At 50.3% G+C, this 121,896-nt stretch overlaps 2 protein-coding genes across 2 annotated transcripts in view; one reads left to right on the top strand and one right to left on the bottom strand.

The window, feature by feature from the left end:
- Positions 1–1,275: 1,275 nt before the first annotated feature.
- On the top strand, positions 1,276–65,500 carry MPPED1 (metallophosphoesterase domain containing 1; the record flags this gene model as incomplete). Its single annotated transcript, XM_080938909.1, has 6 exons — positions 1,276–1,499; positions 8,790–8,971; positions 44,892–45,117; positions 60,758–60,873; positions 63,463–63,576; positions 65,382–65,500. 6 exons carry the CDS (start codon positions 1,276–1,278, stop codon positions 65,498–65,500), a joined length of 981 nt encoding a protein of 326 aa, XP_080795035.1.
- A 7,004-nt stretch (positions 65,501–72,504) lies between these two features.
- The window catches only part of EFCAB6 (EF-hand calcium binding domain 6), a gene marked incomplete at both ends in the record, with an annotated part of 175,142 nt that continues 125,750 nt past the window's right edge, over positions 72,505–121,896 (bottom strand). Inside the window, 11 exons of the mRNA XM_080939474.1 lie at positions 72,505–72,627; positions 73,649–73,798; positions 75,011–75,195; positions 75,363–75,513; positions 76,431–76,673; positions 85,260–85,487; positions 98,298–98,489; positions 101,303–101,498; positions 105,514–105,663; positions 110,053–110,232; positions 119,531–119,649. Of these exons, the coding sequence (XP_080795600.1) occupies positions 72,505–72,627; positions 73,649–73,798; positions 75,011–75,195; positions 75,363–75,513; positions 76,431–76,673; positions 85,260–85,487; positions 98,298–98,489; positions 101,303–101,498; positions 105,514–105,663; positions 110,053–110,232; positions 119,531–119,649 (1,917 nt within the window). The remainder of the gene's footprint in view (positions 72,628–73,648; positions 73,799–75,010; positions 75,196–75,362; positions 75,514–76,430; positions 76,674–85,259; positions 85,488–98,297; positions 98,490–101,302; positions 101,499–105,513; positions 105,664–110,052; positions 110,233–119,530; positions 119,650–121,896) is intronic.

Below are 121,896 nucleotides of genomic sequence, written 5' to 3'. Positions count from 1 at the left end.
TGTCTATTCCCCTTCCGAGCACAAAGAAAGGGAATTTTTCTTCCTTTAATGTGTTTGGGGTCCCAGTGTCCAGGAATCCTTTAAACTACGTGGTTTTCTACTTGGTCAAATACGGTGTGAACGGGGCCACTGGAGGGACCCTCAAAAGCGTAATCCAAAACAACGAGGAAACAAAACAAAACCCAAAAAACCCAAACCCTAAACGAAAACCAAACCAAGCCAAACCAAAAAAAAAAAAAAAACCCTTCAAGTCACTGCCTGCTCACACGGTTGAAAAATTACTATGAACAGGCACGCGGGACCCACAGTGTCAATAATGAGATATAAAACCACCAGGGCAGGTGCTACCTCACTTGCTGGGTCTGTGCCTTCAGGCTCCACACGGCTGGCTCAGAATCTGCTGCAGGGGGTTTTAGTCCAGTAAAATCATCTGCAAACCACACCTTCCCACTGAAGGAAAAAGAAAGGAAGGAAGGAAGGACCCCAAGCTATAGAATTCTCACTGTGATTAAGCAGATTCATAAATGGATAGATCTGGGATTCCTGGGATCCTGGTGGGGGCAGGGCACAGCATGAGGAGGGAGATCCTCTTCAGCTTCCCTCCACCCACCCCTGGGGGCTACCACCATGCCTCAGCCTAGGAGTTGCGTGCACTGCTTGGAAATCCCCTTTCTCTGGGTGCATCTGAAAGATGTCTTGAAGCTAAATTTATGTTGAAGGAGGAATTTTAACCCCATGCAATCCTCACCTGCATGGACTTGCTGGGGTGTGGCTGTGTTTTGGGGGGTTCTATGGGGGAATCTTTCCTGTTCCCCAAATCTTTAAAATAAAAAATTTAACTTTCCTGTTTACAAAATACCAGCCATTGTCTCCTCCCCAGCTCCATAGGCTCCGAGAATCTTGTTGGAGGGGGAAAAAATGTCTGAAGTATTTAAACATGTTGGACCACGCATGCATCCGTCCATGGTATCTCGGCTTTTCCCCCCATGGTCCCCCCCCCCTCTGTTCTCTCTTCTTTTTTACCAAAGTATATTCATCAAACTGCTGAGATGGAAAGATTTGTAATGAGTTTTTGAGCTGCGTGCGACTGTGTTTTCCCCCCACTCCCGCCCCCCCTTCCCTCTTTCTAAATCTTCATCTGACATTAAATAAAACAAATCCCAAACAGATTAACTGTCGCATGGTTCTGCTCCGTCTCTTCAGTCTGTTCGCAGGTCTGGCGGGGGACCCGGCAGTGGTGGCGGTGGGAGATGCCCGGGAGGCCCACGGAGGTCCATGTGGCGCCCTAGGTGGGATGCTGGCATCCTGAAGGCCGAAGCCCTGGCCCTGCTCCCCTGTGGCCTGGGCATGGCGTTCTCTCAGTCCCACGTGATGGCCTCTCGACGGCACCAACATGGCCGACTCATCCTCGAGGTGGACGAGTACAGCTCCAATCCCACCCAGGCCTTCACCTTCTACAATATCAACCAGGGCCGCTTCCAGCCACCGCACGTGCAGATGTAAGTGCAGACGTCCGAGGACTGGTGGGGACAGGGACACAGGTGCCTCCTGGCTTCTGGGACACCCTCAAACACACATTCCAGGGCTTGTGGCCCAAAACCCGAACTGTGCTGTGTGACTACCTGGGCTGAAGTTGGGAGGGATCTGGGGGAAGCCCCAGACTGGTGACCCCAGGGACTCAGGTTGGCCCTTTGTCCTGTTTCATTGGACTTGGTGGATGCTTCAGAAATGTTTGAAATGAGATGATTTTATTGAGAGATCTAAGATTTAATGATGAAACCAGAAGTTGTGAACCTCCAGGCTCCCTTGTTGGGGCGGGGTTGGGTAGGCAGGGTAGGGTGAGGTGGGAGGGTGAAGTGAGGTAGAGGTGAGGGTGGAAGTTGAGGGAGGGGGGTAGACTGAGGGTGGGAGGGTGGGGTGAGGGTGGGTGGAATATCTAGAGGCCTAGTTTCAGCTGTGCCTAGGAGTGTGGCTCAGGACTCCTATTCTGACTTCCTCTGATGGGAAGACTGAGTCACAGAGAGGGAGACGGTCTTGCTGTAGGCTCAGGTTAGGACCCCATCCTGGATTAGCTGTCTCCTCTCCCTTTGTCAGACCCTATGCTTCTAAAGTGTTCTACGGAGGATGTGTTCAGCACACTGTCTTCTCAGTTACATGCTTTCTTAGTGTCTTGGGTGCCTTCCTGCTCCAGGTCACAGCCACCTTGATCTCACACAGTGGGGAGAGACTAATGGCTTCCTACTGACTGAGCAAGGACACAGCCACTATGCAGGGTATTGTGTGGTTCCCAGAAGCCCTTCTCCAGGACATTAGGTTATCCCTGGGGGTGTAGACCCCAAGCCTCCTCTAGAGCAGGAGCCCTACTTCTGAGGAGTGTGTTCATGTGGTCCCAGCATCTGTCCCTCAAGGACAAGGTACAATGAATGGGTGAGTTCTCCAAGCCCAGCGTGCAGAGACAGCATAGCAGGCTGTGCGTGGCCACTCCTTCCTGTGTAGCTTTCTTCAACCCCAGGTTCTGTTCTGGGATACTTTCCTGGGAGAACGGCATCGGCTGTGACTGTTGTGTGGTCTGGAGGGGATTCCAGTAAGGGATGCCGATTTTCCCAGTGACACTTGGGATGATGCTCCTTCTAGTGGGGGTTTTATTCCATGTGGTCAGAAGGTGTAGTTTTGGGTAGGTATTTGTCTGAGCATTGCTTACTTTTGGGGGGTTAGGGGGCTGCAGGAAGGTTTACATAGGCTGAATGCCCTGTTGAGGGCACACCTCTTCTTGGCCCTTGGCACCTAGCAGCCTGAGGTCTGTCTCTGCGTACTTAGGTTCTCTTGGTACTTAGTCGGATTGGAGATGATACTCAAGTGCCTGATGCTGAGCTTGAGCCTTTCCAGTGGAAATGAGAGAGAACAGCGGGACCTCAGATGGAGCAGCAGGGGCTGATAGGTGCCTGTGTTTGTAGGCACACTCTTCTGTGCATGGCCTGGCCTCAGAATTGTTGCCTTGCAGGACTACCATGGAAGGTGCTTCTGCCCAGGTTGGGTAACCCCATGGAGACCCTAGCCTGAGGAAAAAAGCCATGCAGACAGGACAAAAGGAGAAGAAAGCTGAGGAGGGTCTGTCAATCTTGGGGTGTCCGGGAATGACCTTTTGGATAAGGAGGGTTCTATTGAGATGGGGGGGGTGTTTGGGAAGGGGTATTAGGATTCCCAGAGCCATGCAGAAGTTGCAGAAGGGTGGGCCACAGGGGATGGGATGAGGAGAGGGTGTCTGGAGAGGGTGCCTGAGGATTTCAGGGGTACCATCTGGGTACAGGGGCTTGTGTAGGAGAGAGAGGCCAGCTACAGGCCCTGGAGCCGGATTGTCCCGGGGAAGGGTAGTGAGGGGCTGATTGAGAGACAGTGGGTGTTTCCATTTGACCAGGGAAAACAGTGGAGGCCAGTACCCCTCCCCTCATTTCTTTACTCATTCAGGTTCCTTGGAAACAATTAGGCAGCTTGTTGATTAGAAAAAAATAGGCTGGTCTACCTGGGCAGGGCTCAGGTCTCTCCATGCCTCAGTTTCCCCAACTGAAAAGTGCTGTTTGCAGTGATGTCGACTGTGTAGTCTTCACGTGGCGGAGCCACGAGAGTGGCTTTGGGACACCGTAGCAGAGGAGAAAAAGCACAGTGACTTTCTTGTTGTCTGGGTGGTGTCCCCTTGTCTAGACCTCTCCCCTTTGGCCTGCTCTGTGTGATCCCTCCCCAGGCAGCCAGGGTCCTGGCTTCCATGGGCAGTGGGTCTGAATAGACACAGGAGTGTGGGTAGGGCTTAGGAAGGAGCACCAGGAGAACTTTGAAGTTTGGGTAAGCACAACCTGGGGGGGGGTGGCATCACCTCCCGCCCCATCTATTCAGACTCTAGATCTGAGGTCCTCAGGCTGTTGGGGACCCCCCCCCCCCGGCAAGTGGCCACTCTGTATACAGGATGGGCACTGCTCCCTGACTAGTGATTTATCACCGCCAGGGGCTTTGTCTCAGGGGACGAGAGAACGGCGGTCCCAGTTAATAAATACACAATTTAGATTCAACAAAAACAGTGGCAGTTCGACGTGGCCTCTTATTGAGCTGTGTGGTTTACTCAGTTGCCCCTGAGACCCTGCTGGTAACTAGTCTGTCTTTGCCTGAGCGATGACTATCAGGAGCTGGGGCCTCTGGCTGTGGGACTGAGAAACCCCAGGGGCTTCTCGGGAGAGCCCTCTAGGCATCACGACCCTGGGCATGCAGGGGTAAGAGGGGGCAATGGAAGGGAGGGACCGGTTACTGGAGACTGCCATGAAGTGTCTCTGGGGCGAAGCAAACAGCTCTTTCCTCTCCCCTTTTGGGGTCACTGGAGATATGGGACAGATCCTTTAAATGTCATCTGGGCTTCTCGGGCAGTGCTGTGAGCTGGAGACTGTAGCGGGAACCGGAGAGCTAGGCTGGGAGGAACCTTGTGTCCCTGGTCCCTGCACTTGACTGGGTTCGTGCCTGATTCACTTTCTGCAGAGGGAAAAACCAGGACTTCTGAAGGGGAGCGAACAGAGCCCACTTGACCCTGTTGTCTGAGCTCCATCTGCTCTCTAGCTGAGAGGAAGAGGGCTCAGCCTGGAACTGGGCAGTGCCGGGGCAAAGCCTGAGGAGAGGACTCAGCCCCGTCCTGCATGCCTGGGCAACAGACATAGCCACTGCTCCTGCTTCCTGAACTTTCCATCCTTCCTCCTGCTTCAGGTCTTGTGTGTGTTTGTATGTGTGTGTGTGTGTGTGTGTGTGTGTGTGTGTGTGTGTGTGTATGTGTGTGTGTGAGAGAGAGAGAATGTGTGTGCATGTGTGCACATGTATGTGATCATGTGCATGTGTCTCTGTGTATGCATGTATGTGTGTGCAGGTATGTATATGTGCATACATATGTGTGTGCGTGTGTGCATGTGTGCACGTGTGTGTGTGTGTGTATGCATACCATGGAGGCCAGAGGTCAGTCTCAGGTGTGTCTCCTCAGGAGTTGTCCACCTGGAATTTGGAGACCTGGATCTTACCCCTAAGGCTACGTCTATTGCCTCCACCTGCCCAGCACTGGGATTAGCAGCCGGCTCCTCTGGACAAGTTTTCCTTTGGGTCCTAGAGATTGAACTCAGGTTCTGCTTCTGAGGCAAACGCTTTCCTGGCTGAGTCACCTCCACAGCCCTACCCTCAGATCTTTGCTTAGGGTGTTTCCGGGCTCATCTAGCTCTCGACCCTGAGCGCTCTGCAAACCTGCACGCGTCACTCTCAGGAAAAGCTCCAGATCTCCTGGCCCCGCCCCAGGTGCTCTTTCCTGGGTGGGCTTGGTTCCTCCCTCTGTCTCGCACAGGAAATGGAAGGGAGGAGGGAATGGAAGGGAGGATGTATCCAGGATGAGCCCTGGGGATCTAGGAGGATCTGAAGCTCAGAGGTGCTGCAGCCCTGGGGAAGCAGAGGGCACCATCCCAGCTGGAAGGCAGCAGGAAGTTCAGGTCCAGGGATGTGCGTGGGCAGGGTGGCCAGGTCACCTTGGAACCTGCCCACCTTGGGCAGAGCACCAGACAGAGAGGGTCAGGGCAGTGGTGTGGTATGACACTCATGGTCTGTCCTGGGCTCCTGGCTCCTCATTTTCATAGTCCTCAGGCAATAGGGTCAATGCCCAGTCCCATGGCTTCATACAGTACAGGACCATGTTTCTCTGGGGCAACTGAGGGACAACACATCTCTTATGAGGCCTTTGTGGGTGCTTGACATGTGCTGTCCAGGATGGCTTTGGGGAACAGAGCTGAAGGCGCTTAACCCACTAAAGGATCTCCCTGATACCCTGAAGACTGGGTGAAATAGCCTTTCCCCGAGCCTCAGTTTTGTCATCTGTAAAATGGGGGCACCAGCACGATACTGGGCAGAGGGTTACGAGAAGGGGAAGAGAGCAAATGTGGAAACACTGTTCAGTGTTTCCTGAGTTCCCAGACACTGGGTGTGAAGTTTGCTCTCTTTTCTTGCAAGGTTGGGCAAACAGCTTTGCCGCAGAACTGATCTGGGGAAAGGAGGCTTTAACTCGCTCTCTGGGGATCTCTAGGCTTCTGTCTTCACTGTGCTGGGAAGCCTCGGGGTGCAGGGAAATAAGGTAAAGTTAATTAAAGAGCTCCTGCCTCCACAGCCGCCCCTGTTGATGAGAGCCCTCCGCTGCCTGGTGGCCAGGTCGTCTTCTAAGGAGACTGCTGGATCCCCTTTCTCTTGATCTTTTTGAGGTCTTTATAACTTTATGGCATCTATAAGGTATGTGTGTGTGGTATGTATATATGTGTGTGGGGTGTGTTTGTATGTGGTGTGTATGTGTGCATATGTGTATGGTGTATGTATGTGTGTGGTGTGTATGTGTGTGCATGTGTATGTGTGTATGTGTGTGGGATGCGGTGTAAGGTGGTTTGTGTTTGTGTGTGGTGTGGTGGTGGTGTGTGTGTGTGTGTGTGTGTGTGTGTGTGTGTGTGGGATGCAGTGTAAGGTGGTTTGTGTTTGTGTGTGGTGTGGTGGTGGTGGTGGTGTGTGTGTGTGTATGTGTGTGTAAATGTATATGTATTTATGTGTGTGGGATGTGGTGTGAGGTGGCATGTGTGTGTGCATATGTATGTGTGGTACATGTGTGTGTGCGTGAACAAATTTTTTGGTTTGCCTGAGTTCCCCAGTAGTCCAGTGCTGATTTGCTGCCCGTGGTCCTGTTAGCACTGTCAGGATGGGCAGAGAGCACAGGAATCCTCCCCCACCCCCAGCCTCTTAGACTGCCTTGGAGAGAAGATGCTGAGTCCCAGGGGACACAGGGAAGGTGAGGATTGCAGGGAGGTTTCCCTTTTAGGTCTGGTCATACACTGCCTCCTTCTGGAAGCTTCTAGGAACCCAGAGCATCGATGGATTTCTCTGATCCTCAGCCCTTCTGTTGCCTCAGCACAACTGGGAACCACAGGGTCACATTTTCATCACAGCCTTAGCTCCTGGTGGGCGCGATTCTAGCCTGTTCATCCCTCTGGCCTGGTCCTCAGGACTTGTGCTAATTGACCACAGAATGTGTGGGTGGAGAGAGGAGATGAGAACCCAGCGCCAGCCCAGCACCAACCCAGTGCCTTCCCGGCCACCCATTACTATTTGGAAAATTTCTCCGTCTTCCCAGTCAGCTTATCTCCAAGCTGCTAGGGCTCTGCCTAGGCTTAACAACCCCCACAGGGGACCAAGGGTGCTTCCTCCTGTGGTGCCCGAGGGTTGGGAGAGGCTGGTGTGGTTCCTCACCTGCTGCAGATCCAGCAGTAGGATGCATGGTGCACATTAGCATGCCGAACCCATGTCTCTCATAAGGTGTTAATTAAATTTCTTCGAAGTATATTGTCTGAAAAAAAAAAGGATAATTAGAAAGATGTCTTTAAAAGTATTTATGTAACTGATACGGTGCTGCTTTTGGTTTGACGCATAATTAGATTTAAACACGACTCCTCCAGCGGCATGCTCGTTTGGAGAGAGCTGCTTGTTGAAATGTCATCGTGTTGTTTCTAAGCGTCGTGAGCCTGGTGAAGTCACCAGGATTCATATGTGCTCTGTGAAGAACATGGGACGAGGGGCTTACGGTGGGGTCCTCAGCCAGCTGCTGGGGCTCCCGGGATGGGGAATGGAGCGCGTGCCATGCTCTTTTGATTTCTGGGATGTTCAAGTCCAGGTGCAAACCCAGGCCCTGGGTTCCGCTCATGTCCCAGTGACAGTAGCTGAGCTGGACTCAGGGATCTGGTTTTCCGACTGCAGGAGCATTGTCGTGCACAATCCCAGAAGGCTCTTGGCATCAAAATGACTGAAATGTCTTTTGGGGACCCTCCCCTGCTGTTCTTGGGGATGGACCTTCTGCATCTTCGGTGCTATGCTGAGTGCTGAACTCAGGACCAGTTTCCTTGAGTGGATCAGGGATTTCTAGCTACACGGTGTCAGCAGGGCAATAGTGCCCCCAGGGGTGAAAGATGGTTTTGGGAGGTTGAAAAAAAAATCTGACTTCTAGCCAAAGCAGAGACAGCCAGCACAGGCCCAGCAGTGATGAGCAAAGCCGGGAAATGCTGCTTTCGTGCAGAACAGCTCGGCTGTAATTGTAGGCGCTGTATGTGGGTATGATGTTCAGATGCTCATGGTGGTCCTCGGAGGGTCTCACGTTGCTATGACAAAAAAAAAAAAAAAAAGAAAAGAAAGAAAAGAAAAGAAAAAGAAAAACCAAAAACAACGCCTCCCCCCACCAAAAGAGAAAAAAAAAAAAAAAAAAAAAAAAAACCAAAACCAGAAGAACAAAACAGTTGAAGCAGTTAAAGCAGGAAGGGTTAATCTTGGCTCACGGCCCGAGGATACAGTCTGTCATGGCCGGGGAAGCATGGCGGCAGGAGTGTGACACGGCTGGTCAACTCTCCTTTTTAAAAATTGGTCTGGAACTCCAGTGGTGCGTCTTCCATTCAGGGTAAAACCTTTATGGGAAACATCCTCATAGGCAGATACCCCTAGGCCTGTGTTTTTATGGTGATCGAAAATCCCACCAAGTACACAGTAAAGATTGACACCACAGGATAGGGGAAGCTGAGGCTCAGGGGATGAGAACGTTTTGCGGGGGCCTCCAGAAGGCTGGCCATTTGGCTCATGTTCAGTTGGACACTGAGTTGATAGAGCTAGTAGGAGCATGGAAGGGCTGTATCCGGGAGTCCCACCGCCCCCCAGGATCACAGGTCGGTGACCCCGGTAACCGGCAGCATCTTCTCTCCCTGCAGGGTGGACCCAGTGCCTCACGATGCCCCGAAGCCACCCGGCTACACACGCTTTGTCTGCGTTTCTGATACTCACTCAAGGACAGACCCCATCCAGATGCCCTATGGCGATGTGCTGATCCACGCAGGGGACTTCACGGAGCTGGGGCTCCCAAGCGAGGTGAAGAAGTTCAATGAATGGCTGGGTAGGTCTTGCGTGCTGAGCGCACTTGGTGCTTGTGAGGATGTGATATCCAGAGCTGCCCTCTCCTAGTAGCCTGGCATCCCTGCCCTGCCTTGCACCTTCTGGGCCTGGGCCTTGGCCTGTCCACCATATTGGGGAGCCTTCCCTACCCTCTTAGACTAGGTCTTGCACATTTCTCCCATTCCACCAGGGCCTCCCTTTCCAACCCCATCTTGACTGTGACTTGTTTGTTAGTCTTTGATCTTGGAGACCCTCCCAAAGGAGCTGGCTTGGCTCCCACGTGTATGGACCACCTTTGTGCTCAGTCCTGAGTGCCTGGTATAGGTGCTCACAAAGCAACTAATGAATGAATGAGTGAATGAATGAATGAACAAAGGAATGAATGAATGAATGGTGAGAGGTGATTGGCTTTCTGGGAAAAGTGGTGCCAGGGAAGGTCCTCTACTCATATGTTTGTGGTTCAGCCTCTGTGAGGACGGCACTCTGTTCTGTGGCCCCATGGGGGTCTAGGCACCCGAGGTGTTCTTTTTGTGGGCAGCAGCTGGTGTAGGCAGTGGCAGAGCCTGATCCCGCAGGTCAGCCCTGAGTGCCTGGTATAGGTGCTCACAAAGCAACTAATGAATGAATGAGTGAATGAATGAATGGCCAAGCTGGTGGGTACGGCTTTGTGTGGGTGCTCTTCTTTTTCCAAAATGAAGAAATAAACTAGCATGCTCCTCTCCCAGCACCTAGGGTAGGGAATTTGCATGTTCTGGAATCTGGGGAAAAGTCACAGTGAGGTGGTTCTGTGTCTGCCTCGGGGAAGGATAGCTCCTGGGTAGCCTGGTGCACAGGCTCGCTGTCCTGGAGAGGAGACATAAACGTGTTGGTCTTCCCCCATAAGAAGCTCCCCGGTGGCTGTGGCTGCCAGACTTTACAGTCCTTTGCAGTCTCTGAGTGTGCCACTGTGCAGCTGGCTGAGAGCCATGGGGCAGGGGCCAGGCATGAGGTGAGTGGCTGCAGCGAGTGAGGGGCCTGGCCCTGCCAATGGAAACAAACATTCACAAGCATAGTTTTGCTGCCACTTGGCACGCTTGGCATTTTAAATATTGATTTTTTTCAAATGGGAAATTTCATCCAGCCTCATTTGAACTGGAACACGTGAAGGCTAGGGTAGGGAGTGCATAGCCAAGGCCCAGTGACAGCCAGGTGTCTCCCTGGCCATGCTCCGGACTGCTTTCTTCAGGGTTCTTTATGCCCGTATCTCTTTTGCTATGACTTTCGAAAGATGAGAGGCTCCATTTGGCTGGGTGAGGGTCACCACAGGCCAGATGCTTACCATGTGCCAGGCCCCGGGTGGCAGGCTCTTTTTCCCTCTCTGCCTTGGTAAAATGTGGCCACAGTTTTGTCTCGATATCTCTCTTCACACCCTCTGACAGATGAGAATCCACGGACCCTGCAGTGTGGCTCGAATACTTAAGCTTAGTGGCCCGTGGGTCTGGGGATGGGCTGTGGCTTCTTCAGGGAAGGGAAGTCTTCAAGGGGTGGTGGGGAGGGGACTTGGCTTGATGGCTTGGGCCTTGCAGAAGAGTTAAGAGACTGAATAGGGTGTAGCCAGATGGTTGGGGGGCAAAACATGAACCCTGAAGGCTTTCTTCCACAGGGCCTCTTGTCATGGCTTCCTTGAAGTGTTTGGAGAGCCCAGGGAGCTGCCTTCCAGTCTTGATCCAGGGCCAAGAACGAGCCACTTGGTGGAAAGGTTATTGGTTGCTAGAGGACTGCTCCTTGTGTGTGTGTGTGTGTGTGTGTGTGTGTGTGTGTGTGTGCACCTGAGCATCTACCCTGTGCCCTCCTGATGACAGGAGGGAGCAAATATTCCTAGCTCTATTTTGTAGAGTAGAAAATGAAGGTCCAGAGAAGCAAGGCAACTCTCCCTAGGTCACACAGCTAGTATGTGGCAGAGTTGGGAATCAAACTCAGGCAGTAGGACTCTGTGACAAGGCTCTTTGTTGCCTCTCTTGCTCTTAGGTGTAGCCTCTGTGGCTTCCTCATCTGTGGCTGACACCCAGGACACCTAGGGTCTGCTTCCTGAGAGGGACAGCTGCAGATGAAGGTCTTTTTTTGATTTTTTTTGAAGGTCTCTCTTGACCTCAGTTACCCCATTGTACATGGTGGTCAGGCTGCCTTTGCCTTGTTCACACCCGCCCCCCAAGAGAGATTGGAGGCGGGTGGGAGAAACAGGCTCTGTGGACTGTAAAGTGTGGAGTGCACGTTATTACAGTTGAACTGGGAGCTGCCGCTGGCCATATCAGGACCCCCTCAGGACAGGAGTTGGAGCAGGCTCAGAGGAGGGAGACTGTGGTGAGCTGTAAATGCATGGTAACCGTTTCTGAGTGTTGATGTGTGATCTCTGCCTTCAGCCATCTCTGTAGACAGGGAAGAGACTGGAAGAAAGCGCTCTTCTGAGTCATCCATAGGAGTCCGAATGTGTCAGGTGCAGAGGTGGTGGGGGGTAAAGGTCCAGCCCCCCCATCCCCCTCCTAATCAGTGTGGCAGGAAGAGGGCAGTCTGGTTGACAGAGAGAAACAGGGATTGCTGAGGATTGATTGACCTGGGGGCCCGGGGATGTGGTGCTGTAGCCTTTGGCTGGGTGGTCATGGGAAACCCTTCGAAGGTGACCTTGGATTAGGCTGGAGGGTAAACACAAGGTGCAGAAGGCTATGAGGTAGGGGGGGCATGGCTGCCGTAGCCTCTGAGGTGGGACGGAAAACAAGGTAGGTATAGCGAGGAGAGCTGGCTAGGGGTTGGGGTTGATTCTAAGTGTGATTCTGGTTTAGTGGGTGGGGTGTGGAGAGGTCCCCACAACTTTGCAAAGGCAGTTCTGGATAGTGAGTCAGGATGGCAACATCATGGGCAGAGACTCTGGAAGGCTCCAGAACAGCTGGATGGCAGGATCAGATTTCCTTCCTCACGGAAGGGGAGTGAGCGCTAGTCTGCAGCAGATAAACTCAGAGCTTTCGAGCTCTGAGGAGACCTGGTCTTCCTGGTGACTGGTGTTGTATGCCTATAGGAGAGATGGGCAGCGTGGGCTAGAGTCCCCCCCCCCCCCGCTATTCAGCCATCCCAATGTACCCAGAGCCTTTCCAGGCCTGCAGGCTGTGCCACCTCCCAGATCCCGGAGCTGAACCCCAGACAACATCTTTCCAACCTGCTGGTCTCAGTTTCATTCCAAGCCAGTTCCTGATAGACAGGAGGTATAAAAGCTAACACAGACCCTCAGCGAGACAGGTTTAGGTACCTGGCCAGGGCTGAGCAGCCCACCCCACACTGCCTCCGAGCTGCTGCCCACATTCCAGGATGTCTGTTTCTGTCGTCAGTACTGGTACCCACTAGTGTCCTTGGAGCGGTGGGCAGCAGGGCCATATTTCTTATGTGACTGTCCCAGTAAGAAGTTAAGAAATGGCTGAGGATATTGCCTCAGGCAAGGCCATGATCAGCAGGCAACACAGAGTCCTTCCCTCCCCAAGGCTGGTGGGTTCAGAGTTCCCAGGGTGAGGACACCAGGCAGGATTCCGATTGCGAAGACAAAGATGCCAGCTCATAGCTGGGCTGCCCGGGACTGTCTCATGGCCCCTCATGGGGACACACAGCCTTCACTTCATTCAAATTTCTAGCCTCAGCCCTTGCACGCCCCAGGGTGTGCAGCTCACTCCCCATCCCCCTCTAGCCTCTGCTCTGTGCACCTGGCACCCGACTGACACTTCTGCACAGTTCTCTCTCCTGTGTCCTGGGCCTCCTCTTTGCTTATCAATTCTCTTGATCCCCATCCTGATCCATGAAAAGTGTGTGTGTGCGTGTGTGTGTGTGTGTGTGTGTGTGTGTGTGTGTGTGTGTGTTTCCTTCGTTCTTCCCTCCAACAGACAGTGCCACAGCTCTTATCCCACCCAGACCAGTGGGGGATAGCTTCAGCTTTCTCCAGGGCCAATGGACAGTTCAGGCTTCCCCCAGACCTCTCCTCACAGGCATCATTAGGCCTTCCGGCTCGTCTTTACTTTCCAGAGCTCTGCCCCACCCCCATGCCTTGTGGCACAAGCTGTATTTGCCATGTAACTGGTGGTTGGTGGCTGCCTCTCTGCAATCCGATGTCATCTGCCCTCTTGGCCTCTTCTCCATCACCTGCTGAGTGGGTATTGGTGCTGGGTGAGCCAGCCCACCCAGCTCCTGTTCATCCTGTGGGCTCCTGTGGGCCCCTGAAGGCCTGAAGATGGAGATCAGGCTAGCTCAGCCAAGGCTGCTTAGCCTTGAGCCTGGAAAGAAAGTCAGAATGGGGTTTGTGGAGGGCACGATGAACCAGCTGATTTAGTCGCTCGGCCTCGGGCAAAGGCGGAAGACTTGGGGGGGGGGCTTAATGGAGTGTTTAGAAGTTATAATTAACTTTTCCTGGCACCCTGGCATAGAACGAGAGCGAAGACAATATAAAAGGGGGCCAAGGATTTAGTTAAATAGAGCTCGGTCTTCTGCAAGGAAACCCTTAATTAAAATCTGCGAGGGAGGAAGTGGGGGGTGGGTGGGAGGAAGTAGAGATTTACTGCAAGCCCGGGTCTGGATCTCGGCTCATTTACGAAGGCGCTATGGTTGTGCTGGAGGCCTTAGGCCTGCACGATTTACCTCTCTCTGCGGTTCAAGAGGGTGAAAGAGCAGGAAGGTTGGCAGGGTGCCAACCCCCTGCAGAGTGGGCACAGCTAGTGGTCTACACATTCTGATTATTCCTGCGGGGCGGGGCGGTGGGATGTTTTCGAATCTGCTGTAGTTGGATGACCCCCTTTAGCTACCTTCCCCTCGCTCCTGATTGGCTATCTCTGTCGTCCCTCACCTCTCGGGAGGCCAGTCTTGGACTTGAATGGGCGGGGCTCCATAGCTCAAGGCTTTCTTGACCCTAGAAGTTGGGCAGATTCCCACTTCGGTCTGATTCCTTCAGTTCTTTATTTCTTATCTATCCTCTGTGTATCCACGCCTCAAGGCACAACGCTTTCCGCTCCTGAGAGTGCTTCTGATCGGTGTGTGCATCTGGCCCCAACTCCAGCGTTAGTCTCTTATCCCTCTCCACCCCCACAATGGCTGCCTTGCTGTACTTTCTGGCCACTTTGGCCTAGTGGCCCAGAGATGTTGTGGTAAATATTAAAAAATGGTAACCTTTTACCCTGCGCTTGTGCCAGCACCATTAGGGCCACGTGGCACTGTGGGGTATCTTTTATCTCAGCGGCTCCACACCGCCCCAAGTACTGGCAGACCCAGACTTCCTTTGACCCAGCGGTTTGCTCTGGCCGCCCTGGCTGCTTCTGACCAGCCGAGAACTTAGCTCACATTCTCCACGGCCTGGTAAAATCATGACTCAATAATCAATATTTTATCAAACAGATTTATATGTTAAATTCTCAATCCACAATCTATCTACACAATAAGCTTACAACCATCTTACAAAGATATAAACCATGCACCTAGTTAAGATAAACTGACCTATAGAAATCCATCCTTAGAAAGTATGTGTATATATATATATATATATATATATATATATATATACACCCATGGCTACTCAGAGCTGTGCGGATGGAGATGGGTCATCCTTGTCTTCCATGTTGAATCTCCTTTTCTCCTTCTCTCTCACCTCACGAAAGCTTTTTCCCTGCTCCACTCTTTACTGTCCAATCATGTATCGCCTTGACATTCAACCTACACCAGCTCAGACCCTGGAAGTAGACAGGCTGTAGCTACCTGTGTGGTAGCATGGGGTAGGTGGTGTGGGGTGGTGTGATGGTTTGTACATGCCTGGCCCAGGGAGAGGCACTACTTGGAGGTGTGGCCTTGTTGGAGTAGGTGTATCACTGTGGGCGTGGGCTTAAGACCCTCATCCTAGCTGCCTGGAGATCTGTCTTCCAGTAGTAGCCTTCAGGTGAAGATGTAGAACTCTCAGCTCCTACTGCACCATGCCTGCCTGGATGCTGCCACTCTCCTGCCTTGATGATACTGGACTGAACCTCAGAACCCGTAAGCCAGCCCCAATGAAATGCCTTTTATAAGACTTGTCTTGGTTATGGTGTCTGCTCACAGCAGTAAAACCCTGAGGCAGGTGGGTTCTCAGTGCTGGAGTGTCAGGATGGGTGGGCCTTATGCTTATGTCAGGACCCAGAGAACTTGAAGTCAGGTCCCTGGGACCACTTTTGCTTTCAGCAGCTGGTTGGCTACCCCCAGTCTATGTCAATCAAATAAGAGCCCTGACCCTTGGTTATGGGACTAGAGTTTCCAGTGCAGCTGGGGTCCACAGGTCTTATGGTATCATGATCCCAGCATAGGTTAGTAGCAGCGTCTGCCTCTCCCACCTCACTGTGGAGACAGGCAGGGGTCTTCATTTAGCCCAGTGGGTACATCATTTGGGGATCTGCTGTGCTCTCTGATGTGAAGGTTCTATGACAATGACATGGAAATATTCCTTATCGCCCCGAAGGTGTGACAGCTAACCACGTGAGAGTGTGGGGTCATTTAGTAACCGACAGAAGAAGATGCTAATCAACTCACAGAGTGGGGTGTTAGCTGTCTGAGGTGGGAGCTGCCTAAGAAGACCCTCTAGGAGGGCCTTGAGCTGAGGAAGATCTAGTTGTGAACTTCCTGCTGCCGGGAGAGGCTGGGAGCCCAGGTGCAGGCCGCTTGCCTACAGCCTGTGAAGTTTTAACCTTAGCTTCATTGAGGTCACCAAGAGCTTCTGAGGGAGAGGCAGGCCAGACCGTGTTCCAGATTTCCACTGGCTGCAGGGTGGAGACAGAGACTGCTGGGCCTGGGAGGTTGTAGTTAGTGTTGGCCAGAGGCCATGGTGGCTCAGACTGACCCAGCAGTGCAGAGGCCCAGGGTCAGGGAGGAGAAACCAACAAGGGTCCTTGCCCAGCGGTTTGAGAGGAGGAGACTGATCCCTGACAGCCCCCAGCAAGGACCATTTAGCGGAAGCTTGTTAGGAGGGTAAGAGGATGGGATGAGATAGAGTTCCTGTGGGGGCACATTAGTTAAAAGAAAAAAAATCTAACCACGGGATGCTCTCAAACTCACAGCAGCTGCCGGGATAAGCTTGCTCAAGAGCAAGGTCATCAACACACAGGCATGGGTAGGGAGGGGAGCGTTCCTAAGGCCTCAGTCTGGATGGGGAGCCATTTGGGGTTGCAGGGGGACCGGGGAGGGAGAGTCAGTTTTCTTTGGGGCGTGGCCACTCCAGTAGATGGCCCTACTATGTGCACCTGGACAGCACTAATTGAATACAGAGGGATAACGAGAAAGCAGGCAGGCAAGTAAGCAAGCAAGAAAGACAGACAGGAGGACAGAAAGAGAGGGACAGAGAGAAGGAGAGGTGGAGAGGGAGAGAGAAAGGGGACACAAAGTTGAGTCTAGGGGGATGGTGGTGGAGCATATAAAAACATTTTATACCTGTATAAAGCTCTCGAAGAATAAATTTTAAAAAATCAACAAAAATAGCCAATGTACATTCTTTTCTTCTTGAAAGCTAACAATAGTTGTTGTTGAGCATGCCCATTTGCTGGGAAATTAGGTTCTAGTTCATTCTATTGCCCACTATGTCAGTAGTCAGACATTTTCAGGAGCCAAGACTCAGGTCTGAGATTCACACTTTGTTCTGGTTGGCTCTTGGCTCTTGTTTTCTATTTATATTTATTTATTTGCCTTTTTCTTTTAGACTTTTAAAGATGTCCTACTTTGTCACATGAGGTTATTTTCTTGCACATGTACAATGTGCTTTTGCATACCACTTATTTAAAACATTTATGATTTTGCATGGAGGGGTGTCTGTGAGGTCACAGACAACTTTGTGGGGTTGGTTTTCCCTCTCTACCTTTATGTGGTTCAAGTTGCCAGGTTGGCATGGCCAATGCCCCACCTCCGTGAACCACACAGTGACCTCTCTCTTTACCACAGCAGCCTGGCATCCTCTCTGGTAGCCTTTCCACCAGACTCTGTCACACAGGGCTTCTGATGGCATCACAGTCATCAGCTTGTGAGAGAGTGACTGATAGGCCGGGTCAGTCTAGACCACTAGAGCATGCCTTGTGTTATAGGGATTGGGATTCGCTTAAAAATTAATTTTCTATAGTCTCTATTAAAAAAAAAGCTCACAAAGCCAAACTGTGTTTTAGGGGCTAAAAGGGAGAAAATTAACTTCTAATAAAGATGAAAGAGCTGAGATTGGAGGTTGTAGTGGGCAATTTTGGCTAGCCATAATTACAGTATTTTCATGTTAATGCATAAGCCCCTTGAAAGGTGTGCTTAAGAGCTAATTACCTATTTACAACAGAATGGTTTCTCAAATGAAATGAGACCCGCTAGGGTGTGTGTGTATGTGTGTGTGTGTGTGTGTGTGTGTGTGTGTGTGTAGTGTGGTCCACTGTAGTGTATTTTATGTTTTTTTTTTAAGTCCCACAATCCAAAATATCTCTCTTTAAATAACAGCATCAACAACAATAACAAAAATAAAGTTTAAACAAGACCATTGTATCCTCTGAAAGCCCCGGACTCCCCAGGAGTTCTTGCATGGTTTAGGGTTTTGTTTTTGCTTATCTATATCCCATCATAGGTCAGAGGGTATAGGATGTTTTACCAAACCAGTAATGGTGTAATCAAAATACCTCAGTGCTCATGGCGGTTTAAAATGAGCACCTGAAACTTGAAGTGTCAACCCTCGGGGCTGCATGGGCACTATGGGTCGGAAATTGGAGCTTCTGGGGGGGGGGGTCACAGTGGAAAAGGAGACCCGCCGATGCCCAACGCCCACCCCTGTGATGTCTCTCCCCACTGACTTTGCTCATTTAGCTCTGGGTTCACCTCCAGGGTTCCACCGGTGTCTCTTCCTGTGGGAGGATCTTGGCAAATGATTTTATGTTTGGATAACCACAAAAGTTTGTTTAATGTTTTCTGGTGTGTAAAACATGTCCCTTTCTGTCACTCATTTTGAGTTTCCTGTCCCCCACACCACCCCCTCTTTCTTTTGGACTGATTGAAGTCCCCGCCCCCTCCGCTGGTTTGGGAATCCTGTATTCTTTTCTGCTGCATCTACTTGGTTACTCATAACATCTTCACCTCCTATAACCTTAAAATCAGTCAGTGCCACCGCTGCCCCGTCCCCTCCTACCCCGGCCCCTCCTGCCCCGCCCCCTCCTGCCCCGCCCCCTCTCGCCTCGCTCCTCCTGCCCCGCCCCCTCCTGCTCCGCCCCTTCTCGCTCCTCCTACCCCGGCCCCTCCTGCTCCGCCCCCTCTCGCCTCGCTCCTCCTACCCCGCCCCCTCCTGCCCCGCCCCCTCTCTACTCTCTCCTCCTGCCCCGCCCCCTTCTGCCTCTTCCTTGCACCTTCCTCTTACAGGCATCTCTGCTGCCCAGAGAGTACACTTCTTGACTGTTTCCGCAGCCATCCCGATAGCCATCCTTGGTACTGGTTCTCCAGTTTGCAGGGTCCGTAACTTGGTAGGCATTAGCCGAGCACCTTGTATGGGCTGGGCTTGACTCCAGATGCTTGGGGATTCAGCAGTGAGTCTCTGTGAAGTCAAGGGAGAGGGCAAGGCGGTCTGGAGCAGAGAGCAGCAGGGGAGGATAAGACCCTCTGAGGTAAAGGCAGAACAGATAAGAATAGATGGAGCCAGCCCTGACCCTGTCTCTGCACATTCTGGGCAGCTGGGAGATCCACTGAGTGGCTGGGTGTTGCAGTAAATATTAAAAAATAAAAAAAAACTGTTTATCTCTTTATCGGCCCTGAGGTCTCACTCCTCAGGCCCGACCCTGATAGGGAGCCACACACACCTTGGAGCCCAGTCTCAGCCACCACCACGGCCCAACTCATCCACGCAACTCCCTTACCTTGGCGTTTTTCTACCGCCTGTTCTCCGCCTCTGTCCCGGGGCATTTCTGTACCCCAAAATTCCACACAAACACAGTTCTACATCCCCACAGCTTTTCATACAGGTTTATATATTCAACTCTCAATGCACAAATCCTCTACACAAGATTGCATCAAATAGACAAAGATACAAACAGCCCTTCTATATGAGATATTAGATCTGTAAAATCCTTAATGTTCATAGCTTTTTAACACCAATAAATCTCACCTGGGTCCAGCTGGTCCTTGGGAAGCTCCGTGTTGCCATGACCTCTAACCTCCGTCCTCTGACCTCTTCTGGCCTCTCCACCCTCTCTACCTACCTCGCCCTGCCCAGTCACTGGTTTTCCTTAATTTTACTAACTAAAATAGGAAGGTTCCGTTGAAGTCTCGGGACTAGCCAGCCCTTCTTGGGGAAGTGGAATTAACATTAAAATACAAACAGTTTCAGGATAATCTACAGCTGAAGGAACACCTGGGGAAACCAAGGCCCAGCAAGGGTAGGATGAAGTCCAGGGAGTGAGAGCTTCAGGCAGAAGGCACTTTAGTGTGTTTGGGTACTGGGTAGTGTTTAGACCGTGGAAGGGCAGACTCAGACCTTTCAGCTCAAACAGGCTTTGGGACAGCTGGGGAACTGAAGGTTAAAGTTTCTACACACTGGTGGCCATATTTCTATTCTATCCAGTCTATAGACACCTCCTGGACTCCACAGTTTGTGCTAGATTCTGAGGATAAGGTGGCAGGAATGGACAGAGACTCCCACCCACCCCAGAGACATTAAAACAGGAGGACGAGGAGACCAGAGGGTGAGAAGACAGGGGAGGATGATGCTGGGACCAGGTTGGACCATTTGGCTTAAGACTCAGCTCATCTGCCTCCTAGTTGGGGGACAGGTGACTGTCCTTTGCAGTGGATATTGGGCTGTTTTTCTGGGTGGATGACATAGCGTGATCCTGACACATGGTCTGACCTTCTCACGTCAGGTTCATCTGCACTGGTTAGCTCTTGGTCAGGGTGTGTGTGTGTGTGTGTGTGTGTGTGTGTGTGTGTGTTAGTTAATGTTTTCTCATGACTCTAATAAAACACCTGACAAACCCAGGTCCAGGGAGGACAGTTTCATTCTGGCTCACACGTCCAGGGCACAGTTCACCCAGCAGGGAAGGCAGGGTGTCAAGCATGTGAAGCATCTGGTCATACTGTGTCCACACTCAGGAAGCAGAGATACATGCTGGTGGTGCTCAGCTTGCTTCTCCTCCCCCAACCCCCAGGTTTGGACTCCAGCCTAGGGAATGGTGCTGCCCATGTTCATGGTGGGTCCTCCTTCTTCACTTAAACCTCCCTAGAAACTGCCTTGCAGGCATATTCAGGTATCTCCTAGGTGATTCTGGATTGAGTCAAGTTGGCTATACAGATGAATTGTCATGATGTGGACAGAGAACCAGCCAGCTGCTTGTTCAGAGTCGGGAAGTGTGAATCTTTCTTGGATATGCTTCCTCTTCTGCACAAACATGGAGGGATGTATTTGGATGTGAAATAAGCCCATGGGTTTTTAAAATGTCATTTTCATACTGGATGGTATTCCAGAACAAGAATAATCAGGAAGCCAGGAAATCCTGGCCAGCACAGAGCTAAAGTCTCCTGTCCCTGTGCACAGAGCTGTGAATGCCTGGCTTCTCTCTCCCACCGCCCCACACCAGAATCTGCACCAGCCTCCTGAGAAGCTCTGGGCCTGGCTTGGAGTGGTGGCAGGTGCTGGAGTCCTTGTTCCCAGCATAGTGCTGCCTCTTCTCAGGGAGAGGTCTACCATCCCAGTTTATTCATTGTGAGGTTGTGTGTATGTGTGTGTTCCTCTGTGTATCTATGTGAGTGTGTATCTATGTGTGTATGTATGTATGTATGTATGTACATGTGTTCCTGTGTGCATGTGTGTGCTCCTGTGTGTATCTATATGAGTATATATGTGTATATGTATATAGGTACATGTGTTTCTGTGTATATGTGTGTGCTCCTGTGTATATGTATTGTACACATGTATGTACATGTGTTCCCATGTGTATGTATGTGTGTGTTCCTATGTGTATGTGTTTATGTATGTGTTCCTGTGTATGTGTATGTATGTGTGTGTTCTTGTGTGTGTATATGTGTATATATGTGTGTTCCTGTATGTATGTGTTTATGTATGTATATGTGTGTTCCGGTGTGTTTATGTATGTGTGTTCTCATGTGTGTGTGAGTGTTTACCTATGTGTATTTCTCTGTGTGTGTGTGTATGTATACATGTGTGTGTGTTTCCTTGTGTGATGTATATGTGTGTGTTCCTGTGTATGTGTTTCTGTTTGTGAAGTGCATTTGTATGTGTATGTGTGTGTATATGTGTGTGTGTATGGTACATGTGTGTATATGAATTTCTGTGGTGGGGTGAATGTATGCATATGTTTCTGTATGTGAGGTGTGGTTCCTGTTGTGAAGGTAAATGTGTGTGTATGTATTTCTGTGTATGAAGTGTGTGTGTGTGGGTGCATGTATGTGTACATGCTTAAGGATGTCAGAGGTCAATCTTGGGTGTCATTTCTGATGTGCTCCTCCACCTTGGTTTCTTGAGAGAGGGTCTCACTGCACCTGGATCTCATCAATCCTCCTAGATGACAAGGACTCTTGTGTGTATGCTCGAGTGTGTATGTGTGTGCGCACATGTGTGTGTGTGTATTGTCCCCATGCTTGTGCATGCGTAGTGTGCACTTCACCAGCTGAGTCTTCCTTTCAGTCTCCAGGTTTTGTTTTAAATCTGTACAAACATCTTTTTGTCTGTATTGTAGTAAGCTGCTCTGCAGGCCATAGCATGCATGGACGGCGTCTCTCCTCACCCCACATGAGTTTGGGGGATTAAGTCAGGTCCTCAGCCTTGGCTACAAGCCCCTTTACCTACTGAACCATCTTGCCTGCTTGTATTGGTTTGTTTCTGAGGCCAAGTCTTAATTTTGCACAGGCTACAGCCTAGGCTGTTCCCAAGCATCTCATCTTCAGCCTCAGTTGAGATTATAGGCACCCCCCTCCCACGTGGCTCTGGCCTTTCTTTTGTCTTCGTATTGTCTCATCAGACTTTATTATTTGGCTCCCTGCTGGGCAGGCTTTCAGTGAACTCAAGGTTTCTTTGTAAGACACCAGTCTTGTCCCTACCACCTTGAGTATTAAGGCCCTAGACTAGCACTTTCCAGAACCTTCTGAGGTAATAGAAAGGCTTTATACTTGTGTTGTCCGTGAGAGCCACTGGCCTCATGGGATCATCGGGCCCTTGAAATCCCAGTGTGACCGAGAAACTAAATTTTACATTTTACTTGTTTGTAATTAATTTGAAATGAAGTAGCCACAGGAGCCTAGGCCACGGGACCAGAGGAGCGATGTGTGGTTATTACAGACAAGAAAACATTTCCATTTAACAAGATAGCGGAGCTAGAGAGACAAGGAATGATGTCTTACTGAATTAACACCAGTGGAAGTCAAATCAAAGTGGAGTTGCTCACAGGAGGTAAGGGTTTCAGCCTCTCGGGATTCCTGCTGAAAAGCCAAGTCTCCAAAGCTAAGTGTACGTTCACAGTTCACAGGAGCATAACAAATGATGTCGTAGTTCATAGACCATCTCTTGTGTTTTCCTTACTTATAATCTGAGACCAACAGCCCCGGGCTGGAGTAATGCTGTTTCCACTTTACAGATGGGAAAACTGGGGGTCCGGAGCCTTGATACCTGAGGGCGATGGTCTCTTTTCAGAACCATGGACAGCGTCAGCCGCCATAGGTACTTGCTGGTGTTTAAATAGAGAAGGCGCTCCTCTCATGCCCAGCGGTTCGCAGCCTTCCAGTGCTGCGACCCTTTAATACAGTTCCTCGAGTTGTGGTGACCCCCGCCATAAAATTATTTTCATTGCTATTACATAACTATAACCTTGCTACATTAAGTATCTGTGTTTTTCCAATAGTCTTAAGTGGCCCCAGTGAAAGGCTCATTCAACCAAAATGGGGTCGAGACCCACAAGCTGAGAACCACTGTCTTAGCCCATGATCCACGTTCCAAGTGCACATCCCTTCACAGACCTGGGTACTCTGGGCTTCTACTTGGGTTTCCCGCCCCCAAACTAGAACCCCTTGAGGTTTCTGCACATTGGAAAGGCAGTTGACTCCTGTGAATAGTCACCCCCTCCACACACTTCCTGCTGTGTGACCTTGAGCAGTTCAGTGAGCCTCTCTGAACCATAGCATTTTTCTCTTCAGAAGGGGGAGGCACCGACAGGCCCCCTGTGAGTCTGAATGAAGGGGCTTTGGATGCTCAGTCAGGTGCAAGGTAAAAGATAATCTCACCATTCCTGCCTCTGCTGATGTGGTGAGAAGCAGGGGCAGTGGCCATAGCTGGGAATGTGGGAGGGTTGGGATGTACTGGAGCTGCCGAGCAGGAGGGGGCTATTAACTGATGCCATAGTTGGCAGAGCCCTGGAACCTTCTCAGGGACACCAACCGCTGTGAGGACATGGTACATGAAGCAAGCCCATCACCCCAGTACCGTGGCCCTGAGACTAGGCATGTTCTTCTCGGGCATCAGCCTTGTTGGAAGTTGACCTGTAAATTGCCCCTGTGGAGCAACTGGAATCCCTTTCACGCCATGTACCTGAAGCTCAGAGTCCCTGGGAGTCCGCAGACTGTAGGACTTTTCTGGTTTTTGGAGGGAGATGGGATGTAGCCATGTCTACAATCTCAGCTTGCATCATTTCCAAAATAAGGCCCAGGTTTTTGGGATGGGTTGGAAGATCTCTGGTCCTGCCTGGTGGTGTGCCTACTGGGTAGCCTTGAAGAATCTTTACTCCCCTGCCTTGACGTCTGCCTCCACAGCTCCAAGGCAGCTGTACTGCAGGCTGCTGCAAGATCTGAACATGGCAGTCATTAGGGACTACTGTGTGCAGATCCTGAGGTCCTCCTGCCTCCGATTCCCAGCATGTGGTATTGGATGCATTCCGTCTGAGCCCCAGTTTTGTTCTCTATAAAGGTGGCTGAGGTTGGAAGGGTCAGGGGGCAGTGAATATTCTGGGCTTGGCATGGGCCTGGGGAAGGACAGACACACCACAGTGGTCATGGTGACTGTGGTGACAACTGTATGCACACATCCAGAGAGCCTGGGGTGCGGTATAGTGGTGGCTATAATTATTAATACCATTAATTATTAATACTGTCCAAGTGTATGGCTTCCTTGTTTTTCAGACATTGAAAAGTTTGGATTTAGCTCTTTGAAATTTGTTTTCAAAGAAAAGCAGATATTTGAAGCGCCGAAGTTTGTTCTCTGATTTCTCGCAAGGAGAATTTCACACCTTTCTCAGAAAGCGTGAAGCAAATGAGGACCTGCAAGCATGCGGGGCCCTTTTGAGCTAATTCTGGGCTGGGTTGACAGCCTAGAAGCTGAAGGAGGAGCTGGGAGCTGACAGAGGAGAGCTGGATTCTGCCACATTCAGAACCCTCAAAATAGTCACTGCTCAACTGATATCATTGTAGTAGTGTTTGGGGAAAAAAAAGTTATTGAACGATGCAACAACCCCAATAAGGCCCACCCACAGATTCCTTGCTTGCTCTGTCCTGTTGCCTGGTATAAAGGTTAGCTTTGTCAACTAAAAATCACCCAGAAGAGGGGTGTTTTTTATCACTCAATGAGGGGATGTTTACATTGGCCTGGTCTAGGGGCGTGACATAGTTAGGGTTTTACTGCTGTGAACAGACACCATGACCAATGCAAGTCTTATAAAAGACAACATTTAACTGGGGCTGGCTTACAGGTTCAGAGGTTCAGTCCAGTATCCTTAAGGCAGGAACATGGAAGCATCCAGGCACGCATGGTACAGGAGGAGATAAGAGTTCTATATCTTCATCTGAAGGCTGCTAGTGGAAGATTAACCTCCAGGTAGCTGGGAGTAGGGTCTTAAGCCCATGCCCACAGAGACACACCTACTCCAACAAGGCCACATCTCCAAATAGTGCCATTCCCTGGGCCAACCATATACAAACCATCCCAGGGCATATCCATGAGAGACTGTTGTAATGACGTTGATTGATGTGAGAAGGCACAGCCCACTTTGGGTGGCATCATTCTTTAAGCAGCAGGGTCTGAGCTGGGTACAGGTGGAGAAATCAAGCTGAGCACAGGAAGTAAATGAATAAGCCTGGATTTATCTATTCTCTCTGCTCTTGACCGTGGATGCAACGTGACCAGATGTCTGAAGTTCCTGCCTTGGTTTTCCCGTGATGACGAACTATAATGTGGAATTGTAAGCTGAAAGAAACACCCTTAACCCTAAGTTGCTTTTTTGTAAGGTTGTTTTGTCATAGAAACAGCAGCAAACCAGGACTGCCTGCTTTGGTGGAACTTGCTTGGTACCCCCAGGCCTGACTCCTCCTCTCCCTTCCTCTCCTCTAGGTGCAATTGTTTCCTACCTCCAGCCTCTCTTGTATATTCTGCTCTTCTGGAGCACCCCAACCTTTGCAGGGGGAGCTGCTGCTTGGTCCTTACTATTCCTATTGCATACGCAGACTCCTCCCCTAGCCAGAAAAAGGCCTCAGCTGCTTGCTTTTGCCACGCTGTCCCCAGGACACTTAGGTTGGACCTAGTTCCTGCTGTCACTGTAGGGAAGCACCTGTGCGGGCCAAGAGAATGACTGTAGAATGAAGGACTGGGTAAACTGAGGCAGCAAGGCAATTTGCTTCAGAGTGCCCAAGTGTCTAAGGTAATTATTCTTCCCGAAGATAGTCCATTTCACAAAGAACTCTATTGGAAAATAGAAAGCATCGACTTTACTATTTGTTTGTTTGTTGTGTGCACATGTGGGCACATACATGTGTACCCACATGTGTTTGGAGGCTAGGGTGGCATCCACTGTCTTCCTCAGTCTCTGTCGAGGTTGTTGAGACAGGGTCTCTCCCAGCTGGAGCCAGTGAGCACCAGTGATTCTTCTGTCTCTCCTAACAAGTTCCAGGGTTACTTCTGCACCTGGTTTTACTGAATGCAGGGGATCCGAACTCAGGTCCCCATGCTTTAGGGCAGGCACTTTTACCACGGAGCCATCTCTTCAGCCCCCAAAAACATTTAGTCTTAATCCTTTCCTGATAATTATTTCTGTTGCTACTGTAAGGACCTTTCCCCTTTTAGGCTGGCGGCAGCTGGAGGACATCTTAGGATCCTTTAGGAGCCCTGCATCTTCTGTAACTTCAGGAAGGCCTTAATCCTGCAGCCCTGCCTCCCTCCCGCCTCCCGGGGATGCTGGTGGGGTGGATCCAAGGGCAGCTTTCTCAGAAGGGCCTTCCTAGAACTTTGTGGCTCCTTCTGCCAGGATCCGGGCTGCTCACCTTTGCCATAATTTAAATATATAAAAATTTAAATACAAGTTGTGGAAAAGTGTTCACGTCACAGTACGTAGTACATTACACCTTAACGTTTTTGATTTGTAATTTTTGTTGCAGCTGTTTTTTTATACGGGGCCACATGTAGCCCAGAATGGTCTCCATAGCCAAGGATGACTGTGTACCCCGGATTCTCCCACCTCCAGCTCCCCCAGTGTTAAGATTATGGGCTTTTGCACCACCACCTCTGGGTTAAGCAGTACTGGGGTTGGAACTCAGGGCTTTGTGAGCATTAGGCAAACCCTCTAGCAGCGGAACTACTTCCATGTTCCCAACTTTATTTACTTATTTATTTTATTCTGAGACAATGTATCACTATGTAGCCTTAGCCAGCCTCAAAACTTTTGATCCTTCTACCTGAGACTCCCAGGCACCAGTGTCACACACACGGGCCACCCTACCTGCTCAGTTCCATCCGTTCAGTTTTGTATTTTTAAAAAAGGTCTAATGTAGCTCAGGCTGGCTTCAAGCTTGCTGTGTAGCACAGGCTGGCCTTGAAGCAGGTCCCTCCTGGCTTCACCTCTGAAGTCCTAGGATCACAGGTGGGTATCACCAAGCCTGGCTCATTTCATGCTTTATCCGTGTTTTCATCAACGCACTTCCGGTGAGTCTCCGGCAGAGCCACTGCACTGAGACTCTGGCTGGGCTCTCTTTAATTTCTCACAATTATGAATGCTGGGCATCTGAGAGCAAGGTTTTGGGAAGAACCAGTTTCTTCTGGGGCCTCTCTCTGCAGCTTGTACATAGTTGTCTTCCTTTTAAGCTTTATTTGTATATGCAATGTGTGTGTGTGTGTGTGTGTGTGTGTGTGTGTGTGTACACACATGTGTGCATGCTACGGTTGGAGGTTAACTTTTACCTTTCTAAGAGTTGTTCTTTCTTGTAGGCGAGGCAGGGACTCGGTTCTGCCTTCCTGTGTGCTAGCCATGTGCTCCTGGTTGGTTCTCCCATTTCTGCAAATTCCAGGGGTTGAACTCAGCTTGTCAGGCTCTTAGGATAAGTGCTGTTCCCTGGGCCTGGCTATGACCTTGCATATGCCCCTGGGTCAGAGCCCAGTCTCCTCTTCTTGTAAGGTCCATGTTTCATGGTATTAGGGCTCCCCTCTGGGAGCCCTCTTATTTTAATTACCTCTTTAAAGGTCCAGTCCCCAAACACAGTCATATTCTCAGGTCCTGGGGCTTTGACATAGGAATGGACAGGGTCCAGTTCAGCACACATAGTGGTGGGCACCAGCACTAGAGCCATCTTCTTTCCCAGCATGCTTTCCCAGAACATCATATGTGCCTTCCCCCAGCAGGGCTTTCCAGTTTGATGCAGGGAGTGCTGAGAGCCACACCTCCCCTCCACCACACCTCCCCTCCACCACACCTCCCCTCCACCACGCCTCCCCTCCACCACGCACCTGCTCTGCAGAACTCAAGTCTACCCCTCTCTCCAACTGCTTTGAAGACGATCACTTTGGCTTCTGCTGTTGACTACTGTGTTTATCTCCCGAGGCTGCTGTAACAGATTGCCATAACCTGATGAGTTTGACACAACAGGAATTGATCTGTTCCCAGTTCTGGAAGCTGCAAGTTTCAAATCTAAATGTCAGCGGGGCTGCTGTTCCCTCCCAGCACTCGGGTGGTATAAGGGTGGAGAATCTTACCTACATGTGGCTGTTCACATGTCATGGCATAGGTACAGAGGTCAGAGGGCAACCTTGGCTATCAGTCTTCATGTTCTGTCTTGAGAAGGCTCTTTTTCTTCTTTGTTTTTCTATATATACATGGCTGTGAGCTTTCAGAGAGTCTCCTGTCTCTCTTTCCTCACTCTTTGTAGGAATGCTGGGATTTTAGATGCTCATGGCACTGAGCAGTCTCTCCAGCCCAGTGCATTCTGGGTGATCTTACTCCTTGTTCTTGCTCAGTTATACTGGCTGGAGCCTCCAGTTCACCGCTGCACAGGAATAGAAAGAGCGACACCCTTGTCCTGTTTCTGGGCTTGCATCCTTTCATTGTGATGTTTTGGTGTTGTAACGACAGGAAACTCATAGATGTTCTGTGTCAAGTGAGACAGTCCCTTTGTTGTTGTCAAGTGCCTTGCATCATGAAAGTACATTAGATTTTGTCAGATGTCTTTCTCCATCTGTTAAGAGGATAGCATGGTGTGGAGTACCATGGTGTGTTACATTGACTGGTGTGTATTGAGTCAGCCTTACAGTTCTGGGACAAATCCAATTTGATCATATGTAAATGCTTTCTGTGTGCTGCAGGGTTTGGGTGGTATTTTAAATTTTATTTTTATTTAATTTTTAAAACTATGTGTATAGGTGTGTTTGTGAGCGCAGGTGCCTAAAGAGGCCAGAAGAGGGCATCGGATTCCTTGAGTTGGAGTTACAGCTGGTTGTGTATTGCCTGATGCAGGTGATGGGAACCAAGCTCAGGTTCTCTGGAAGAGTACTACATGCTTTTAAGCACTTAGAGTTTTCTCCAGCCTTAGGGCTACCTAATAGCATCTTATTGACACTTTGTGTCTACACTCAGAATGGATACAGTCTGGAGTTTTCTTGTGATGTCTTTGATTTAATCTAAGGACCACATAGTAAACTGGAAAGTGTCTTCTTCTTGTCTGTGTTTTGGAGATGTTTGTTAGAGTTTCTATTGCTGTGATAAAGACAAAAAAACAAGTTGGGGAGGAACTTGGGTTTATTTGGCTCAAATTTCCACAGCACTGTTCATCATCAAAGGAAGCCAGGGCAGGAACAAACAGGACCTGGAGGCAGGAGCTGATAAAGGGCCATGGAGGGGTGCTTCTTACTGTCTTGCTTCTCATGGCTTGCTCAACCTGCTTTCTTATAGAACTCAGGACTCTCCCATCAGTCACTAACTAAGAAAATGCCTTACAGTCAGATCTTATGGAGGCATTTTCTCAAGTAAGGTTCCCTCCTCTCAGATAACTCTAGCTTGTGTCAAGTTGATCTAAGATTAGCCAGCACAGGGAGGACTGGTGTTAATTTCTCTTGTGCTATGTGCATCACCCATGAGGTTGACTAGTGCATGGCTTTTGATCTCTACACAATCCTTTCTTCTCTTTTGTAACACTTTCTGTCCTAAGGGCTACTTGATCTCATGCTGGGGCAGCCATTCCAGTGTTCTTATCATTATTTCTGGGTGACATTATCTTCTTCGACCCTTTCATTTTACCTTCTTAATTTTACGTTTTGCATTGAAACTGTCTTCTAGCCTGGCAGGGTGGCTCATGCTTATAAGCTCAAAACTTGGGAGACAGAGGCAGTTATGAATTTGGGGCCAGCTAGGGCTACAGAGTAAGACCACACCAAAACAAACAAACAAATGTCTCCTATAAATAACTTGTAATTGACTTTTAGAAGTTCTGCTCTTTGGATCCCTGCCTTTTGATTGTAGTTTCTAAGCACTTTATATTTAATACAATCACCCATGATGGGGAAGGTTTACTATATATCTCAGTCTCCCTCCTGCAAACAGGTATCATTTTACAGCTGTTCTTCTATCCTGTGGTTTCCCTGTCCTGTGGTTTCCCTCACCTGCAGTCACGAGGTATCTTCATGGCTCAGTGGTTCTCCCTTGGTAGTGTAACTGGGCCATATGATAGTTCTATCTTAGTTTCCATGCTGAATTTTATAGCGACTACATCAACTTACACCAGCAGTGTAGGAGGGCTCTTCTTTTCCATATTCTCACCAGTATTTCTCATTATTATTGTTGCTTTAAGACAGCAAACTCAAACTTTGTTGTTTGTTTAACTCAAACTTTGTTGTTGTGGTTGTTGTTATTGTTTGGAGACACAGCTTCTCTGTGTAGTTTCAGCTATCCCGAAACTTACTCTGTAGACCTCAAAGACCTCTGTAGATCAAGCTGGTCTCAGACTCAGAGATCCACCTGCCTCTGCCTCCCTAGTGCTGGGATTAAAGGTGTGCACCACCACTTCCCAGCTCTGGATCACTCAAACTCTTAGCCCTCTCTCTGCCCCCTGAGTATGTGTACCAAGTGTGTACCACCATGCCCAGATTATTAATTTTTTAAAATAGCTATTCTGACTGGGGTGATATAGAATCTAAATGAAACTTTAATTTGCATTTCTTTGGTGGCAATTAAAGATGAACGATTTTCACATTTTATGTGTGTGTGAGAGAGAGAGCATTGTGTATGTGTGTATGCTATACATATGTGTATGCCAGTGCTCACACGTATGCAGAGGATTAGAGGCCAGAGGAGGATTTCACGTGTCATGCTCTGCCACTCCACCGTATTCCTTTGAGACAGGGTCTCTACTTTATCCATAGCTCCAGCAGCATAGGCATGTGCTCACGCACAGCATCTTATGTGGGTGCTGGGAGGGGTCCTCATGCTGTGCAGTGAGCACTCTTGCCACTGAGCCATCTCTCCAACTTGTTTTATATTCTCTCATTGCCTGTGTGTGTCTTTTCTTTGGGGAAGTGTCTGCTCAGCTCTGTCTCCCTTGTATGAACCGGGTTGGTTTGCTGATAGCTTCTCTGGTTGGACCCTCTGGATATGGTCCGTCCAGGGAGTGACTGGTAATGAGGACTCCCTTCCTGTGAGCCATCTCTTTAGCCATTGGTTGTTTCCTTTTCTGTGGGAGCTTCATAGTTGGTTGTAATCCTGTTCACCAGTTCTTTTATTTCTGGACAGAGAATTGTCGCCCACATCAGGATCTCTCAAATGTCTCCCCCCAGCAGTATCAAAACTCTGTTCTCTGTATGTAGATGTCCGGTTTCCCCAGCATCTTCTTTTTAACATGGCTCTGTCATATTTGTCAAGATTCCAAAGGCTGCAGCTTTATAGGTTGTATTTGGGGCCTTTATTATGCTCCATTGGTTTATCGGTCTATCTTTGTGTCAGAGCTTGCGGTTGTCACGAGGGATCTGTAGTATGGTCTGAAGTCAGGTTTTGTGATACCTCTGACTGTGTTCTTTTTGCCTACGGTGGCTTTGGCCATCTGTCTTTTGTGTTTGCGTATGAGTTTTAGGATTGCCTTTTCTTAGTTCTGTGAAGAAAGTCATTAAAATCTTAATGAGATTGCACTGAATCTATAGATTTCTTTTGGTAAAATGACCACAGAGCTGTTGAGATAACATTGTAGATGAGGTGATTACTGTGTAGTTGAGATCCCCAGTGTCCAATACATGTAAATGCCAAGAAGGTATGGTGGTCCACATATTCTCAGGATGTGGAAACAGGGTCCCTGAAGCAAGCTGGCTAACTACACTAACTGGATTAGTGAGCTCTGAGTTCAAGTGAGAGACCCTGCTTCCACATAGAAGATGAAGGGTGACCAAGGGAGACTCTCCTCAGCCTCTGGCAACTACATGCACATGTTATGTTCACACATATATGCACCTACACACATGTCAGCACAGGCATGTACACAACATACAATATGCCAGCAATGGAATTTTCATGAGAATTGCACTGAATCTGTGCATGGCTGGTGGTAATGGTGGCCGGTTCAACAATATTGATTCTCCCAATCCACGAGCCTGGGAAGTCTTTCTACCCTCTTTGGTCTTCTTCAATTTCTTGCTTTGAGGTTTCATTGTTGAGGTCTTTCCTATGTACAGTTTGTTTTTTTTCCCTAGGTATTTTGTTGAGGCTCTCGAACAAGATTGTTTTCCTGCTTTTTTGCTCCTTCAGTGCATTTATTATTGATGTATAGAAAAGCTACTGATTAGAAATTTTTAGGTGTACGTGTGTGTGTGTGTGTGTGTGTGTGTGTGTTTGCCATGATGCATATGCAGAGGTCAGGAATTCGGGTCCTCAGACTTGGCATCAAGTGCCTTTACCCACTGAGCTCACTTGCCAGTTACTGGTTTTTGCTTGTTGATTTTGTGTCCTGCTGGCTTGCTGTATTTGCTCATCAGTTCTAAGAGTCTCCTGATAGAGTATTTAGGCTCCCCCAGGTATAATATTTATCAACTCCAAACAGGGATAACATGACTTCGTTGTTTCCTATTTTTATCTTCTTTATTTTCTCTTCTTGATTGATTGCTCTAGCTAAATCTTCAAGTTCCATATTAAGTACAAATGTTAGTTGTGAGTACTCTTGTCTTGTACCTTCATGTTTTTCAGGGAATTTCTTTTCTGTTTTTATTTGACAGACATGATATTGGCTAGGCATTTGCTCTATGTAGCTTTGATTATGTTGAAGTGTGGTTCTTCTTCATTAAACTCCTTCCAGTTTTTATCATGAGGGGTTATTGAATTATGTCATAAAGTCCTTGACACGGCCACACAATCTTTGTTCTTGATTCTTATGTGTTGTATCAAACTAACTCATTTGCATATGTCGAGCCATCCTCATACCCCTAGAAAGAATCGACTTGGTCGCGGTGTATGATCTTCTTAATGTGCTGTTATTTTCAATTTGTGAAGTGTTTTATGGAGAATTTTTGCATCTCAAGGATATTGGTGTACAGTTTTCTTTTATTGTTGTGCCCATATCCAGCTTGGGTTTTGTCTTAGTCATTGTTCTATTGCTGTGAAGAGACACCGTGACCATAGCAACTCTTATAAAGGAAAACATTTAACTGGGGCTGGCTTACAGTTTCAGAGGTTCAGTCCATTATTGTCATAGTGGGAAGCATGGCAGTGTGCAGGCAGTTATGGTCCTGGAGAAGGAGCTGAGAGTTCTACATCTGAATCCACAGGCAGCAGGCAGAAGAGAAATCTACTAGGTCTGTCTTAGGCTTTTGCAACTTCAAAGCCTGCCCTCAGTGACATAGTTTCTCAAACAAGTTCACACCCACTCCAAGAGGCCATGCCTCCTAATTCCTCTCAAGTAGTGCCACTCACTCCCTAATGACCAAACATTTAAATGCACGAGCCCAGGGGGCCAGTCCTGTCCAGACCACTGTAGCAGTCAAGGTAATACTGTTTTCTTGGATCACGTTTTTTGAAACACTCCATCCTTTGTGTTCTGTGGAGGAGCTTAAGGCACACTGCTGTTCATTTTTCTTTAAAGATTGAATGGAGTTCAGCATTGAATCCACCCAGTTCTGGCTTTTCTTTGTTGAGAGACTTATTAAAATAACAGTTTCAATCTCATTGCTTATTATTATGCTTTTTAGTGGTGTTTAATCCTCTTGGTTCGATTTTAGAAGATATATGTATCTAGAATTTTTCTCCCCTTCTAACATAATTTCTCGAAAATATTCATTAAAAGTCCTGTGGCGCCCATCTTTTCAAAGAACCAATTTTCTGATTTCTTGCATTGTTCCTTTAGCCACTCTTTATTTCTTTTCTGATATTTGTAATCTCTTTTCTTACTGATTTGGGTCTTGGTTTGTTCTTGTTTCTCTAAGACTTGGAGAAGCATGACCTTGACCAGCACGTGACAGAAAGACACCAGAGTTAAATTACTGTGTGGACCAAATGAAACTGGAAGACGTTGTTAGGATATTCCAAAGGTATAGAGGACACATTTTTTTTTAACGTGCTAAGAGAACATCATTTCCAAACAGCTCATAATTTGCTATAAAGCGTCATCATTGCAAACACCAAGCATAAAACAGTGTCTTGCAATGATGGAACAAAACTGTAACATGGCAGCAAGAGAAAGGACAGAAATCACCCAAGGATGAGAGAGGCTTCTGAGTGACCATGGTCATGGGGAAACCAGGAGACATGAAATAATCCCCCCCGCCCCCTCTCCAGCACCCCTTCCCTGAACCCCCTCCCCTGCCCTTTCCCCGCACCCCTTCCCTGAACCCCCTCCCCTGCCCTCTCCCCGCACCCCTTTCCTGAATCCCCCCCCCCCGCCCAGAATCAGAGCACAGTGGAGAGATACAGCTAACTGGAACTTGCTAAACACTGGCAGTCCTGTGTGTGTGTGTGTGTGTGTGTGTGTGTGTGTGTGTGTGTGTAAGAGAAGGGGGCACGTGTGTGTTCACGTGTGTATGTGTTTAGGCCAGAGGACAGCCTTGGGTGTCCCTCTTCAGGAACCACTAACTTTATTTTTGGAGCTGGCCCGCTAATTTAGACGGTGAGCCCAGGATCCTGTCCAGTCTCTGCCTACCCAGTTCTAACATGGGCTCTGGTGATCAAATCCAGGTCCCTATGTTTGTATGAGCATCTTATTGACTGAGCCATATTCCCAGCCCAGCAGTGCCAGTTCTAAGAGGAAGTTTATAAGTACTTAAACCAACAAAACTAGAGAGATCTCAAAAAACGTAAGTGACTGGCACATCTTAGCTGTAGTGTCTCAGTGGCTGCCAGCCCAGCCCAGTGACAAGTGGCTTAGTTGACCACACACCTTTGAAACTGATTCAGAGCAATCCCAGGGTGCAACCCTCAGAATCACAGAGGAACCAGCTAGTGCAGGTTCATATTTGATTTAACTTTACATCAGTGTGAACTTGCGACACAATTAAGTTTGGTTGTGTTTTTGTTTTGTTTCAGGATGGTCTCACATAGCCCAGCGCATTAGTTTTGTTTCCTGCTAGTGTGACCAAAGCAACTTAAGGGAGAAGCTTTTATTCTTTTGGTTTGCAATTTCAGGTTACAGTCATCAATCATTATGGGATGCCAAGGCAGGAACTTGAAGCAGCTAGTCACATCACACATCCCATCAGGAGCGAGAACAGTGGATTAGCACATGTGTATCTTTTATTTAGTGTGCTTTCTTCAGTCCCATGTAGCTTAGAATCTTCTTCCTAGGGAATGGTGTCACCCATGGTGGGCAAGTCTTACTGCCTCAATTTATGACAGCAAGACAATTGCTCACAGACATGCCCACAGGCAAACCTGACAATTCTAAATTGTGTCAAGTTGACAGTTAAGCCAACCATGCCTCCTAGGCTGGCCTCAAATTCCCAGTGTAGCTGAGAATGGCTTTGAACTCCTGATTCTCCTGCATTCAACTCCTGAGTGCTGGAATTAGGTGTGGTAGTACCACTAAGCCCAGGTTTCATTCTGACGTTTGGGCAGCAGGTAAAGCAGTTAAGAGGTCAGTTTGTTTGTGGATGAAATTACAAAGTAGATGAGGAACGTCTTTTTGTTTAACTGAAATGGCGTTTGCTTTTTGGTAGGGCCACAAAGTCCTTCAAGTCTTATGACCAAGGCAGTGAGTGGTCCCTGCTTGGCTCCTCCCCTTCCTGACGCCCACTCCCAGCTTCTGCTTCCAAGCATCTTTCGTTCAATTTTTTTTTGTTTTGAGATTATAATTTGATTACATTTCTCCCTTTCCTTTCCTCCCTTCTGATCCTCTCACATCCCTGTCAATTCTCCTCCAAATTCGTGGCATCTTTTCATTAATTGTTATTGCATGCATTATGCATGTACATACATTCCTGCATATAACCTTGTATGCGTGTTCTTTAGGGCTGGACAAACAATTGGTATGCTCTTTTCTGGGAAAGACTATTTCTTCTGCTCCTAGCTTTCCTCAATTGCTATAGAGTTTTGGTCTGTGTGTGTGTGTGTGAGAGAGAGAGAGAGAGAGTGTGTGTGTGTGTGTGTGAGAGAGAGAGAGAGAGAGAATGAGAGAGAGAGAGAGAGAGAGAGAGAGAGAGAGAGAGAGAGAGAGAGAGAGAGAGTGTAGGGTTGAGGACTCTTGCTCTTTTTTTCTGCTATGTTTGGAATGTTTATTGGTGATTCATGTCATCCCTGTTCGGCTCACGTGTGGGCAGTCACGCTGATGAGACTTTGTGGGTATCTGATATTACTAGGAGACACAATCTCATAGCAAATTTACTGTTCTCCTGGCCTTAACATCTTTCTGTCCCTCTTCCAGATTATCCCTTGAGCCTTAAGGAAGCACTGTGGCTACCATTTGATCTTCTGGGATGCCCTTAGCCCTTTGCTAGAGGAAACTCTTGCAGACTCATCTGACCTTACTGGCTCTTGTCATCTTAGTGTGGGGACAGCGATTTCCACATTCATTCAGGGAACATGTACTGAACACTCACTCTGTATGAAACCCTGTGCTGGGCATGGGGAGATATGAGGGGCAAGATGACCGCTTGGATGAGAAGTCAGGGCAGTACCATGATAGTGGCCACTACAGCCTCATGCAACTGTGCTGGCTAGCTTTTTGTTAAGTTGACACATTTGGGAATAGGGAACTTTGGTAGGGTCATTTGGGAACAGGGAACCTCAGGAGAGAGACTGGTCTGTGGGAAAGGTTATGGTGCATTTTTTTTTTTTTTTTTTGATTAATGACAGATGTGGGTGGGGCCATCCCTGAACAGGTTGTCCATGGCTGTATAAGAAAGCAGACTAAGCGAGCCTGAGCGAACCAGAACAAGCTAGTATGTTACCTCCCCTCCCCCCCCACAGTGTTTGCTTCAGATCCTGCCTTCAGGCTCCTGCCCTGCTTGAGTTTCTTCTGCTTTGGCAGAAGAACTGTGACCTGGAATGTATGAGCCAAGCAACTTGCACCCCCGGATTGCTTTTAGTCTGGGCTTTCTTACAGCAATAGAAACCTCAATGAAGGCACAAGCTCAAGACCTCCCGAGGCCACCACAGGTCTTTTGTGAATGTACCTGGGTAGGTATTTTCTGTCAGACCAAGGGACCTAGAGACTCTTTTTAGCTACAGGGAGCCTTATATATGGGTGTAGAGGCATAGACAGCCTTCATCCTGAAGTGGTCCACATGATAGCACCGGGAACACACAATTGATGATGGCTAGGACTGAATGTCCCTGTTTGAAAAACATTTCCCAGGAAAAACAAATGTTGGAAAGTTAAACATTTGGGCTATTAGTACGGAACAGAAGACGCATCGCATTTGCCTTTTAAATATGGGCACCAGTGTGGCACAGTGGTTCCAGGAACCTCCCACGCAGGACCCACAGGAGTCGCTGAGGCATGTGGTAGGGCCAGCCTTTGGTTTAGCGGAGTCCCTGCTGTGCTAACATATGTCCATCCCCAGTGATGTCTCTGCGGCTGGAAGCTGCAGGTGGGTATGGGGTCCCGAGCCTCTGTGCACCCTGGGCAGTACTGGGGCTCTTTAGAGCCTCTGGTTTTAACGTCCACTGCCCTGGCTCTCATTTCTGGGCTGAAATCTCCAGAGAACCCCAGGTTGTGAAACAGTCAGTTGGGAGTCCAGGATCTGAGCCGTTAGCTTTTCTGTATTTTTTTTGTTTTGATGTTTGGATGCCTTGGGATCTCCCTGGCTGCAGGGACTATCTGCCAGGGTTAGCAGCTCGCCTTCTCCAGGCAAACCAAGCACACCACAGCCAACAGACCCTCTGTGGGGCACTCAGTTGTGACCTCTCTCCATTTGCCCTGATTACCCAGCGTGCCATACTATGAGGAACAGTTCATGTGCCCCAGATCCCCAGAGACACTAAACTGGTGGCCTGCTCACTTGCCTGTTTGGCCCACATGGTGTGGCCCACTGCCGAGGCTTTTGTTCACATGTCTCCTTCACCTTCTGACTGGCCAAGCTTCCCTGTGGGTCCGGGGGTCCCATGGTTTGCTTCTTGCTTTTAAGTGACTGCGTGCCTCTCCCCTTATGCAACCCTGTTTAATACAGCTGATGGAACACGTCTGGGGTGGAAAAATGTGTGACTTTCTGTGTTCACAAGCACATGATGACCATCCAGGCTACAGGTGAGGGTGCTGAAGGCTCCTCTTGGGTCAGCTGGCCGGTGAGAGGTAGATTGGTCCCTATAGCCTGATACCCTGCTAGGTTGCCTTCCTCTGAAGACTAGAGGCTATAGTCTTTGTAGAGTGTCAAGATGCATCAAATATGCATTGGTAGTCCTGGTGCCTGGCCCAGGGAGGTCACTACAGGGCTGTAGGCATAGTCCATGCCTCTGAAACCCTGTTCCAGGGCTCTTGGGCCTGTCTGGATCAGGCATGGATTCCCTTCTCCTCACACCACTAGCTCACATGGTTCATGCTGTGTGCATGATCCTGTGACTTGGTTGCTGGCAGCTTGCCGCTGACTCTCGGAGCTAGCTTTTTCCCAGTGTTCCCCTAGACTGTGCGCCGCGCTAAGCCGTCTGCTAACTCAAGCCTCCCAGACGTTGGCAAGCGTTTAAACACAGAACTGTCAACGACGCACTAAAAATGCAATCAGAGATCGTTATACCGTCTCTGTATCCCACCCCCCCCTCCGCTGTGTTCTGAGAGACAGGGAATGGGCAGAGGGAGAAAAAGCAGTAAGTGGGTACTTTCCTTATTGTCATTGTGTTTAGAGCATGCTAAAACCTTGCCAGGCACAATGTGCCACTCTGGGACCAGCACTGATAGTGTAGAAATGTATGTGCCTGTCACAGAGTATAACAGAGCATGCTGTGTGGACGCAGTGTGGCCTAGGATGGGACAGGACAGGTTAGCAATAAATATTAGTAAGCTCTTTGGAGAGTGATTAATGTCAGGACTTAGCAGACTCCCACAGGAGGCCCCCAGCATCCCGTGCACCCCAACCTAGTTGTCTCTGCAAGCTTTGCGCACATGCTCCTGGACTCCGTGCATCTGGCATGTAAAAAGGAAAACCCACCTCCACCTGTCACCCTCATCTGCTCTTCCGGTTGACAGTTCACGGTCTCTTTACCCACTGAAAAACATGTTACCAGCAAATGCCAGCATCTCAAGTAAGCTGGAAGGGGAGAATAGCTTCTGGGTGGACGGCTTAGTGTCACCGTGCTGACCTGGTAGGGTATGTTTGCCAGTTCTGCAAGCCAGGGGTGGAGGCTGCCTTTGAGGTCGTGGGTTGGGGATCAGTATCCCAGTGTACCCTGAAAGGCCACCTAGGATACCTCCCATTGTAGGGCTATGGAGTCCTTCAAACCACTATGTGTCACTGGGGTGGGCTTTAAGATTTCAAAAACCCATGTTAGGCCCAGGTGCTGCCTTTGGATCAGAATGTAGAACTCTCATCCACTTCCCCAGCACCGTGTCTGCCTGTGCAGCACCAGGCTTCCTACCACCATGATAATAGACTAAGCCTCTGCAATTGTAAGCCAGCCCCAGTGAACTTTGTTTTTATTTTTTAAATAAGAGTTGACTTAGTCATGTGTCTCTCCACAGCAATGAAGCAGAATCTTTGGGGCTCTAAAAGAACATTTCCTGGGGACTACAGCAAATAGACCAAGACTTGGGCTTCTAACAGAGTTCAGCTTCAGTGAACACGGGCCCCTAGCGTAGCATGCATTTGGACAGGCTGACCAATGCATCAGCTGAGGGAGTCAGGCTGGGGAAGTCAGAGAAAAAGAAAAGGCATTTGGATGTGTTTGCCACCCTGAGCCTAACCCAACTAGCTAAGATCATCCATTTATGTGAACTGCTCCAGGCTGGGACCTTCCAGTGGATGCCTCTTCTGGCTTTCTGCATTTGCCATTCCTAGCTCCACAGGGTGACAGTGTGACCTGGTCTCAGATGATGTGTTCCATCTCTGCTTGTGGAACACCCCCGCCCCAGAGGTCCGGCTCCTGTCCTTGAATTAGAAGCTCCCTGGATAGAGGCTGTCAGACCTCTTCTCTTCTGCGGGTGGGGAGCAGGGAGTACAGCAGCTGGGCACGGGGGCACACTCACTGCTCTGTGTGTGCAGGTAGAGGCTGGGAAGGTGGTGCTGTGCAAGGCGTCTTATCACGCCCAGCTCGGTAAGATGTTCTGGGTTGTGGGACTGGAAGGCAAACCTGTAGCAAGGGGCCACAGCCCTACAAAACAGAGGCAGGGACTTCATCGGAGTCAGCGATGACCAGGCCATTGGTCGTCTCTTAGTTAAAGCTCCATACTCCCCTTTGGTGGAGGAGGCGCACGGGTGGGCAACTGCATAGATAAAGGAAGGAAGTCTGAAAGCCGTCGCCCAGATTGAACAGGGATCCTGAAGGGAAGGAAGGACCCAGGAAGACGGAGATTGTCTTGATGTGAAGGAGACAGTCGGCGCTATCAGGTGGATTGATTGAGAAATGTATTCCTCCACCCACCTCTCCATTCATCTACCCATTGGGTCTGATCATCAACCCACCCACAACAGCGTAAAGGCTTGTAAAGATCCATTTATACATCCTTCCACCCACCCTTACATCTGCTTCCACACAACCCTGCCATTTAATCATTTATCTATTCATCTACTCAATTACTCCTTTACCCATCCACCAATTCACTGATTCATCCTCCATCTTATCCCCTACATACCCACCAACTCACTACCCACCTATCCATCCATCCATCCATCCATCCACATACCATCCATCTACTCACCCTTCCTCCTACTTACCTCCCAATTCACCCACTCCCAACATCCCATGAGAGTGCTTTAGAACGTACCTCCATGCTGTCACAGGGGTGCCAGGAGATTCTGTCACCCCCGTTTTTTTGAGTTTTTTTTTTCCCACTCCTTTGCTAGCATGTCTTACTCACTGGAAACCTGAACCACCTCCCTCAGATGTCAAAAGGGAAGAGAAATGCTTAGCATCTGTGGCGATCACAGGCAGCTGGTGAACATCAAGTCCAACAGACCTCCCAGACAGATGGACTCATGGGTAGCTCTTTGCCTCAGGGATGGGGTGCTGTCTCTGACACCCACCTTGTGGAAGAGAACAGATATTTGAACCCGTCACCCTGGGAAGGTACAGCTCCCTCCTGCTGCCTGGCCTTGGGTGTGGGAGGTGGTTCTTTGTGCTCTGTCATAATCCCTGAAGACTACAGGTCTCGGCTCTCCTTTTCTGCCACTGGGAGTTCCTGAGGGGAGCTGACAGCTTGCTGCACACCCAGCCCCTACAGAGTCACCACCGCAGAAGCATGGAATTGTGCAGTTGGTGTAATTTGCTGATTTACTTAAGTAGCACCCCAGTTAGAGACATGACAGAAATCCATTAGTGCGACCCCACCCCCTAGCTTCTCCCGCACTCAAAGTGGAAGCCAGAATGAATCAGGAATGTAGACAGCCAATGGTGGCCACCCCATCCATTTTGCTGGGCTCTTGCCACCTCCTGGTCTGGTCCTTGTCCTGTGCTTGGGGAAGGACTGATAAGGCTCCCAGGCTGACACTGAGGGTCTTGTGGCCTTGCAGGACTTCAGGTCAGTGACCCAGAGGCGCTGAGTTAGTTGACATCTGCAACATCACCCCTGTCCCTGAGCTGTGGGCTCCTCCAGTCTTGGTTTCAGCTCAAGACCCTCGGATATGGAGCAGACTTAATGACAGCTACTTTGGATGGCTCTGTGGGGAGTCAAGATCTTGATGAGGATGCTGTCCATGATGGGTTCCAGGAGCAGGTGGTCCTCCCTGCTGCTCTGCTCACTTAGTCCCCAGCTCTGGCAGCTACCTGTGCATCACAGAGAGTGCTCAGCTACTGCGATGCAGGTGGCTTTGCTCTCCAGACTTGTGGTGCTAACACGCCCACCCCCCTGATTCTGGGCTTTCCAGAAGGACTAGGTTTCAGTGACCCTCAGGATGGGCTTGGGGACTCCATCTCTCACAGCCTTACTGGTCGTCACTCAACCCCTCCACTGACCCTCCCAGGCCTGGGCGTGGTTAGTGCAATGCCCCAAACTCCATATGCCTGATAGTGGAAACTCTGAGATGGTCGGACTGTCAGGGACTGAGGAAATTGGGCACTATCCTCCTGCCCAAGGGGATAACCAGTACTACATGATTGAGCCAGGATCACCGAATGCTAATAACCACAAAATAATCCTAATTGAAACAGTCGTTTATTTTTAGGAAGCAAGGACAGTGAAGTTTTATTGGGAATCTCTCAAATGTTTATTGCTGGCAACAAATTCAATTAAAAAAAAATCCAAAGCTGTAGCAAGGTGAATATGTCTGGGGTGGGGGGTTGGGCTTGTAGCCTCCAGTTTGCAAATTCTAGTTCAGAGAAGTTCACTTCTTCCTTTTGAACGTCCAAAGTTTTTGCCCGTTTCCGTCCAGTGTGTTCTTTGGCACCAGAGATTTCTCACACGGGTGGCGTCCCTGTTCTCGTCTCATGTGTGAGGAAGCTGAGGCATGTGGCAGGGGTGGAGATTGGGTCCACAGAGGTGGGTAGTGTTGAAACTGAGCCTTGTGCTCAGACTGGTTCCATCTCCATGGCTTCCAGAGCTGATAAACAGGATGAGGGACATGGAGTCAGTGTGCAGGTTGGGGGTCTCATGCATTTCAGCCGCCACAGTGCCCTAGCCAGGCTGAAAAATCACTGGATATCTGCATCCCATTGTCTTGACAGTCAGGCATGTGGCTAAGCAGGTAATGTAGGCCTCAGGCGGGTCTGCTTGGATAAGTGTATCACTGGCTTCTAGACTGTTCAATTTCATTGCAGTTAGAATGTGGTTTTGTCAGGGGGAGCTAGAGACTTGTAGCTGGGCAGTTCCTTTAAAAAAAAAAAAATCTCCACTCAGTAGAAGTCATAGAAAATAACTTCAGGACAAGTCAGTAAGGAGCAGAATCAGAGTTTATTAGGCCGTTTTCACATGTTGTCTGTATGCGCATGTGAGTGCAGCAACTACGGAGGCCACCAGGGGGCGCCAGGTCCATTGGGGCTGAAGATACAGGCAGCTGTGAGCCTCCAGATGCCAGTGCTGGGAACCGTACACAGGCTCCAGGAAGGACAGATGCATTCTTCACCGCTGCACCATCTCTCCAGCCTCCAGAAGACATTTTGACAGAGTTTTAAGGAGGGAGTGTTAGAGGGAGGGGGAGGGACAAAGGGAGTGACTTAGAAAAAAAGATGGTACACACTATTGTACCCCATATGTGGCTATGTGCCAGGTAGGGTGTGTGAGGGAGAAAGAGAGAATTGACTTAAACTGTCTTTATGGTAGTTATTGGTATGATTCAGTGGCTTCTGAATTTATATCTCCAAAGGCTTCTAAGGTCTCTCTGTGTCTTTCTTTCCCTCCCTCCCTCCCTCCCTCCCTCCCTCCCTCCTTCTCCCTCCTCTCTCTCTCTCTGGCTTTAGAGGAAGCCTTTCTGAAGTTTTGTGGATAGAATTGAGGCTGATAAGGCAAACACTGGGACACGGGGGTTCCACGGGGAGCTGAGAATTGTTTTCACTGTGAACAGAGTTAATCGTCTCCTTAGTGAGGTTCCCTGGAAACCGCAGGTCACGCGTGGAAAGAAATAAGGGTCCCACCCTCGGGCATTGAGCACAGCTCGGTGCTGTTCTAACATTCTGATCTGAAATCTGTCTCTGTGCAAGACTTGGGCAGCCTTGATCCTCAGGCAGACTCAGGTGGGTGAGGGGCTCCCTCCCATTTGCATGCCCCCTAATTTTCACCTTTCTGTCTTGCCCGGTTACGCAGCAGTGAGTTCATGGTGTCATATCACACATCACAAGGCCCTGAACCTGACCTGCCCATCTTGGCTCTCACCTGAGGGCAGGAACAGGCTTCTTCCCAGAATGCACAGGGTGGCTGAATCTCAACACAGTTGCTGATTTTGATTCCAGATCCTAAGTGTGGGTTACCAAGAAGAGACAGGCAGAAGACCAGACTTGGTTCTCCTGGGAACACTCACACATTGCTTGTGTGTGTGTTCACATTTGCCTGTATAACTGTGTGTGTGTGTGTGCGTGTTCCCATGTGTGCAATGCATGTGTGCGTGTGTGCATGTGTGTTTGTGTGTGTACGTGTGTCTGTGTAGGCCAGATGTCAATCTCCATGTCATTCCTTAGGCACTTTCTGTCTTGATTCTTTTTTAGACAAGATCTATCGCTAACCAGGAACTTATCAGGTAGGCTAGGCCCAGGGACCCATATCTCTCTGCTTCCCCCAGGACTTGGATTTTAAGTGTGTGCCACTAGATCTGTATTTAAAAACCACAACAAGAACAATAATATTACCACTAGCAGCAACAGCACGGGTCCTGGGGTTGACACAAACACTTTAACTAAGCTATCTCCCTAGCCCAACATTTATATATATTACATTACAACTTCCTTTGTGAAGCAGCCGAGGCCGAGGGCTGGGCAGTATGGAGTCTGGGCACTGAGTGATGGGTAGGGCAATGGCATTTTCTGGGCTATCGGGATGACACCCTATAGGTGGGCACTGCGGGTCACTCTGAAGCTGTTAGCCTCCTGGGTTGTTTGTATGTTTTTTTTTGTTTTGTTTTGTTTTGCCTTTTGTAACTTGATTGTGTGGCTCTTGGGTCAGATGACATCAGACCACAGCGATCAACAGGCCGGGCATTCCAGAACCCTGTGAATTCCTTGATGCTGCTGCTGGGTACTGGGGTGTTCGCTGGGCACTGGGGTGTTCCCTGAGGGCAGCATCTCAAGGTCTGAACCAGGTTCTACCAAGAGCTTGCATGTGTAGGCTGAGGAGCGATGGCCCCAGGTGGAGAAAGCTGAGATTGGTGGTGGCCGGGGCTGATGGCCCTGGTGAGGTTTTCTTCTAGTCGGAAGTAGACGGAAGGAAGGGAAGCAGAGAAAAACGAGGCACCTTAGGTCCTGGGAGGATGCTGCCTGTGCTCAGGGACTGATGGCCAGCAGAGGCCAGAGGCCGAGCCAGAGGCAATGATTGGGCTGCTGCCTTCTCTGATTCAGAGCATAGGATGGAGGCATTGGGGTCCCCCTGCTGAGGGCTAGCCCCAGATATCTCCCTTTGCGGCTTTGTGGCTTCCACAAGGGCCGCCAGCAGCTCTGTGCATGCCCACCCCGCAGGCAGCCTGCCCTACGAGTACAAGATCGTGATTGCGGGCAACCACGAGCTGACCTTCGACCAGGAGTTCATGGCTGACCTCATCAAGCAGGACTTTTATTACTTTCCGTCCGTGTCCAAGCTGAAGCCGGAGAACTATGAGAACGTGCAGTCTCTGCTGACCAACTGCATCTACCTGCAGGACTCGGAGGTCACAGTGCGTGGCTTCAGGATCTACGGCTCCCCGTGGTGAGTGTGACTGACTCCCCCCCCCTTCACCAGCAGTTAGGGCGAGGAGGCAGCGGGTGGTGGTGACTCCAGTCTTCCTGGAGGTGCTCGGGTCCCAAAGTTCAGGCTCAGGACCAGTGCAATGGGGACATGAGCATCTGGGACTTAGTCTTGTCGCTCTCACCCTCTCTCTGTTTGATCTCAGGCATGCTACCGTCACCCCTGGGCCTCAGTTTCCCCATCTTGAGCCAAGGAAGGGTAATGGCACCTATACATGCAGGCAGGTGTTATAAAGAAAGGGAGCTGAGAGAGACTATGGACTTTCCTTCCAAGACGGCACAGCTAGGCAGGGGAGGGGCTGCAGCTACAGGGATTTCTTTCAAACATGAGCCTTTAGCACGAGGGATCTTCCCTTTCTGTCTGTCTTCTGTCCTCCCACAAAAAGGCATGTGATTGTTGGAAAGACAATTGGTCCATGTAATTGGGGGAAAGGCATCTGGGAGCGTCAGACGGTCTCAGGGGGCACTTGCCTGTACGGGGACAGCAGCTGTTTAGAAAACAAACGCACCTCGGATTCTTATCCTGCGGGAGACAGTGACTGACTGGGACGTTGCTCTGAATTCACCCAGCCGGGTGGTGCACAAAGTGACCACGGGTCCAGACTATCTTTGTGATGGTCCCTGTGTCCATGACAGTGGTAACTGACTCTTCACGGAGCTGCAGCAGACAGCGATGGTGATGGTGAAGGTCTGTGGTGATGGCGGTTATGACGGTCGTGATGGTGGTGATGTTGGTGGTGGCTGTGATGGTGATCGTGATGGTGACGAAGATGGTGGTGGGGGCGGGAGTGGGGGTGGCAGTAGTAATATGATGCTGGAGATGTGATCCTTATGGTGGCAGTGATGATGTTGGTGATGCTGGCAGTTGTTGGTAGTGATGATCCGGTAATGAACAAGATGGTGGTGATTCTGCTGCTGCCTGTGGCATCCTGTCATCGGTCAGTGGGACAAAGTGTCCACAATGCTCCTGCGGGGCTGGTTTGTTGTCTGCTCTCCACAGGTGGACAGAGCGCCTGGCCCTCGCATGGCCACAGGGTATAAAGTGTTGGTAGGGTGAGAGGAAGCTCCCCAGAGGAGGCAGGTGACCCCAGCTTCATGGGAGGGGATGGGCTCTCATAGGCAGGCAGGGGTGGCTCTGCGGAAGGCTCCAGGTGAGCTAAGAAAACGGTACATCTGGGGATCCCTGGGCCGTGGTGTCTGATGCCTTCTGATGACTTGAGGCTGAGGTGCATCTGGGACAGGGAGAGGGGCTAGCCTGACCCTTTCTCCTGCCCCACGGGGAGCCTGCGGTCTCTGCCTGGGGCTTGTGATGCTCAAGGGTTCGATGTACTCTCTTGCTGCCTCTGAAGGTTTCTGGGCACTCAAGGATGTGAGAGACTCCAACCAAGGGCAAGGATGAGAGAAAGTGGCTGAGGCTGCCTGTCAGGCTGACAGAGGCCGGTCTGAAGCCTGCTTATGCGACAGCTCAGGAGCACAGATGAAAGTCTGAGCAAAATCTTGGGTCCTGAGGCTAATCTGGGTGGGGCCATCAGGGTGAGAGGCAGAGGTTCTGAATATGAAGTCAAGAATTAAGACTGGATCTCTGCAGGTTTACAGTCTGTCCCAACACACACACACACACACACATACCACATACATATATACACATACACATACCACATACAAACACATATATAGACATATACACACATACATATACATACATACACATACATATACACCATACCTGCCATATACACACACATGCACACACAACACCACACACAGAGACATACATATACAGACACATACATACCACACACACCACATACATACATGCTAGCACATATGCACATACCACATACACATACACACCACACCACACACACACACACCACACACACACACATACCTCCTTAAAAAGAGGTTTGTAAAGGCTAAAGGCTTAGGAACCAAGAGAACTGAGTTTAATTTTAGCCTCATATTTTGTGGGCTGTGTGACCCTGGGCATCACTGGATGACCTTTCTATGCCTTATCTCACTTTCTTACAGAATGGGGTGGCGGGGTGGCAGTGTACCCTCCTCCAGTGGGTGACTATAAGGTGTCAGAGGGCTCCCCTGAGCCCGTGGTGGTCGCTATAAGTGCTCAGAGAAGGGAGACCTGTTTTATTTGTGAAGCGTAGGGATGCCTTTCCTTCATGGTCTAGGAAGGAGGGTGAGGGGAATGGAGGGGACACACAGAGCTCTAAGGGTCCCCCCACCCACAGCTAGGCTTAGGGCTTCCTAGGTGCGTGCTCTTCTGTCCAGAGAATGGCTCACATCCCATCACTGAACTAGCCAAAGGATGAGCTTTGGGTGAGGCCAGATGCCAATTCAACTATTGTCCTGCTGCTTGGAGCTCTGGCCACCAGTGGCTCCAGTGTGACCTGCAGTGTGGTCATGGCTGGCCTCTCTAGTTCTTGGCTTTTCCCAGGCCCAGAGACTTGGCTTTCTTCTCGACCCTAGACCCGTGTCAGTGGAAGTACAGGCTGATCAGCAGAGGAAGTGAATAGGGTGTGACCTGGGGGTAAGCTGTGTGGTTATGCTCCTGAAAGGGCTCGATGGGATCCATGATGTTCCTTCCCTTCCCATTGGAACAGGCTTTAGAACTAGGGAAGGGTGGCTGGGGGTGTGGGGGTGGGGCACTCACTCCCAGCCGGGCTGTGTTTCTACACCAGGCTTTCCTTGGCCTGGTGACATGAACAGCTCTAACTAAGGCTGTTCTGTGTGCAGGGTTCTGCTTGTTCCTCTGAGGATACCTGGGGCTGGGAGCAGATGTCGGGAGTGGACTGGCTCTGTTTCTGCGGTGCCTCGGAATTAGTCCAGGGAGTTGTCCCCTCCCCTCTGGCACCTGCACGCTGGGAAAGTTGCATCCCTAGCAGTGTGCCTGAAACGTAGGCTGCACAAATCAAGCCACCGCCGTGACTTTGGGTAACTGTGGCAGCTTCCCTGGTCCCACTGTGTCACGGGGAGATGATCTCACTGCACCATAGCCTGAGGTCAGTATGGCGGTCCGGACAAAGGCCTGGGGCGAGGTAAGCACCAGGTGGTTCTTGTAACTCATGATCAAGGGGACATGCTCAGAAGGGGGTTAGCTCTATGCCAGATGAGGGTTAGGCTGGCAGCAAACCCATTTTAAAGACAGGCAAGAAGAGGTCCAGCTAGGCACATGGTTCAGCCAGGCTTATCAAGACAGAGGTGCCCTAGACTCCTGGCCAGCTCCTGGTGAGCTCCGCCCTCTCTGGGGACAAGGTCATGCAGTACTTCCACTTGGGAGTCCTAGGGGACATGAACCATCTGTGAGCATTTATTGAAAACCTGGCCTACCCTAAGACTTGGCAGGACTCAGCATTATAAACATTGCTGTCCTGGGTTCCTGCCCTGGTAGCAAGTGACAGTCAGCAGCTGTCTCCTGATTCAGGAAGAAGCCCTGGGAGTTGAGATCAGGGAAAAGCCCCTATGGGGAGATCACAGAGCTAAGGAATGGGGAATGGTGTGGTTGTCACAGGCAAAGTCCAGGAGACTGGAGGAGGTGCCAAGCTGTGGGCACTGTGGCACTACTTCCCGGCCCTGGGTGGGTCACAGTAAGAGACAGAAGCCACAGGCTTGGCAGCCAGAGCCTCTACCCCTGGGTCCTTCACTGATATCCCTGCCCTACTTTCCCTTCCTACCCCCAGGGTACTGGGGACCAGGTTTACCAGAGTAATGTCTCCCACTGTCTCTCCAGGGATGGAGAACCTGAGGACCACAGCAACACTGAGGTAGATGGCTGGGACCTGCTGCCTCCCTGTGGTTCTTTTCCAGCTTTATGAATCCTGCCTCACTGTGCATGTGGGTGTGTGGTGCACATCTCAGAAGGATGCTCACCCAGGAAGCACATCGCTGCTGGGGCATGTGTGCCTGTGGGTTACAGGGAACTTCCCTCTTCTATTCCATTGCCTCTGGAGGCCCTGGGGGCAGCCACGATCGTGTCTCCACTAATGAGGCCTCTGCATCTTGCCAGTGCATTCCTGGCCTGGTGAGTCCACCCTGTCACCCAGGAGTCAGGTTCTAGCCCTGCCACTGAGTTACAAAAGCATCGGCTGAGCTGAACAGCTTCCCTGATGTTCAGTGTCTGACCAGTAAATGTGACAATGTCATGAGGTCTCCGGGTAGGTACAATACCCTTTCAGGTCCCTTGGTGAAGAAAGGATCTTAGTGGCTGGCGGCCCAGAGGTGCTAGAAGCCTTACACGTGGAAATGGTTTAAACCAGTCCTTAAAAATGTGTTCATAGCTTTAGAAGCTCTTAGTCTAGCCTTGCACTCCACCAAGACCTGTGTGAGGAATGTAGGGTGAACTCTCCCCACCAAATGTGTCCTAAAGTTTGAGGTGGACACAGTCAGTTTCCAGGCACTGGTCAGCTACCCTCAGGATGACTCACGGAGGGAGAGAGTGATGGTTATTAAATTCAGATGATTCAAGACAAGTCCTGTGCACACACCCATAGCCTGTCTCCTCTACAGTGTCTCATTGAGATTCCCATCCCAGATGATTTTGTCCAGTTGGTTGTTTCTTCTCTCTCCCTGGACCTATTGACTGATGCATGGAGTTCAGATGTCCTTTCCAGCTTCAGAGGCATGGCCATGCCAGCAGGGGTTGTTGGGTAGACTTGAACATCATGGGAGGTAATCAGCAGGTCATCACCCGGGTGGGGAAACTCATACACGGGACAGAAGTCTGAGAGCCCGTGTGGTTTTAACAGGTAGTGATCTGCTTGTCACGGGGGGTATGTAAGCAGGAGTCTGCTAGTCATCAGCGATTCCAGGCAGCCATCCCACGCTCCCTGCTTCTCTGTGCATGCCGGGGGTCTGAACTCCTGGTCCTCGCCTGTTTGCAAGGGCTTTGCCCACCTAGTCAGTTCTCCATGCCTCCAGTCTCTTTAGCAAAATCAGATTGCCAAGTGCTGTCCCCTGCCAGCAGTCGCTTACCTGTACCTCTGCCAACGCTTGGTTCCATAAGGCTCTAGGTTTTCCTCCCTCTTGGGTGGGTGCTGGTGCTGCCGTGAGCCTTGGAGCCTCTCCATGGTTTCTGGCCGCCTACGCTCCTCCTTTCTGAAGTACTTAAGTCTTTTGCATAGTCAGTTAGTTGAGGCAGGGATAGTCTGTCTTTTGGTTGGTTTTAGTGGTGTGGGGATGAAACCCAGAGTCTCACACATGTTAGGTAAGTTCCCTTCCCACTGGACTGTCATATCGACAAGCTCTGTTCTTTTTCTCTTTCTTACTGGTTTCCTAAACCAGTCCTTGGTCACTTGACACTTGACAGACAGATCACCTTCCGTCTTCTTGCTCTGTCTTCTCACACAGAGCCATGAGACGGGCAGAAGCCCCAGATTCGGGTGTGATTAAACATCTTTGCATTGTTCTTCCTGGCAGGTGTTTTGTGTGCCCCACTGATGGGATCTTTGTTCCCTGGATCAATTCTTTCCCTTGCCCCACAAAACCACACTGCTCACGTTTTAGGCTTGGGCATTGGAGCCACTGGGAATGGGGGTACTTGGTGTGAGCGAGATGTGTGTGTGTGTGTGTATATCCTATTTTGTTTTTCCTTGTGGACACCGTTGGCAGGCACCGTGGCTCTTCTCTGCTATCTTGACTCTACAAGGGTCTTTTCTCATCCCACACTGCATCAGGTCATTCAGAATGGGATGGGAGTGTCTACGTCACCCTAACAACAGGCTTCTTCAGTATCACCTCTGCTCACTGGAACACTTGCGACCAGGGGCCTCTTTCACACGCAGTCTTTCTCTTTCTAACCTCGAAGGCTGACACGGCACCTGGCTTGTGTTGGTGAATGTTTCTCGAATGGGTGAGGGCTCTGGTGGGACAATTCCGAACAGTGGGGAGTTCATTCCAATCCCTCGCTGGACCGTCTGCCTGTGTGCCCATCTTTCGGTGGCCTCTACTTGATCCACACCGCCAACCCTCACTCCCTAGGTTCCCATTCCAGGCTGGACTCTGCACACTGTGGCCTGACAGTGCCACCTCCTGGCTCACCACGTTACCTCTTCCAGCATCTGGAGGGTAAAGAAGGGGCAGAAATCTGGGGAAACTCTGCCTCCTTCATGGGCATGTGGTGACTTGTGGGACTCTGGACAGGTTTGCTGGTCCTCCAAGCTACTGCCGGGCAAAATGTCCATCCCCCAGGACAGCTCTGGGGTAAAACTAACTGCGTGAAGATGGAAGAGTTAGCTTTTGCAAAATCCTGCTTCTCCTCCTCCTCCTTTTTAAAAAAAATCCTGCATATATACCCTATTCATTTATGGGTTTTGGATGCATTTTTTTTCTGTTCTCATTTAACTAAAAACAGCCTTGATTTAAAAAAAAGAGAGAGAGAAAGAAAAAGAAAAAAGAGAGTGAGGGGGAGAGAGCGGATCTGGCACGTAGCGGGCCCATCTGCTCTAATTACTTCTGGTATTTTGAAAGAAGGGATCTAAACCTGCTGAGATGCTGAACTTCGGGAAGCGGCTGCGGGGCTTCGGGGCTTGCTCCTGGGCCGTGGGCTCAGTTACCAATTCTGTGCTTGGCTGGGCTGCCTCCCATCAGGGCCATACCCTGGGGCCTAAGGAGGGGACTTCTCTTGTCTCTAGGAGTCAGGGCTCTGGGGACCAGCTGAGCACTCTGCAAGGACAGACTGAGAACCCAGCCTGGTGTGCAGGTGCCAGCAGCGTGGCTGTGGTCAGAACCGTGGCTTTGTGTGGCGGTGATGGAGGGAGTCTCTGTGTCCCAGCGAATTCAAAGAGGCCAGATAGAGATATTGCCTGGCACACAGCTGGTGTCTCCTCATGCTGTTGGCTGGCTGCGGCCACCCAGTGTTGAGAGCATGGATAATAAAGGTTTCTTTTACATAGTTGGTAGCTGCAGACAGCACTCCCAGAGCCAGGCACGGAACAATGAGTGTCGGGTGGCCTCTGGGGGCAGGCTGGGGGTGGGCATTCGTGTCCCCTTTGATGTCCCCATTCTCCTACTTTGTACAGTTAAGTAGGCTTGCTGCATAGCCTGGGGCAGGAATGGAGCAGCCTGGGAACTTTGTCTGTCTCTGATGGTGCTTAGGGAAGTCAGTCAGTGTGACAGATATGTGTCCTACCACAATCCCCAGGACAATTAGTGAGGTTCCCACTAGTCTCTCACATTAGAGATCAGAGTACCGAGTCTCAGGAAGCAAACTGACTTGCTATGAAGGAAGTCCCCAGAAGGATCAAGGGAGCTGGATCAGGGAGAGATGCGTGGTGCCCTCTGGACGGCCACAACAAGGTGCTACTTGAATGCTTTTCACCAGGGAAGAGTATAGTAGTGAATTGTGTTTCCTCTGACAAAAATGGGTTCAAGGTCCCAGGTATGGGAGCAAGGAATCTAGAGTATTGCCCAGGTCTGAGCCTCCTGCTGCCCTGAGCTAGGCCCCACCTCTCTGGCTTTCTACAGCTTCAGCTTTGGCTGCCTGCTGGTGGAACACTGTGAGCCTGGCTGTGCCTATCCAGCTTTGCTTAATGTCCCTGGCCACATCCTACCTGGCTTCCAGGAACCCTTGTAGGTCCTCTTGTCAGCTAGCTGCTCTTCTATGTGTAGGCTTGGGACCTTCCATCAGTCTTCCTGGTACTTTTCTGCTGTGTGTAGAGAGTGTGCGTCTATTAGACTGTCTTTTGACATTCCAGTGTCCATTGTGGCCCTGCCTATTGAGACTCAGAGTAAGTTGTGGGCTCTATTATAAGTCAAGAGTCCTGTTTGGTGCATAGCCCAGGGTAGGGGGTTCCCTGCCTCAGTCTGTGAGTGTGCCCAGCATCAAACACCTTGTACTGGTGTCTTGGCTTGGGGCATCCTGACTGTGGGCTGGAGGTCCGGGCTCTGGAGTCTCTGGTAGAGGAGCCTGGACTGGAGTCATGGTGAGCTCTGTTGAAGCCCTTGGGTGCCTGGCTTGTGGAAGGTTTGTAAAAAGCCTGGCCCTTCCTCTTTCCTGGCTTGGTGGCTTCTTGCTGTCTTACACATGTTAAGGTCCATCCGCCTGAAGCCCCCATACAGCATTTGTCTTGGGCTGTCCTGCATCTGTGGGCAGCTTCAGCTTGAAGTTATGACCTTCCAGCTTGTTCAGCAACTGAGGCAAAGACTACCTCTCCTCAGGACCCAGGCAGGCACCAAGTGGCTTCCCCTGACCTGCTATGTTTGATGTCTTCTTGGGTCAGGAAGGACTATGTTACCTTGTGTCCTCAGTGAGCTGGGAATATACAGGGATGCTGAAAGACTAGCTGTGATCTCAGACTTTGGAGGAGACAGGCGTGTGGGTCACTTTACTGGGACATGATAGTATCAGCTGGTGCCAGTGTGGGTAGCCTCCCCCTGACATGGGTCTGGCTCTCTGGTGGCCCCCATGGACAGCAGGCTGGGCATCAGCTCCTGCCCTTCCTATGCCTGAGTCTCACTGTGCAAATGAGAGAGGCGGCTGCTGCACATTGAGTCATGGGGGTGGTCAGCAAGGCCACCTAGTACTGTCACTGTCCGCAGCCCACATGTAGTCAGGAGCTACCTGTCTCCTCAGGGAGCTGTCTTTGTGACCGGCTAGGCTTAGGTCCTTTTCCCAGGGGAGAAAAGGCAGCTCTCACTAGCCACATAGAAGCCAGCAGGGTAAGATACAGCTCAGGTCTCCAGAGACCCTGCCTGAAAGCCATGAGTGGGACCACTTGGGGTTTCATGCCCCCCACCCCCCACTTCCTGGTGCTCAGCATCCCAGACGGGACACACTGTGTCTATGATGGTATCTGAAACAGGGAGTGTCCTTGACTTCTAGACACTACTGAGCTGATGGTGCACATATCTGCGCGCACACACACACACACATTCAACACGCACATAGGCCTATACATATGTACGTGGATATTCAATAAACAATACAAGCCTGCAGATACATTTGTGATAAACACACATGCCTGCATGTGCGCACGCGCGCACACACACACACACACACACACATACACACACACACACACACACACACACACACACACACACTCATATGCCCACATGCACAGGTGGACTAGGGAAGTGCACTGTCAAGGACACACAGACAGACAGACGAACAGTCAGACAGACAGGCAGACAGACACACACACACAGTTCTTTCCCCTTCTCCTATTCTTTTCTTCTGCCTCTCATCCTCAGCCACTGCGTCTGTGCTGCCTCTGTCCTCTGCTGCTGTGCGCCTGCTCACTCTCCCACTCAAGATTAACGTCTGGGACGAATCATTTGCCGTCTCCACAGAGTCCCAGCAAAACAAAAGAAAGCGATTCCGCATATTGGAAGGGTGGGGGGAAATTAATTAGGAATGACAAGGGACCCACACTGCAGTGCTGCACTTTCTGTTGCTGACTTGGTGGCTGCTATTGGCCCCCACTGGGTACACAAGGGACAGGCTTCTGGACACTGGGCAGCTTGGTGGGTCCCTGCCCACTCACCGTAGCCTTGGGCCTTACTGCCTACTACCTACCCACTTCCCCAGCCCCTGGCCTCTGCATGCTGGCACCCAGGGATACACAGGAGACAGCTGACTTAAGTTTCTGCCATAATAGGAGGAGATGTCCCTCCCGAGATGGGAGGTCTACACTGTGCAATTCAGACCTGGGCTTGGGAGCTGTGGTTCTATCTCTGGTCTCTCTGAGCCTTGGTTTTCTGTATTGCAAAAGGGGTTACAGCCTAGTTGGGGTTCTGGAGCCAGCGATAAATGGCAGTTTCATCTGAGACACTATTTAGCTATACTGTACCTGGCCCCTTTGGGAGTGGCTTAGGAGAGCCTGTCTTTAAAGGGGCCAATGGGAGCATCCTGCGGTAAGTTGGCCAGATGGAGGTGGGCAGGCTGTTTTAAAAGCTCACCCACAGCTGCACTTCTCGCTTCTAGGCTTGGGTAACTATTTTGTTTTGAGCCTCTGTGGGTAGGTGAGATGACAGAGCACCTCAAGAGGAGGGAATGAGTTAACAGGCTGGGGCAGGTCTCCTGCAAAGGGCTACTGAAGTACCTAAAGAACACTACCAGGAGTCCCCCAGGTGGTGACACCGGGATCCTTGCACAATGGGCACACACGGCCACTTGGGCTGGCTCCTGAGAGGGTGAGGAAGATTAGCAAGGGGCTGGCATCCTTGCTAGAGTCGTCACTCTGGAGCTTGACTGGCAGGTCCTAGGGCAGGACTACCACTAGGAGGGTACAGAGGGGAATGGACTAATCCGGAAGTTCTTCATACCTGCAGCCAGGTAGAGCTCCTACTGGCTTATTCCAGTTTGCGTCCGTCTTATGTGCTCCCTAAACATATCTTCCCTGAGGGTCACCCAGCTCAGCTGTCTGCCAGGTCTAAGAGACACAGGGCAGATCTGAACACTGGACCTGTGTTGGAGAAGCCTACAACAGACCGTCAAGGTGGGGAGGGGATCTTGTGCCTTAGGAGGGAGGGGTCAGATTAGGGGACACTTCTGGAGGAGAGATGGCTTTTGAGTTGGGCCTTATGAATGTGAGCCATGGTGAGAAGTTAGCATCTCTGATGTGGGGGTTTGCAGGAAACAAAGCCCGAGGCTGCAGGCTTGGCTGCTTACGAGTGACAGCCAAGGCTGTTGGGGGAACTTCTTGAGGACCTGGGCTGGATTGTCTGAGAGTCAACTGGGGTAGTTTCAAGGGCTCTGTGTGCCAAGCCACCAGGACTGCATTTGTCCTGGAGACAGTGGAGGAGCCGTTGAGGGATTTGGAGGTACCACGGGAAACCTGTGATGGATGCAGGCTCTTCCCTGATCAGCCAGGCTGAAGGCTCCTCCCAGGGAGCCTGTGGGAGCTCCACAGGCAAGATGCTTCTGTGGAAGAGAGAGCTGGTGCCTGGCCACCCCCAGGGGCTTCTTTGCATCAATCATTAGCTTAAGCGCGGATGCAGGTGCCTGGGATCCTGGCCCAAACCCTTCTTGCTCCTGTGCATGCTCAGATATGCTTTGCCTCTTCTGTGCGAACACTTCCTGTGCCTTAATGGGGGCTTCTTACCAGTTTCATCCCAAGGGTTAACTGAGCTACTAAATGCAGAGGGTGTTAACATATAGAAGGATGGTTATTTTTATCGTTTTGGGTTGGAAGAGGGAGCCTGGCTCTGGACCAGCGCTCTGGGTACCCAAGTGCTGTACTCTGGCTATGTCACTTTGGTATGGCTCTGTGCCCTTGGGAACCACGATGGCAGGCACTTCCCTGGGTATGCAAGTGGCCCCTGAGCTGCCCCTCTGTGGATGCTCCCTCAGTGCCCCATAGGGTGGGCTCTCAAGCATGGTCTCTGGCCTGGAAACACTTTGGGGTCAGACGTGTTCAGGAGTACCTGGAGCCTCTACTGTCCTACACTCTAGGCCCAGGAAATGGGTTCAGCCAGAGGGTCACCCTACCCAAGATGAGCCTTAGGGAATATGTCCTCTTTGGGGCTGAATGCTTGCTCTGGACAAGCAGAAACTAGGGCCAGGCAGGCTCTGTTTCAGCTGCTTGCTATAGGAGGGGTGTCTGTAGCCTCATCAGCTGTCAGGAAACCCAACTTCACGCTTCAGGGGGACCCTGTAATGATTGGCCATGAGTAGGTCATTTATATTGGCTAAGCGGGCCTAATTAGGTTTGATCTGAAGGTTACCAGAAGCTCACAGAAAAGCTGTTAAGGGGTTAACCTCGGAGAGATTACGTTGTATTCAGTGCTCTGTTAAAGTTTGAATTAATTTTTCCCATGGGTTTGCTCACATTCTAATTTTCAACTAAATGAGACATCTGTTTCAGAAAAGGAAAATTTGCTCTGGTTGTCATGGCAACTATCATTCTGTAAGAAAATTATTCCAATGGTTACTTTAGAACAGAAAGACAGAGATTCGGGACATAAAGCCGCCTTCGGCTCAGTCGGAATTCTGATGGGCCACCCTCCGTGGTTACGAGATGCCGTGGATGGTGAGGCCTGTGGCAGGAGGAGGTAGAGCCAGGTCCAGGTCGTGGTGGAAGCTGGTCCAGGGGCTCTTGGGCACCTCAGCACAGCATTGTGGCTTGTGCGTTCATGGGTGGTATTCCAAAGTCAGGTGGCAGTGAGGGCCAGGGTAGTGTGTGTGTGTGTGTGTGTGTGTGTGTCCTTTGTGGGAAATGCTAGGCCACATACAGAGATGGACACTGGGGTTGTTCACAGTGTTAGGCTTCACTGAATACCTTAAACCAGTGCACCCCCAAGTAGCGCTGGAGATTCCAGTGCAGGGTGCACACCGAAGATGGTACCTCCTTTGTCTCCTGGGTCAGAAGCAAGTGGTGGTTGCTCTGCCCAGGCCCTGGCAGCCCAAACACCTCAGTGAGGTCCTGGAGTCTGCTCAGGCCTTGCCGGTTGGCACAGCCACCCAGACCTGGCCAATGCCCAGGGAAAACCCTCATTGAAACTACCTCATTAAAATATCTTCCAGAAACTTCCTTGCAGGCTCTGCCTTCCTCCGCTTCCCAATGCTAATGGCAGCTAATAGCATCAGAGGGCATTGCCTATGTGCAAATATTTCTCTGAGGCCTTCCGATGATCTTCGCCAGTTCTTCTTTCTCCACGTTGTTCCTAGCAGGGCACAGTAGCTACCCTCAGGGGTCAAGCTCGGGAAAGGTGAAGGGTCAGTCTGGGGCAGAGTCAGTATGGCTGACCCCAGACCTCCAAGAGCTCAAGTCCTGATGCTCTTGACCAGGAGTGAGGCAGGAGCTCGCCTGTGCTTTGGAGTCCAGTTGTTGGGAAGAGTCTCATGGCTCACAGGTAGGTGGGGTGAGCCGGGGAGGGAAGGAGAGGTCAAACAGGGTTAGGTGCCCTGCTGAGGTCTGATGCCCCCTCCCCCATACTCTGCCTGGGGTGCTGTGCGGTCCAGGGGTGAGCGGTATCCCCACAAGAGAGTCAGTGTTCAGGTTCCCCTCCAGAGCAAGGTTCAGTAGTGCTGAGGGGAAGCTGCTTGGCAGAGGTGCTCCGAGCTGGCTTCCAGGGTCCATATCTGCTGTGGTTCAGAAAGCTATGCCCTGCAATGGCTCAGGAGAACTACTGGGTACAATTTCCCATGCTGATGAAGCCTTGTCCCGCCATGTAGGTCTCTGATCACTGATTGCTGAAAAACAAAGCCTGTGTTTGAAAGGCAGCACCAGACATACGTCATTTGTTGTCCTGTCTGGAAGACACCGAGTGGCTTCCATGCTGCTGTGGCCTTTCCGACCCTAATTCCCACACCTTCGGATGCACAGCTCCGAGAATCCTAGACGGCAGCTCAGAAATCGGGAAATCCAGGGTGTGTAGGCACAGTCCACAGAATCTGTAAAGAGGACCTGCCAGTTTCAACCAGGGCCATGACAGAAAAGGACCTTACCTTGTGACCAGTTCCTGTGGCTGGGGCAGGGTGTGAGGGGCATTGTTTAGGGGGTGGGCAGCGCTGTTTAGTTAAACTTGTCTAGCTGAAGCTTTCCTTCCTGCTCTCAGCTCCTCTGAGGTCTCTTATCCTGCGTCCTCACTAGAAATGCTTTTTCCAGCCACCAAAAATGCAACTGAAAAACCCTGCTCTAGACAAAGCCTTACACACCCAGTTTTGGTGGGTGACTCCTAGGAGGTCTGTGTAGTGACAGGTGTGATGGTGATGATGGTGGTAGTGGAGGTGGTGGTGATGATGATAGTAATGGTGACTTCGATGAGAAATGATGGTGGGAGGTAATGGTGGTGGTGATGGAGTTTAGGGTGGTCGTGGCGGTAGAGATGATAATGGTAATGGCCACATGGAGGTGACAGTGGTGACAATGGTCATGATGGATGGAAGCAGTGACTGAGATGAACTGGATAGGGATGCTAAACTCGATGATGTAACGGCTGTGGTGGAGGTGATGGCGTCGCTGGGGATGTGGTTACGGATGTGCTGGTGTAGATGGTGGCGGGGATGGAGGTGGGGATGGAGGGGACAGAGGGTGGGGGTAATGGCAATGGAGGAGATGGGGATGCTGGTGCAGTGGCAGAGGGCTTGAGTCCTCAGAATTTCCAGCACAGGGCTTCTGAGGATTCAAGTATCTGTCGGTCACGGTCATTCTAACTCTCTTGAAACTCACCCCTTTCCAAGGACACACGGGTGGCAGGTAGTGGACCATCCTAACCTCAGCCAGTTTGGTTCCAAGTTCCTTAAAGCTGTGTGGAGAGAGGAAGAGGGGGAGAGGAGAGGGGAAGGGGAAGGGAAAAGGGAGGGGGAGGGTGGAGGGGGAGGAGAAGAAGGAGGGGGAGGAAAGGGTAGATGTAGGGGAAAGAGGAAGGGGAGAAAGGGGGAGGGAGAGGGAAAGGAGGAGGGGAAGGAAAAGAGGGGAAGGGAGGAGGGGGAGGGGAGGGGGAGAGGATGGGGGCAGAGGGAGAATTCAGGATAATGCTTAGCTTTCTGTGAGCAGGCCTGAGTAGGCATGTCTGAGGGAGGAGGCTTCAGACAGTGCCACCTCTGCCCTGAGCTGCTCTTCCAGTGTCTGATTCCAGTCTGGCCACTGTCCCCTGATGGAAACTTCCCATGTATGGGAATCCTGTGATGGAGGTGGCCATCTGTGGCTGGGCCTTGATCCTTGGTTTTCCCTTCACATATCTGGAGTGAGAATCATGACCTCCCTTGGCCCAGGGACAGGGCCACCTTTTTCACTGGAGAGCCTGCTCGGGTGGGAAAAGGAAGCAGGTGGAGCCACAGATGCCTCTAAATGCCTGGGGCTTAGGAGACCAGACTGTGGTGGTGGCAGCTTGTATGAGCTGCCTGGCTCTGGCAAGCTTTCCTGGAGGTTCGTGTGAGGAGGGACCAGCCTTACCTAAGTGCTGGCTGTGACATAAAGCACCAGGGCTGGTCAGTGTCCTGTCACCAGACCCATTGACACAGTACTTACCTGCCTTCAGGGCTGGGGTCTGATACAGCAAAAGGACCTTTGACCCCTATACATACAAGTGACCCAGCGTGAACACCCATCCTTCACACACCCAGGTCCCGCCTTGCGAACGTGACAAGAACAGCAGGTCTGGGTCTGAGTCATGGGCTCTGTGTTGCCTGGTCGTCTTCCCTTGTGTAACACCTAGCAAAGACCTCAGTCATTCATCTCAAAGCCTACGAGGATAAGGCTGGGAGTTCTTTCACGGGGTTCTGTGGGAATCCTAAGTAGCTGCCATCAATGTAGAGCCCTTGGGTTTGCAGGCAGGGGTGTCAGCCATGTTGGTCAGGAGTCTGATTCAGGAGGCAACTTGGGGCCCCGTGAGGGGTCGTGGGGGCAATGTTGCCTGATCAACTCCCAGCGTGGGGTGGTAGGCAAATTAAAGCGCTGCCTGCCCCACCTGCTGCCCCACCTGCTGCAGCTGCTCCCCAGATCTGCTTCACCTGCATCAGGCTCCATTGGCAGCAGCTGGCCTCAATTTTTGCAAAAGTCCTCTAGACATTCCCAGTGTCATTTGGATCGAGCGTCCAGGCGTCGAGTAGTCCGCATGGCTGCTTAGCCCTGTGACCTGTACCCTTCTCTGTGACTGTGCAATGCTCTTGAGACCCTCCCTAAAGTGGCCCTCTTCTCTCCCAGGCAGCCTTGGTTCTATGGCTGGGGATTCAACCTCCCGAGAGGCCAAGCGCTCCTGGAGAAGTGGAATCTCATCCCCGAAGGAGTTGACATTCTTATAACTCATGGACCGCCACTGGGTAAGGTCTGCAGTCTCTGGTTTACCTGGGCTGAGGCCTTTGGAGGATTGTCTGAGGCTATACGCAAGGAGTCCTGGGTTGGCCTGCTGGGTCTTACTTGCTGGGATGCCACTCTTACCAAACCACTGTCCCCGAGGCTGAGGGCTCCACCTCCCAATGTTGGTCCTGTTTGGTGCGCCTCTCCTATGATCTGAGCTGAGGCTGTGGCTCACCTGTTCTCTTCTAGGATCCACTGGCTTCCTGCTTGCCCCCTGCCCTGTCTCCCTTGCCCTGTTCCAGTTTCCCCCACCCAACCCCAGCCTGACTCAGCTGTCCCCTCTGCTTTCCTTCTAACCTGCCTCCCAGTTCCTTCCTTTTCCCATGATGGTACTCAAGCTTGCATCTTGTTTAACCTGCTGTAGCCGCCTCAGTGCCTTTCAGTCCCAGGTACCTACCTGCTCCTGTTCCATTTTCAGTGGAGGAAGCCCTGAGGCTGGGGCCTCTGTTGGGACAGCACAACAGGATGGTGACCAGGCTTGTGCCCCTCCCCCACAGGGCCTCTAGGCCAGTGGGCCAAGTTCTTCCTCAGTTTCACCTGAGTCACTTGGGTTCTGTGGCCTTCCTCCTCTCACCTTAATTCCTGCTCTTCTCCCTTACTTCCTCCATCTTCCTTCCTTCCCTCCTTTTTTACTTCCTATCTCCTTCTCCCCTTCTTCTCTTCTGATTATCCATCAATCATCCTCCCTCCATCCATCCATCCATCTACCCATCCTCCATCCATCCATCCATCCATCCTTATCCACCCACCCATCTATCCATCCATTCTCCACACATCCATCCATGCATCCATCCATCCATTCTCCATCCATCCTTCATTTATTCATCTTCTATCTACCCATCCACCCATCCATGCACCCATGCATCCATCCATCCATCCATCCATCCACCCACCCACCCATCCATCCATCCATCCATCCACCCACCCATCCATCCATCCATCCATCCATCTATCCATCCATCCAGCCAGCCAGCCTCCAGCTTTTAATCCTTATCCACCCAGTATCCATTTATCTATTTATCCTTCATCCATATCTTACTAATTCATCCATCCAGCCACCATCACCCCTCTTCAATCTTTATTTCCACCACCCATCCATCCCCTAATATCCATTCATGTCCCTCATCTATCATCTATCCATCTATCAATCATCCATTTACCTATCTATATACTCACCCACCTGTCCATGCATCTAACCATCCATCCATCCCTCCCTCCATGCATCCATCCTTCCATCTATCCATCTATCTATCCATCCATCCATCCATGCATCCAGAAGTCATAGCCTTTGGGTTCCTGCTCTCCAGATGCCTTGCCCCAGCCACAAAGCACACTGCACACCTGCTTTGGGAATGCCCATGTGCACCATGCTCCAGCAGGTGCTAATAAACTTCATTTTAGACTGTAGTCATCAGGGCAGTTGGGGATGCTAGACACCCCTACCCCAGTCCTGTCTTAGCCTGTACTGACACATAAGAATGGGACTGTGTGCTTCCAGATTCTAAGGCAACACTTCTGTCAGTTGAATGAAGCCAAGGATCGGAGATGTGAACCAGTCTGCAAGATGGAGGAGCTGTGGAGATTAGGACTTAACCCTACCACGAAGCCCATTCCTACTCACCACCCTCTGCATGTCTGTCTCGTCTCTCTCCTCCCCCTCCCCACCCCACCCCAACCATTCTGCACATCACTCATGGCGAAGCTCGCTGGGCACACTGAGTTGAAGCTCTCCAATCCTTGCTGGCAGCTCCATGGTTTCTCTCACCCACCCAAACAGAGAGGGGCCGGCGGAAACCGGATTGCTCACTCGAGTCATTGATTATTTTTTGTTTGCGTAGCCATGGAAAGATAATAAGCCACCACCATATGGGGCAGCTCCGGGAGGCTGGCGGCCAAGAGACACAGTGGGCACCACGAGAGGGTATCTCAGCCAAGGAAACTAGCTTCATGCTTCTGTGCACCACCCCCACCCCCATGTATCCCAGGCTGGGTTCAAACTTTTGATGTAGCCAAGGATGACCTTAAACTCATGATATTTCTGCCACTACCTTCGCTGTGCTGGGATCACAGCCATGTTGTCACATCTGCAGTGCCCCCGAGCTTTATGCCAGATACCAATGGAGCCACAGCCCCTATGGGGTTTCGTAGAGAACGTTTTTGAATGGTAAATTCCCCTCTGAGGCTATGGAGGTGCCACTTTTACTTCCAGCCACTGTGATACCACGGACTCAGTTTACCCTTCTACAATGGGTAGCTCCCAACAGCCACTGGAGCAGCTGCAGGCTGAGATCTGTAGCAATTATATGTACCTGGACCCAGGTGCCTGGCCTCCCGTGGGCTCTTGTGAAAGAGTCTCCTAGCCCTGTCACAGAAGGGAGATTGTGCCTCCAGGGGCTGCGTTATGATGGGGCTTTTCTCTGAGGCATGGCAGGGTTCTGGAGCTTGTTCTGCTGGGAGAGAGAATTTATGCTGGAGCCTTAGCATGACTTCCAGTCCCACCCAGTCTGTACTAATAAATGACCCCCCTCAATGCCTGTTGTCTTCCTACACAGGCTTTCTAGACTGGGTCCCCAAGAAGATGCAGCGTGTGGGCTGTGTGGAGCTGCTCAACACAGTCCAGAGGCGAGTCCAGCCGCGGCTTCACGTCTTTGGCCACATCCATGAAGGTGAGTGAGTGGGCAGGAGGGGAGGGAACCTCACACAGGGCACCTCTAACTGGCCCTTCAGAGGGATTGTATGCCCTCTTTAAATCCTGCTCAGTAGCCCCCTCGCTGAATTCTGCAAGAAACTGCCCACCTCTGTGGCCCATGCATAGAGTGCTTTACAGACTCGCTGCCCTGGTTAGCAGCAGCCGGTGAACTCACTGGGGTGGTGGGGATGTCCACACTGTGGGCAGGTGGATCACAGGCTTGACCACCCACACTGCCCCCCACAGCCTATTCCTGCATATCAGCTTACCTCCTTAGTCCTCAAGCGTTCTTCCCAGAGCCCACTTTCAACATCTGATACAAACCCTTGCTACGTACTGGTCTGCTGGCCCTGTCTGTGTTGGTTCCCACACTGCATCTGTCTAATAGTTTTCTAACTTGGAAGTAAATAGACTCCAGCCATTTCCTGAGCATCTCGGAGTGCTGTTCTTGGGAGTCAGGAAAGTGGAGCGGGTTGGTCTCTGGAGATGCTCTCAGATTGCTGAGCAGCGGGCAGGCAATCAAAGGCAGAGCATTGGAGCTCACTGGGGCAGCTCATAAACAGTGAGTCCATAATGATGGTGTCTTCTTGGGCCCTCTTGTCTGCACCCAGGGCCAGCATACGTAAAGTTGCCTTTGACCCAAACCACATCTGTACGTAATTGTATAGGCAAAATGGCACTTGAGAGAAGAAAGGGAGAATGTCCCTCCCGATGTGAAGACATTGCGAACCAGAAGGGACTTCAGCAAGCAGACGTGGTGGAGAGGGCCTGTGATTGAAGACAGGAATATGACAGTGATCACCATGGTGATTGTGAGGAGACCAGAGATGATGATGAGGGTCACAGTGGTGATGATAGTGGTGACAAAGATGGTGGTGGTAGTGACACTCTGAAGATAGTGGGGATGGTGGTGATATCACGGCAGGGCAATGCTTGTAATGAAGAGGGTCTTGGTGATGTTGATGGTAGTGTGGTGATTGTCACAAGGAGGGTGATGGCTGATGTTGCTGGAGAGATGATAGTGATGGTGTTGATGACAATGGTCAGGAGGTGATAGTGGTAGTGTCGACAGTGGCGATACTATGGATAGGGATAATGATGTCATCATGATGGCAGAGATGATGTCATGGAGATGGCAGTGTTGGGCATAGCAACAAGGAAGGTAGTGATGTAGTCCAGGGGGTAGTGCTAATGATGATGTCATCATGACAGCAGGGGTGATGTCACGGTGATGATGGCAGTGCTGGAGATGATGACAAGGACTGTGATACTGATGACAGTATGGCTGATGATGTTGGCAATGCTGATGGTGGTTGCCATGGGGATGATGACAGTGATGGGATGGTGATGGCGGCCATGATGATGATGTGGCAGTGCAGCCTGTGGACGTAGCACACGGACATACCTGATCACATGTGATGACTATGGAAGTCAAGTGCCTGTACCTGGTCACATCTAATATGCTGACAGTGGTCATAGAGACCATGCTGATGGTGATGATGCTGAGGAACACAATGTGAGGGTGATGATGACTTGCTATGTGCTTTTCCTGTGATGTACACAGGCTTAAGCACTGCATTTGGTCATTGACCTCACTTGGTCCTCCTGGCAGGCTCAGAAGGACCCTATTATCACTTCCATTTGACAGATAAAAAGACCCAAGTTTGAGAGCTGTAGTAGCTTGCCCCAGACACATCCCACCCATAATGGCAGAATACCTGTAGTGCCGTAGCAACAAGTAGCTCTAGATAATGGTCTGACAGGTACATGCTTACTTTCCAGGGTATGGTGTCATGGCGGACGGGACCACCACCTATGTGAACGCGTCTGTGTGCACTGTGAACTATCAGCCTGTGAATCCTCCCATAGTCATTGACCTGCCCACACCCCGGAACTCCTGACTGCTAACCCCTCCAGATCTGCCTGCCCATGTCAGCCCCGTACGTCTGGCCGAGAGCCTGGATCCCCTGACCCACTTCCTCCCATGCAGAACAGCCTGGACAGTCCACTTGGCCATCGGGCCAGCCAGCAACGAGTAGAATCCTCGGGATAAAAAAAAAACACTCGCCTTTGTCCATCTTCTGCTGCCTGCATGGGGCCTTGAGCAGCCCTGTTGGGGGCACCGGGCTCATCTGTTTTCTCTGTGTGCTTCTGATCTTTCGTCCTAGAGCCTCACAAGCTCACAGCCCTGTCTCACTTGGGAAATGACAGAAGAAACTCGGTTCAACAGCCTTTGGTTTTGAGAAGCCGCTGCTCTCAGATGGGATTTTTGGAAGTTTTATACAAGATGTCTTACTACCCAAGTGTGTCTGTGTGGCTTGTGAGCCCCAAGGTTGGGGGAGGGATGTATGGCCTGGTCACAGGCAGCTCTTCTCTGGATAGAGGAAAGGAGACAGACCTGCTCCTTGTGTGCATGGGTCTTGGGAGTGTTCAGGGACATCTCAGGAATTCTGACAGCCCCTGGCCAGGCCTAGGCTTAGTCCCTCATTCCTTCCTCAGGACCCTGCTGCCGTGGACAAAGGCTGAGTGTCCCCAGCTTCTGCTCAGAGCCTGGATTTTGGGGGGCTTTGTTCTTCTGGGTGGCCAGAACCTGCTGGTTACTCATCACAGTGAGGCCATGTTAGATCCCCTGCGACCAAACTACTTTGTAGATCACGGTGGTCAGGGGGTTCTGCGTGCTGAGGCCCTGTTCCTGGTCATATACATGCCCCATGTGTGGCATGTGTGCTCCTCCAAACCTAACCAGGTTGTTAGAGTCTACAGGGGGGCTCCATCCTTGTGTGATTGATCTCTCTCCAGAGGGTTCCAGGAAGCTTGTCAGTACCACCGATTACCGGGAGGTGGCGCATTGACAGAGCCGCCCTGGGTGCTGATGGCAGCTCTGTCTGGCTGCAGGCTTTCTTGACTTAGGCCTAGGTGAGCCCATCTACAGGGGGCAGAGCCAGCAGGCCCTGAGTCAGAGGGAGACAAGAGCCCATTGTGGACGATTTTTACATTCATTCTGATTCATGTCTCTAAAATAGGATTATTTGTCCCGACTCTTGATGTTTTACACCCTTTATGTCACGAGGGCCTCCCTTGCTTGGCCTGGTTCCAGCCTCTGGGGACCAGATATCCTGGTACCATTATTCAGTCTAATTTTGCTTTATCTACAGACATTCCTGGAAGGTAGGTACTCTTGCCCTGTTACAGAGATGATGCTACTGAGTCCAGAGAGGAGAGGTTACTTGCCTGAAGATGCACAGCACAAAGGGGGCAGCAATGAGATTCTGGCCTCACTGTTACCACCAGAGTTCTGTCCCTACAAAGAAGAGCCTGGGTGGAGAGTCTTGCTTAATTTGGAAGGGTCCTGTTCAAAACTGGCTCTTGTTCATCCTCAACCAAGAGTCCCTCAGACCATAAGGAAGTCCGAGCTTTAAGCTCAGCATTCCAGCATCCTGTGAGACCCACTCCCAAGTCTTTCTCTGCGGGTGAGTGATCTGGGCTCTGTGGCTTACTGTGGGTGAGGCTGCATTCCAAGGCCACCTTTCATGCCCTACATTGGCCAGGATAACTGCACCCCACAGGCCACAGGGCTGTGGGAATCTTGCTTGGGCCAGTTCCTGGTGTGTGTGGGACATTTACAAGGTCTTTCTTTGGTGCCTCAGATGCATGGTGTGTTTGGGGCAGAGATGGGATATCTCCCATGTGCTTTCTCAGCTCTGCAGTTTCTATGTGGACCAAGAACTATAAACTTAAAAAATTTCCTAGGGCATCTTCAGAATGCGGCATATTTTTATGTGAAGAAGAAAAGCAGTGAATGCAGCTGTCTTGAAGATAAAATTCACCGAAAGTCCTCAAGACTTAAAAGATGGCGGCCTGCTCCTCAATCATTTTGGCATAATTTGATTGTGGCTGTAAATTTTTTTTTGTCAAGCATGTCAGACAATAAAGTCTTTGTAAAAAGAAAAAGCCGAGTCCATCTGGCTGTTCTTCCTTTGGGTGTGTCCCTGGGTCTTAAGGGCGCAGAGGGAAAAAGAACTCAAAGACCTAGTGATTAAAGACACCTCCCACCCCGTGTGTTGGTGACTATACTCTCTGACTTGTCTCAACATCAACACCACCACCACCCCCGCCCAGGGCACGAGTACTGCAGAGAAGGCATCATGGGCAGCACTGGGTCTGAGCTTCTAAACAAAGCATTATGGTGTGGCCCAAATGCTGGAATACCCCGAATGTGATATGGCCAACCTAAGCCACAGGATTGCCTAAGAGAAGCAGCCTAGTCTCAAAGTCCCTTTCAGCTACAGAACTTCTACCATGGATTGTCAGCTGCTTAACCAACTACTCATCTTTCCTTGCCTGATGATTCATACTTTCGTATGTCCATTCATCTACTCACTCAGAAAACAATCACCCACCCATCCATTAGCATTTCCCAAAGGGCCTTGCTTAGATGACAGAAATGGTGGTGGTGGCCATAACCGATTTAGAGGGACGACTGATAAAGGTAGATATGAGGATAAAGGCCCCCGAGAGCCAAGGATGGCAGTAGATGTGGGCAGCTGGTTACTGAAGGAGGTGTGGATGTAGAACAGGTGTCACACAGAAAGGGACATAACTGACATCATAAGTAAAGCCATGGGTCTGAGGCAGAAAAGGCCTGAGGAGTGGCCCGGGGGCAGGCATGCAAAAACAATGTCCCCATAAACTTTCCTCAAACGGGTACCCTGCCCAGGGCCTCACAGCCCCTGCAGCATCATGTCCTGGGACCTTGACTTCTGAACCATGGTTCCTGAGACCCTGGTCTGTCTGAAGAACTCCACCAACTTCTACCCATAACCACTGGAGCCACAGTAGGGTTCCTGCACAGGGTGTGGCCCTCCGAGGCTGTGATCTTACAATGTCACCACACTGCCAGAGCCGTTTCAGTGCACAGTCTGTGGTGGCCTCCTTCCCTTCCCCCTCTTCCTTCTCACTTCACACATGGAGAAGGTACCCTACCGAGTTGCATCCCTCTGCAGCCCTGCTGAGATTGGAGACAGGGAACCAGTGTCTGGGGACTCACCAGAGCATGTCTTGGGCCTCCTGGCCCTGCCTCCTAAGGGCTGGAATCACAGAGAACCACCAGGCACATGGGACCTTGGGGGTCAGAATCCTACTTCTCTTGTTTGTACACACGTGCTTTAACCACCAAGCCATCTCTCTGGCCTCTTGCTGAGTCTATTTAAAAATCTCTGAATATTCTGGAAACAGGTCTCTTTGCCCCGTCTCTGGCTTGGTCTTTTTCGTCCCATTTTCAGATCAAATGTTGAGATTTTTGATGAAGCTCGATTTATCTTTTTTTCCCCCCTCTCTCTTTGCTTCCCTCACTCTTTGGATACTGTTACTTGTTCTTTGGATATGGTTATCATTGGCTCAGGTGTTTCCCAGAGCCCTATGTATTGACAGGTGGCCATCAGCCAATGGCTAGGCTGGGAGGTGGGGTCTATAAGGAGGAAGTTAGCCTACAGCAGTTATATAGTTGAAGGGGGTGCTGGAAACCCGCTACTGTTCTCCTTTTGGCTACCACAAGGTGAGTAACCTTTCTCTGCCATGCCTTCCTGTTACATGTACCACACGCCAAAAGCAACCAGGCCAGTGGACCCTGTGTGAGCAGGAGAGCCGAAGCGAACCTTGCTTTCCTAGTAGCACTGCATCTTGGGTATTTTGCCCCAGAGAGGAAAAGCTGACTCTGCAGGTGTTGCTTTCAAACTTGAAGTTGAGTGGATTGTCTCTCCTGTGCAGTCCTGGCTCATCCTTCGGTGTGAGGTGTGCTAAAGTTCATGTTTTGCACACAGGTACCATCCCTCTAACCCACTGTACTGGCTGTTTTTGTGTGTCAATTTGAGACAAGCGTCATCAGAGAGGGAGGAGCCCCAGCTGAGAAATGGTCTCCAAGAGATCCAGCTGTGAGACATTTTCTCAATTAGTGATCAAGGGTGGGGCCATCCCTGGGCTGGTGGACCTGGGTTCTATGGGAAAGCAGGCTCAGCAAGCCATGCGGAGTAAGCCAGTAAGCAGTGCCCTTCCATGGCCTCTGTATCAGTTCCTGCCTCCAGGATCCTGCCCTGTGTGAATTCCATTCCTGACTTTCCTTTGGTGATGAACAGCAATATGGAAGTGTAAGCTGAATAAACCTTTTCCTCCCCAACGTGCTTTTTGGTCACTAGGACAATCTGTAACACTGTTTTAGAAAGACATCTGTCACCAACTATTTTTTGTCAAGACAGGGTCTGTATAGCTCATGCTATACAGCCTTGAATTAATAATGATTTACAGGTGTGAGTCACTGTGCCCAGCTCCAGCCTTTTAAGTTTTTGGTGTGTGTGTGTGTATGTATTTCTGTGTGCATGTAGACCAATGTCTACATCAGGTATCTTGCTCTCTGCTGTCTCTTGCTGAACCTGAGCTCGCAGGTTATCTAGCCTGGCTGGCCAGCGCCCCAGGGATCCTCCCCTCTCCCCCTGCCCCAGGGCTAGGATCACAGAAGTACACCAGTATGCCTGACTTTCATGCTTGTGCAGCAATCTACCCACTGAGCCACACCCCCCATCCCCCACCCCGGGCTCCTTGCTTCTTTTTGCATATCCAGCTGCGACCCTGCCATGGTTGGGTCTTTTGTGAGCTGTGTTTCGTTGGCCCCCATCTTTGGCCATTGTGGTTTCTGGTGAGAGGTGTTGGGGTTTTCCCTCTGGCCCTCCCTTCTGCAGGGGTCTCGTCCCCTGCTGGCTCCACAGCTGTGTCTGTGTCTACGTGAATACCACCTGCACATTCACCACCTGCACCTGCGTTCTTCCTGCTGCGGTTCAAGTGTCCTCAACAGGTTTGTGGCCACTCAGCCATTGTTGACCCAAACACTCCTCCTTTGGGTTCTCTTCCCCAATTTTCTGCCCTGTAGCTTCCGCCTTTCCGCACACTTTTCTCTGCATCTATCCACACTGCTGAGCACCCCATGCCCTTCCATTCTTCCCTGGTTTGCACACGGCTTGCCACTGTCACTGTGGTTTGCATTTCCGGCATTTTTCTGAGCGCTTGGTTTTTCCCCTCTGTGAGAGTTTTCTGTCTAGCCACGTTTGCTGGCTTCGCTTTCCACTGCAACAGGCAATGCCTGCTGCTTTAACCTCCAGCGGTTTCCAAAGAGTCCCATCTGAGGCTTGTCCCTGCAGACTGTGGGTTTTGGAGGATTGGGTAATATTTTTGCTGAAATCGGGGCATGTTTGCCAGAGGGGCGTCCACCCTATTCCATGCAGTGACGGGGGGGGGGGTGAATATTCTGAGCTTCATGGGCCACCTGCAGAGCTGCCTTGCTCTCCTGGTATCCCACCCTCTTCCTCCCTCAGTTCCTCAACAGAGTCTCAGCCACCAGAAGGTCAAGGGTTGACTCTGGGTTCTGAGAAGGGAGTGGTATCAGAAACAGCAGGTTCTGAGTATGAGGTTGTATGAGAACCAGTGTGGGGAAGATGAAGGCTGAGGTGCAGGATGGGAGGAATTCCGAAGTCTGGGAACATGTATAGGCACCCACAACCCCTCACCTGATCCTTCACACTGTGGATTTCAGGTTACTCAAAAAAAAAAGCAGGGACCCTTTTGGTTTCTGGGGTTGGAGTGACACCAGATCATAATAGCCCAGTGTCTCCCTGTCTATGTGACTGAGGGGCTTGCAATGTGACCCTATTGCAAGTGTCACCCTAGGCATCCGACTGGAAGTGCCGGAAGCTAGGGATGTGGCCAAGTTTGGCAAGCAGGAACCCCCGTGCCATCAAGTCCAGCAGAGCAGATCTCTGGGCCCAAGCTATCACCCAACTTGCAGCTTCGCTTTCTTCTCCGGAGGGATTCAGAGGCCATGCCTGGTTAGGCCAGAGACGTTTGCCAAGTGTGGGTGCCAAAAGCAGGCTGGCATTCTCACGCTACCAGCTGGACCCTGTTGCCCAGTGTTCCTGTGAAGAAGGGATGAGGGTGGCAACGCGCCCTGCAACATGAGGATGTTGGCCCCGCCTTCTGCAGAGCCCAGGGGAGGAGCCCCAGGCATGAGAAGGCAGAGGCTGGGATGTTGGCCTATGTACACTGCTGTATGAACACAAGGGCCAAGACCAATTTGGGGAAGAAAGGGTTTATTTTATCTCACAGCTTTGAGGTCACACATAGCATTGAGGGAACTCAGGGCGGGAACAAGAGGACAGGAACTGAGGCAGAGGCCACAGAGGAACACTGCCTACTAGCTTGCTCCCGGTGGCTTGCTCGGCCTGCTTTCTTCTGTGATCCAAGAGCACCTGTCCAGGGGTGGCACCGCCCACAGTGTGCTGGCATTCCCACGTCAATCATTAATCAAGAAAATGCCCTACAGGCCAATCTGGTGGAGGAAGTTTCCCGGGTGAGGTTCCCCCTCTCTCAGATGACTCTAGCTTGTGCTAAGTTGGTGAAACAAACTACCCAGGATGGGCATACGGCTACAGCTACCCTCCTGCCGGAGACAAAGTGGGCAGCAGAGGCAGCCTTGGTCCTTGAATAATGGGGCAGGGGCTTTGGTCAGGAGGGGTGCCCTGCAGGCAGTCATGAACAGACCCCCAAGAATCCCAAGTTTTAAAACATTTTATTAGTCATAGCTCTTTTAAAGTCTCAAGAGTCATTCCCACAAAGACTGCTTTATTTGCTCAAACTAATGAGTAAGAGGGCCTGAGGCCAGCAGACACCCTGTGGTTGCCTGGAGAGGCCTCAGCGAGGGTGAGAGCCGGAGTCTGCACGTGCTGGAAGTCTGGCGATGGGTAGGGTTGGGTTCTGAAGCGGCTCCGGGGAATTCACTAAAGCCCTCCACTGTCTGGTTTTACTAGTCTTGGGGACAGACCCCGATGCCCCATCTGTCCCCAGTGCTGCCCCGCCTGGATGCCTACTGCAGGAAGGCGCGAAGGAAGTCATTGTAGGAAATCTTTGAAGAGAGCGATTTGTCATAGTACTCGAGCACGTGGAAGAACTCCTCCTCCGACAGGTTGATACTGTACTGCCGCAGCACCTGGGGGCCAGCAGGTTGTGAGCAGTGGTGGCTTCAGGTCACCCCTCCCCCATCCACAGACTCAGGGTGTGCCATGGCCCTGGCTGAGGATGCTAGGTACCTACTGTTGTCAAGGGGAGGGGCATGCTTTTTCCTTAATGTCTGGGACAAAGTGGAGGCTCCACCTTGGACCATGAGGTGGGGGAGGAAGCTGGGTGCCGAGACAGGCAGAACAAAACTGGCTCCCTGATCCCTCCCATGCCAGCTCTGGAGGCCCCCATTCTAGCCTTCTTCACAGGCGGAAAGATTTCCTCCTGAAGCTGCTCTTGCCTTGTTCACCCTCACAGCCCAGACAAACCCTGCTAGAGATCTCCTCTGGGGCTGATGTTAGCATCCCTTTCTAAAAAGAGATTGTATCATGGGCTAAAAGACCCCAGGGCCCCTGGATTGAGGGCGGCTGATGGACACTGGGCCCCATGGGAGAAAAGACGAAAAACTGCGCCCTAACACATCCTCCCCCCTCCACTGGCTCTAATAGAGATGTTCCCATCTTACCATCTTCTCTGCTTGCCTCACCCCGGGTCTCTGGGAAGGGGACGAGAACCTTCTCTATGGCCTCCCATCCTTGACGGACTAAGAGACTCCCTGGCCAGGGATGGTCCGAGGGTGCATGGGAAGTTGTGGGTGGAGAGCTGAGGATGGCAGGCTTCAGTTACCTGGTATCCAGGACTGTCTAGAGCCAAATGGCACCATTCCAATGTGCACCATGGGGCAGAGTGGGGCTCTTTGTGTGGGAAGCCTATATCATGTATTCATCGTTGGGCTGTCCCAGTAGTTCTAGACCTCTGACAGGACACGGGAGCAGGTCTCAGGCCTGGACAGGGGCCTATTGATAGCAATAGTGCAGTCTCAAAAGAATCAAAGGTATGGTACACACACGCTCTGGAAGTTTCCAGAAACCTTCAGGGAGAAGCTATAGTGTGCAGGTCCCTTTACAGCTGCCTATGCTACTGGCCTTCCATGCTTGCCCAGAGCATCTCACCTTCCTGAAGTCAGCCACACTCAGGAGTCCTGTTCTGTTCTCATCATAGGCCTTGAAGGTACGCCGCATGGGCCTCCAGCAGTGGACAATCTTGGGCTGGATCCGTAGCAAGGCTGAGTAAAAGGAAGGTGTTTCCACACCAGCTTCTTTCTAAAATCAAGATGGAGACTGAACACGAGAACCGGGGTGGAGACACTGTGTACTGCCTCTGCAGCCAGAGCCTGGCTCTGCTGCCCAGGAGGTTGGTGGGAGAGGGGTGAGGTTATTACCCTCCACTGAGGAGTTTGGAACTAGTTTTGCTTGCTCCTAGGCCTTGTGTGAGCTACTCAAGCTCCCCACTCCACAGGTGAGCCCTGTTTCCAGTCCAGCTGTGTCCCAATCCAGGTCAGGCAAACTTGACTCAGTTTACAGACCATGGAGCAGGAGCATGAAACACACGTTGGAGGTTTGAGGGGGCTGAGGGCTGATTGGGTGGGGCTTTGTGACTATTTTGCACAGTTGAGAGTGAAGGGGGAGACCAGGACTGCCCCCTCGCTTGGGTCCTGATGTCTTCCAGGTCCTTTGAGGCCACAGTTAAGCATTTGTGGTAAGGCAGGAAGATTGCCAGGGAGTCTCAGGCAAGCCTAAGACCTTGTCTCAGAAAGCCTCCCTCCACCAGCAGGTGCGGGGGATGGGTAGGAGAGAGAGAGAAAAGACAAGCAGGAAGAAAAGGCAGGAAGGACAACCACAGAGGAGGAGGAGTGGGTGTGGGTTGAGAGAGAGAGAGCTGCCCAAGCCCTACCCCTGGCTGTACACTGACAGCCAAGTTCTGAAGGTTTAGCTTGGCTCTAGGCTCTGGACCCCACATCCCTCCTTTGTCCTTTCTTTAACCCTCGAGTCACCGTGTGAGAGGACGCACTGCCCCACTGCACAGGCTAGTGTTTCAGGGACTCTGGGTGGGTGTCTACCACCAAAAGACTGTCAGGCCCCAGGCTCCAGCTCCCGGGCTGTATCCCTAGGCTCTGACCCCAGAGTTGCAGAGGCAGAAGACTTCTTTCTGTTACTGTAAGGAAACTAAGCTCCTGGGTCATTTCAATGTCCACATTATATAGATCTGTTCCCCCAAATCACATCTTTACCCTACTCCACCTGCAGGCGCACACCTTGGCGCTCTACCCTAACTGACCTGGTGGCCACCTTCCCCTGTCCTGACCTGTAGTGAGAGAACGAAAGCCCAAGGCCTTGGAAGCCAGAGATCTATGGGGGCATTGGTGGGGAGGTGGGGTTCAGGCTCTGACCAGCAGCCATTGGGGATCCCGGCTGTCCAGTTCCCCCTGTCATGTGAGGGTTGCCAGGTTCTGGGCTCTGGGCTGACACACCTACCATCTTGTCTGCATTCTGGATCCTCATCCTCCGCATCAGAGAGGTCTCCTTGGCCTTCAGCAGCAGGACGCAGCTCTGGATGAAGTCGCAGTAGGCGAACTTGCCGTTGTTCTTCAGGTCGTACTTGACAGCGAGCTGCTGGCTCTCCTCCCTGCTGATGTCCAGCTTGAACTTCTCCACGAGAGCTGAGGACCAAGCAGCCCGCAGCACGGTTGGTGGGGACACACGCGTTTCTTACTCTCACTTAGCTGCTGCCCGGCTCGACCCATAGGCACCCTCAGGCCTCCCCACCCTGCCTCTCCCAGGAGGGCTGACAGGTGACGCACGTCTCCCCGGGGGCAGGGTCACAAACCCAGGAACTCTGCTGTGGTGATGCTTCCCTGCTTGTCCGTGTCCTTCTCCTTGCATTCCTTCAGCAGCTCCCGCCAGCAGCCCTGGATCTGTTTGCGGAGCCTGCTCTCGATGGGTTCACAATTCTGTAGGGGTGAGGTGCCCACTGGGGTCTGTGGGCAGGGACAGAAGCATTCTTTCAACTGGAGGGTCTCATGGGGGCAGTAGTGGGAACAACAGAGAGGGCTTGGCCCAGGGAAGGAAGTAAAGCTAACCTGCAGATGCCATCTTGAGCCAACACATCATAATGGACTTTGGAAATGTGTAGCCATGTTTTAGAGGACAGCCCTCCTCCTTGCCCTTCCTAATCTCCAGAACTCCCCATACTCCTTGGCTTGGGGTCCCTTCCACTCTTAAGCCCAGCCTTTCTGAAGGGTCTCTCCTTAATGCTATACTCTTTCCCCCCAAATTCCCTGCTTAAAGCCTTTGGGTGCTTGCTGGCCATCTCTCTGCCCAGATCTCCACTGACCAGCAGCCTAATCCTCCTCAAGGTGGGGAGACATGCAGGTGGCTATTCCTAAGATGCTTCTGGCACTTTCTACACCACCTCTGACTTCCCTGGAGACCATAATCACTGTCACCTGAGATCTGTGACAACATACCAGGACCTCCGTCCATTTTGGGCTATAGCAAACACCCAAGCACACAGTAGGTATACAGGAGAGAGTTTTGATGATTCGGTCTATAGCTTAGGGCTCTATGTTAAACTGAGGCCCAGGAAGACACACCAAAGGCCTCACCTGGCTGAGGTGTAAAATGGGAATATGGTCATCTGTGAGTGTGGGGCCTGAGCTCAGGAGACTTGTCAGAGCCAGGCTTCCTGCCCCTTCTAGGTTCTCCTTTCTACCCTTCCCTTCTCCGGTCCTTCCTCAAACTACCCTCCCCTGCCAAAAACTAACGGGAGCCTCCCCTAGGCTCACAAACCCAGTTTCTTGATCACCTGCAGCCTATCTGGTGAAACACCGGGGCCCCTGTGTTGGCAGACCTGCCTGGAGGTGACATGGGGGCACTTGTCAGGATGGGAACTCACACTGGGATGGCTCCGCGATTTCAACCCCGCTCTGGGGTCCCGAGAAAGAGAGCAGAGGGTGGACCTGGTTCCTTGGGAGACCTCAGGGGCGCTACTTCCCCGCTGGGCAATGGTCGATTCTCCAGTGTCACCTGCGGCCATGGGTGGCGAGGGTACCCTCTCGGTGCTCAACTTGCTGAGAAAGTCCTGGTACTTCAGCCTCCCCTTGGCATTGACAGGCATCTCGCTCCACAGTCTGTCAAACTAATGGCAGCCAGTCAGTCCCACCCAAGGGAGGGTGAACCCCGCTAGAGTCTCTTGGGAGTCCTGGTGAAGTGGGGTCAAAGGTGACAGGAGGTGACTGCAGAACAGGGTTCACGTCAGCTTAAATAATAATAAAGGAATAGAAATCCATTTGGTCTCTCAGGATAGAAGCTGCTGGAAGACTGGGGGAAAAAGGCAAGACAGGAGGATTATTCATGGCTTCCGCAGGACATTTTTTAATTGAATTGGGTCCTCAGTGAGCGGTTTAAAGCCATTAAATCTTGTGATTAGTCACAGTGACCGAGCTGTGGTGCATAAAAACATTTTAGGAGAAAATGCAAATCAAACTAGGGCCCACCCCAGTCCCAGGGAAGCCAAGGTCTCATTGCTCAGCCTTCCCAGGGCACCTGAGTCACAGTGGCTCACAGGGGCCACCAGCCTTCACCTTGGCCTTTGCAGCCACAACTTATTTCACCCCGAAGGTAAGAAACATTCTCCAAGAGAGGAGGAGGCATTTGGAAAATGGGACGTTTTGTGGCTTTGCATGGTGGCTGATGCCAGATCCTCTCAAAACTACACAAGGCATGGGACCAGGTGACAGGAGACCTTTGGCGATCACAGGGTCTTCGGGCAGGCTCTCGTCCCTTTCTCCTTTCTCTAACTGTTGGGGGAGGGGGGAATCCCCAGCTGATAGATCTGGCTTTCAGCATCCTGAGGGACAGAGGCCTCCAGAAACTTAGTTTGCTCCTGGTCTCTCCTGAGGTTTTTCCATAGCAAATGAGCAATTCTTGGACTCTGTTTAAAGTTCCCAAAAGCTTGTTAGCTGCCACACACCAGCCTACTCTTGGGGTCAGAAAAAGTAGGTGCCTCTCTGGAATTAGAGTTAGGGCACCTTTAGATCTGCGCCACCCTGGCCTGTGCGTGCGCTCGGGCAGGCAGCTGCCGTGTGTGGGATTTACAAACAGGGACTCCCTCATACCAAGGATATTCCCAGAGGGTGGTGTCTGGAGCTGAGAGGATTGCAAGTCATTGAGAAAATTAAAAAAACAACCCATGATGGGTAATAAGACTCCACACAGTTGATGAGCTTGGAGGTGAACTAGCCCAGGGCCGCTCCAGCTCCAGCAAGCAAAATCCCTCAGGGAGTTAGCTAAGCTCTGCCCATGGAGTTCTGATTTCACTTCAGAACCTACAGAAAGATTGAAAAAAAGTATACTGAAAATGTACAAGATTCTGCCAAGAAGCAAATGAGGTGGGCTAGCTCCTTCCCCAGAGGCTAGAAGGTCCCCAGTGTTCCACCAAGGAGCCTCTGCTTCACTCCCTGGTCTCCAGACCCCACCAGCGTTTTTTTAGAAGCGGTTAGTCTTACGGTGTCCGCCATCTTGCTGCCACACAGACTTGACCTCACCTGCCAGCTGGGATGATCAATCACTCTCCTGAACCGCTTGACCTCAGGCCTCCCTTCCGCCTCCTAGTCCTGACTCTTCCATGGCGTTCTGAGGAACTCTCTCCATCCTCAAAAACCCCACATCCTCGAGCTCCCTCTGATCCCAGCACTGGCTGAAGCTGCTCCTGAGGATGATGGGAGTTTCTGAAACCCCATAGCGCCTGTGTGTCAGGTGCAGAGGTGGCCCGCTCCTCTGTTTGCTCTTCAGTGTGGATACTATGTCTCCTAGGCTCTGGTTTCTCCTCACCATGTCTTCTGCTGTCAGCTTTGGCCAATGCAATCCTGGAGACAACTGGAAGGTCCCTGTAAACCTCAACTCTTTGTTCTTAAGGTGGTTTTAATTGCTGTGATAAAACACCATGACCATTCAGTGTTGAGCTTGTGTTAGCTGCTCAGAGGGTCACTCCTACAGGTGGCATGAATGTGATGCCCCTGGAAATTGTATCTCCAAACACTGTTCTCTCTGCCCATCCTGTTTCCAGAATCTCCTTGAACCATCTGCATGTCTTTTGTTCTCCTGTGTCCCTCACCTGACTCTCAGGCGCTCGCTCCCACCTCTCCTGGCAAAGCTGATTCATAACTAGATCCAACAACACTGTAGCAGCGCCCAGATAAACTCAGCCTAACAATGGCTTTCAGAGAAACAAAATCACCACATATATGAAGGAGCAATTTACCATGAACAAGCCAAGGCTGACTGTGCTTGCAGATATCAGATGCTGGAGATCATAACTGCTCATGTTAAAATCAAGCATTAAAGACATGATGGACAGATAAGGGAAACAAAGCTCCTTGAAATAAAAAATTCAATCACTGAAAAAATTCAAAATGACCAAGGAATAGATTAAACAGATCAGCTATGGCCAACGAGAGCACTGAGCAGCATGAAAGTGGGCTGGTGAAGGTCTATAACCCTAGCAGCAACAGAAACCAAGAGAGACCCGAGTGAAAAACTCTGAATGAGCAGCCACTTCATCTTTGAAAAATTCAAAATTTTTGCCCATAAAAATTATCTTTGTAAAAATGGCAAAAGGCATGTTTACATGAAAACCAAATTTATCATTTACAGTTCACAATCAGAGGACATGTGTCATAAAAGTATGAGCAGAAGAAAGGCCTCCGACGGAATAGGTAAGGAAAGCAACACTGAACACACCAGTGAGTCACAGCAACTCAATATCCTTATAAACCAGAGGACAAGGGAACCTGGATTAAAAAATTTAAGGGTAACTGCTATTTATTGACTAAGAAAGCATGTAACTTTTGACAACTATGTTAGAACATGTATTTTTATAAGCTTAATCCAAACTATGTCAAGACACCATATTTTTTAAATATAAAGGAAATGAGCATGAATATGGTGGGAAGCTGGGTTCTGTTGATAACAGAAATAAATGGAGACAACAGTAACAACAATAAATGTAAATGTGCCAAACACTCAAGGTAAAAAGGCAGGGATCACTAGAGAGTATGTTTAAGAGTCCATTTATGTGCTGTTCATAAAGCCTGCACACAAAAGTATCAGGCATATAAAAAATTTGAAGAAATTTAAATAGATATATCAAACAGAATCTAAATGAAAGAAAGGCTCAGAGACCATGCTGCTATTACACAAAATAGACTTTAAGATTAAAAACTATTTTCTTAGAACTTGATACGTCTAACACTGAGTTGCAAGTATCCACATCTCTCAGATGTTGATGGGCCAAGCTGAGAGAATACTTTTAGCTGAGGGTAAAAGTAACAGCTGGTTTCAATCAGCAGGTGTAGAATGCTTCATAATGCTCCATTCAAAACATACCATCTAGCTACAAATGACACATTTATAAAGAATGGCCACACATCCAATCTCAGATAATTCTAATAACTGATAAGATCCAGTACCATTCTCTAATTAAAATCATGTTCATTTATAAGTTAATAACTCTTTAAAAAACACATTCATTCAGGAACAAAAAAAAAGAAAAAAATCCACCCGTATTTCTCAATCAAAGGACCCAACATGGGAATAAGAGACTAGGAGGCTCCATTATAATTTTACAACTATGTATCAAAATTTGGATGCAGCTAAAGTAGTAATTAGACAGAAATGTACAGTTTTAAATGCCTATTATGGAGGGAAGAGCAGCTGAAATTCAAAGCCTGCATCCAACCTATGCCAAGGCAGAGGGAACAAGAGAGAGCAGAAATCCATCAACAGCCCAGCAAGCTGAAAGCTGAACCTCAGAAAATATCGAGAGTGTAGGCAAGGCTGCAGTATGAAGCTGGAGGGAACCGTGTGCAGTGTGGTCCAGCGTGTAGTGCACATACCAAGAACCGAGAAGAAGACATAGATATCATGGTGAGTCAGCGTATGTCAATCATAAAATTGAAACGTGGACACTTTCCTGTGAGCCACCAAAACAGGTAAGCCTGAGTAGCCCTGTAACCAGAGAAACACACTGAAGAGCCCCCCCTTGTGGACACTTTGGGTCCCAGGAGACATATGGGCATTTTTACTTAACATTCAGGAAGCTGGGGGCCCAGTTCTGCCCAGGTCCCACTAACGAAACAAAGTGCACAGCCCTGGATTCCACTTAGACAGCTGCTGTGCTGTTGATTCAAACAAGATGTGGATATCACAAGAACGTGCAGACTAATGTCACAAACATTGACACAAATTGTCACCAAAGTACCTGTCATGGAATATAGCATTGTAGAACTTTAAAGAGAAAGGGAGGCTGGGGTTGGGTGGGGGAGAGTGCACATGTTTGTCTGCACACATGTAGGAGCCTGCCAAGGGCATTGGGTTCTCTGAAACTGACATTACAGGCAGCTGTGACCCACCATTCCAGTCAGAACCCAACCTAGGACCTCTGTGAGTTCAGTGTTCTGAGCACTAACCACCAGGCCATCTCTCCAACCATGGAAATGCTTTCAACACACCCTGACCAAATTGTGCTTACAACAGTGTATGTTTGCTTTCTATCCCAAGGCCTGTCAGCACAGCTCACTGAATTGAAAAGCTAGATGTCTATCTTGATACATGTAGGGAAAGCATTGGGTACAACCAGTACCCACCCACGGTTGCTAGGATTTAGAGAAACAGGCAGACAGAGGAGAGTTGGTCGGGAGCTCCTGACATTTGACATATGCAGGTATTTCTAGAGAAACCACATTTAACCTGAAGCATTCCTGATTAATAAGCTAGAACAGGAAAACCACTGGTTAACAGGACTGAGGGATCTGGGCACTGTGACAGAGAAGAAAATAAACAAAAACCCCAAGAGGCCTATAGGTTGAAAGGCCACCTGCTTGCTGCTCAGAACTGGCCTGAGGTATCGGCCATTGCTGGCAAGTCGTAACAATTACCAAATTTATCAAAGTAGTTATGACAACAGCTAATAAAACTGAAGGGATAGAGTTACAAGTGTTTTCTTATATTCAAACCAAACAGGCATTAAAGACACAGAAGATTCCGCACAGTAACAATAGAGCGTAATGATACAGGGACATTCACAGAAAAGGGGAGAGACTGCTCAGTAGACAGGAAGTTCCATTAGTGCAATCCAATCAAGTGTGGCAGGTTTCCCTCTCCCACTCCCTTGGAGACGGGCTCATGAAGCCCATGCTGTCAGGGAGCTAGCTGGTGATGCTCCTGCCTCAGTACTGGTCTTACAGGCATGCATCACCAGGACTTCCAGGGGAGGCAATGTGAGGGCCCTGAAACACCACAGAGAGTTGAGGTGTACACCCCAAGCTGGACAGAGCACAGAGACCCAGGTGCCGGTCATTTACTGTCTGGCAGAGCAGAATGGAGTTGGAGCAGACCTCCATGAAAGAATGGCTGAAGGACAGTGCTGCACTGAAGATGAAGGAGAGCCAGAGTCTCCCCCGCACCGAGGGACCCACTTCACACAGGTGGACAAACAGGTGCTGTCTGCATAGCAAGAAAAAGCAAAAGTTCCAAAAACTTCAGGAGAGGATCAGCTGGTTTTCCTGTAACCTTGGTGCAAGGTGAGGACAGCTGAACCACGGCCCAAGAGTGGAGCCAAGAATGAGCTGTAAATACAGGGTCCACCCAACTGCAGGGCATTGTAGAAAAGGACACACACTGAATACACAAAGTGTGTACCCATTTGGGTGCGCATACATGTGCATAAGTATATTTACATTCATATGTGCACACCCTCTGCACACTCATGCATATATGTGTGTTACACATCCAGCATCCCTCCAGCTTCTCCTGAACTTCACGGCATTTTCTTCTGGTCCTTCCTGTTCCCAGGATGTCCCAGTTTCTTCCCTCCTCCCCAGCTCCACATGCCCTTGGCACCCTCAACCTGCATCTTAAGTTCTTAGCCATGCACTGTCTCACCTTGCCCATCCTCCAGCCTCTCCCTTGTACGCCCACCTCTACGGCTTCATGCAGTCGGCCCACCTTGGATCTCCTTGGCCTGTTCTGCCCAACATCGGCTCCTTGCTCTACTGCTGCTCACAGAGCACACAGCCACTCTCCGTGAACACTGTCACGTAATGTGGGATTCAGCTTTGATGCCCTCGACACCTCTCCTTGTCCTCTCTGTCTCTGGTCTACCCTGTTACCTGCCCTTCACCCCTCTATCTCCACAGAGCAGCCAGAGCGCCATTGTTTAAACCACTGCTCAGGCCAACTGGAGAAGGTAAAGACAGCCCTCTCACACCCGAGTAGAGAGAAAACTATCCCAGTTTCCCTGTCCTACAGGACAGACCCCAGGCTTGGACTCATTCTTCACTGCCTACCCCACAAAGCACTGGCCATCTGTTAGAGGCCAGTACAACCATAGGCTTTGCCATTCGTGTCCCCTTTGCTCCCAGATAACCGTACCTAGTAGCCAGGTCTACATTTTAGTGCATCCTAACCCTGCCAGTAACAAGCATGCCTCCCATCCCCCGTCTGTACCCTTTCCTGCTCTTAAAGAAACACAGCATCATCATTGGCTAAAGCATGGTCTATTCTGAGAAAGCAGATCCTTTGGGGTCAGGGTGGGGCTGCTTTACCCTCGGGCTTCTAGAAGCAACAGTCAATAAAACCGGCTGCTCCTGGTTTGGGGTACCCTTGTCTGCACTGCTGTTTCCATGGGCCTGCATCCTGTTATCAGTGAGACCACACCTCCCTATGGGTACCAGGCCATGCCCTCTCAGCTTCCACTGGCTCCTTCCCAACAGGCTGCACTTCCTCATGAGCCCTGATCCACTGGCCTCCCATGTCCCTCTGCTGGGATGATTGATCTTGGCTGTCAACCTGACAGGGTCTAGAATCATATAGGAGATGAGCCTCTATACGTATCTGTGTGAAGTTTTCTGATTAGACTGATTAAGGTGGGAAGACACACCCTAACTGTGAGCAGAACCGTCCACTGGGCTGCGGTCCCGGGGCAAATAAAAGGTAGCAAGTGACCAGCCGTCATCTCTCCCTGCTTCCTGGCTGTGCACACATGACCAGCTGCCTCCAGCCTCTGCTGCCATGCTTCCCCTCCATGACAGACTGCACCTTCAAACCGTGAGCCAAAAGAAACCCTTCCTCCTCCAAGTGCTGTTTGTCAGATATTACGTCACGGCAGCAGGGAACAATCCGTCTGTTGACAGCAGCTCAGCACCAACACTTGTGCACGGGTGAGCTTTCTGGCTCTGTGCATTTTTTGCACATCAAGGTTGGTGGCTCTGTACCCAGAAACCTATTTAGGGACCAAGGCTTGGGTCAGGGGATCAGGGGATCAGGACCATGGAAACTGGGAGGATGGAGGGAGCAGGAAGGGCCAAGTGGGGCTGGGAAAAAGCCTCCTTCTGCTTAGAATCTGGAAGGAGGCATAGGCAGCAAGAGATACATGGGCTAGGTCCTGGCAGGGACAGAGAAGGCAGCTGGCTAGGAGAGAAGGGTGCCAAGAACATGGTGGGAAAAATACAGAGAGGCCAACCAACTTTTCTGAGTTACATAACTAAACAGGTACACAGCTGGCCAGGAGTACAGCTGGCCAGACACACTGCTGAACAGGTGCAAAGCTACAGAGGTGCAAAACTACACAGGTGCACAGCTGGAGAGGTGCACAACCACACAGGTGCACAGCTAGACAGGTGTATAGCTCTGTCCAGGCACACTGCTGGCCAGGTGCAAATCTAGACAGGTGTACAGCTGGAGAGGTGTACAACCACACAGGTGCACAGTTGGACAGGTGCAGAATCCTGAGTTATCTGCAGGTATCTTTCTCATTTGCTAGGGGTATCTGTTTTGGGGGGGAAATCATGAACAAAATATTGAGAGATCCTCCTTCATGATACGGCTAAATGTACAAGTTCCCAAATACCACAGACCTGCCTGTAAGGAGGGGCTGTGGTCTGTTACCTGAGGCCATAGACAAGCAGGTCTAGTTCTGCTGTTGGATAGCTAGCAGCAACCCATTTCACTCAGAGCCCTGACAGCCTACACTGGAACTTCTCCCCCCCCCCCCGGGCCAACTGTACCCACAGAATTCCAAGCTGTGTCCCCTACCCCAATCACAGAGCTCTGGAGAGCTGGATTCCTTTGAGTGTGAGTTAAGTTTTTATCATGTAAGTGAGCCATGTCATGGAAACAAGATGGCGGTTAATCGGTACTTAGTGGTCTGGCACCATCGCCAACATGACTAGCACAGCGTGCTGCCCCAGGGTGCAACGCAGAGAGGGAAATCGATGTCAATCATCCCAGTACCAGACAATCGCAGATGCAGGAGACTGGGAGCTGGGACTCATTTAAACAGCAAAGGGGACATGAAGCTCACCCTGACTGAAATGTTCACAGCTGTTAAAGTAACAGAGGCATCTGTGGGTTTCAGTGTGATTTACAATAAGCTAAGAGCCCAGCAGGGTATGGGAGCTCACACACGTGCTCCCAGCAATGGGGAGGCAGAAGAGGAAGGTCAACCCAAGTCCAAGGTCAGTTTTCTCTACAAGGCGAGTTCCAGGTTATTATGGGCTATCTAGGGAGAGCTTATGGATGAAGGAGAAAGGAAGAGAAAGGGGAGAGTGAAGGAAAAGGAGGAAAAAGGGGGAAGGGGAATAACCTTAGAACATTTTTTTTTTTAATGTACAGTGTAGAACTGTCCACTCCGACACCTGCTTGGGGTGAGTGGTGGCACTCTTACCTGCTCGTCTGTCAGGATCTGTACGTGGCGAGTGCAGATGGACCTGAACTCATCTCTGGAGACTGTGTTGTTTTTCAGGGTGTCGAAGTTCTCAAACTCCTGGGCAATGGTGTGGTAGTGGGAAGCCACCGCCTTGTGTACTCGGGCTAGAATGTCTCTGCTGGATGTTTCTTTGGGGGATGCGGGGGGCGGCACCTTGGGCATATTCTCTGCCCATTCATCGGCAGTCTGCAGAGAACAGAATGGAAATTGATCCGCTGAACAGTAGATGCTTCTGTTTCTGGGTGCAGAGAGGCATAGCTTAATGGGAAAGAGAGGAGCAGATGTGTCATGATTTCTAACGACAGGTCAGCCCAGCTGTGTGGAGGCTCAGGCTCACTTGCCAGGAAAGTGGTCCCCAGGGTGGCACTCTGCCCTTGGAAGGTGGGCTGAGAAACTCAAGGGGGTGGTGCACCATAAACTCTCTCCTGTTCCCTCCTGATGGCTGTTTCTTTGGGTTCCTTTAACACATCCAAGGGCTGGGGAAAAGGCTCGGTTAGTAAAGTGCTAACTCTTTTTAGGTTAGCAAAAAGGATTTAAGTTGGAGTCCCCAGAAACCTCAATGGTGAGTAGAGCTGTCCAGGGTGCTGGTGAGCCCAGCAGAGTTGTACAACCTGGGCCAGGATCAGGGACTTACTGGACAGAGGCAAAGGCTCATTATAATTATGAGCAAGTGAAGGGCTTGTGTTGGGAGAACTAAACCCTACATCCAGAGTCTGGTGCTTTACTACGGGGATAGATGGAGTGGCAAGCCAGGAGTAGTCACGAATCATCATCAAAGGGAAGGGAAAACAGGTAGGGACTCTCAGCTTATTTGGGGTTAGGGGTGGCCAGGTCAGGTCTCTGGGGAGACTGGACACCATGCTTCAGCCAGATTTGGGAAACCCAAAGGATGAAAGTGTGCATTAGAGGAGGTTTCGGCCTCCTGCAAGGCAGGAAACGGCTTTAACAGGGACCTCCTTGCTGAGTGAGCCAACCGTCCTGAAGCTAGGTAGGCCTGCAGGCAAAGGAGACCTGGCCAGTGATATCCAAAGGGCAAGAGGATCCAATACTGGCCCTGGCCCTGGCGCTGACCTATCTTGACGACAGTCTTATCATAGTATGGCTTTGACCCTGGCTCACACTGTATATGATACCAGTGCTGTGCTAGGCACTCAGCAGGCTTTGACAATAAATCCTATCTAGTAGTCTAACTTGGCCACACTTGAAGCGATGTCTGCCCTCCACTGCTGTCAGGCAGTGTGTTTTATGAAACCAGCAAACCCTGACAGCAGCTGAAAGTGTCCTTGGAAACACAGACTACACACTTCCACTCAGACCCCAGCCCCTACCACCCATGGATACCAGAGTCGTCCGCATGCCCGCTGGAGATATCTAGAAAGTGAATGGGTATCACTCTCTTGATTGTGAACAACTGAGGTGGGATTGCTGGTGCATCACACGCATTTCCAAACTCTAATGGTTGGAAGTGTGACTCCCAGAGCTCTGCATCTCCCAGCACCCCTGCCCTTCCGCGGCGTGTCAGCGCCCACAGAGCAGAGTGTGGAGTCCTTCCTCTAAGTCCAAACGCACACTTGAAACACTGTAGAAGCTCAGTTTGGGAGAAAGGCAGGCCTGGGGCTGGTCTTGACTCTTGCTCTGATGGGCTTGGTGGCTCTACAAGAAAGGGCTTGCCCACTCTTTGCCTTCTTAACCAACGGGGAATAAAACTGACCCAAGGAGATGACCATGAGGTGATGATCATGAAGTAATAACCCTCTAAGCTGGTTCTCTCCTTCTGCCTTTACATGGGTTCTAGTGACTGATCTCGGGTCTCCAGGCTCAAGTGGCACCGGTGTCAGCTGTCGGCCTTAAATAGCCAGGCTTCATTTACTTATTTTGTGATTCATCTATGTAGCCCAGGCTGGCCTCACTCAGCGTCCCCATGCCTCAGGCTTCCCTAGGATGGGGTGACAGACTTACACTGCTATGCCTCGCCTGCTATACCCATTTTTACAAGGCCTGCTTCTTGAGATAAGACAAAATGGAGAGTAACATGCTGGAGACATCACTGCTGTTAGACAGATCAACTGGAAAGTCTCCAGATGATTCAGGAAAGCGGTCCCATTTGGACTAAAACCGCAAGAGCAATACCTGCCCCTGAGAGGCACTTGCTGTGACGAGTCCTAAGCCAAACTGAGGAGAGTCCCACATCACTCACTGATGACAGGCTGCTGAGCCCACGGGTGAGATCCCGAGAGAAACCCGCATTTACTGTGACTGGGATGAGTGCAGGGTGAGGCCATGTTCCTGACCGAGAGTCGGATTCAAGCCACAACAAGCCCCTTTCACGTTCCAAACAGCAAACTTTCTCTGGGGTCTGGGGAGACGGCTCAGTGGGTAAAGCACCTGCCAGAGACGCCCATGAGGACCTGAACTAGACCCCCAGGTCTTACCCTACCTAAAAAGGGGTCAGGAGGGTGTGCCCCCATGATCCTAGCTTGGGGGAAAGAGAGACAGGATCACCCCCTGGGGTTTATGGGACACTAATGTCTCCTGAGGAGTAACAGCTGATGTTGTGCAGAGTCTCCCTCTCTCTTCCCTTCCTCCTCTCCCCACACACCTTCACTGGATACGGGACATGGGTGGGAATCAATACACATTTTGACAATTACATCAGTGATTGGACAGTATGTAGTCACTGCTTCTCGGCCTTTTGGCTAAGGTCAAGTGAAAAATACACACCGTCATGACTCTTTTGGAGAAGGCATGGCCACAAGAGACTGAAGCTGGCTGCACCTGTGACCTAGTGAGAGTCACAAAGCTTGGCTGAGACGTGCTCTGTGTTGTCAGACATTGGCTCTGAGCATCAGCCCCTTCCATGGAACCTTCCCTAGACAGCACTAGACAGCAGTGTGGCTGCCTCAGACAGATGGCCTCAGGGAGGGGTAGGGCCCTAACAGGACCTGGCTCCTCAGTTTCATCAAAGATGGCCCCTTTTCACCCTGAGCATCAAAGTATGATCCACTATGGCTTCTGCCTCAGCCCACGGAAGCTCTGTATTCAACCCCAAGAACTGCCACCTGTGCGACTGTTTTATGACTCTAGCCACAAACAGCTTGGCACTGGTCTCACCTTACTCTGATGGTCTTCCCTGCCCATGTTTGGGCATGCTCCTCTGAGCAGCTCTTTTCCACAAGCGTTGACCAATCAAGGCCAGAGTCTTATGAGCCCCAGGGCAAGAGGCCAACTTCACAATGGGCCCCTGCCTTCTGTGACCTCACTCACCCTGCATCTTGGAGGCTCATCCACCCATCCCCTCCCTCATCAACTCCTGCCACGCCTCTCTCTGAGCTCTCTACACTCGCCCTTGCTCTCACTCTGACAGATGAACTTCACAGAGAGCAAGGGTCCCCTGTCTTCTGTCTCCCAGAGAGTCTCTAGAGATTGGGGGAGATATTGGGGGCACAGTGGAACCAAGAAACAAGCAGCATACACACAGTGATGCCAGCATGCCAGTGGTGTGGTGAGGGGTGGGCAGGATTCTGCCTGCTCTGGGTGGTGGTCGTGGGTCAGCCATCTGGAGGCAAGGAACTGGAAAGGCAGCAAGATTCTACTTTAGGCAACTGGGAACTCTGATCATCTCCATGCTAGGGGGAAGGAACTTAACCAAACCAGAAAGTATCCCTGACTCCTTCCGGATCTTCTTTAGAAAATAAAAGGGAGAAAAATTAACAAGGTGTATAAAGCATAGGCAATAATGAGTCATTTTACGTGCATGGTTAGGGGCGGCGTGCTAGTTCTGTAGAGAGGCAGATGCTAGATGGTCCCAGCAAAAACTTAGCAGGAGAATGACTGGGAGAGGACCATAAGATCGCCGTCTAAGGAATGAACACACGTGCACACTTGTGTGCACTATAATCCACAAATGCCCCACATGCCTATAGTCTGAGAGGCTGTGTCAAGGTAGGGCACTGGCCAGACTCACACCCCCTCCTGTCCATCTGTGCAGCTCCATCCAGAAAGCAGTGGCCAAACTCATTAGTCCCAGCACTAGGAGTGAGCAACACACCTGCCTGAGCCATCCTCCCAGGGCAAACACACACTAGGCCTCGACGCTGGGACAAGAAGCCACTTGCTGATCTCTGTAGCATACCTACTTCACCTGGGGACCCGGGTAGAGAACGGTTCTCTATGTTCTGTTTATATAGAACTTAGTGTCCTGGGGGAGAGAGATGTAGGCCAAGTCCACTAGGTAAGGAGAAGGACCCTCAAGAAGAGACATGGCCCTCCTGACACACTGTCATGTAGGCACAGAGTGGCAAGAGTGGTACTCATATTCTAAACATGCACTGGCCAAACACGTCCCTTCTGCAGCCAGCCAGACAACAGGACACTGTGATGGTGACATCATACCCCTCTCGGGCCAGAAACTTGGGGGGAGGGCTCTGGCCTTCTGGCTCCCACTGCCTCAGCTCAGCCCCCAGAAGCCTCACTGAGCACCCGTGGGTGCCAAGAAAAAACAGATGGCTCCCAGTCTGACGCTTTTGTGTCCCATCTGAATGGGGGGAAATTGTGCTTTTTTTCCCCCCTATAACTAAGAGGAATGTTCTTTCTAATCAGAGAAGACACCACCTTCAGCTTTAGATGCAGAGACACCTTCTATCAGCAGTCAGCTTTACAGCAAAGGTGCCTGGAATAGGAATCACAAGGTAGGGGGACAAAGAAGCTGTGTGAGTGTGTAGCCTCAGGGCATTGAGAAAAATAAGTCCAGCTCCTGGTGACCTTTATACTAAAGCCCCTATGGTATTAGAAGTGGTAGTAACCTTGCCCTAGGGCAAGCAGACTCAGACAAGGCAGTTCAGGGAGTTCCATTCCAATGGTGGCCTAGAAACCCATGGGCGACAAATCTATGAAAGTCAGAGCTAGCTCATCCAGCCAAGCTTCACAGAACAGGCTCTGCTGTCCAGACTTGGGGACAACCTACAGTTTTGCCTACGGTCCCCCAGAGTGGGGAGCCTCTGAAACCTCATCTGTGGGAACTCAGCAGGTAGCAAGAGGCTTCTCATTAGAAACAGCACAGAACTCGGCACTTCCTCCTAGGAAGGTTATAATTAGCTCCAAAAGAAATTGAAAGATTGCTTCGTTTGATCAAATATTTTGATTAGTGGGGAAATTAATTGTCCTTTGCCTTCATTTATATTTACAGTGGGTAAATGAATCTGAAATGAATCTAAAAATAATAGGGGTGAAACTGCATTGAGAGAACATCAAGAGCTTAGATAAAAATGAAGTCTGAGCTGGGGGAGGAAGATGCTGTCCCTCACCTGTGATGCCTGGAGATGCTGTCCCTCACCTGTGATGCCTGCTTGATACATAGAGGCAGAGGCAGGAAAGTAGTCCTCTTGCCCCAGGGAGGACTACTGGGGAGGTGTCAAGACCTAGGACTGTCTGCATAGTGACAGTCTACCATAGTGCATGACTACCACCACCCCAGGCGCCATCCCAAGTGTGGTGGTGTGAGGACTGTGAAGGTTTCTGTGCAGACTCCCTACAGGTTGGATTTGAACCTTTGGTCCTCAGCTGAGAGACTGTGGGGTGACAGGAAACGGGACCTAGCTGGAGGAAGTATGTCACTGGCTTTGAGATTCCTAGTCTAGGTCCTTGTCCCCTCTCTGCTTCCTGATCTTTGTTCTCACCATGGAGCTGCCCACAGCCTGCTGCCTGACACTGTACCTTCTCCACTGTGATGGGCCACATCCCCTCAAATAATGAGGCAAAATAAGTATTTCCTCCTAAGGTTGCTGATTACAGCTGTGCACAGAGAATTCCTGGCTTCCAGAGCATCTCTGGGAAGGCCCCAAATGAAACCAACCCTGTCAGTACTTGCTGAGGCCCAGCTCTGTAAGCTGCTGGCCATGCTGACTTCATAGACTGCATAAAGTCTCTGAAATCCTCCTGCCATCCTGAGTGGCTGGGGCTTTCTGATTTACAGAGCCACAGGGCTGGGTTCTGAAAGGCATCCTTAGACTCCCCCTGCCAGTGACAGATCCCAAAGTAGTCCCACACCAGACACACAGTAGGCTTCCATGATTTCTCATACAGCTATGCAGAACACAAGAGCCCCCTTGCAAGAAGACTCGAAAATTCACAAACACCACAGGGCAGTTGTCAGGTACTGTCCTAGGACTGTGACTGAGAGACCAAACCTTCTTACCTCAGAGGGCATTCAGAGATCCCACAGGGCCTGCTGGCTGCCTCTCCCATTCTCCATGCCCTGACCATATCTGACGTGTGCTCCCTCCACAGACTTGGAAGTACACACAGTGCCCCTCCAGCATGACTGTCCCTATGTCTGAGCTCTACCTCTACCTTGAGCTTCCAGGCTCACAGACTCATCAGAAAACCACTCCTGCCTGAGTCCTAGCTCCCTACCACCCTCCCCTCACTGTCTCCTAGCTCTCCACACAGAATCCGCCCACAACTGTGTGAATTCCCACCTCACAAATCCTCCTAGAGTGTGAAATTGACATAAAGTTCAGAGAGTCAAAGCCGCCCCTTTGGCTCTTTAATTATCCAATAAACTCGGGGGCGAAGACACTTATGAAAATGCCAATAAATTCCTCTACTCAAATAAATTCCACTCCACTGACCACATCATCGCCAAACATTCAGCACAAACGTGAATAGGTTAGAATATAAATAATGATGCAGATATCTGGTTGGCTGGACCAGGGATCCTGTGAAGCATGTCAACCACAGTAAGGAATCTATGTAACAGTCCTAAGGGCAGACCACAAAGCAGCCCTCACTGTGCTGAGGGAAGCTGAGGATTTAAGTCCCCAAGCTGTGGGATCCTAATCCCAGCTCTGGAGAGCCAGCTCTGGGAGGATGCCATGGCTCTCTGGGCCTGGGTTTCCTCCCCTGAAAGATGCTGATAGAATGTGCCTCCAGCATGCAGGGCTACGGAGAGGACCAACCGAGAGTATTCATGGGAATGCCTGGAATGTGGCCGGCTCAGAGCGCCTGCCTGATGCCCTCCTGTCAGGTGGCATTTGATTGTGGTGACAAGAAGATGATTGTGTCTGGCCAGCCACAATCACTGGGTGGGCAAGTTGTTTTTTCTTCTTAGTATCTCAGCACAATCCAAAAGCAGGCTTCTACAGGGGTGGCCAGGGCCACTTCTGTGAAAGTGCATCACCTAGTGGAGTCCTCTGAGTGCACCCCCTTGTCCACCCCAAGATGCCCAGTTGGATGGATGAGGAGATATGGAGTACTACTCAGCAGAGAGAGAGAGAGAGAGAGAGAGAGAGAGAGAGAGAGAGAGAGAGAGAGAGAGAGAGAGAGAGAGAGAGAGAGAGAGAGAATGGGGGATGGAGAATGGGAGAGGAGAGGGAGAGGAAGACCAGATAAAAGTGCCACCACTGAGCTGAACCCACCTCTGCTGCTCAGTAGAGGCGAAACTACACCGAGAAGGAGTGATTTCCTTCAGGCAAGGTGATGTTCTGTCTTCCACACAAAACACTTTGGTGTGGAGTGATTTTCTGGAGGTCAGAGGGAGCTTGGCTAAGGAGGGACAGGAGCACAAAGAGGGGTCTGTCTCTTGCTCTCTCCTTTGTCCTGTAATGAGCCACTGGCTCACATTTCAAGTCTAGCACTCCTCCTTCCTATTGCATGTTGGAGAGGTCAGTCCCCGGTGATGAGGGACACTGGGGTCAAACCCTTCATGGGCCCACTGGCCTCTGTAACCATGGGGCTGGCCTTCCTGTGGAAGTGGGCTATGCATGGGAAGTGCCTCAGGCCTGGCTCACAGGTGGACTCCTGGCCCTCCCCACAGTGGGACTCCGGCCTCAGGAGGGCTCTTCTGCCCTGACCCTGCTCTTGCAAAGCATTAACTACACTGGTGCCTCTGGGAGCAGGAGCTGCACACAGCAGCCACAGGCTGCTTTTCCTGTGGGAAGGGCTCAGTCCCCTGTGCCTGCACAATGGCCACTAGACCTGAGATCTTAACCAAGTCTGAGAAGGGACACGAGGGTCACGGAGCACGAGAAATGGGTGGAGGCAGATGACGGACTTCATTCTTTCCGATACACTCGAGGTCCGCCTGAGAGTGTGGGCACAGTTCTACAGACCAAGAATCAAATGGCCGTAGTTGGAGGTAATCACTGCTGAATCCCCCTGTGAGGAAGGTGTTGGCTTCTTTAATTACACTTCAGTAATCTCTTTTTAATTACTTGCCTCCCCTGTGTCCCCTAGAGGGAGAGCATGGCTGGTGTCCCATTAATGAGCTAACGTGAGACTTTACCCAGCCCTACCACTTCTGACTTCTCTCCCTTCCCTCCTGGTGAAGAGCCTGGAGCCAAGCTGTAGCAGGCTCAGTGACAAAGGCCTACTGTCCCCCAATTCCCCAGTTACATTGGAGTGGGGAGTCCCCAGCCATTCTCTGTGGCCCAGAGCGAGGCGTCTACACTCTGAAAAGTGTTCAAGAGCTGTAGGATGGTCTCCGTGTCCCTGCCTCCTGCCCCAATTGGTAAACAGGACAAACTGAGCACCTGAATAACACCTGTGCTGTGCTCCCCTTCACAGGGGGGCTTATGGTCATTTAAGCCTGTGGTCCATTGCTCAGCTTGTCAGCCTGGTAAATGACAATCTTCTGGTTTACCTGGTCTTAGGTGTACACCTCTCAGCTAGGTGTCTTCAGAACCCTGAGAGATATGCAGGACTGGGGTTCAGCTACCTGTCTGGTCTCACCATGGTACAGTCAATCCCTGATGAAGGAAGGTATACAGAGGGTGTACAGCTGCCTTTGTGGCCTTGGCTCTTCCCAGTGCTCCACTGATGAGCACATTTAACATCACTCCATTGGCCATTCTTCTAAAACCCTCATAGGGTGTTGGGGAAAGTGTGTCTAGAGATGAGGTTGACTCGTGTGAAGAGAACCCATAATACACTGGCTCTCAGACTGTGGGTTGCAATCTCTTTGGAGGTCACATGGCAGATATTCTGCATATCAGATATTTATATTACAATTCATTACAGTAGCAAGATTACAGTTATGAAGTAGCAATGAAATAAGTTTGTGGTAGGAGATCATCAAAGCATGAGGAATGGTTGGTATGGTTGGTATTAAGAGGTTGCAGCTTCAGGGATGTTGAGAACCACTGTTGTAAGAGCTAATGTGAGGGGCTCCAAGTGCCTCAGATAGAGGTCTAGTAAAATTTGCTCCCTGCTGAGTTCTGTGTGAGGACAAATGGCACCCAAAGCGGGACTGCAGACCCCGCCCCCTGCAAGGTATTGGCTTTTCCTCCTCCGAATTTAGCTTCCACAGATCTTTTGTTGTACAACCCAAGCTGACTTCTACCTTCCATCAAGTTACTCAACAACTGTAGAACCCTAAGCCTGGCAGAGTCATGACAGCCTTCCCCACAGAGCTCACCTTCTCCCGCACACCATCCCCACTCAGAAGGACAGATTCTTCCATCTGACTGTGCACCTTGATCACTCCTATCTCTGGGGAGGCTGCCCCCCTCTAACCCTCCCTTCTCACACAGCCTGCATACAGCTTCCTACTTAGTTTATAGTGCACCTTAATATCAGACATGTGACCTAGGCCTTGTTCCCTGTCTCCTAGGCTGGGACAGGTACTCTGGAGGGCAGAAGTACATACCAGGTGATTTATAACTTCCTGTAACTTTAGCTCCAGGACCTCTCTGGATAGTGTGTATACATACAAATACACACAATTTTTTTAATTAAAAATAATTTGAAATCAATCACAAGAGTCCTGAAAAACTCTAGCAGACCTCAAACCCTGTTGCCCAGAGTCTGGCTGGAAAGGCCCATGCAGAGGGGTTGGAGAGGAGCCATCTTGCTGAGCAGAGGGACAGTCTCAACTCTTCCCTTCAAAGCTATGAGTTCAGGCTAAGTAGTGTATGATGGACACATGTGGCACCCACAGATGTTCCCTGGAGCCATATGCACTATCCACATCCAATCACCTTCAACAGTGATGACTTCAAATGATAACACACAGAATTATTGTTTTAAAAACATCTTATAGGGGATATTCCTGCTCTTTCACCCCAGACATTTTTGCTCTGGGATTCCATAAAATGTAGACATAGGGTTCTCATTACTCAAGCATGAGGACCAGGATTCCAGAACCCACATAGAAACCGGGCAGGCTCATTCCTAAGCAAGCACAATCCCCAACTGCAGTATAAATACTTATCCCTATACCCACAGATAAGCACAGCTCTCACCCCTCATCGGAGAAGCTCCTTTTTGCAACAGACAGAAATATCATGGATGGACTGGTCACCAATGGAGACATCACAGAAAGGCAGAAATGGTTAAATGTCGAGAACAGATGACTGTGGAGTGCCCGGTCTCAACTGACATGTCTACAATGCAACCCTGCGCCTGAACCTTGGGGGGGGCATTGTGGAACACTTTGGAAGGGAGGGCTGAAAAACCAGAAGTCTTCTGTGAGATTGTGTCTTTTATATATGACAGGGAGACTGCAGCCATGAGAACTCCAAAATACAGCTGCCCAAACAGGACCTGAATGATGACATCAGTGGACATGCCACCGTGGATGGGGGATCTTGAAAGACTCCGCCCCTAGATAACAGGGTACAGGCCGTTAATGGCTGCCAAGAGATGGAAAACCAGACTTCTCCAAGGATGAGCTCCATAGGTTATCTAATACCAAGCAGTAACTAAATGGACTCAAGGTACTTTCTCCCCCTGTCTCTATCTCATCTCTGTCTCTGTCTTTATATGTATAAAACAATTATTAAAGAAGAAGTCATGAATTTGAGAGGGAGTGGGAAGGACAGGGGAAGAGTTTGAGTAGGGAGAGAAAAGGTTGGAAATTATGTAAATATGCTACTAATGAAATTCTCAAAGAAATTAAAAAACAATAATAAAGTGGGCTGGTATAGTGGCGCACCTGTGATGTCAGTCCTGGAAGACAGGAACTATGGTAATCTATCTAGACTGGCTGATCATCTAGAGACCCAACCGTAGGAAATTCAGTGGAGAAAAATTGAGAAAGACATGTGATAGCAACCTCCAGCCTTCACATGCACGTGCACACATACACATGTGCCCATACATGCAAGTCTGCAAACACACACTCATGCACATACCCCACAGATGTTTAAAACTGTAAAATGTGGGCATAAATTTACATAGAAAAGTGTTTGCTGAAGAATCCATCACAGGGCAAAAGCAGGAAACCCCTAAATGCTTAAGAGTAAGAGGTCAGTGGGAAGTTTCTAAGCATCAGCATTCTACCTGTAGACAGCATGGCACCATTGAATGTAAGTGGAAAAAGCCGAGACACACAGTTACATCTCTAGTGTCGTCTCTACCCTGCATAGCTCCAAATGCATTCAAGACAGAAAAAGCAGTCTTCAAGAAGGCTCGGAGGTGTTGGCTTGGAAACTGCCTTCCTTGCAGGCAGGACAGGTTGGGGCGACACTTGGTGGAGCTGATCTGTCCACCTCCCTCACCCGGTTAACAATGAGAAAACAACACAGGAAGCGCCCTGCCTGAGCCGGAGCTCACTGCTTCCTTGTAGACACAAGTCACTGTCACGGTGGGGTCACACGAATACTGTCTCCTCTCAGCTTTGCACAACAGTGTATTTCTTATAGGAAGACAAAACGATCACCACACGAGACGACTGAAATCATGCCACAGAGCAGGAGCAGGTCTTTGTAACAGCGGGGGACCTAACATCACAGCCTGACCTCATTAAAACCAAGGCAAGGCTAATGTGTCTAAAAACAAGGATGGTGGGGCTGTGGAGCACCAGGAAGCCTGGTGTGCTACCCACAAGAGTGGGCACTGCATAGCCACCTAAGAGACTGCAGGCAGCATCAAGACCAATAGCCATTTCGTATGAAGCAGCAGTGTGTGTGTGCACATGTGTGTGTGTACTTGTACATACGTGAATGTCTGTGGATGCTTGTACATGCATGCTTACACACATGCTTCACATATGTGCATATGTATGCCTGTGTGCCTCAGGACGCATGCACAGAGGCTTTGTTTGCCTGTTATGGAAGAAACCCAAGTTAACCTATGTGCTCCTAGCAGGAGGATGGGAACACATCAAGAATGCTAGCATGAACTCGACAGTATTTCCATTTAATATGGAGACTGGTTTTATAACAGATTATGTGAATGAACTAAAGCCAACATATTAATATGAGTGAAAGTGGGGCATGCTGGCTCATGACTGTAATCCCAAGACTGGGAGGCTGAGGCAGGGGATCACCCAGCATCTCTGGGTCAGAGTCCTCACTTATAAAATTGGCCTGTTACTAGGAGCTGCCTAACCAGGAGGCTATGTCTGAGGACGGTGAACTTGGCTGTTCAACACATTGTCACACACAACACAGGCTGGCAACTGGAAAGGACATGAAGAAGGGACCAGAGCAGCCAGCTCAGAGAACAGTTAGTTCGAGCTCCCTGTGGTATATCCACTGTACCCTTTTGTTCCTCTATCAAGGGCAGGGTCACAGCAGCTGTGTCCCGCCTCTCTTGGCAGACTGCTGTGTGGAATGGTGTCTCCTCACTCAACTAGGTTAGAGCTGTTGTCAGTGACACAGAGCCACTTATGTATCCATAGAAAGCAGCCTTTGCCATCCCTGCTTCATGAAGCCCGCTGGCTTCCCAGGGGACTTTCTACCTTCCACCTGGGTATCTCCCAAGACCATCATACTCCATGTTCCACTCTGTCTGGGGCTCTGTGGGAGCAGCTTGGCCTCAGTGGGCCTCACTTCTCTGGATGCTAGATCCTCTTCTGAGAGCCGGGGTCCTCTGAATGCTAAAGTCATCAAGTGAAAGCAAGCTCCCAGGCTTCTTTAAAACAAGAAAACACTTCCCCACAAAGTAGAGGATACAATTTCCCTTCCAGCACTTCACACAGGTTTTCATTTGGGTTGCTCTAAGGATGACGTTTGAATCGGCTGCCCCTGTGAGCTGCTTTGAGGGAGGGTGCCTTACCTCGTCCAAGAAGGAGCTGAAGTTCTCCAGGAAGTATTTCCAGTGTATGTTGGGGGCTAGGTGAAGTCTTAATCTCCTCAAGAAGTAATTATATTGGTTATCTGTCAGCTTCTGGCATATGCTTTTCAGGACATCTCCAAATTCCATAGCCTTCACGAACCCTGTGTCCTCTTTATCCAGTGCAGAGAATGCCTAAAACCACACAAAAGCAGAGGAAAAACTGGCAAATGTTCCTGGCAGATGAATGCCCCACCCTGTGCGTGAGGGGCTGTGGCCACACCAGGAATGGAACCACCATTCTGACACTGTGGGTCGAGCTGTGCGGTGATCATGACAAACTGTGGGTCGAGTCGTGCGGCAGTCAACTGTAGAGGTGTAAAAACGTGCTATAAAAAGTGTGCACACACTTTTCCATCTGTCGAAACAAAAATCATTCATTCTTATTGCACAGGGAAATATATATCAGGTGGTAGATTAAGATGCTTTCTTCTAAAGTAAAATTTTAATGTGCCTGCAGCCCACGAGCCCAGCTCTCCTGAGCCTTCTTTCTTGTTCTGTGCAAGTCAGGCACACCTTGGAGCGGGGAGTGTAAGTAAGTAAAATACCACAGAGCTTTTCAGGCAGTCATTAAGGTGGCAGAGCACAGCAGGGCACGGCAGGGCACGGCAAGGTAGTCCCTGGCCTTGGTCTGCTCAGCTAAGTCCTTGACATCTCTGGGCTTTGGCACATTCTCTGTAAAAGTGGACCTAGATAAGGGTTGTTGTGAGTCTCTGGCTGGGAAGTACAGGGATGTGGGTACCAGGGGCACAGCCATCTGAAAGAGGATCCAAGCAAAAGGAGCTTTGTGCTGTTAGGATGCTGGAACCCATGTGAAATGGGGAGATGATACCATGATGTTCTGGGAACCTGAGAAGCAATGTTGAGTTCAGCGCCTTCTAGCGCCAGGACCTGAAACTCCCTGAGGTCCGTGTGTAAACTCAGCCTGCTAGCCACAGCACAGACGTGGGAGCCAAATAGGAAAGGGCTTTGAAATCTATAAAACATCGTGAGATTATTATTAAAAAATCTATAAAACATAGCAACAGTATTGCTATGTTGTCTGGAAACAAGATGGGTGTGTGACATCTGCTGTGGCTTCTAGCGATATATTTGCATGTCCTGGTAGCCATCCTAAACCAGCCTCATCCCTCCCTCTCTTCCCTACCCTTAGCCTCCACCCACCTCTCAGCTCACCTCCTGTACCCCTCTGCTGTACAACCTCATGCCAACGTAAAGACCATTTTCCAGAAGAAACCACTGTGGTTCCTCCCTGAGGCTCATGGTCCCTGGCTTCAGAAACATCCCGAGAGATGCCAAGCTGTATCTCTTGAGACCCAAAGAATGAGAAACCCTGAACGTGAGAGTTCTGTTCCTGCATGGTGCTCCAAAAGAGGGCCCACATACAGAGACTGGGGGCCAAGGGCAGTCCTGAAACTGACAAGCCAGAGAACACCTGGCCTCCTGTAGCTTACAGGGATGCTGCACCACAAAGCTGTCTTCCTCTTCCCTTCTGGTTAATGACCTAGGATGCTAAGTCCTCACAGAGAGCTCTACACTGGCAGTGCATGTTTCACAGGATAGAGGCCAAGCTTTAGAGCATCTTCCGCTGGCAGTCTACACCCACCTTTCTGCTTCTTTCCCTATGGCCCCCTCCTTTCTGGATCCAAGCATCCACCTCACCTCCTTACAATGAGGGAGAGGGAGGGTCCTGTTTACCAAACCAACCCAAGTCCAAACTTAAATCTTAATTCAGAGGCGGCCTTGGAAGCCTCTTAGCCTGTGAGGGCTTTACGATCTAATTTAACCTTGCTGGGAAGCAATATAATAACACATCTCAGGGAAATACCCCCACAGCCCTTTCCCAGAGACAGGGTTCTTTCTATGTAGATAGGCTAGTCTATTACTTGCAGTAATTCTCTTGCCTCAGCCTCTCAAGCAATGTGACAACAGGCATAAGCCAGCATGCCCAGCTAGTATTTAAATCCTTAGGCTTCTCAGATTTGGAGAAGAGGGCATGGTCTGCTTCCAGTCATGTTCACAGCCCTGCCACCGAATGACCTGAGAGATATGGCAACTTCATTCACCCTCAGCCTCGGTTTCCCCTCCTGTAGTACAGGAAGAATGACCCCTAACATGTGGGCTCCTTGCAGGCAGAGCATAGCTGTCTGCAAACCATGGAGAGCCTCCATCAGCACAGAACCCTCCTGGTGTGGAGGCCAGGACTCTGCTGTGTGTTGTGTGTGTGGAGAGGAGGGTCAGGAGGGGCATTCTTCCTGGTGGGTCCTTCGTGCACATGGTCCAAGTGGGCTCTAACAATCTGTTAGTCTGAGCTGATAGAGTCAGCTGGGGTTGGTTTGTGTGCCCACCTCAGGCACCTGTGAACCAGGGTGAGGACACACTCTCAGGAGCATGGTTCCCAATCACTCTTTCCAGAGACACGGTCGTGACCTGAGGCACCACATCAGGCAAATGGGTCACCCATAGGACAATGGTGGAACACCCTTCTCCTCAGATGGCCCGTAGCCTTCTGGTCCCCCACAACAGTCTCTGTGACACAGCCTGTCCTGTTCAATCACTTGAAGGCTACTTTTCGGGTCACTCATCCCCATGGGTCCCTTGCTTGAGCACACTGAAGGCTCAGGAGATGTGTCACTGTCATCCAGTGTCTCTGGCTTTAGAACAAATTGTCTTTGTCTAGGAATGCGGGCACCTGTGTGCCAAAGTGAAAAGTAAGAGCCCAGCCCAAGGTGTTTGCTGGACCCGCCTCAGTGGGCTGGACAGAGCCAGGGCAACTCTCCACAGAACCACAGTAGAGACAGCTGCTGCAATCAGCAATTTCATCTGAACTGATGAGATGTCCAGGAGACTGGAAAGAGGCGGTGGGGTCGCAGGGGGCAGAGTTTGGAGCCCCTGGCAGGGCTGGAGGTATGTGTTTGCAAGATAGGGCTCTCTGCAAATCGTCATACCTTTGTCAAAGCAGGCTGGGAGGACCCCACTACCTCCTGCATGCTCTTCATCACCTCGTCCGGGGTCAGCCTAGAGAAGTTGATGGGCGAGCTTTCTTCTTTCTCCTTTGGGTGAGCTTTGCTGGCCCAGCTGATCTCAAGTGCTCTCAAGAAGTTGGCGGGGTCAATGTGATTGTTATGCACACTGATGTCCAAGCTTCCTCACAAAAGACAAGAATAGAATCATTGACAAAAAGAAGGTTGTGTGTTCATTCAACAAACAGTTGCAGACTAACACAGGCAGTGTGGGAAAGAGAATAATTCAAAGAGGCTGGTGCCCACCCTGCTGGGACATGCCCACTGGTGCACATTTGGGTGCCACCACAAGGAGGAACAAGATGAGGGGCTGTGAGAGGTAAGACTCATGGTTACCCCAGACAGGAGGCCACGGGCTGCCCTGTCCTGAAGATCCAAGCTCTGATGGCTGGGCACTGGGGCTTTGGGCATCAGGAGGTAGCAAGGGTTGCTGGGTGAGAGAGGTATGCCAGCCCACTGCTGGGGCATTTGTGTGTGTGTGGGGGGGTTACCCTGAAGAAGTAACCGGCCACAGCCAGCTGAGACACAAGCTGGACAGGGTGTTCCTGTCAAGGCAGCGGCTTGAACTGCGGGGTGTGCAGGGAGGTGCGGAGGTGGGACTCGAAAGGGAAGCACATCAGAGATCGTACACGGATAGGGGAACTGAGGCAGACACACTAAATTCTTCTCCAAGTCTGGCTGAAACGAGTTGTCAAGCCAAAAGCTCTCCAAGGGTATTGTGCAAAAGCTATCTGGTTTAATATCTCCTCCATAAAAATTCCATCTTCAGCATATGTCCCCACAAGGACATCTGTGCAGCAACGACAGTCCCTTCATGCCCTCAACTCAGACAGTGAAACAATCCCCTCCAAATTCCGAAAGGATAACTTGAGCTAGGTCCAAGAATTCTTCATGAGCACTTAGTGTGTTTATTAAAGACACCGGAAGTCTCTCGCCTTGTGTTCCCCGCTCCTGGGCTGGGGAGACGGCTCAGAGGGGAAAGCGCCTGCCGATAAGAAAACCCACCTGATTTTGATCCTGTCCCCGTATTTGTTTTTCTTTTCTTTTTGTAAGGGCTAAGAGTGGAGATGGGGGAGGCACATGGATGTGTGGGGCATGCTAGCACAGCCTACTTGGTGAGTTACAATCCAGTCCTTTCTCCAAAAAGAGAACAAAAGAGGCAGACAGAACATGCATGTGTATGTAACACACATGTGTGCATACAAACAAAAGGTTGCTACTTCTGTGATTAAGTCCTCGGGGCCCTTGAGTGTCTGGATTTTCTGTCAGCTGGATGGGGGAAAGCATCCAAGTAGGAAATCTTGGAAGCTCGAGCAGGAGAGACGTTTCCAGTGACTTGCATGTTTCTAAAAGAGGCAGAAGCCTCACCTCACTTTATAAGTTGCATCTGTGGAGCAGTCTAGACTGCCTGCATTGGCATGGGTCATGTGACAGGGGCACAAGGACACAGACAGTAAGTGCTGCTTCATGCGCAGGGAGGAGCTGCCAGCGCAGTATTAAGATGCAGCAACAAAGCAAATGCATAAGCGAACCTCCTCGCTAGGGCTTTGCAAAGTCTATTTTGGATCTAGGAAAGAATAATCTACATGTAATTACCAATAGCCAAGATGTTTATCATCAAGGGGTCTTTGAGGAGGAACAAGCCGCTGAGTGATGACGGATCCTTATTAAGGCTTCGATGCGCAGGAAAGTTGATCACCCATTGAAGGGTGGAGAGCAGACAGTCTGACATCTTTTGTGCTGTTTACAAAAGTATCGAGTCTAACTACACATTAACAAGACTCTCTCAGAACCATTTAACTAATTACTTATCTGTGTCTATTTTCCCGTGATTTATTCATTGAACACATGAATTCTTACTCAGCTGGAAAAAGATTCAGAGAGAAGACTCTTAAAGGAGAGAACATGTGAGGACTTCGAGATGGTCTGGATGGACCCCCATCTCCACACACATCAATCATACAATGTATGAACACATCCATACATACCACCAACAAACACCTCACACTACACACTCCACACATGCGTGCATGAGACAACATACACATTCCACACACAACACATGTATACATACACACACATATACATATATACTACACACATGTCCATACTATACATACCACATACACACATATGCATACAGACATGATATACCACAAACACATGCAGTACACACTATATATACCATAAACATGTACATGCACCTATCCTATGATACACTTCCATACTATAATACACAAGATACACATACATATATTACACAGTATACACATGCACACACAATACAGACACAAGTGCAAACACATACACACACTCAAAGGGTTTCTTACGGCTTGCCATAACAAAGCAATGTGTTCAAAACCGGAAAAATATTTCTTCCTGGATTCCAGATGCACACAAGCTGACAAGCTGCATGGGGGACAGTTAAGACATTCAAGTATGAACAAATTCAGGAAATGTAATAATTGTCTACTGTTTTCTAGGAAATTACATCAGGAAGGACCAACCCCAGCAAGGAGAGAATGGAAGCCAAGAAAACAAAGGCTGGGCTGAGCACAGACTCAGCAGTCTGGCCCTCGATCCAATAAGAGGAAACTGAACATGTTGGATGCCTAGGACTTTCCTTAGATCCAGCCAAGAAGCGAGGTCACAGGAAAGTGTAACCCCAAAATCTGGAAAGACGGGCATGCCTCTGAGAGATGCATCCAACATGAAGGATTGTTAAAAACACTGAAAGACAGATATCTCAGGTCAAGAAAACATTTTTAGAAGATTAAAATTTTAATTTATTTATGTATTTATTATATATATGCATATATGATGTGTGCATGCACACGCGCCACAGCAGGCCTATAGAAGTCAGAGGGAAACTTGTGGGGATGAGTCCTTCTTGGGGATTGAACTCAGGTAGTCAGGTTTGGCAGCAAGCACCTTTACCCACTGAATACTACCCTCCCCTCCAAGAAAACTTTAAAAACCTATTTGTTAGTTTCTGATAAATGAGATCGATGCCCATGAACTAAGAACAGGATGACTGCAAACGACAAACCCAAGCAGAGAATACTGGAGGGCAGGTGGTAGGACAGGGACGAGCTGGAAGCCAGAGCCAGGGGACTCTCCAGAACCCAGAGTGAGAAGTCAGAAATACAAAATAAACAAGAAAGCTCAAAACCAGGGGGTATGGAGTCTGGGTGACCCCGTGGTCAATAACAGGCGCTGTGTCAAGACAACTTCCCCTAATCGCAGAGCCCCCTGGGTAAAGATGTTTGTCCCATGGTGAGCTGGGGAGTTATAGCAGTGACAAGGAACCAGAACACTGAGCAAACGGGAATAATAAAGGTGTGACCCTGGGGAAGTGTTTTGTAAACGGGAAAATGTTGACTGACCGTGGTAAGGTGGGTTCTGCCGGGGACCACCCAAGATCAGGTGTGGTGCCACCCAAGGTCAGGTGTGGGGACCACCCAAGGTCAGGTATGGCGCCACACGCTGAGTGTGCGACGTTCTACACGTTTGTTGAGGCTTGACGGGAGACAGTGGAGACACAGACTAAAGCCCGTGTCTTCCATCAGTGACACAGTTAAAAAATAAAATCAGGAGTGCTGATCTGAACTTGTCAGTTGAAGTGGACACATTCTGCTCCAAGGCCATCAGCTAAAAGCCTTCAGCTCCTGACTGTGGGGGTGAGAGGCAGGGACAGGGCAAAGGGATGCAGCTTTCAGTGGGGAAGCCATGAACTGGGCACTGAGAGAAGTTAGATCATAGTCAAAGGGATCTCTTTGCTTGTGACTGAAACACAGAACAGTAAGCAGCAACTGGAGGTCGCCTCAGGGTCACGGCTGTGTGTGTAGACTGAGGAGAAGGGGAAAAAACAGGAAGCCAGCCTATTAGTCAGTACAAAGAGGGGAAGGGGAGGGGAAGGGAGGGGAGGGCAGGGGAGAGGAGGGGAGGGAAAAGGAGGAAAGGGGAGGGAAGGGAAAAGGAGGGGAGGGAAGGGAAAAGGAGGGGCAGGGAGGGAAGGGAAAAAGAGGGGAGGGGAGGGAAGGGAAAAAGAGGGGTAGGGGAAAGAAAAGGAGGGGAGGGGAGGGAAGGTCAGGGGAGGGGAGAGGAGGGGAGGAGACAAAGAGAGGGCAGACAACCTTTTCAGAAGACTAATGAGCTCCTCCTCCTTCAGGGGACAGCCACACTCCTGCAGCACCTTCTGCACCCTGCAGAGGGCCATGGGCTTGGATTTTTCCATTGCATTGAGCACCTTGTTGATCTCCTCAAAATGGTCCAAGAGTTTCTCCCTGGAAGAGAAGCCACCTCAGACATTAAGTCCAGGAGAAAAGTGACTCCTGAGGCCCACTCCTCCGTGACAACCTGACCGCTCAGCCAAGAGCTGTTATGGAAGGCATTTTGCAGGTTTGGAGAGGTGTTCCTGTGAATGGGGGAGGAGTCAGCCTCTGCTGCTGCCATCTTTTTTAGCTGTTACCAGAAGCACCGCCCTGGACAAGAGCCGACCCCGTTTTCTGTATTAGAGTTGATACTTTTGAAAGGGAGCCAAATTTAACACAAGGATACAGCTGGTAAGAAAAATGAAAGGCTTGTGTGCACCTACTGTGTGATGTCATGTGCTGCTGTGATGCTGGGCATACAAGGGCCTCAAATAGGCAGCGGAATTAACATCGACAAGGGGACAGAAAAGTCTGGGGATATGGGGAGGACTCATGCACAGCACCGTGGGGTGGCAGGAAAGAAAAAGAGCTGGTGAGAGGAACCAAGTCCCATAGTGGTAGTAAATTGTTGTTCTAAATACTGGTCTCATAGGGACACTAGGTGGCCAGCACCAATGGCAGGACCGGAGGAGGACAGGGATCATGCTGTGGGCAAAGCATCCTGGGACACCCCGTGTTTTCATCTTATTTCCAACTTATTGTTTATGTTTTATAATTTCTAAATATAATGCTCACGAGTGCCCAGATGTGGGTGTGCACTTGATGGCTGTCCTTTGGAGGCCAGAAGAGGGTGCCAGGTCCTCTGGGGCTAGAGTTCCAGGCGGTTGTGGCTAACCTGGGGTGGGGTGCTGGGAGCAAAACTCAGCTGAGCTGTCCGTCTAACCACTGAGCCGTCTCTCAGCATCAGCTTCACGTTCTAGTCAGCTGTGTCCACTTCTAGACACAGAGCCACCACTGTGTGTGACCCAAAGAGTAGGAACCAGTGTCCCAGAGTGTGCTGACACAAAGGATCTTCTTAGGGACCCTGCCAGGGGCCTCAGCCCACCGAGTAGATGAGGACAGAGTGTACTCAGGGTTGACTTTCTTGCTGCCTATATTCTAGTCTCTATGGTTTACTCTATGGTTACTTTCTGACTTTAGTGGACTCAGACAGTGTGGAGGGAGCTTGCCTGGTAGAGTGCATACACCTGAGTTTGAGACAGACCGGTGTGGCCTGGTGTGCAATCCCAGCACCAGGAAGGCAGAGACAAGCCCGTTGCTGGGCCTTGCCAGCCAGCCCAGCCTTCCTGACAAGCTCCAGGTCACTGACAGGTCTTGTCTCGAAGAACACTGAGGACTGAGCTTGAGGCACCTCATCTGAGGTTGACCTCTGGCCTCCGCATGGACAATACACATGTGCACACCTGAACATGCATCCCCTTGACCTCCCTACTGTCTTAGGGTTTTTGTTGCTGTAACAAAAAGAACTTGACCAAAATCCAAGCTGGGGAGGAAAGGGTTAATTTGGCTTATACTTCCAGATCCTAGTCCATCTTTGGAGGAAGTTAGGACTGGAACTCAAGCAAGGCAGGAACTTGGAAGCAGGAGCTGATGCAGAGGCCATGGAGGGGGTGCTGCTTACTGGCTTGTTCACGTGCCTGGCTCAGCTCAGCCTGCTTTCTTATAGAACCCAAGACCACAAGCCCAGGGGCGGCCCCACCCACCATGGGCTGGGTCCTTCCTCATTGATCACTAGTTGAGGAAATGCCTCACAGCTGGATCTCATGGAGGCATTCCCTCAACTGAGGCTCCTTCCTCTCTGATGACTCTAACTTGGGTCACATGGACACATCAAACCAGAAAGCTATACCTACCTAGTGTGGCCCATGGTGAACTGTCTAAACCGCATCATCTCCACTCTCCCACATCCCTGAGCATCTTCCTCCTAAGCCACTGAGGAAAATGCCTATCCCATGGGCTCAGGACAAATCTTGGTTCCTGGTTGTCCCTCAGGGGATAGGCTGGGTTATCGGTTTCAAACAGGGGATCTGACTGGTTCGTGTCCAGCGCTTCCACTTGGTATTTGAGGGATGGCTCCTTGAGCAAGCCTGGAAATGGATCACTGAACCCAAACTGTCAGAATGCAGGAGGGAGGGGCAGGCTGCGGTGAGACACCGCTCAGTCAGCAGGAGGAGAGGCACTGAGAGAAGCTATGTGGAGGTCCAGGCCCTTCCCTTGTGGGCTTCCCATCTGCAAGGGGCTGGAGATTCTGACATCTAACCCAGGTGAGCGCGCTGCGTGGAACCGATGGCAGCTGCCTTGTGTTGTGTCCTGTGGACCCGGCCCCAGACTGCGGAACCCTTGCTTCTCATCACAATTCTACCCTACTTAGCTCTTCAAAATGAAAGCAGATGAAAGCAGAGAGAATCAAAACAGTTTTTGGAGATACATATTTTTAGAAAAATCGAGGCATTCAGCATTTCCTGGACTGGCTTCTGAGCAGCAATTATTTCCCTTTCAGGGTAAACATGTGCGCGGAGTAAATGCAGGCTTGGAGCAGAGACCGATGAATCCTGCCAAACAGAGCTGCTGTTGGCCCACACTGGGCAGCGGCGCCATTCTGGGGTCTTGTCCTCTTCTGGTTCTGGCTGGTGACGCTGAGGAGGACATAGCCGTGACCCTGTAGTCACCGAGCCCTGTTCCTTCTCTGCTGAGCTCACTTGCTCCCTCTCCACGTGCCTCCCCGAGTGGGCCTGTGCTGGGTGGCTGCTCACTGGCTTTTCTTGTTCTCAAGTCTTAGGAGAATAAAAGCCTGGAGGCAAATGCAGGATCACAAAAGCCCCCCGCTTCGCTGGCAACATGCACTAGGGTGACCCCTGGCAAAACTAACTCCTTGGGATGAAGGCAAACATCTATTACTCCACCCTTCAATTCATCTACCAGTGTGATCTGAGGTCATGAAGCCAGTCGCCCTGAGGGACAGCCATTGTTTAATGATTCCTGCAAGCCTTCACGTGTGTGCAGATGTGGTGGAGGCCAGAGGTGGTGCTGCTGGGTGCTGTAGGTCTTTGGAAGCCACTGTTCTGTTCTGTTTGAGGCAGGGTCTCTTTCTGGCCTGCATCTCTCCAGGTTAAGACCAGTGAGCCCCTGAGACCCACTTTCCCCACCTCTTTGGCTCTGGGAACAGGTAGGCACCATTGTGCCTGGGCCAAGTTGTTTTGTTTTGGAAATAGAGCTGCTTAGGTGTTTGTCGTCTCTGGTGAGATGGTCCCACTGAGGCAGGAGGTCAAGCGAGCATGGCATGAATTGCCTGGTTCCAAGGGTCAGAACGTTGTGTGGCACAGCACACAAATCTCTAGCTCATCCCCGACACTGTCATCAGCACAGGGGAGAGAACATGTTTGTTTAAGAAGGGCCAAGGGGTCTCATTACTCACACATGGTGGGGGAGAGACAGGCATGAAGACCCTCGTGGGTAATGAGGCCAGCCCTGTCTGCTGAAGATAAATTCCCCCTTTTCATCAGTTTGTGGCATATTTGATTTATACCAGCTTTGTGCACATTTTACATGTTCACAAACTCCATTGTCTAACCTGCGGTTTCCGTGGTGCGGTAGCCTCCGCATGATCCAGGGGTAAATTTCACCTGCTTGCCTCTGAAGTCCTCCCTGCCCCGTGTCTTCCTCGTTTCCCTCTGGGGCTCCTCAGCAGCTACTCTCCCACCACCTTGGGTGCCCTGATGGAGCACAATGCCGATGATGAGAACTAAGGCCCCACTTGAAATGGCAACCAAGGGACAGCCGCACACAGGTAAAAGCAAGAGGAGCCACATATGCAGTGGCTCACCTTTACCCAAGGCTCCCTGTCCTTGCTCAAGCAGAGACATCCTGACCTGTGCATGCATACATTTCAAATCCTCATAGCCCGTGGGCTATGGTCACGTGCACTCCAGGGTGTGAAGCAATGGTTTCAATAGGCAGACACCAGGTCGCACATACTCCACAGGGTGGGCATGCTGACTGAAGAATGGGAAAGAGTCTCCTCTGCTGTGAGTCACCTGGTACAATTGTAAACAGCTCTGGGTTATCCTTGGGATAAAGTCCTAGAAGCAGAAATGGACCCCATCCATTCCTCCATGCATTCATTTAAAGGTGTTTACATGGTGCCTGTGGGGTACCAGAGACATCCTATGGTGCCTGCATTTCAGATGGGCCACTGCAGGGTGCAGGCACCATGCAGTGCCCAACTAGGAAGGGCAGTGTTAGGGGCGGGTGATAAAACATGGAAGAGCATATGAAATGTGGCTGTATGGGGAAAGGCATGAGTAAAGTTTCCTGTTGTGTGGCTCTTTAGAAGAGCCGGTTTCTAGGCTCCACAGTGTCCCATGATGATGTAGCCTTACAGGAGCCCTGTCAGAGCAGCCTTTGCTGTCTGGGTGAATGAGGGCAGAGCCCAGAGGCCGCACCACATGCTGACACACCCACCTGTCACTTATCTGCTGCAGCTCCTGGATCTCCTCCTGGATCTGCTTGGGCTTCGTGAAGTGACCCAGGAAGTTGAAGTAGTCTTCCTTGTGGGGCTGGTGGACCTTCGGGGAGTACCGGATGCCCAGTCTGTGCAGGAACTCTTGGTATGTGATATAACCCCTCCCCTCGGTGTCATAGCTTTAAAGAAACAGAAACAGTGCTGTCAGCGTTGGCATGGGAAGTGAGCTGGCACTCCGGGGGTTGGAGGGGAAGGTGGGCAGGGCTGCATCTGTGATTTGGGGGAAGTCTTCTTCTTTGTCAGCTACAAGCAAGACAAGCAGACTCATTACAAATACAGCCTCAGCCCATGCCTCTGACCCTCTCTGCACCTAGACTTAACAGGGCCCCTAGGTGATCCACTGGTCCACTGACTTGACAATCAGAGACAAGCCCTAAGAGAATGGACCCAAAGCACACGTCTGCCATGTTTATGTGAACACGGTGGCAAATGCAGAAATCACAGCCCCCACCCCCTTGCACACATTTTTAGTCTGGTGCCTCTGTGTAAATGGAGTTAGACTAAGGGTTAGAGGAAAATCTTTCAGGAAGCATATTCCACCTTGAAGCCTCAATAAATGAATACCACTTGATTCAAGGATGTTAAAAGCCCCCGTCTCCACTTTGAAGAGACGCCAATTACACATACCCAGCAAGAGAGCCTAGAAGGAAAACAAGATAAGAACTGTGCTTTGTGCCTTTTAAGTCATTTTCTGCTATCAAGATTTTTCTGAATTATAATTCATTAAAAAGGGAATAATGGAGGTTTTATCTCCTGATGCTATTCACATAGAATAGAATTACTTCAATAAAATCTGAAGGCAAATGGACCATCTTCTTCTTCTTTTTAAAGTATTTGTTTTCGACAGAAAGGTCTTGGTCCATAGGTAACCAATGAAAAGGTAAATCTGCAGATGTAGCGTTTCCTAGATTAATTTAGGAGCTACAAGAGACAGGCTCTTCTAGTTAAGGCAAGAGAGACCGATTCCCCTGGGGGGTGATGCTGGTTTTTAGAGGTGCTGCTCTATGTGGCACCCAAAGAGACCCCTCCAGAGGGGCCACACTGTACCCTGCCGACGGGGTGAGTTATCTGATCCTCTGAGGTGCTCGCTGCTCCTCACAGATACAGCAGTGGACAGAGGCCAGCAGCTGAGGCAGGGGTTTGAGCTTCTGCTATGCAAAGAATGCCAGGAGGCAAATGACTGTCTTCCTGCCCCCAAGCTGGTAGGCCTGCCTGGGTGCCTGTAGGAGATGTAGTGGAAATGTAGTAGATAGCACAGGTCCCACTGTGCTCTGTGGACCCACAGCCAACAGACCTGTCTCTGACACGGGTGAGGAAGTCACCCTCTGGTGACGTCTTTCCCTCAGCTGAGGGAGCTCAGGGTACCCTGGTACCTGTAAGCAAGGCCCTACCAACTCCCAGGAGCCACGGCAGCCCTTGAGGGTAAAGGCTCAGAACAGCTGCATTACAGGCTTATTTTCACTTACGGCTAGCCCACACGCCTTTCCCAGGTATGTGTGATCCTCGTGCCCTTCATACTGTAACCCAGGAAATTACAGCTTGTACCTGTGGGTTTTGCCTTTAAAACAGTACATATAGGGGTTGAAGAGATAGCTCAATGATTAAGAGCCTTGGCTGCTCTTCCAGAGGACTTGCGTTTGATTATCAGCTCCGTAGGATGGTTTGGAACTAGCTATGACTCTAGTTCTGGGGGATCTGGTGCCCTCTTCTGGCGGCATCAGGCACCAGGCACATATGTAGGACACATATACATTCACACAGGCAAAACAGTCATACATATAACATTAAATACATCTAAATATTTTTAATAGAGCAAAGTACAAAAGAGCCCCTGTCTACCCTAGTCTGACACCAGAGTGATATATCATGTGACTCAAGACACTCCTAATGGCCCCAGGTTCCCCAATCCCACAGGAGGGCTGCTGACACTCTCAGAGGGTCAACAACCTATCCTTTTGATGATCCATCCCAGCATGGGGTCACAGGGAGGGGGACCTTTCTATCCCACCCCCTCACCCCCCGGGGTTTAACGTCCCATGCTCCTGGCCCTCCCTTGGGCTTATAGGGACTGCCAGGCAGGGTCTGCCTTTGCTGTTACCGTCTGCAGGTCGAGGGTGCTGAGTGCAGGCCGTGTCTCCTGGTACTTGCAGGCTCCCTTAGGCCCCCAAGTGAGGCTTGTTGTAGTCACATGACCCTCATGTGTGTGTGTGTGTGTGTGTGTGTGTGTGTGTGCCTGCCCAGACAGTGTACTTCTGAGGCACAGATTTCCCACACAGCCTGCTCTTCGCCGTGACACTTGGGCTGAATGAAAAGGCACTTCTTAATTACTTTATTAATGAAGATGGCAAACAGGCTCTTCTCATCACAGAGACGTGGAAGAGCAGATTGCACAGTTGCAAAAAAAAAAAAAAGCTGCTATGAATGTGAATAATCGTAGAGCTAATTCTGCTTACATAACCTCACCCTTCATTATGCGATCCTCTGTGTAACATTAAAAAAAAAAAAAAAACCAACTGTCTATAAAGGTTGAATTTTAAAAATCACTGAGCAACAGATATGCCAAGGAAAACGTGTAGTTAGCAGGGGCCCCAGAGAAGCCTGAGTATACGCACAGCAGTGGTCACGAATTCATGGTATAGGAGGTGACTGCCCACGTGTATGCAGTGTGATCAGTCGCACGTGGGATCTGCACACACACACACACACACACACACACACACACACACACACACCCATCACTCGGCTTTGCTGAGAGTCTTAGTCCTCTGTGCTGTTTACATACTGGCTGCTTCCATGTATCTCAGAAGGACCTTTGAGCACTGTGGCCCCAGAGGGAAAGGATGGTCAAGGCTATGGGACATCACCTGCACAAGACCCAGACCATATGGAGAAGCAGCAGAAACCTTGTGCACCTGGGGTGGGAGGAACTCTCTAGGGAGCCATCTTAGAAAATGGCTTGGTGGCCCAAACATTTGCTTTTCAGAATGAAGAGTGGCCAGCTTTCTCAGCTGGTCCCCACTAGGCACACATAGTAAATCCTGGAAATAGATGAGGTGGCCTCTGCTGTTGTCCCCATCCTGTGCAGGTCACTTCTGCTCTCCCAGCATAGCTCTCTTGCCTTTCATGGAACTGTGGGACACAGGCTCCTCCAGTGCCTACTGGAGTTCTTCATGCTGAGCCTCGTGATTGACAGGTCCCCACACTGAACCTCTGTTCCTGTGTTTCTGCCCCAGCCAGTCTTCTTTTGTAAGCAGCAGGCCCTACTCTCTCAGCCTCTCCGTCTTGCACATCCTGTTCAGAAATCACCCAGTTGGCACTGAAGGAGGGTGGTGTTCTAGGCTCTGCCTTTAGCAATGGCAGAAGCAACCTCACTTCCTGTTAATGTAGAACAGGGTGATAGTCCACAGCATGGCTTCTTTGCCAGAGTTCTTGGTTAGATTTGAAGACAGCACTCACACTGTAAAATACTACTTTATATCTGAGTCCCTACATAGGACCCTGTCAGGAAGAACATCACCCAGCATTGAGTACCTCCCAGCATCATCCTCCTGGCCGGCTGGTGTGCACACACATCTGCTGGTCTCCACAGACGCTTCTGACACAGCAGCTGTCCTACATCACACCCTCTTCTATGCACATCCATAACATGCTTTCATTGGTGTTTCCAATAAGTTTGTTTTGGACTCAAATCAGCAGAGTCCCACTTGAGGCCTCAGGATGCCAGCTACTTACTCCAGAGGAAGCCCTGCCCCACCCCACCACTGCTGTGGGCCCTGGGCAGGCTGAGGCCTTAGGTTATTTCCACATAAGCACTACATCCCCAGCTCCTTCCAGAAACTCTGCTCCTGGAACACCCTTCCCCATCTATGGCTGCTGATTCAGATGCAGCTGAGACATCCTATCCCTGGGCTGTTGAGTGGATACTGGGGATAGAACCACCTTTAGCTGAGAACCTCAGGGGAGTCTCCAGATGACCCTGTGACTTGAGGGGAACACACCCTCCATGTGGTCAGGGGTCCTGGGCAGCTTCTTGCAGCAGCCTAGCCAAGCGGCTGCTGCTGGGTGCTTAGGTTCACAGATCCAGAGCTGGCTGCAGTGGGCAGTTTCCCTTTGTTTCATCAACCCCAAGAACCAGCCCGATCCCTTATGCCAGCCCTAGCAATGAGACGTGCCCATGTGTGGATCTCCAGCTCTTGGGTCCCCACCTCCCACAGAGCACCCACAGAGACGAGGAAGCCGGCTAAGTCTTCCTGACTTCCTGGGAGGGACATGTCCTCAGGAACCATCCGGTGCAGTGTGGAGTTTCAATGAAGAGGAAAATATGGAGGTACCTAAACCACTGAGATTTGGGGTCAATGTATTAATTTATCTCCACAGCATAAAGCAGGCCCTTCCAGGCTAATCCACAGTGCGGGAAGTGCACTTCAGACGCGCCAGTAAGTGCTGGTGAGCAGAGGATGCTGAAAGCCTCTTCCATCTAGATCTCTTGTTCTCCCATACTCAGGTTGCCAGGAGAAAGCATACCACTTCCCTCTGCTTCTTGCTGGCTCCCTGTTCTGACATCTTTGAATACACCCAGGCTTCCTGGGTTGGAAGGCATCATGTGGGCCCCAGACTTCCTGGGCCCTATTTATCAGGAGCAATAGGGTGCACGCCGCTTCCTTTACACCGTCAGTCAGCTCTGAGCTGGTCAGCTGTCTCACTGCAGCTTTCTGGTGCAACCAGATGTTAGGACAGCTGGAGGGGAGGCTACAGGTGCCCTGAGAACCCCTGCCCGCATCACTCTCTGCTGTAAAAATGGAAGGCAGGCTTGTTCTCGCCAGCAGCCCTGAGGGGAAAAGCTGGGGTAGGGCTGCTGGATTGGATGAAGAGTTCTCATGCCTGTTCATATCCAGTTCATATGCCCGATGTTTGCTCTGCTTGGTCTCCTCTGAACAATCAGAACCCTTCCTAATCTAGATTTCCACCGCTCTGCCCTCAGGCACCCTGCATTCTCCACACACACTGTCCCTGATGCAGCACAGGGCCCCGGGGTTGACTGTGTGCTGCTCTGTGTATCACATTCCAGGTGTCTTCTCACGCCGCCTCACTTCTGGGCTGCTAAAGGCTGGCACCACCTCCTCAGTCCTCGACACTTCTCTCCCTTCCTGTCCTCCTGGTCAGCCTGCAGCCGCCTCCTGCTTGGCACCAAGAGCTCCTGTTTGCTTCTGAGCTCCAGGATGGTCTCCTGCAGCTCCCTTCCTCCCTGTGTAGCTCAAGGAGGCTTTTAGGAGTAGGCTTGTCCATATCGGTTTCCTACTGATCTCCTGGCTCTCAGGACAAGGTCCACTGTGACCTGGCCTTTACGGAGTTCAGCTGCTGTGCATGGTCACACCACCTGTCCTCCAGAAGTCCTACTGTCTGTCTTCTGATGCCCTGGTGCCTTAGAAGAGACACCATGACCAAGGCAACATTTAACTGGGGCTGGCTTACGGTTTCAGAGGGTTAGTCCATTATTGTCATGTCCAGGCAGACATGGTGCGAGAGAAGGACCTGAGAGTTCTACATCATGATCCTCAGGCAGCCAGGATTCCACACTGGGTGGGGCTTGAACATAAGAGACCTCAAAGCCCACCTCCATACTGCCAAACTTCCTCCACCAAGGCTACACCTTTTACTAGTGCCTACTCCAGATGGGCCAAGCATTCAAACACATGAGTCTATAGGGGCAAAATCTATTCAAACCACCTCATTCTACTCCCAGGTCTGCACACACTTGTAGCCATAACATAATACAAAATGCATTTAGTCCAACTTCAAAGGGCCCCAGAATCTATCACGGTTTCAACAGTGTTTAAAAGTCTGAAGTTCTAAGTCTCATCTGAACTTGATGCACACTCTTAACTGTAATCCCTTATAAAAATCAAAAAGCAGATCACATCTGCCCAGTACATCGTGGCACAGGATATACATTCCAAAATGAAGGGAAGGGAGCACAGTGAGGAGATACTGGACTGAGGCAAGAGCAAAAACCAGCCAGGGAAACTCCAAACACTGCATCTCCATGACTGATACCAAAGCACTCTTCATACCCTTAACTCCCTTCTTCTTTGTTGACTGTGACACACGTCTTTCTCTTGGGCTGTTTCCATTCCGTGTTAGCAGCTTCCCTGGGCAGGTGTCCCAAGATCCATCATCTCTAAATTCTTGGGGTCTCCAAGTCAACCCAGGCTTCACCGTCACAGCTTCTGCTGCTGTTATTCTTGGTGGCCACCCCAGGGTACTGGCGTCTCCAAAACAATGGAGTCTTCTGCTGCAACTGGGATGCACCAATAGCCTCTCACAGGCTCTCTTCGTGGTACCAGGCCTCAGATTCTTTGCATGACCCCTTCAGTCCTGGGCCTTCAACTGCCACTGAGGCTGCACCTTCACCAATGGCCTCTCTTGACCTCGCAGTCAGGCTTTCAAAACCAATACTACCTGGGCGATTCTTACACATTACTAAGTCTAGCTGTCAGCACAAGGTATGACCTTGGCTGCCTCACACAATGACCTTTCTAGGCCTCTATCTAGGGACACCCCTTACATATTCCTGGCCTCAGCACTTTCCTTAGTTTTAGAGGGAAATTCTGTCCTTGATTCTAAAGCTAGAACCGTGTGACCAAAGCTGCTGAATTCTGCTGTTAGCTGGGGCTGGAGCATGACCCCCAGCTCAATTACATCTTCATTAGATTTATGTTTTTAATGGTTCCCTTTTCTGCCTAAGCTTGGCTGCTCTGGAACTTGCTCTATAGACCAGGCTGGCCTTGAACTCAGAGACGCTCATGTCTCTTGAGTGATAGGATAAAAGGCATGTATCAATCTGAATCAAAAGATGTGTCATTCCACCTCAAGATGAGTATCAAAAGCCGTGTCTTCCGGCCTCAAGATCCAGATTATGGGTGGGCCCTCCATTTCTGGATTCTAGTTCATTCCAGATACAATCAAGTGAACAACCTAGAATAGCCATCACAATACACCTATTTAGAATAGGTATCAATGTCCCTTGGGGAACATTCTTTTTATAAAATTAAGGATTGGGTGGGTGAAATCTTGCCCTAATTTCATTTAATATCTTTACTCTGTTTATCTCCACAAATAGATTTAGCTCCATTCCACTTCCTGGTGCTTCTTTATTTCTTGAACCTACATTTTGTACTTTTCCTTTGCTTGCTAAGTTTCATCAAAATGCTCTTTATAAGGTCCTATGATCCACAAGACAGAGTCTATACTAAGCTGTTTTGAGATTCCCTAACTGAAATCTCATCACCTTAGCCTCAGGCAGACTCTTCCAACAAGGGCAGAAAGCAGCCATAATTCTTTACCAAATTATTATTAAAATAGTCTCTAGGCAGAATATTAAAATTCTTTTCCTCTGAAACCTCTTGAGCCAGGTCCCCACAGTTCAAATCACCCTCAGCACCACTGTCTCCCATGGACTGTTCCTATTAGTATGGTCCAGTAAACCCCAATTAAAGCATGATTTTCTAATCCAAAGTCCCCAAATCCCCATCTCTGAACAATAGCATGGTCATGCCTATCACAGCAATGCCCCAGTCCCTGCTACAAACTTACATCTTAGTTAGGGTTCAATTGCTGTGAAGTGACACCATGACCAAAGCAACTCTTATAAAGGACAACATTTAATTGGGGCTGGCTTACAGTTTTAGAGGTTCAGTCCATTATTGTTATGGCTGGAAACATGACAATGTCCAGGCAGACATGGTGCTGGAGAAGGAGCTGAGAGTTCTAATCTTGATCCTCGGGCATCCAGGAGGAGACTGGATTCCACACCAGGTAGAGCTTGAGCATAGGAGACCTCAAAGCCCACCCCCATAGTGACACACTTCCTCCAACAAGGCCACATCTCTTAATAGTGGCACTATCTGTGGGCCAAGTATTCAAACACATGAGTCTATGGGTGTCATACCTATTCAAACCAGCACCACACCTGGCTTCTAGCAGCCACTGTCCTGGAAAATGACACCCTCCCCATGGCCTGTCCTTCTGCAGGACCCCTCTTTCCCACTCTGCTGTTCCAATGGGATCCAGACAATGGATGGTGGGTGAGCTCAAGAGTCCCACTGGGACAGTGGTGGTGGTGGCAGCTTCTGCTCAGTACTAGCTGGAACTCTGGTAGCTTCTGTGGCAGCACCCAGATATGGCTCTTGGGGTGGAAGCAGTTTTCTCTTCTGTAAAAGGCACCCTGATTTCCTCTGGACCCTGATGCTAGGGTATGGGGTTGAGTCTGCGGCTGTGTAGCCCTTCTTCCTCAGTTTCTCCTTGGATCCTGGTCCCTAAGTAACAACATAGTCCCCTTTAGGCTTTCAGCTCTTCTAATACCTTTGTGTTTAGATGTTAGAAGCCTTGCATGGAGGCAGGTGAAAGACAATGTGGACTGTGTCATTCAGTGATCATGACCCTCAGTGACCATGCAATGCTGGTGCATGCCTCTTGGGGACCTGAGGGCTGATCAGCACACACTGAAGGAGGAGGTCATTCAAAGACAGAACCGGAACCCAGAGCTTACAGCTCACTGCACTGTTAGCTCATGGCTCTGTTAGCTTACAGCTCACTGCACTGTTAGCTCATGGCTCTGTTAGCTTACAGCTCACTGCACTGTTAGCTCATGGCTCTGTTAGCTTACAGCTCACTGCACTGTTAGCTCATGGCTCTGTTAGCTTACAGCTCACTGCACTGTTAGCTCATGGCTCTGTTAGCTTACAGCTCACTGCACTGTTAGCTCATGGCTCTGTTAGCTTACAGCTTACTGCACTGTTAGCTCATGGCTCTGTTAGCTTACAGCTCACTGCACTGTTAGCTCATGGCTCTGTTAGCTTACAGCTCACTGCACAGATAGCACAGAGTTCACCACACTGCCAGCAGACTGGAGACTTAGGCATCGACACAGAGAGATATCATAATGGGGCCTGGTTCAAACTAAGTCTAAAATGCATTTGAAAAGTGGCCTTGTATCAGCTCCTGTTCCATTTAAGCACTCTGGGAAACTGCTCCAGGTTGTCACGGTGTGCTTATTTCTACAATAAACAGCTTGGCAGCATCAACAGCCACCTCTAGGCACGGGCACACTGCCTTTGCCTTTGCCACCTCTGTTGAAGGAGATCCCTGAGATCTGCTGCAGAGAAAGCAGGAGCTTGAACTATGAGCTCTGCAAGCCTCTCCCCTTGGTACTGTAGCTGGGGGATACCCAGATCTTCAGAGGCCTGAGGACCAGCGTGCCCACCCACAGCTGTTCTCTACCAGGAAGGAGGAAGGGGGACACGGGACCGGATGCAACCAAAGAAACCCATCTGCAGCCCTACTTCCCCTGAGACCCTGGTGAGAAATTGCATTGAATTGGCCAGACACACAAGACCAGCCTGGTACGGATGCACTTACGTTTGCCAGAGCTTCTCAAATTCTCTTGGGGTGAGGGGGATGTCAAAGCCGTACAGTGAGTTCTTAATGTCCCTTCGCCGGAGAATGCCGTTGCCCTCATTATCTGTTTCTATGAAATTCTACAACAGAAGATGGTATTCAGTGACCTGCAGGCCTGGAGACTGTCCACTGCTCCTGAAACACTCTAAGGTAGTTCTCTATATGGCTTTACACTTTTCTGTGTCTGAGGCATGGCGGCATAGGAGTGTGTACATGTGAGAGGCCAGAAGTCAAGCTGAGGGGTCACACCAAAGGTGCTGTCTGCCTTATGTTTTTGAGACTGGGAGGTAGGGCTGAACCAGCCCCAGGGAGGACTGCAAACCCCAGGGATCATCCTGTTCACACGGTCCCCAGCACTGAGATCCCAAACATGGACCACCATGCCTGACTTTTTAAAAATATAGACCCTAGGGCTCAAACTCAGGTCTTCATGCATGTTTGTTTGTTTGGAGACAGGGTCTCACTATGCAGCCCTGGCTGGTCTAGGCCAGACTGTTCTCAAGACTCCCAGATTATTTACCTGCCTCTGCCTCTGAGTGCAGAATATTAAAGGCATATTTAATATTCTGTTAAAACACACCTGTTAAGCAGGTATCAACCGTGTTATCTTCCCAACATTTAATATTTTAATGGAACATGGCAATGGAATTAGCTAGCCAAGATGTATCCATAAAGGCTGGAGGGCCAGTTCAGCAAGGGTACATCTGCCTATGATGTGCTAGGGCCTGCATTTGATCTCAGGCACAACAAAATTTATGAAGGTGCATTCAGAAGTTACAGCAGCTAGAAACGTGTAGAACCAGAACCAGGACCAGGACAAACTGATCACTGGTCAGATGAGGGGGTATTCACAGACTCTAGGGAGGGGTGGAAGTGGAACTGTAAGGTGGTGAGGTAAAGGTGGACCAAGGATACCTCATCACCCTGCGGAAGAGTTCAAGGTAGGCATGCCTACAGTGCACACCTGGTCCTCATCTCAATGTGAAGGTTAGAACCGATCCCTTGAGGAGAACAGGAGAAAGTCTTCACTGAGATCAAGGTAGAATCGCCGAAGGAAAAAAGACCCCAGCAAGCATTTCACAGACTGCCCGATTAAGGAAAAGCCAAATGAAAAGAGGTATGGTCTTAATCACCATCAAAGCATGAACGGGAACTGAAGGAGATAATCCTACACCTTCGGGAATGGCAAGTTCCAATGTGAGCACACACCACTGCAAGGGAGAGCCGAGAAGGGACACACCACCAAAAAGACGTCTGTCTGGTCACTGCATTAGTGTGCTGCCCGCCAGCCTAAGGTAATATTATTCTCCTCCATACGGATGGAGGCTGACCCCTTTAAATCTCTTTCCATTACACGTTTGGATTTTACAACCTGCCCCCCATCAGAGTCACAGCTTACACATAATCTATCTATCAGCTGGCTTGGACCTGGCACACAGGAACCTTGGGAGGCATTATGCTGTCCTAATAGTGTGAGAACAGTTGAGCAAAAAGCTAGGGTTGTTCTAAGAGTGAGAGCAGGGGCAAGCCACTGCCTAGTGCTTGGGACACACAGATGCAGCTTGGCAGAGCAGATAGGTGTTCACAGAAAGCCTACTGTGCAAAGGAGACAGAAGCCACAAGAACAGTTCCCTCTTCCAGTGGGGTATTCAGACAGTGCTGGACAAGGTACTGGATAAGGCACTGGATATACCTAAGGGCAAGCATGTACCAGCAAACAGAACCAACCATGGACACGAACTGGCAACTTTGGCCATGTGGGATTCACCATTCAAGGCATGCTCAACACTTGAAAAATCCTCCAGTGTGATCCATGACATGGACAGAGACGGAAACATCTCAACAGATGCCAAAGCACATGACAAACCCTGACCCTCACTGATGGCATCACCCTCAGCAAACTGGGATTGGGATGCAGCTTCCTTAACTACACAGCCCCAGAGCTGGCAACTGTTCCTGGCTGTGCACATGTACTGAACTACACTACATCCTGTCCTAAGTAGATTCTTGTCAACTTGACACAAGCTAGATTCAAGCGTAATTTGAAGTGCAGGTACCCAAGACCTGGTTGCCCCAGAGACAAGATGATATATAACCTTGCCCCCAAGTTCTTTCTGTGCAGTAAGAGCAGGATGGCCATGGCATTCAGAAATGGGTTAGCTCTAGGTCAGAGTAGTGTGGAGAAAGATGAAGGGGGCTAGCCTGTCTGTCACCCTGGAGGGAAGATAGCAGTGAGGACAAAACGGAAGGTGCACCATACTTGTTGAGGACGCTGTGTAGAGAAGCAGGCCCAGGCTTGAGGGAATCCAATAGAACTTTGCATTAAG

The sequence above is a fragment of the Micromys minutus genome, assembly GCF_963924665.1.
Source record: "Micromys minutus genome assembly, chromosome: 27".
Classification (NCBI taxonomy): domain Eukaryota; kingdom Metazoa; phylum Chordata; class Mammalia; order Rodentia; family Muridae; genus Micromys; species Micromys minutus.
Note: the sequence above shows the minus strand (reverse complement) of the source record. Positions and strands in the feature narration are given on the sequence as shown.